The sequence below is a fragment of the Lygodium microphyllum genome, chromosome 2 (genome assembly GCF_053477565.2).
Source record: "Lygodium microphyllum isolate KBCC chromosome 2, Lygodium_microphyllum_v1.1.10, whole genome shotgun sequence".
Classification (NCBI taxonomy): Eukaryota; Viridiplantae; Streptophyta; class Polypodiopsida; order Schizaeales; family Lygodiaceae; genus Lygodium; species Lygodium microphyllum.
Window position 1 is genome coordinate 30,199,329 of NC_141136.1, and position 144,179 is coordinate 30,343,507.

The window sequence follows — 144,179 nt, forward strand, 5'->3', positions numbered from 1 at the left end:
CAGCAAGCTCCTTGCTGGAGCTTGCTCACACTTGAGGCCATGTAAGTCCACACATAGGAGAGGGAGGATCCCCCTCCCCTCCCCTATTCACAACAAACTCTAGACCACTTAGTATATAGAAAGTTCACACTATAACTAGGAAGAATAGCAATCAAACTAGAAAGAATGTAGAATTTTCTAGTTATAACTAGATAATTTTGTCATCACGAATCTCTTCTAACTAGTAAATCCCTTTTTCTAGATAGTATCTAGAAAGTTGAAGCCTTATCTAGTAACATTATCTAGTAAGTTATTGTATATCTAGTAACAATATCAACATAACTAGGATTTTTTTTTTCACTAGTCATAACTAGCAAGTACTATCATCTATCTAGGAAACTATGGATAGTCTTTCAAGTTAACGTAGACTCACGATTTTGCTAGGTAAAACTAGTAAATAAATATTAGTTTATTTGAAATTTACATTTGTATATTACTCACTTATGAGCTAAGCTTTCGATTCCACACTTATAGCTATACTCACTAGTTTGTGTAGCCTATGCTTAGTCTAGCCTATCCATAGCTTATACATAGCCTAGCTTATACATTAGGCATAGGATTAGCACATGCTAGGTTAGGAATTGGCTCGATAATATAAAGTAGGAACATTATATGCTATGCATAAGAATACAACTTATATATGGAATTTTCTAGGCACAAGGTAACCATAGAATAGGATAGGGTTGTGTTAGGCATTGGCTCCTAGCATATGCTTACCCTATGTCTAAACTCTTCCTAGAATATGCTTAGACTATGTATACACATAGGATTGGCTTATAGTATGCCTAGTATTTTCCTAACTTGCCATATGTGTACCCTATGCCTACCCCTTGTGTATTTATGTTAGACATACCTATGTCTAGCCACTCTATAGCCTCTATCAGTTCGTCTGTACGAGGAGCCTATGCATATACCTTGCCTATATAACTAATCCAATCTAAACCTAAGCCTAAGCTTAAGCTCTACCTTACTACGAGCCTAGCCCTAACACTAACCTTTAATGTAGTATAAGCCTAGTATATATTGAGTCTAATTCTAATTTAAGGTAAAGAATATAGAGAGTAAGATAGGCTTATACATCATGTGTTACTTCTATAAAAATAAGTTGTATTTAGTCATTTTGTGGATTCTCATTAATTTTGACCTATTTGTAGTACAATTCTAACTTTTTATATGCGTTGATGATCATATTGTGCTAAACAGATGATAATAGGCAATTAATTTGTTTTGCTTTTGGTGAGCAAATAACTAGACAATTATAGAGATGTAATGATTGTAATATTGATCACTAGTGGAGTGCAATGTGAAATTATTACTATTATGGAGACTGTTATCACATAAAGCTATTTATATGCTTTAGCTTTAAAGTGATTGTACTCATCTATTTAGAGTGCATTGTTGTCTCTATTTTCTTTTAATTTATTCATATTCATTAAATTTTTCATTAATTAATTGTAATTATAATATTAAAAATAAAATATTAGAGCTAAGTTGAGGCTTATGTTAGAATTAATCATTTTCAGTGCGATTGAGTCGTCCTCATTTACATTGTTTGCTAGTTATAATATGCTTTTGTAATTAATTTGGCTCAATTTTCCATTGCAATCATCGCTTTGATACCATGGAGTTGATTCTTACACATGGTCTATGATCATAGCAGCAAAGTAATGGTTGAAGTATTGGTGTAGTGAACCACTAAACCACATACTTCATAGATTATCTTAAGGGACTGAGAATTAGCAAGATTAGTTGAAGAAGTTGATCTATCACTTGTGCACAAGTAACTAGCTTATTGACGAGTGGAGTGTTGTTCCCATTGCATCGAGTAGCATTTTTCTCACTTGGCTATAGGTTGAGGTGTACATGGCATCTCCCCTATATCATAAGTACCTACATGAGTCTCATCTTGCAACATATCTACAAGCTATCAATATTGTATGGGTATATATTTGCATCAACCATGGCTATGCATGAGCATTCACCACATTGGTTAGTACCCTTGAACCACACTGTCTTTTCCCTCTTCATCATGCGGACCACACATTGCCTTTTTCACCCAACCACTTAAGCACCTTAGTCCACTCAACTACTATGTAGATAGGCCACATGATTGTTTAGCCACATTGGAGAACTCGATCACTTGAAGCACATCGTCCTAACTACTTGGAGCACTTTGGCCACATGTTTAATTAAGCAAAAATTCAAGCACACTCTTCCACGTGCACATACTCAATCACATAGTCACGTAGTTGCACAATCATGCACTTTATTTCAACTCACTTTACCATCTCCACTCTCTTACCCTTGATCACGAGGCACCCTCTGACCACATTGAGAACTTCATTTTTTAATGACAATAACCTCACTCAGCAATTTAGGCCACATTAGGAACTCATGAATCACTCTAGGTAGCATTAGCACATATTTCTTAGTCTAGCAACCTTCAACCTATCAATAGCTAGCTGAATATCCTCTGGTCTTCTCTCCAACTGCCGAATCGGAAGAGCTAAGAGCTCCTCTCTCGTCAAATCCTCCTGCCAAGGTAAAACTGACCAAGTCAAAGCACAAGTCTCAGTCGGCATAACCGGTTTCTGACCATACATCAACTCTGCAGGTATATATCCTATGGTAACACTGTGAGTCGTACAATCAGTCCACAAAGCAAATGGTAGAAGTCTCAGCCATTCTCCAATCCGTCTTCTGAATGCTTTGGCTAATGCTTTCACTATCAGCGGATGCCCTCTTTCACTCTTCCCATTTCCCTTTGGATTGTATGCTGTGGTTAGAGCCAACTTGATTCCTAGTTGAGAGAAAAACTCCCTAGCTTCATCTACATCCAATTCACCACGATCTGCAGTGATCTTACCCACACAGCCATACCTACAGAAAATTTCTTCCAATAAGAACTTACACACTACACTAGTGGTCTTCGTTCTCAAAGGTCTGCCCTCAACATGATTGGTAAGATCCTCTCTAGCCAAAACAAAATACCTCATCTGCCATAGGCCCATAGGTATAGTAATCAAGTCAACTACCCACTTATAATGAATGCATAGCGGATAGGTCAGATGAAGCTCATCTCGATGACGCACTACCGAATACATCTGGCAGTCTCTACAAGTCTCTACAAAGTGAGAAACATCTCTATACATGCCTTTCCACCAATATTTCTCCTTGATTTTCTCATAAGTAGCCCACACTCCTCTATGACCAGCCCAAGGACTCTCATAAAACTCCCTCATCACCTGTAACTGGGTCTCTTTATCGCAGACAACCCGCAAGGGTAATCCACCTCTTTTCTTCGGATGCTTCCAAAGAAATCCGTCCTTGAGAAAATAACCACATGATTTTCTTCTGATCTTCTTGAACTCTTCATCTGTCCATTCATCTCTTTTTCTTAGTGTACTAAGGTACTTGCCAATCTGCAACCAATCTCCAACATAGAGTTCTTCTATGAATGCCACAATATCATAGACATGGCAAACATGATCAACCATAGCGGCTGAAATTTCTGCATCATCCTCTTCTGCAAGTAGTGTCTCCTCATCATCATATATGGCTCTAGACAACATATCTGCCCCACTGGATTATCCTTCCCTGCTATGTGTTTAAATTCTGGGTTTAAGGACTTGATATATGCAATCCATCTCAGCATAGCTATATCGGGAGTAGAGCAACTCGTAATCATACCTATCAATGGCAAGCAATCTATCTCTACTACAATTGAGGCTCCAATAAAGTACTCCTTGTCACATTTGAGAGCCGTAACAATCCCCAGTAACTCCCTCTTGATTTGCGGATATCACTTCTGTCTCTTGTTTAGGACTTTTGCCCCAAACCGAATAGCATACCTGTTTCCATCTGCATCATCTTGACCCACAGCCCAACCTATGCCAATTGGACTAGTGTCAACTGTCAATACAATAGGCCTTCCGCAATTATAATCCGCTTTCCTAAGAGTAGGAGCAATCTGCAACAACTTTTTCAATTTCCGCATGGCTCTACTGTGGCTCTCATCCCAATAAAATTTCTGCCCCTTTCGAAGCAGCTGATATAAACAATCTGCTATGTGTGCAAAATGGGGTATCCAAATCATATAAAACACACAAGCTCCAATGAACCTCCGTACCTCTGAAGTGGTAGAACAATACTCCGTAATCTTGCCTATAGCATCCACCTTCTCAGGTGAGGGTTTCCTGCCATAATACCCACACATATGTCCAACAATGACAACCTCATTTACTCCAAAAATAGATTTTTGTCCTGATAGTGTCAAGTTCACTTTTTCTAACCTGGCCAAAATCTTCTCACAAGCTGAAATATGATCAGCCACAAAGTATTTGCATCCCTGCTCATTTAGACTCTCATTCTTCTCTTCTTCTGCACACCCCTTAATGGGCACATCATCCAAGAAAGGCATGGTAAGCTGAGGTATGTAATCACGAAGGACCTTATGCATGGCATTCATCATATGCGCAACAGAATTAGTGGCACCTTGAGGCAAGGTACACATCCTGACAAGCCCAATAGGAGTTCTCATAGTGGTTATGTCCCTGCTTTCCAAAGCCAGCTGAAACTGATCATATCCCGAATATAAATCACCTAAAGAATAGATGGCACGTCCAACAAATGCTTCTGCAAACTCATCCATAACTGGACCTATACTAATATTCCTGATATTAACTCTGTTTATTGGTTGCATGTCCTGTATAAATTGGAGAGTACCATTCTTCTTTGGAACCATAAACCACCTATTTGAGTATGGTGCAGATGACGGCTCTAGGATTCCCATCCTGATTTTCTCATTTAACAAGTCAATCAGTTTTGGCAGGTGTGCCTTAGGCACTGGAATAGGTCGGAGGTTCCATGGAATATGAGGAATAGTAAAGATCACCATAGGAGCAACAATATCCGGATTCACACATTCAATCTCATGTGAGAAAAAAGAAAACACCCTTCCATGTCGCTCAAGCATCTCCTGAAAGCATTGCTTCTCTCTGGGTAGCAAGAAATCACCATTTCCAATTTTTAATTCAGCAAGAGTTTCTGCTGAAAATTTATGGCCTATATGCTCTGGATTCCTCAAAATTGACTACTTGGCAGCCCTCTCTATTTGCTGATCAGTGTCAGGTGGAAGTGGTACATCTACTGGTTTCACCTTCTTATCCATAGTCTTGTATTTCGTGTTAACCCTGGCTTCATTATGATCCTCTGCATTACTCAAATCTTACTGTAAATCAGCAATTCTCCACTCTAGCGGCTAAATATCGTCAGCCCTCCGCTCTATGGACTGCATAGGAACAGCCCTAAACTCTGGATGTTGAAATATTTCAGCAGTAAACTCTGTTGGCTGAAAGTTTTCAGCCCTCTGTGTCTCTGTAAGCTGATCATAATCAGCCGGAAACTTTGTTTGCTGAATTTCTTCAGCACTCAATACTTTTTGCTGAGTCACCTCAGCGTCTGACTCTATTTGTAACACAAAATCTGCAATTTCATGAAACATTTCCAGGGATTGCACTAATATATTACTGTGACAACTCTGCATATCAGTTTTCAGCATATTTTCCATCTCTGTCATCGTGTCTGCACAAATCATACTATCATACATCCCATCTATATGCTCATCATCCTCTAAAATACCTGCATTTTTCAAATTTTTCTCCTTCCTACATATGTACTGCCTGGCAGCTCTAGGTAACTTAGAAGTCTTCTGATAGCTCATCGAACTGTTTGCTGAAATCCCAACAAAACTGGAGGAGAAAACACTGCTGCCAGGAGGCGAGAACTCCAATCTCCTCTGCTCTGTACCACCATCGTCTCGCGAAACAGCGGTACCTAATGAAAACCCAAATCCCTCACAGTGGGCAAAGGTGCATCTCTAAGAGTATCCCTATTTCTAACATGGTTCACACACACAGTCATAAACTGAACTGCTCTCATGCCATCTTTACTGCGAATCCGCGCATAAGCAGATCCATCATCTATTACCTTTGTTTCCATGGGCATCTCTGTGATGAATGGTTGTCCAAGAATTATGGGATAAGAGCATGAATCCTGCACAAAGAAATGGAAATCCTCCTCCACATCTCCAATAGAAACCCTGACACTGGGACAGGCAGCATATAAATCACCTGCAGCGTTGTTGGTAGCTCTCATACGCCACCCATGCTCTACATCCGTAGGCCATCTATTACTTTCATAAACTCCACGAACTATGAGATTAATCTCTGAACCATGATCCACCAAAGCAACATAAGGCACCTGTTTCTCTCCAATTTTTACCATCGTTTCTATAGTTTCCCTAGCCCAATGATTCTGCGAAAAGTGACTACGCGGTATCAAGATAGGCTCATCAGTTTCAACATAATGCATAGGCTGAACCCTCTTCCTATTTGTGGAAAAACAGAAGCATTCTCAGCCATAATCTCATCCTCATCCTCATCCAACTCCCCAATCAAAACTCCCTGTGTGTCAGTAGTAGGCAATGCATGTCTTTTCCTCTTCAAGACTTCTTGGAACTGATCTTGAAACTCTCTTTTCGAGATGCCCAAAACCTCAGAAATAGTAAAAATCACCTCACTACCAAGTATATTGTCATTAAAGATTTTCTTCATGTCCGTAGATGTCTCAATATCGGACATCAATCTAAACCCTGGCTGCTTTATCTCTCTAGGCTCTTGCCTCTTTTCTTTCTTCTGAGCATCTTCCATCTGTCATTCTGGCCCTGGTCTCAAAGACGGTCCTGCAATAGGTGGAGTAACAAACTCACCCCCTCTAGTCTTTTTAGCTACATTTGGATTTTCTTCATCCCTCTTTCGCTTCTCCTCAACAAGTACATCTGCTCCCTGAGACTTAGCCAAGTAGGCATAAATAGTGTACCTGTCAGCAAGCGAATCCCAACCTGTCTCAAATCTGATGCTAGAGCCTGCACTAGTCAAAACAGCTTGCTGAATTTTTCCCTTGTTTGCCGTCTCCATAGCATAAGTCCATAATGCTGACCGATTCTCTGATCGTTTCTCAATCTGAACTCCATATGCAGAAGCTTCTTCTCTAGCTGCCACATAAGAAGTACCCCTAGCCATGTCATCCACTAACTTCTTCATTCCGCCTTTCCCAAAGTTGGTAGCAAGCGGAGCTCCTATTTCAGTCAACCAAATCTTACCATCTTGTCCCCAAAATACCAAATTCTTCCTCCTTGGATCCTGAAAAGATTCAGAATCCCTGCAATATTGATGGTCCGTACTATCACACCAAATACATCTTCGATCTCTCCTAGGTGCACTAGAAGCACTCCTAGGTGCAGTAGGAGCACTAGAAGAAATAGTAGGCACAGTCGAAGCAAACTGCTCTTTCAATTTTCCCACCAATTCTACTTTAACTGACTCTAGTGTCAAATCCGTTATGCCTTTGATTATATCATCAAGAGAGGAAGGTGCCGACGGAGCAGATGGTTTTGGAGCAAAAGGAGGTGGCATCGGTCTTGGAGCAGGAGGAATAGGAGGAGTAGAAACAGTAGGCACTGGCATAGGCCAAGAAACTGGCTGAGGAAGAGAAGAAATAATAGGGATAGAAGCAGGCATAGGAGCATAAGACGGCGTCGGTTTCATAGATCCATTCTATAGGCGGGTCTTCCATATCCTCCTCTTGGTCAAAGTCGAGACTGCATCCTGGGCATCTTGCCAATTTGTTTTAAGACCCATACGCTTCGTGCGATCCTCAAGAAGCTCTCCTAATTCTTCCTGAAGAGTAGGATCTGCAGCTTGCAAGAAAAGCTCAACTTTCTCAACATCCAATGCTCTTTGTTCAATGGCATCAAGCTGACTATACCTGTCTTGAAATTCTCGTATCAACTCTGAAGCAGCTAGACCTTTGTTTGGCATGTAGACCCACTCTCGGAATGACCGCCATGTAGCCATCCCAAAGTCCTCAAGGAAATACTCTTCTTTCACGGCCTTCTTAAAATCTTGCCAATGCGAATTTTGAATAAAAAGATCAGTCACTTTTTCCCTCAAGGTGGGTGTGACAAGACGAAGGAAATACTTACTCATAAGTCCAGCTGGTACTCCAAAAAATCCCATCTTGATCTCATATGTCTTCAAGTAAGCTGAAACATTACGGCCATCAAATAGCTTATTCTCATTCTCAACTGCTTCAATCGCCTTAATCGCGCTGATTGCATTTTCCTGCTCCGAATATAGTTGCCTTTGTTGAGACAACTGTTGTTGATGCAATTGCTGCTGCTACTGCATATACAATTGTGTCTGCTGATTTTGAAGCTGCATATACATAGACATATTCTGCAAAATCTGCTTTAGATCATCCGTTGAAGTACTTGAAGCAGCAGTCAATGATGGAGCTGAAGTAGAGGACATAGCAGGAATCGTAGAAGAGGCTAAAATGGATGCTGAAGTATCTCCCATCCTGAAATTTATGCAATGCTTTCACGTTGGGTTCACCAAAGATATCGAAGGGTTTTCGAAAGCAAAGTCGCGACCACAGAGGACCTTGACTAATTTTGAGGATAGAAGATCAATCATACGAATAAGCAAGATGAGAGGATTTGTGAGCAGCAAAAGCGGCAGAAAACACTGCATTTTGCAGAGAAGTTAGATGCCCATTCAAGTGAATCTGCTGTGGAAAATCTCCTCGAATACTACAGTATTCATACACCTTGTCTTCCCATGAAACATGAAACTTGATTGCTTACATGTACACTATGATGGAAGAAAAGATCCCAATCTCTGCATTCAAACAGCCAGTAGCTCAAACTATTTATTTGTGTATCTCTCCTTTGTCTCTAGCTTATCCAAGAAAAAAGAAATATCATCTTCGATTCTGCAACATTAAAAATACGTCCTCTGTAGCTGCGCACAGCAACTTGATGAGGTTTCTGACATTTCTTTTAGAATGAGCTTCTCTTCCATGAACCTGGACGTATCAGAAGCAATTTGTGTCTGAAGAGGAACAAGGTCTTTGTTCACACACTTGAGGGCGTTGATTAGCTCCTTCCTCTCCTCTTTTTTCTTCAGTAGCAACTGGGCTCTTGCCTTGACTGCTTACATATTGATCAGTAGGAAACAAAGACCAGACATCTTCAAGATGTGAATTACAATGGAATACACATGCTTCCTAGTGTCCCATGGATGGCTAGTCATTCTTTGGAAAGACTCTGAGAACTGACAATTCGATTTAACCTCAAGGTACTAAAACCAAGTCCATCTGTTCTTGAACCCATATCTTGACTGTCTTATCATTTTCAAGAGCTCCTGATGCTATCTTGTTCTCAGTTGGATGACATGAGACTGACAGCACAGTGTCAGTATCACCCTCTAGCTTTTGAACTATGTTTCTTGATTGAAGATCCCACAGATATATGCATCAATCTTCTAAACCACTCACTATATATTTTCCATTGGTTACAGAGAAGGTAGAGAACATGCAATATTTCTTGTTGACATGTCTTGTGTAGGTCTTGAAAAACTTTCCTGTGCTACAATTCCAGAGTCGCGTGAATTAGATGACTAGGCAAAGTCCAAAATGCCTTTGTTGTGGCCCTCGAGTTCTTTCAGAAAGGTGCCGTCAGCGGCACTCCATATCTCGACTGTCTTATCGGCAAATGAGCTTCCAAGCAGCTTGTCGTCTGGAGAGAACTTCACACTAGAGACAGCCTTCGTGTGCCCTATTAATGTATGCTTCAGCTTATAAGGTTTGTAAGCACTCCCTTCCATGGACTTGAATCAGATACTTCCAGAAATGGGATTCGAATGTCTCCTCTTGTGCTATGGACATTCTCCAGCAAAAATCCGCATGACTGCGACCCTCCTAAAACTTTTAGATGATGCATAACCGACAATCATCCTCTTTTGTATTCCCTTTCATCGCTATTGAGCTCATATCCAAAAACCCTGCAGCACCTTGTGTAGCAATTCCCTCATCGCACCCTGACTGCTCCCATCATCTACATCATCAACTATGGACAACTGTGAAGGTTTACCCTCCGGCTCAAACCTCAAAGAAAGCCTGTCAAGATACATCTCCCTATTGATGGGGAGCCACTTAGGAAACTAATCCAGAATCCCAGATATAGCAAACCATATATCACATATGACTAAAATAATCCCCTAGCCCCATTTTTCTGGTCTTGTCCTCCTCTTCTTGATTGCTCTCCTCCACCCGAATAAAAAAAAGTAGGTCGAAAGCAACATCATTTGCTGAAAAGAGCCTCTCTGGTCCCGCAATCTTTTATGGCATACACATACGTGATAGCATCTCCAGAAATTCCTTCCAGCCACATTAATTTGAAGCAGTGCAGTGCTTCACTAGCAAGTCCATATTCAGCGTACCCTGCAATCAACACACTCCACACAACCACATCTCGAACTCGCAGCTAAGCACCTCATGTGATTCTGCTAGTAAGCCACATTTGCAGAACATATCTATTGCATCACCTCTAATACAAGGGCTGCTCTCTAAACCATGTATAATGAAACAATTGAATAATTGCTGGCCTCTTTCTATTGCTCTTACCATACCACAGGCTTTCAAGCTACAGATACATGTGATAGAATTGGGAGAAATACCTCTGAGCTGCATCTGTTCAAAACAAGCTAATGCTTCATTTCCATAGCTATTATCAATGTAGCAAGTTATCATGGCATTCCATGGCACTATATCTTTACCCTTGTAGTTGTCAAGTGTTTCCTGTGCTTCTAAAACTGTACCAAACTTCCCAAACATATCCACCACTATGCTTCCCACAAATATATTCACTTCCAACCCTCTCTTCACAACCTCCATATATAATTTTTTGCTTGCATTCATGGATCCTATGCTAATACAGGCTTTCAAGCTACAAAAAATGTAACAGCATTTGGAGACATGTCTTCAAGTTGCATCTATAAAAAACACATCACTGCTTGCTCATCATATCCATGTTGAACATAACCTGTAATCAACGCACTCCATGATATGACATCTCGAGCTGAGATATTGTCAAATACTTCTTGGGATTTTCCAAGCATGCCAGATTTTGCATACATGTCAACCAGAGCATTACATATAAGTTCCTCTTACTCCAAACCCCTCTCCACTATATAGCCCATGCAGAACAAAGATGCAAACACAATGACTAAGTATGTACAAAGTAACAAATGTCACACACACAACTTTTTGGTGGATTCCACACCTCGGATGCGCAAGAGTACAACATCCACCCCCTCTGATCCTGTGCATCCTCCGAATGGGCCAACTACCCATGATCATTATCGTCAAGATCCACAAACATATCAATCTCTTCATTGTGTATTTCAGGTATATCAACAAGATTATCTATCATATCATCTGTCTCTTCTACTGGAGTTTTTCTGCTCGTTGCCCTTCTCTTGCAAATTCTTCCAATGCATAATCTTCATCATCTCTTTTCTTGAAAATCTTGATTCTTTTTCCTGCAATAGGCACTCTAAGCATTGTCCCATCCAATTCTGTCAGCTCATATGTTGCATTATCAAAGACATTTTTGCCTATGTACGGCCCAAACCATCTTTTCACCATCTTCCGAAGAAGTGCAGTATGCTGATTTTCAAGGCTACTATCAAAGACTAATACCCAGTCTCCCTCTTCTATTGCTCTAGGACGCAACCGATGCCTGCTGTCAAACCTGTCCTTATTTCTAAGTCTAGCAATTTTCAACCTATCAATAGCTAGCTGAATATCCTCTAGTCTTCTCTCCAACTACCGGATCCGAAGAGCTAAGAGCTCCTCTCTCATCAAATCCTCCTGCCAAGGTAAAGTTGACCAAGTCAAATCACAAGTCTCAGTCGGCATAACCGGTTTGTGACCATACATCAACTCTGTGGGCATATATCCTGTGGTTACACTGTGAGTTGTATGATCAGTCCACAAAGCAAATGGTAGAAGTCTCAACCATTCTCCAATCCGTCCTCTGCATGCTTTGGCTAATGCTTTCACTATCAGGGGATACCCTCTTTCACTCTTTCCATTTCCCTATGGATTGTATGCTGTGGCTAGAGCCAATTTGATTCCTAGTTGAGAGAAAAACTCCCTAGCTTCATCTACATCTAATTCAGCACGATCTCGAGTGATCTTACCCACACAACCATACCTGCAGAAAATTTCTTCCAACAAGAACTTACACACTACACTAGTGGTCTTCGTTCTCAAAGGTCTGCCCTCAACATGATTGGTAAGATCCTCTCTAGCCAAAACAATATACCTCATCTCCCAAAGACCCATAGGCATAGTAACCAAGTCAACTACCCACTTATAATGAATGCATAGCGAATAGGTCGAATGAAGCTCATCTCAATGACGCACTACGGAATACATCTGACAATCTCTGCAAGTCTCTACAAAGCAAGAAACATCTCTGTACATGCCTTTCCACCAATATTTTTCCTTGATTTTCTCATAAGTAGCCCACACTCCTCTATGACCAGCCCAAGGACTCTCATGAAACTCCCTCATCACCTGTAACTGGGTCTCTTTATCACAGACAACCCGCAAGGGCAATCCACCTCTTTTCTTAGGGTGCTTCTAAAGAAATCCGTCCTTGAGAAAATAACCATAGGCTTTTCTTTTGATCTTCTTGAACTCTTCATCTATCCATTCATCTCTTTTACTTAGTGTACTAAGATATTTGCCAATCTGCAACCAATCTCCAACATAGAGTTCTTCTCTGAAAGCCACAATATCATAGACATGACAAACATGATCAACCATAGCGGCTGAAATTTATGCATCATCCTCTTCTGCAAGTAGTGTCTCCTCATCATCATATCTGGCTCTAGACAGCATATCTGCCCACTGGATTATCATTCCCTGCTATGTGTTTAAATTTTGGATTTAATGACTTGATGTATGCAATCCATCTCAGCATAGCTATATCCGGAGTAGAGCAACTCATAATCATACCTATCAATGGCAAGAAATCTGTCTCTACCACAACTGAGGCTCCAATAAAGTACTCCTTGTCACATTTGAGAGCCATAAAAATTCCCAGTAATTCCCTCTTGATTTGCGGATACCTCCTCTATCTCTCGTTTAGGACTTTCGCCCCAAATCGAATAGCATACATGTTTCCATCTGCATCATCTTGACCCACAGCCCAACCTATGCCAATTGGATTAGTGTCAACTGTCAATACAATAGGCCTTCCGCAATTATAATCCACTTTCCTGAGAGTAGGAGCAATCTGCAATAACTTCTTTAATTTTCGCATGGCTCTAGTGTGGCTCTCATCCCAAAAAAAAATCTTCCCCTTTCGAAGCAGCTGATATAAACAATCTGCTATGTGTGCAAAATGGGGTATCCAAATCATGTAAACACATAGGCTCCAATGAATCTCCGTACCTCTGAAGTGGTAGAACAATACTCAGTAATCTTGCCTATAGCACCCACCTTCTCAGGTGAAGGTTTCCTGCCATAATACCCACACATATGTCCAACAATGACAACCTCATTTACTCCAAATATTGATTTTTGCCCTGATATTGTCAAGTTCACTTCTTCTAATCTGGCCAAAATCTTTTCACAAGCTGCAATAGGATCAACCACAAAGTATCTGCATCCCTACTCATTTAGACTCTCATTCTTCTCTTCTTCTGCACATCCCTTAATGGGCACATCATCCAAGAAAGGCATGGTAAGCTGAGATATATACTCATGAAGGACCTTATGCATGGCATTCATCATATGCACAACTGAATTAGTGGCACCTTGAGGCAAGGTACACATCCTAACAAGCCCAATAGGAGTTCTCATAGTGGTTATGTCCCTACTTTCCAAAGCTAGCTGAAACTGATCATATCCTGAATACAAATCACCTAAAGAATAGATGGCATGTCCAACAAATGCTTTTGCAAACTCATCCACAACTAGACCTATACCAACATTCCTGATAGTAACTCTGTTTACTGGCTGCATGTCCTGTATGAATCGGAGAGTACCATTCTTCTTTAGAACCGTAAACCAGCTATTTGAATATGCTGCATATGACAACTCTAGGATTCCCATCCTGATTTTCTCATTCAACAAGTCAACTAGCTTTGGCAAGTGTGCCCTAGGCACTGGAATAGGTCGGAGATTCCATGGAATATGAGAAATAGTAAAGATCACCATAGGGGCAACAATATCTGGATTCACACATCCAATCTTATGGGAGAAAAAAGCAAACGCCCTTGCATGTCGCTCAAGCATATCCTGAAAGCATTGCTTCTTTGAGGGTAGCAAGAAATCACCATTTCCAATTTTTTATTCAGCAAGAGTCTCTGCTGAAAATTTATAGCCTATATGCTCTGGATTCCTCAAAATTGACTACTTGGCAGCCCTCTCTATTTGCTGATCACTGTCAGGTGGAAGCAGCCTAGCTACCGGCTTTACCTTCTTATCCAGAGTCTCGTATTTTGTGTCAACCTTGGCTTCATGATGATCCTCTGCATTACTCAAATTTTGATATAAATCAGCAATTCTGCCTTTTGGTTTGGTTGAATATCCTCAGCCCTCTGCTCTATGGTTTGCATAGGAACAACCCTAAACTTCGGATGCTGAAATATTTCAGCAGTAAACTCTGTTGGTTGAAAGTTTTCAGCCCTTTGTGTCTTTGTAGACTGATCATAATCAGCCGAAAACTCTGTTTGCTGAATTTCTTCAGCACTCAACACTTTTTGTTGAGTCACCTCAGCCTCTGACTCTACCTGTGACACAAAATTTGCAATTTCATAAAACATGTCCAAGGACTGCACTGATACATTACTGTGACAACTCTGCATATCATTTTTCAGCATACTTTCCATCTCTGTCATCATATCTGCACAAACCATACTATCATACATCCTATCTATATACTCATCATCCTCTAAAATACTTGCATTTTTAAAATTTTTCTCCTTCGTGCATATGTACTGCCTGGCAGCTCTAGGCAACTTAGAAATATTCTGATAACACATCCAACTGTTTGCTAAAATTCCAACAAAATTGGAGAAGAAAACACTGTTGCGAGGAGGCGAGAACTCCAATCTCCTCTGCTCTGTACCGCCGTCGTCTCGCGGGACAGCGGTAGCTAATGAAAACCCGAATCCCTCATAGTGGACAAAGGTGCATCTCGAAGAGTATCCCTGTTTCTAGCATGATTTACACACACAGTCATAAAGTGGACTGCCTGCTCTCATACAATCTTTACTGTGAATCCGTGGATAAGCAAAACCATCATCCATTACTTTCGTCTCCATGCCCATCTATGTGATGAATGGATATCCTAGGATTATGGGGTAAGAGCATGAATCCTGCACAAAGAAATGGAAATCCTCCTCTACATCTCCAATAGAAATCCTGACACTGGGATAGGCAGCATACAAATCACCTGCAGTATTGTTGGCAGCTCTCATACACCACCCATGCTCTGCATCCATAGGCCATCTATTACTTTCATAAACTCCACAAACTATGAGATTAATCTCTGAACCATGATCCACCAAAGCAACATAAGGCACCTGTTTCTCTCCAATTTTTACCATTGTTTCTGTAGTTTCCCTAGCCCAATGACTCCACGAAAAATGACTACGTGGTAACAAGATAGGCTCATCAATTTTAGCATAATGCATAGACTGAACCCTCTTCTCTGTCTGTGGAAAGACAGAAGCATTGTTAACCATAACCTCATCCTCATCCTCATCCAACTCCCCAATCAAAACAACCTGTGTATCAGTAGTAGGCAATGCATGTCTTTTTCTCTTCAGGACTTCTTGGAACTGATCTTGAAACTCTCTTTTTGAGATGCCCAAAACCTCAGAAATAGTAAAAGTCACCTTACTGCCAAGTATCTTATAATTAAATATTTTCTTCATGTCCGTAGATGTCTCAATACCGGACATCAATCTAAACCCTGGCTGCTTTCTCTGTCTAAGTTCCTGCATCTTTTCTTTCTTTTGAGCATCTTCCATTTGTCATTCTGGCCGTGGTCTCAAAGATGGCCCTGCAGTAGGTGGAGTAACAAACTCACCCCCTCTAGTCTTTTTAACTACATTTGGATTCTCTTCATCTCTCTTATGCTTCTCCTCAACAAGTACATATGCTCCCTGAGACTTAGCCAAGTAGGCATAAATAGTGTACCTGTCAACAAGAGAATCCCAACTTTTCTCATATATGATGCTAGAACCTGCACTAGTCAAAACAGTCTACTAAATTTTCCCCTTGTTTGCCGTCTCCATAGCATAGGTCCATAATGCTGACTGACTCTCTAGACCTTTCTCAATCTGGACTCCATATGTAGAAGCATTTCCTCTAGCTACCACATAAAAAGTACGCGCAGCCATATCATCTACTAATTTTTTCATTCCACCTTTCCCAAAATTGGTAGCAAGCGGAGCTCTTATTTCAGTCAACCAGATCTTGCCATCTTGTCTCCAAAATACCAAATTCTTCCTCCTTGCATCTTGAAAAGATTCACAATCCCTACAATGCTGATGATCCATACTATCACACCAAATACATCCAATCTCTCCTAGGTGCACTTGGAGCACTCCTAGGTGCAGTAGGAGCACTAGAAGAAATAGTAGGCACCATCGAAGCAAACTGCTCTTTCAATTTTCCTACCAATTCTGCTTTAACTGACTCTAGTGTCAAATCCGTTATGCCTTTGATTATGTCATCAAGAGAGGAAGGAACCGACGGAGCGGATGGTTTTGAAGCAAAAGGAGCCGGCATCGATCTTGGAACAAGAGGAACAGGAGGATTAGAAATAGTAGGCACTGGCATAGGCCAAGGAACTGGCTGAGGAAGGGAAGAAATAATAGGGGTAGAAGCCGACATAGGAGCAAAAGACGGCGTCTTGTTGAGATGACAAGCTCAAAACATGCGGACATTGATGATAGACCGCCTAGTTAGATGGGTCCACACGTCTACACTTAGCACGTCAGTGGTCATTATGACTCTCACATGGCCACTGACTCATTACTTATTATATTCAGGTTGTTAGACCTATTTACAGCTCGCATAGTTATAGCGTCAGTCGACTAATGTAGTCAGTTATGCATTGTTTGACTTAGTAGGCCACTTTCCTTTATGTTGTATCTTATCTATACTTTGTGTACATTGTAAAAACTTTGGAAGAAGAATAAGAAACCAGCAAGAAAACGTTTTGGCCTCCATCTCTCTTCTTGTCTCTTGAGTGAGCTTCTCCTTGTGCGTTCTGTGTGTTTTCGGTGCAGCATCTTGAGCAAGTCCTCCCACCACGCGATTCTTGACATGGTATCAGAGCCGCGCCATTGAGAGAGGTTGATTTTGAAGGCTGAAGTAAAGAAGAAGAAGCAAGGTTCAAGCAAGCAAGACATGGGTAAGAAGCTCTCCCATCTTTCCATTCTTTCTCTTTGATAGTGCCTGTGGAGACACCGAAAGTAGGGTAGAGCAAAAATCTCAGATTGCAGTGAAATAAGCCCTTTAGGGCTTGCCCGTAGTTAATTTGGGCATCTGAGGCCATTTCAGGCCCCGTTTAAGAGCCGTAAGGTTGCGGACAACAGTTTCAGGGTACACTGTGATTTCGACTGTTTTGACCGAAAGTGGGTGCGCAGGTTACAGATTGCAAATTTGTAATTCTTGAGGTGTTTGTGGGAAGCAAACATAAGGTTTATCTGCAAACAGGTTGCAGATTGCATGTATTGTTGAGCAGACAGTGAAAAAGGCTATCTGGTGCATTGTTGTGCACTATAGGTCAAGGGTTGCAGAAGATTTGCTTGTTGTTTGGTATTAGCTTTGTGATAATGGCAGAGAACAGTGGAAGCCCCATCATTGAGAAGCTCGACAAGAATAACTACCCTTCATGGAAGTTCCGTGTCACGAGCTTCCTTATTGGAAAAGGCCTCTACGAGTTTGTTTCAGGTGAAGAAAAGGAGCTGGAGGTGAGTGATCCTCCAACTGCAGAAGAGACAAAGGCACAGAAGGAATGGAATGCAAAAGACAAGAAGGTCATGTATTGGCTGTCTGCAGTAATTGACAATAATATGATGGGACATATTAGAAATGCACAGAATTCATATGCAGCTTGGACCATACTTGAAAGTATGTGTTCTGTAAATACAAAGGCACGAAATATTCAACTCAAGCAAGAGTTGAATACATTGAAAAAAGGAAAGATGTCTATCAATGAGTATGTGCTAAAGATAAGGAGCATTGTAGATGCATTGGCAATGATTGATGCAATGCCTGATGATGATGATTTGGCGTCTTCTACCTTGGGTGGACTTAACAATGAAAAGGCTTGGATGTCTTTTGTAACTTTCGTATATGTCAAAAAGCCATTTCCAGATTTTGATGAGTTAGTCTCCCTTATGATCACTGAAGAGATCAACATGCAGAGTGAGATATCTGAAAGAAGTGGTGAACAGGTCCAAACTTTCTACTCTAGTTCAGGAAGGGAATGTGGCAGGTTCTCTTCAAGAGGCCATGGTACGGGATGTGGTAGTGACAACCAGCAAAACAGATTGAATCAGCAATTTGGTGATATGCAAGTTTCAGAAGGTCGTGGTAACTTTAGAGGCAGGGGGAGCTTTAGAGGAAGAGGTGGATGGTAGAACAAAGGTTCTAACAACTCTGGTATTGTGTGTCACTACTGTGGCAAAATATGTCATATTGCAGCCCAATGTTATGCTAAGAAAGATGATATTCGCAGTGGTAAGTTGCAGCAAGGAAACTATGCATCGTCTTCACAACAAAATGAAGACAAAAATGAACATCTGTTTGTTATGCAGCATATGCTGAATGCTATTACAGGAAAGGGAATACATGATGATGTTTGGTATGTTGATTCAGGTGCATCCAATCATATGATCAGCCAATGTAGAATGGTTTGGAGAGATACATGATTTGCAAAATGCAAGTTATGTGTAGACGGGTGATGATTCTGGTAATGATTCATGCCACCCAATTTCACACATTGAAAAAGTTCCCTTGTCCTTGCATTATGGTAAGACAAAGAGTCTTTTAGATATATTACATGTGCCATCTATTACAAAGAACTTGGTGTCAGTCGGTCAAATGGTAGAGCAAGGGTTGCAAGTCAGATTTAATACAAAGGGCTGCTTTGTAGAAGTCTTCAATGACAAGTGCAGGTTGATAGCAAAAGGAAGTAGAGTTGGACGTATATTTACTCTGGATGTTGGAATTCCTACTATGAATGCTGCTATGTATGCTAAAGGAAAAGGTGTTGTTGTAGATATTGAAATTTGGCACAAACGCATTGGACATGCAAATGTACAAAGGCTGAAATTAATGCAGTCCAAAGGGTTGGTTACAGGTTTACCTACATTTAGAGGTGCAGAATTTCATAAGGTATGCAAAGCATGTCAGTTTGGTAAGTAAGCAAGACAACCCTTTTCACATGACAGAGATGTAAGCATAAATATCCTTGATGTTGTGCATACAGACATTTGGGGGCCCACACAAAATGTATCTCTTGGAGTCAATTCATACTTTGTCACATTCATTGATGATTGTTCTAGAAAGCTGTGGGTATATTTTATGAAGGAAAAGAGTGAATTGTTTGAGCACTTTAGAACTTTCAAGGCTGCAGTTGAAAGAGAAACTGGCTTGAAAGTAAAGTGCTTGAGGTCAGATGGAGGGGGAGAGTACCTCTCAAATGAGTTCAGTGATTTTTTGAGGTCTCATGGGATAAAGAGATAGTTCACATACACATATACCCCACAGCAAAATGGGGTTGCAGAAAGCAAAAATAGGCATATTGCAGAAGTTGCATGCGCCTTGATGGCTGAAAAGAATATGCTTAAGCATTTTTGGTCTGAGGCTGTTCATACTGCTGTTTATATTATGAACAGAACTCCCACAGCTGCAGTTAATGGGATGACTCCTGAAGAATGCTTTACTGGAAAGAAGCGTGATGTATCATACTTGAAGGTAGTTAGCTGTGTTGCATACGTTCATGTGCCAGATGAGCTACGGAAGAAGCTTGATCCAAAGGTAGAAAAATGTGTTTTTATTGGATACTCTTTAGAGAAGAAAGGATGTCACTGTTATAACCCTGTCACATGTAAGTTCAGAGTGAGTAGGGATGTCATCTTTGATGAAATGAGCAGTTGATATGCATCTAGTGGTGATGCATTGGATGATGATGATGATCATGACACCCATGTGCAGGCTGAAAAGCAAGAATCACGGACTCTTAGTGGACCAGAGAATCATCTGGTAGTCCTTGGTCTAGGAGACTAAGGAGTATCTCTACATCTTCAGGTGCATCTAGTAGCACTACAGGTAAAGACAAAGGAAAGAATAAAGTGACAAATGGCATTGATGTAGTTCTTGATGGAGACTCCAGTGGCTCGAAGAGCTTGGATGATGAGCTTGATATTCCTTCTGTCAAGACACCAGGTGTACAAAGAGCTCATAGTAATGTAAAGGCTCCATTGAGTGATCCAGTGGTACGTAGATCTAGCAGGGTCAAATACCCTATTAAAAGATTTGGTTTTGAAGGTTATGCAGCTCACCATTATGCTTATATGGTGATACTAGTTGAGGATATTGAGCCCACATGTTTTGAGGAGGCTATTGGTCATCCTCATTGGGATGCAGCAATGGATGAGAAGATGGATGCATTAGAGGCCAATAAGACTTGGGATCTAGTCTAATTGCCGAAGGGCAACAAAGCTATTGAATGTAAGTGGGTTTATAAGATTAAGCACAATGAAGATGGTTCTATTAGTAGGTACAAAGCTAGGCTGGTTGCAAAAGGCTATGCCCAAACATATGGTATAGATTATGAAGAAACCTTCAGTCCAGTTGCTAGGATGGCAACTGTCAGATGTGTGATTGCTTTGGCAGCAGCCAAAGGTTGGAGGTTGTAGCAAATGGATGTGAAGAATGCCTTCTTGCATGGTGATTTGTAGAAAGAAGTGTATATGGATCAACCAGCAGGTTATGAAGATTTAGAGCATCCCACATATGTGTGCAGGTTGAAGAAGGCACTCTATGGGCTCAAGCAAGCACCTAGAGCATGGTCAGACAAGATCAGAGAGTATCTTTTCAATATTGGCTTTTATGTTTCTGATGCTAATCACTCACTTTATGTGAGAAAGGGAGATGCAGGTTTGGTCATCATAGTCATCTATGTGGATGACTTGATTATTACAAGTGATAGTGATAGTGGGATAGCTGAAGTCAAGGATTTTTTGAAGAAGAAGTTTGAGATGAAGGATTTAGGTGAGCTAAGGTACTTCCTTGGCATTGAGGTGATCAGATGTAATGATGGGATATGGCTATTCCAAAGACAGTATGTCTTGGATATGTTGTCCAAGTATGGTATGACAGCATGCAAACCACTTTCAGTCTCGTTGGAGCAGAATGTAAAGTTGAGTGCTGATGTTGGGGATGAGATAGAAGACCCTACTATGTTCAGGCGGATAGTGGAGATTTTGATCTAATGACCATTACAAGGCCAGACGTGAGCTATGTTGTTGGTCTTGTGAGTCAGTTTTTGCAAGTACCTAGAAAGCCACATTTGGATGCAGTCAGACACATATTGAGATATGTGAAGTCCACATTACATTATGGACTTTTCTATGAGGCAGGTACAGATGTACATGTGTTTGGATACACAGATGCAGATTGGGCTGGTAGTATGTTTGATAGAAGATCTACCAGTGGATACATGTTCTCTCTTGGTAGTGCAGCAGTTGCTTGGAGCAGCAAAAAGCAATCTACAGTTACTTTGTCGAGTACAGAGGGTGAGTATAGAGGTACTGTTGTTGCAGCATGTGAGGTAGTATGGCTACAAAAGTTAATGGCTGATTTGGATGTGCAGGTGGAAGGTCCAATTGTCATTTTTTGTGACAACATGAGCAGTATACAGTTGGCTAGGAACCCTGTGTTCCATGCCAGGACAAAACATATTGAGGTACACTACAACTTTGTGAGAGAGAAGGTACTAGCAGGTGAGATTGACTTGGTGTATATCAGCACACAGGATCAGATAGCTGACATCTTTACGAAGACATTGGGTATAGAGGAGCTTCAAAAGTTTCGAAGCTTACTTGGAGTTGCAGAGACACAGTTGAGCTTGAGGGGAAGTGTTGAGATGACAAGCTCAACACATGCGGACATTGATGATGGACCGCCTGGTTAGATGGGTCCACACGTCTACACTTAGCACGTCAGTGGTCATTATGACTCTCACATGTCCACTGACTCATTACTTATTATATTTAGGTTGTTAGACCTATTTACAGCTGGCATAATTATAGCGCCAATCGACTAGTAGTCGGTTATGCATTGTTTGACTTAGTAGGCCGCTTTCCTTTATATTGTATCTTATCTATACTTTTTGTACATTGTAAAAAGTGTGGAAGAAGAAGAAGAAACCAACAACAAAACATTTTGGCCTCCATCTCTCTTCTTGTCTCTTGAGTGAGCTTCTCCTTGTGCATTCCGTGTGTGTTCAGCGCAGCATCTTGAGCAAGTCCCGCCACCACATGATTCTTGACACGTCGGTATCATAGATCCATTCTGTAAGCAAGTCTTCCATATCCACCTCTTGGTCAAAGTCAAGACCGCATACTGGGCATCTTGCCAATCTGTTTTAAGACCCATAGGCTTCGTGTGATCCTCAAGAAGATCTCCTAATTCTTCCTGAAGAGAAGGATCTATAGCTTGCAAGAAAAGCTCAACTTTCTCAACATCCAATGCTCTTTGTTCAATGGCATCAAGCTGACTATACCTCTCTTCAAATTCTCGTATCAATTCTGAAGCAGCTAGACCTTTGTTTGGCATGTAGACCCACTCTCGGAATGATCGCCGTGTAGCCATCCCAAAGTCCTCAAGAAAATACTCCTCTTTCAGGGCCTTCTTAAAATCTTGCCAATGTCAATTTTGAAGGAAAAGATCAGTCACTTTTACCCTCAAGGTGGGTGTCACAAGGTGAAGAAAATATTTACTCATAAGTCCTGTTGGTACTCCAAAAAATCCCATCTTAATCTCATAAGTCTTCAAATAAGCCAATACATTACGGCCATCAAATAGATTCTTTTCATTCTCAACTGCTTCAATCGCCTTAGTCGCGTTGATTGCATTCTCTTACTCCGAATATAGTTGCCTTTGCTGAGACAACTGTTGTTGCTGCTGCATATACAATTGTGTCTGCTGATTTTGAAGCTGCATATACATAGACATATTCTGCAAAATCTGATTTAAATCATCCGTAGAAGTACTTGAAGCAGAAGTCGATGATGAAGCTAAAGTAGAGGACAAAGCAAGAATCGTAGAAGAGGTTGAAACTGATGTTGAAGTATCTCCCATCTTGAAATTTAAATGCAATGCTTTCACGTCGAGTTCACCAAAGGATGTCGAAGGGTTTTCCAAAGCAAAGTCGCAACAACAGAGGACCTTGACTAATTTCAGGATAGAAGATCAATCATACGAATAAGCAAGATGAGAGGATTTGTGAGCAACAAAAGCACTAATACTGTGCCATAAAAATCTACAGAATCCACTATTCAATTAGCTTTAGATATAGCCATAATTGTTGTTGGCAGCATTACCAGATATGTGAAGAGGACGGGCCTTCCTAGGATATGCATTCCACATTATTATTCAATGCATTATCTTTGTTGGTTCCTATGAGGGAAGAAAAGATCCCAATCTCTGCATTCAAACAGCTAGTTCTTTAACTTGACTCTGCTTAACTAGCCATTCTGAGACTGCCCTTACAAGAGGCACAGAAACCGTACACACAAGTGGTGTGATAAGGTTTAGCAGAGGGATCCAGTTAGCCACATCAATGACTTGCTTCATATATTACCATAGATCTGCCAAGCTCCCAATGAGACCTTGTTTATGCAGCGATGACAGAATTGAAAGCAAGCTTTCAGTTGAGCATAGAATCCATCTTTCAACACAGGTACCTATAGTATAAACCTGGTTATCAACTACAGATAGAAATTTCACCGTTTTCCTTTCAACAGCATCAACCAAAGGATGGATCCATGGACCCACAGTCTTAACAATAAACCCCATAGGGAAAGGCAAATAACTGATCTTGTCAAACCAAGAGTCTCTGAATCTTATCAGAAATGATGCAGCTCCTCCAAACAGTTTACAATTCTGTGCTATTTAATATCTGCATATGAGAATATCCTGGTCTGTAACAGTTTGTCATCAGTGTAGTACACACCAAGCCCTCTTGTGCTGCAAATCGTACATGGCGTTTTTGCTTTTCTTCAAGCTTCAGGAAACAAAGACCAAACATGTTCAAGACGTGAATTACAATGGAATACACATGCTTCCCAGTGTCCCATGCATGGCTAGCCATTCTTTGGAAAGACTCTGAGAACTGAAAATTCTATTTCACCTCAAGGTACTAAAACTAGGTCCATCTGTTCTTGAACCCATATCTTGACTGTCTTATCATTTTCAAGAGCTCCTGATGCTATCTTGTTCTCAGTTGGATGACATGAGACTGACAGCACAGTGTCAGTATCACCCTCCAGCTTTTGAACTATGTTTCTTGATTGAAGATCCCACAGATATATGCAACAATCTTCTAAAACACTCACTATATATTTTCCATTGGTTACAGAGAAGGTAGAGTACATGCAATATTTCTTGTTGACATGTCTCGTGTAGGTCTTCAAAAACTTTCCTGTGCTATAATTCCAGAGTCGCGTGAATCAGATGGCCAAGAAAAGTCCGAAATGCCTTTGTTGTGGCCCTCGAGTTCTTTCAGAAAGGTTCCGTCAGCGGCACTCCATATCCGAACTGTCTTATCGGCATATGAGCTTCCAAGCAGCTTGCCGTCTGGAGAGAAATTCACACTAGAGACAGCCGTCTTGTGCCCTGTTAATGTATGCTTCAGCTTATAAGGTTTGGAAGTACTCCCTTCCATGGACTTGAATCTGATACTTCCAAAAATGCGATTCGAATGTCTCCTCTCGTGCTATGGACATTCTCCAGTGAAAATCCGCATGACTGCGACCCTCCTAAAACTGTTAGATGATGCATAACTGACAATCATCCTCTTTTGTATCCCCTTTCATCGCTATTGAGCTTATATGCAAAAACTTGTTCTGCAGCACCTTATGTAGCAATTCTCTCATCACACCGTGACTACTCCCATTATCTACATCATCAACTGCGGACAGCTGTGAAGGTTTCCCCTCCGGCTCAAACCTCAAAGAAAGCCTGTCAAGATACGTCACTCTAGTGATGGGGAGCCACTTAGGAAACTAATCTAGAATCCCAGATATAGCAAACCATATTTCACATATGACTGAAGTAATCCCCCATCCCCGTTTTTCTGGTCTTGTCCTCCTCTTCTTGATTGCTCTCCTCCACCCGAATAAAAAAAAGCAGGTCGAAAGCAACATCATCTGCTAAAAAGAGCCTCTCTGGTCCCACAAGCTTTTATGGCATACACATACGTGACAGCATCTCCAGAAATTCCTTCTAGCCGCATTAATTTGAAGCAGTGCAGTGCTTCACTGGCAAGTCCATATTCAGCGTACCCTGCAATCAACGCACTCCACACAATCACATCTCGAACTGGCAGCTTGTTAAGCACCTCATGCGCTTTTGCTAGTAAGCCACATTTGTAGAACATATTTATTGCAGCACCTCCAATACACGGGCTGCTCTCTAAACCATGTATAATGAAACAATTGAATAATTGATGGCCTCTTTCTATTGCTCTTACCATACCACAAGCTTTCAAGCTACAGATACATGTGATAGAATTGGGAGAAATACCTCTGAGCTGCATTTGTTCAAAACAAGCTAATGCTTCATTGCCATAGCCATTATCAATGTAGCAAGTTATCATGGCATTCCATGGCACTATATCTTTATCCTCTAGTTGTTCAAGTGTTTCCTATGCTTCTGAAACTGAGCCAGACTTCCCAAACATATCCACCACTATGCTTCCCACAAATATATTCACTTCCAAACCTCTCTTCACAACCTCCATATATAATTGCTTGCCTGCATTCATGGATCCTATGCTAATACAGGCTTCCAAGCTACAAACAAATGTAACAGCATTTGGAGACATGTCTTCAAGCTGCATCTGTAAAAAACACATCACTGCTTGCTCATCATATCCATGTTGAACATAACATGTAATCAACGCACTCCATGATATGACATCTCGAGCTGAAATATTATCAAATACTTCTTGGGATTTTCCAAGCATGCCAAATTTTGCATACATGTCAACCAAAGCATTACAGATAAGTTCCTCTTGCTCCAAACCCCTCTCCACTATATTGCCCATGCAGAACAAAAATGCAAACACAATGACTAAGTATGTACAAAGTAACAAATGTCACACACACAACTTTTTGGTGGATTCCACACCTCGGATGCGCAGCAGTACGACAACGTGAAGTTAAGCTTGTTGTAGTTAGGAGGGAGGGCTCTATTGCAAAGGTAGACTAGGGCGGCATGAGCTGCTTCCAAGGCTACACTTCACATTTGATGGGTAGGTTGCTACTTGCTTGTGTTAGATAGCCTCAATGCCCTACCCTCATAAGGTTCCACCAATGATCCATAGTGCTCAAAGTTGTAAGGCCCCCATTATGAGGAGAAGCCAAGTGTGAGCCTAGACATTGGTGGGCCTTGACTCGTATGTCAGATAAGGTCTATGTGCTAGGTGGCCAAAAGGTGACCATTGTAGGTCTAGCCTTTGTGTTAGATAGAATAGTTAAAGCTGCTAGCAACTCAAGGCACACTACATCAACTTGCAAGATAAGGAAGTTATCAAGAACCCCTATCTTGGGTTTGAGACCTCTAGAAGTAGCCCTTACCAAACTACTGGAGGTGCACGTGGAAGGTCAATAGATACAAATGCATATGGAAGGTCAATAGATACATGTACATATGCAAGGTCAATAGACACGTGCACATGGAAGGTCAACAGACACATGTGCACATGCAAGGTCAATAGACACTGGTGCATATGGAAGGTCATCCATCATGACCCCATTCATAGGCTATAGAAGGTAGACCCCTTCACAACCTTCATAATCCATCCTTTCACTCAATCAAAGTTATTCTAGGTAGTCTTAATCTCTTCACCTATCTTCTATCTAGATATCCATCTAAGCTTCACATTAGAAGTGCATAGGTGGACAGAGCCATCTTTGTATCAACTTGTTTAGAGTTAAAGAAATTTTTTGTTCTCCTCTTATTTGTTGTGTACTATCTTTCTCTATCTCTTGCTCAAAATCTATTTGCTGCACCGTGTAATTTTTATATGGTATTAGGACCAAGGGGTCTCTAGAGATCAAAGAGTACATGAGAGACAAAGGCTTCAATAGCAAGCAGGAGCAACATTGATTTCCACAAGTGATTCTGGCACATGAAGTAGTTCTAGAGGCGGTGGTGTTATACTACCTATTCAAATACTAACGATTTGTCAACCAATCTTCAATAAAGGTATGCTAGATGGTATAAAATATACTCTCTGGAAGTTTAAAATACTTAAGAAGACTGTCTCTCTCAGCTCAAAAGGCATTTTTCTAGCCTTTTTCCTTACTGGCTTACTACCTTCTTTCAATGGGATCATGTGCATGACAATAGTAGGGAGAATCCCTTTCAATTCACCATATCTCCATGCAAATTATCCATAAAGTCCTATAGTAGGAGTGATACATAGTTTTTACACTCATCATTAGATAATATCGTACTGAGTTTGATTGGATGGGGACCATTAGGAGTCCCAATATCCCACTCCATTACATTGACATTGCATTGTCATGCCGCTATGTAGACACGCTATGAAAAACCTTGAGGTGTATCACCATCTCACTTTCTTATTAATCTAGAGATTCAATGTCATATTAGTCATTATTATTTTTGTCCATAACATGAATGGTTCAAAAACATGGGATTTTTTTACTATTTTAGTCTATTTTTGATATTCTAGCCATTATTTCTTGTAGAGATACTCAAAAGGTGTAGTAAACTTTTAGAATACAGTGACATATAGAAAGAAAGTGTCTTTTTAGCCAATTTTGGAAAATCTCATAATAAGAGAACCGCTCTTGAAGCACGTGGTGGTAGGCAATCGCAAATTTCAAGTAGCAAACAACACTCTGAAGACAAGAAGAGCTGAGAAGGAGTGATCTAGGAGAATTTAGATCAAGTATCCTAGGGTAGACATTGTCTAGCTAATCCAAGAACCCTTTGTCTTGGAATTTAGCAATCAAACAATCATTGTAATCACCACGAATACATAGGGCTGAAGTGTGTTTGGAGTCTCATACAATGCTTTTGTTTTCTTTCTCGGGTTTTAGAAATACATAGTGCTCCTGGGACATGTACTTTGGTTTCTCCTATCAAGAAATCATGTAAACCTATTGAAATTTTGATTGTTTAGACTCTTTGTCCTGGATGTACAACAAAGTTTACATGTAATACATGTAGAGTTTGAATCATCAATCTTTGCCTTTATCTTATATAAAGACGTTGATAGACTTGGCAAAAGGTTTTATGATTGATTCATAATGTATGCACATGTCTTGAAGACCACTTAATTTCTAGCATTCTTGATTAATTTTAATCTTCTACCTATTTTTTTCTTCTATTCTATCTCCAATTCCCTACATCCTTCTCTCTTTGATCCCCGAAAGATACAACATTTTGACTAAAACCTCTTCGATATTCATAAACCCACCTGATATGGCAAGTTGTCGAAAGGAAAGGCAAGATAGGAGAACCTTCAAGCACACTTTCTAGTGATGTTTTGGAGTAGTTAGTGTAGAATAAGGACATGCTTATGCAAGTACAACAACAACAACAGGTGGTGCAGGCTTTTGCTCAAACAGAAACTATTGTGATAAATGCTCTACAAGCAATAGAGAATGATATTGGGATAACCATGGATCTCAAGAAGGTTCTTGAAGAGCGAATTTTAAACAATTGGGTGGAATTTACCTTGGAAGAGGTACTTGGTATCACCAAGTAGGAATTTCATGACAAAATCATTAACAATACAACTCTTGAGAAAAGTTCAAAGGTTTCAATGGGAAAGGAAGCGTAAGAAAGCAATGAAGAAATTGAAGCTGAAATCTACTTCTACAATGTGAAAGGTTGATTATTCACATGGGAATGTTTGTGAAGGGAATGTGCCAAGTCAATAAAAGTAATTGTTGGAGCATTTCATGATAAGCTCTATTAGCTCTCTCCTGCATCTGATTGACTATAATAATGAGACTCGTCCCAATTGTTTCTTGTAATCCCTTGAAGGCTACCTTCATGTGGAATCTAACTATCCAATTTGAGGTTTGTAAAATGGATGCTACTATAAGATCTTTTTTCTCTCTCATAGATTTGAGTTATATTATCACTTGTTGTAAGAGAGTGTAGCTAGTTAAAAATACATGTGGTAAATCGATCACATCCAATACATGGTCAACAAACTTAGATACAATCAAAGAATAGAGATTGCTAGCTAGAACATGACGTACATTATCCAAAACAAAAGAGATGCTTGGATCAAACTGTAGTCTAACATCCCCAATGCTAATGATATCTAATGCAGTATCATTTTGCAGTCTCACAACATAACTTGTATTGCCACAATAGTTATGAAACCAATCCTCATGTGGGGTAGCATGGAATAATTATAGTCATCATTAGACTTAGTATATGCTACATTTATTTGGTGTACAGATCGGGTGATGTATGTGCGCGTAGTGAAGGCTGGAAGGTCCCCAAGAACAAATAACTCTACAAAAGCTTCATAAAGATAATAAGATATTTTACACGATAAGAGGCAAGAAGACCAATTGGGTGTAATCCCCCCCATGCCTTTTGTGAGCCCTTCACAAGCCATGTATTTATAAATTGATTTATCTCCAAGCTAAAACATAGCCCACTTTACAATTAGGATGCTTTTGGCTTTTGTGTTTGATTTTGCCCAAATAAAGAGTAAAGTGTTTGGGCATCCCAAAATTTGGGCTGTGTCGTCGAAATACAATGTCATATTATTAAATCAAGAGTCTAAGTGCATACAAAATAATAAATGTTTTGTCAAGCGCTTTAATAAATAAGCATGTCTAAATAAATATTGGCACCACTTCTTTAGAGATAATGCGTGAGCCTGTCATAAATAGTAATTCTTCTAGGTATTTTGAATTTACACCATCAACCAGTGCTACCGAACGCCATCGTCGCCTACTCTACACATCGACTGAAGCATTCACAATTGTTTGAAAATAATAAGATAAACCCCACAAAGTGAATACCTAGCAGTCTTCAGCTATACAAAATAATTAAATAGGTTGGAACTCTGTCCTAACCTTAATTTAATTTGAGTGCACACTCTAAAATCATACATGTCCATTAATTTGATATGTATTTTGCGCAATCACCCATTGTGGAATCACACGCGTGCACATTAAATTAATCTGACGCCCAAAAATGACAAGCATGCGCATCAACTTCTCACACAAGGAATCCATCTTGTGTATGAGCCCCAATAAATAAATATAGTTTTACGGAATCCACCAAAAAACCTCGTGGAATCCACTGTGGAATAAAAATCTCATGGAATCCACTGTGAAATTTACCTTCCGGCATCATTATCATTTCAATTTTCACACTGGAATTACTACGGACAATGCTACAATGATAAGAATTTACATTATCATATGCTTTCCCGTTGCCTTTCTCATTATGTCTGTCATTGCACATTTTATGCAATTGTAGTTGAAATTGACCATGTTGCCCATAATAAGTACATGTCAAAGAGAACTTACATCTGTGAAACTTATTGCAAGATTGCCTATGAGACTAAGACTTGCCCCTATTAGGCTAGGAGCCTCTACCATATTTATTAGTGTGATTACTACAATTTCTGCCTCTAATCATCAATGCATAAGAAGTACATGTTTGTATCAATGTTTTTTCTACTTTCTTCTTCTATTAGTATAGAACTCTCTATACCACTACATTTAAAACCACCCTTAGAAGGATGAGCACTCATAGCAATATGAAAGGTGTCCCATGACTCATGTAGTGTAACAAGCAAGAAAAAGGACTTGATATTATTGTCAAGTTGAATGCCTTGTGATACAAGTTGGCTGAAAATGGAATGAAATTCATTCAAATGAGTGGATATAGTCGTACCCTCCTTCATGTGAATGTTTACAAGTCTCTTCAACTAGTATAATTGAGATGCAAGACCTTGTTTGTCATAAAAAACAATTTTTTTTCTATTATGCTCTCAATCCCAATGTTATTAAAATACACCTACTTTGATAATGATAAAATGACACTAGATTTGCATAGATAATCAAGTTTTGCCTAACCCTCTATATCATAAAGCTCACGCTTTATGCTATCTAACTTCAATGGTTTAACATTCCTCTTTTCTACCAACACTTGGCATACCTATGTTGTCCAATATTGGAAGTTATTTCCATCAAGATTCTGAAGATTGAAAATAGCGTTATTGGCATATGAACTTCCCATAATGACTTCAAGTGTTAGCACAAATAGCAAGAGTATGGGCTATAGTAAATTCAACAAAATAGCCTGCAAAACAAATCCAAAAGGGTGGGAACAAATGCAACTAGAGATGCCCACCAATTGCAAGAAAAAAGTACCAAACGTTTTTGTGTACTCTCTAAACGAATGCTAAAAATTGCAATTATAGCAATGTTGAAATAAAGACATTAGTATATGTGGGCACAAAGCCAAGAAAGCAAGCCTACATTGCGAGAGATATCCGAGTAGCAACCCAGATAGAAGGAATGCAACTAGCAGTGAGTGAGCATAGAGCCGTGATATTGAAGACTATCACAAACTCAAAGTATCAGCAGATCATACATCCCATAAGCATATGTATCATGCATAAGTAACTTACCTAAGGCCAAATGCATGATGAGTGAGAAAAGAGAAATGTTGCTCAATACATAACAAATATGCAATGTTGTTGAATGCAAAATGATTGAGAAAAGAGAAAATAAAATCAGCCCACCAAGTGGAGGTGAATGCATCCAATAGCATACAAGAGAACATATACATGAACCAAGAGTTGGATTGTCTCAAAGAGCAAAGCTCTGCCAAGTATAAGCATCTCCATCTAGAAGAGAATCTTGAATGCAAAGTGAGCAAGCAATGCTCAAGACATATACACAAAAGCATCTGGAAAGCTGAAGCACATCTCAAATATATATGGGAGCATTAGTGTCCAATTGAAGCTTCAATACCCATAAGTGAGTAAGTACGGAAGCTCAAAGCAACTAACCAAAGTCCAAGTACATCAAATGTAACTCAAAATCAAGTATTGAAGCATGTTATGATTGTATTTGGATTTTTACATCAATCCTAGACATCACTGTAGACATATAGCATGCTTAAAATATCATGTAGACACAATGGGCATTCAAAGCACAGAGTCCATTGTTGTATGCTTGTTGTCCAAACTATTATGATAGAAATAAACCTCTTCAAAATTGAGTTAATCAAGCTCTTAAAAATCCAACTAGCATCTCAAAGCATTATCATAACATTCAAGTACCAAGAAAGCATGTGCCCATGGGGCTGATAATGTACGTGAAAGAGGAATTACTAGGCAACCAAAAAATCAAATGAAAAAAATCACATAGTGATTAATAACTACAAAGATGGTGTCTGCATAAACCAATCAGTATAGATGAGAGACTTGTGCAATCTCTCAAACCCAAGCTTTGTGATGAAATATGAAAGTTCTCCCATTGGAAGTAAAGTGAAGTATCCAAGAGCAAAGCAAGCTTAATACATGCATGTCATAACATTCGAAAGCCCAAAGGTACCAAATAATATGTCCTAGAGCATTTAAATAGAATCACATCCAGTCGTATGAATAAGAGATCATTGAACCATGTAACCTCTATAGATATGAATATAAGAGAGCTTAGAATTAAAGCTCAAGGCCAAAAGGATAGCATATCCATACATGCCCAATAGTGTCAAGCATACACATGATCAAAGAGCATTTCCCCATGGCATGTAAGCATAGATTTCACTGATATTCAAAGCATATGCTTTCTATCCACTATTTATGAGAACAAAGATCCCTTCAATGGCTGAGTAAACTCAACTCTATTCAATTTGTAGAGCATCCCTAAGATCAATATATCATCCTAGCATTAAAACCTATGTGAATAAGCATTAGTAAAGCATAAACATTCAAATGATTTGCTATCCAAAATTGTGAATAGTAAGTTTGTATTCTCAAATGATGCCTAAATTCAGAGTCAAAAGTGCTAAGAGAAGTCCTGAATAGCTAGATAAGAAATACAAGAATTGTAGAGCCAAATGTCTGAGGGGAAGTGAGTAGGGAAGCCCCCTAAAAATGTATAACCAATTGTGGGATAATTTCTAGGGACTTCTCCTACTATCCCTAACTCTTTGACTTTACTAGGCACTGATCAAAGGTTGTGCTGAAGCTGAGAAATGAGTTGGAGAATGTGGGGGTTTGATATTTTCCTTAGATGATGGAAGCTCTAGCTGCCATAGAAGTTGGGGTTGAAGCTCTCTTTCCCGAGCTGAAGTAGAATGGGTGAAGCTCCTTGAATTCCTACTCTAATATCAGTTTGAAAGGGTGAGCAAGAGTGAGAGAGAGAAGACCACAAGGGGAAGTAAGAAGAATGGCTATGGAGGTGTGAATGCAAAAGAGTAAGACTAGTGTGTGGAAACTTCAACAGTCACAATGTGTGACCTGCATTCTCTTTATTATTCTATCATAGTAAAGAATAAGGAATATAGATGATAGTGGCGGGTAGCCACCACATGTAGTTTACAATTGTGTGGGCATTAAGTATAAGGTAAATGTAGTTTGCTAGAAACATGTGGCCTTTAATCCGCAACATTTAGATTGCGGGTTATTGAGTTACTTCCATATACTTTGATGATATTCCTATATAAAAGAATTTCATTTGAGCATATAATGATAGCATTGATAATGGTCATTGTGGTCATGAATGAGAGTTTTTATTCTCTATCTCCCTTCCTAGTTAGGATCCAAAGAGCAAACATGCATAATATACATATTTACAAAGAGCTTTCCAATAGTCAAGGGAGAATTCATAGCCTATGCAATTAATTTAAATGATCTCGTCTCTTGAGGAGTTTGCCATGGATAATTTAGGAAACCATGTAAGTGCCAAAGAGGGGTTTATTCCCCGAAAAGTGCATAAGGAACCATGTAAGTGCAAGGGAGGGTTTTCTTTTTCAAAAAGTGCATAAGGATATACATCAGGGATAGGCCCTATTAATTTTCCCCTCCACCCATAAAAATAGGGGATATGGGGGGAGGGGAGGAAGATGAATGAGGTAGGGGAAAGATAATTTATTTGTTATGTTTTTTAAATACTACATTTTTGGTGTTCAAGACAATGCACCATCATGAAATACTACATTTGGAGTGATGCGACAATGTATCACCTTTAAAGTGCAATACATAATTTTTAAATTAGAAATATTCTAGTCTTTTAATATTATTCAATATGAGGAAGAAATAAACACAATATACAATCTTATATGTGAAAAAGAGAATTCACAGTAAATTTTATTGATACATCATATAAGTGTAAAAAGGGGGGTGGGGTCATATGACTCTTGCACAAGCCGTAGATAGGGGTTTTCCATGATTCTTTGCTCGTAGGTGACATGTTTGGTTTACAAAGAGTGAACTCCCTGGGTAGAGTCTCTTTCAAGCAATAAGGATTTTCTATATTCCACTTAATTTGGCTATTAAAACCCATTTTCTTACATCTAACCAACTATTTCTAGACACTTGTGTATGCATACAGTCTAGTTTTGAATGTGCTAGCTTTCAATAACGTTAGGAAGAGCCCAAAATGTGATATGTGAGCTCCTTCAATGGTATAATTACTGAATACATCATAATATAGTAGTAGCATGTGCTTATGTGTTTTTTTGAAGCTAGGAGAGACTACTAGTTAAGTGATCAAATCTACTCCTTGCATAATTCAGGGAGGTATTACAACAAGATCTAGTGCACAATGATACATGCCATTGCGTATAATCACCTTAAAATGGAAAAGTATAATGATATGTGATGCATGGTGTGGCCTAACAGAAAACATTATATAGACAAGGGTACAAGCATGAGAGACATAGACAAAACAAGAAATTTTTTAATAAAAAAAGCTAAGCTTTCTCAAATTTGGAGTCCATGTCTTTGTTAGGAAATTTCAAAACCAAAATCTGGGGCTCATAAAATGATGAAGGAATTTATATATTTAAAGTGACACAATAATGCCTTTGATGCTTAATGGAATTGGGAAGGGAAGATATTTAAATTCTTGGAGAGAACTTGGCTTGAATGTGACAAAGATATAGATCTACTGGTAGTTACATTTTACAAGCAAGATACTTACACTATAAGGGAGGACATTATGCTATTTATGTGCTTCTTCTTTGAATCGCTTGGAAGGCTTAGTTGATTAAAGGCTAGTTTGCAACAAGCCTTAATAAGCATATACCAAGGATAGTTGGGCCATTAGGCATGACTATGGATAGGGCCATAGAATGATTTAGCGACTCATTCGATTTTATTGCTATGATAAAAAATAGCAAGATTATTATTTCAATGGATTAGCACTTTCAATTTGGAAGCTATGGAGGAGCCTCACCAAATGGAATGATGAGTGGATGCTTTGCATGTATTATATCTAGCGATGGAATTATTAGTATCCAAATACTCCAAGTGAGCTCAAAAATCTATATAGTATGCTTTAATAGCTTGGGTTGGGGCATGAGGATGATCTGATATAATCAGTCATCATCTCTTTCTTTTCTTTTAGAGTATGATGGTAGACAAAGTCTTTTTCCTTCTAATTTCTTACCTTTATTTCAAACCATCGTCAAAGTAAAACCTTTGGAGGCCTTGTTTCAAAGCAATATATACTCAGAGGAGGAGATAAAGATCCTATGTCGAAAGTTTATAAGCATGGTATAAAGGTTATGGTTGATAAGGCTACTCCATGGGCTCAATTGAAGAAATTTCATCTTTTTATTCATTATTTTTTATGGGTCCGTGAACTCATTTCTATAAGTAGATATAGAAATTGTGCTTTAACCCTAGCTTGCAACTTACAATGGTGGTGTAATAAGTGGATTTCATTTTAAAGTCTCAAGAAGCAAGTGTCCTTCCCAAGAAAAGGCAAGTTTATGTTTTATGTGGTATGTCTAGATCCATGGGTCCAAAAAGTGCATGTAAAGGGTATCTATTTTGACATTATATTTGAAACTTGTTTGCCCTACAATAGGTTTATTGTAATTAGAATCTCTACTCAAATAGTAATCCCTACAAGTCTACCCAATGACACAATTGATGTAATACCTTATTCTACAAGTTTACCCAATAGCATGATTGATGTAATACATTACCTTGAGTAAGGACCTCCAAGTGTAGATTTGCTTTTATTTTCCTTCTAAGATGAGTGAATACTCATCTTGTACTTTCCTTCCTATCCAAATGTGGTTTATGGTGTACCGGTCGTTTCTGTTGGAAGCGGAGTTTTTCATTTAAGAATCTAGTCACCCTTGCCTTGTTACAAGCTGATGTAAAAAGGTTACACACTCCATTGTACATTCTATGAATTAATAGTAGAATAAGGTTTTTGTAAAAAGAGTTTCATGATCTTTTGTAAGGAGTTTCTATTCTTGAGTGATTTATGAGCTCCCATTTTTTGTGGTTTGATGATTCCTTGTATGGGAAAATGGCTATAGTAGCTCTCATTTTTGTGGTTTGATGGTTCCTTGTATGGAAAAATGGCTATTGTGGTTTGTATTGCTTGTTTCTAGTAATTTCCAACAATGTACTATTGTAGTTTATGGAGGTTGTGTGTTGCTTATTTATATTGACTTTCAACAATGTATTGTAGTTTATGGAGGCTATAGTGGTTTGTATTGCTTCTTTCTAGTGACTTCCAACAATGTATTGTATTTTATGGAGGCTATGTACCCTCCAAAGGGATGGAGACTTGACCATATAGGTTAAACTCCACCTTACGTGAATGTAGCCATGCAAAATGGATGCCTATGTGTGGTAATTGATAATGATGATGAGGCATGCATTAAGTACTTGACATATTTTCTTAATGGGCACTTTTACATGATTGCCATTGGAGCTATGGATGCAGACATTGATGATGATGATACCTTCCTCGTATGTGATTTGAAATGTGTCCAGAAATTTAACACCTCATAGGTAGCATTTCAAAGTATGGCACGAGCATAATGAAGAGAAAAAAAGGAGGATAAAAAGCATTTGTATTTATGATAGGACAATACATGATTGAGTATTGCTGTCTTTAGAAGTTTTGGAAAGTGAGATGTCCTAATGATGCTTTTATCTAGCAACACACATATTTCCATGGGTGAGGAAATATAACATGTTTGTGTTTTTTGAGTGATATTGATTGTCATGTTTTTATTATATAGTTGGCCACTATATAACATATCAACTATTTTACACATTTGTTATATTTATGTTTGGGCAATGTTTAGAATGTTATATTTCTTGTTCTCATAATGGAGTGTACTTTAAAGACAAACAAAAGAAGTAAACTAGTTACCGACTCATGCCGAGTGGAGGATGATCATTGGCGTGTGTCCAAGTGTCCTTCCAATCTTGCATGGTTAGAGATTGTGGAGTTTTTCCATTAGTGGGGGGTGCATATTTAGGGTGGTCAATAGGAAGAAAACAATGATGATTGTCATAGATAACCTTCTTCAAGCGTGTCCGTCTAGAAGAAACCAGAGAGGGACCGCAAATTGGACATACATGATATCTTGATGTAGTTAAACCTGTAAAAATAAGTGGGTTAATGATGACATATATTTGATTAAGGGTAAGAATGAATAAAATAGAGTATGTAACTACCTGAACACTCTCCATAGCCTGAAAAGTTATGCATGGTCCACAACAACATGCCCTTTAAAGTGAAATCTCTAGAGGACAATGATGTACTCACATCTTGCACCTCAATACCTCTCCATAGCATTTCTAGCTCCTCGATCAAAGGCTCTAAGTAAACGTCCATGTTTTTTACTTTGTGTTTTCCACGAATCAAAAGGGACAACATTACATGTCTTTTTTTAATTGCCATGGATGGAGGGATATTATAGTTCACCAATACCACTAGCCATGCACTATATGAGGTGCTTTTGATGCCAAATGGATTTATTCCATCTAATCCTAGACCAAATCTCAAATTTCTGGGCTCTTCTTTGAAAGTAGGCCACAAATTGTCTACGTGTTGTGAAGCTGGTGTGTCTGAAAGAATTCTCCACTTTCTATAACTTGAATGGTGACTAGCATGCCATGACATAAGTCTCGCAATAGATTCACACTTAAACATAAGTTGAATACGTGGAATAAAAGGAAAATGTCGCAAAACCTTACGAGGCACATCCATTGATTTCATCTCCTCGTTGTATCTTGGTTCACCACAAATAGGATATTGTCGTGCAGATGCATGATCCCCACGAAACAAGATGCAATCATTGACACATGCATGGATTTTAACGTAATCGAGACCTCCAAGAGATATCAAGAAATGCCTTGCTTGCTCCCTTTTAGTTGGTAGTTTATTTCCATTTGGAAGCATTTGTGACAATAACCTGCATATATTGTGCAAACAGAGTTAACAAACCGCGAATATTGTCTAGAAGCATTTATGAATTAATATCAAATGATACATACTTCAATAATGCATTCAAGCTAGCATTACTCCATCCATAAATGGTTTGTAAGTTCACTATCTCGAGAGATGCACGTACAACGGAGTAGATGCAACCTTCATACAATGAAGTTTTCGACGCTATGTGTAGCGAGTCATCTGTCTGTCTAGTGGCACCCTCCCCCCGAACCTCATGGGAAAATAAGTCATGCACTAGGTTGTCCAAAATCTCTTCCTTTAAAACTTGATGGAGCATTTGAAGATGGCTACTATCGTCGTCATCAGTCTCTACTCTTCTTGAGGACTCTACCTCCTCGCGTTGACGCTTCGCAACCTCTCGATGCCCTGGAGGGACCATTTGAGGATATGGTACCACATCCTACTCCATTAAAAAAAGGAGATTTTGTTTAATGGTGAAGACGCAACATAGACCAATAATATTTGTACAAATAAAGTAATAAAAATTACTGAGTATTTTTCTTGGTCCCACTCTTCGTACATGCTAAGGTATGACATTGTGATTCGATGTGCTTGAAAAAACATCCTCGACAATGATCACACATACATTTGATTTTCCGTCGTAGCCAAGCGTCTCGATTGCGAAGGCGCAATGTCTCATCCTCACTGGAGGATGTATTGTTTGTTGACTCAACATGTCCCATACTAGTAGAAGATAACGACATAATTACACTTGAATCATAAGGACATATATGATTTCATTTGGTATATATGTCATATTCCCTGAATGCATTGATACTTACAACATGGAAGCAAACATTTTGATATTGAAAGGCTAGGAAAGTCATGTTGATCCAAAAACAACCAAAAGCTAGCATTTAATCAGTTTAATTGTAACTGCACGTCTATCAACGCGTATAATATACCTTATCTGCGCAGATACACGCGCAATTACACGTGCTTACAGACGCGCCATGCAAATATTAAAAAAATTTAAAAAAAGGTGTGGCTTTCTTTTCAAACCAGTGTTTTCCTGCGCTTTTTGCGCGTTTTCTACAGTTCGAGCTCGACATCACTAATCATGTCTATCTATCACTTCATAAAGACAATGAGGGAAGGAAATAAGAGTAAAAAGAGGACAGGAGGAAGGAAGAGCTAAAGAGTAAAGAACAAGAGCCAAACAGCAAGGAAGAGAAGAAGATTCAAGCAACTTACCAAGGGAAGGGAGAAGGAGGACAAGGAGCTTGCAACCTAGCTGCCACCCATTGGAACAAGCAAAGAAGGTGAGTTATTCTTCTCTCTCTCAATCTTGTTTGCTTTCTCTGTCTGTTTGTCTCTCTCTCTCTCTCTCTTTACATGCTATAGAGTGTCATCTATGGAGGTTTTTTTACGCATTTTTTATAACAGTTTGGAAAATATGGTCTGATTGTGTGTGTCTGTCAGCACATCTAGATGATAGTGTAGACGCATGTATAGATGCAGGAATAGACGCGCTGACAAACGGGGGTATAGATGCAATTATAGACACAGCATGTAATATGTTTTATCTGCGCAGTGTAGTAATGGATTTTTGCTTGTGTAGATGTGGAATCCTAGATCTTCCAGCACTGATCCCGAGTTGGAACGCATGAACAACACCTTAGCGGAGTTTTCTAGAAGTATTAGTAGCTTTTTTGGAGATTTTTCGAACAAGGAGCAATTCATGGGGGAGATGACCAATTAACTTGGTCGCTCTCCCACTGCAGAGGAGTTTTCACTGTCATGTCTGGGACACCTATCACATCTTTGCCTAGCACTGCGGCACAAACACCAAACCTTGGCACACCAAACCTTGATACACCTCTACTAACAGGTACTCCACGCACTATGCATACACACAGATCAGCTGATGCACAGGGATCAATTGAAGTACATGGATCGGCCGAAGCACATGCATCTGTAGAAGCACGTGTATCGAGTGAGGTAGAGGGTAGTACCCATTGAGGGAGGAGGGAGAGTTGTGTGGGAGGATGAGGAAGTCGAGGGCTTTGTGGGGGTTGCCTAGGAGGTGGCTCTCGATCACCCTCACCGGGAAATATGAGAGGTGAGCCTCCACAAATGTACTACTCTATTACTGATGTTGGTGGTATCTTGCATAACCCTAAGGGGAGAAAAGTGATAGCCTACTTGAGGAGTGTCGTGCATGCCACATACAAAGATTGTATGATTCCCTTCAAGCACCAAAAGAATAGTTTGTGGCAAGAGGTGCTGCAGGAAGTACATAGAAGGTACCCTAATCCCGAGAATTCATGATTCTTAGATGATTGGGGATGATCAAAGGTGAGAGACGCGCTTCATAACAAGAAGTCTCACCTTATGATGCGCGCCAACAAGGAGTCCCTGTGGAGACAAGAGCAGGGGTGCCCTGGATATGGCCAACCACCCAATTTCCACTGCAGGGTGTGGAAAGAGACCAAGAAGAGAGCAGCACAGAAAAGGACAAGTCGACAGCATACAAAGGGGCGACGTATCTAGATGGCAACCATGGGATCGTTGCATTATGGATTGGGTGGCAGGGAGTCATGGGAGGCTGAGTTTGTAAGTATTATTTGATTTCTTTTTTAAAATTAAATTTTGTAATTTGTTTCAATTCATTATGTAGTGTGTTCTAATACATTGTATGTTCAAATTTTTTTGTAGTATCATATCGTTGGTAGGATGCCTACCTCTTTCGTTTAGGGTTTTGGCCATTACATGCAACATACACTTAGATGACCATGTGTTAGCCCACCCTTATATTGATCAATTCCTTACGGAGGAGAAACTGCACGTTGCTAGCCGCCTCAACTCTGGGGACATCTTTCATGATGTCTTGACCTATATCACCCAAGCTTCCATATGACCATGTGAACTTGATCGTCATGCCCATCTTGAATATAACCCTAACCTCTATACTTGGCTGTTGGCCAAGTAACTCACCCCAAAAAGTCCATGTGAGTCCTCCTTCTTCCCTTGCTAATCCTAGGAAGGATTCCTTTAAAAATTAAGGGGGGGGAAGCAAAGTGAGAGTCAAGTGATCTAGCAAGGTGTAGTGAGAGATGAAAATGATCAACTAAATTTAAATAGAAAAGAATGCAAGGAGGAAATAGATGTTGCTTTTAAACTATTTCCAAGTTTCATACCTCTGAAGCAGCACAGCAAATTGTCACACGCATTCTTTCTTGGGTTTTTGTTAGTGATGAGTCAATTCAATACGCTAATATTGGCATGGTGTAATGACAGGCACCTACCATGGTAGGACAAGAAAAATGGGTAAATTTCTATTCACTGAAGAGGAGCTGACAAAGTATGGGATTAGGGTTGAGACACATGGATTTAGCCAGTTCATAGAAGAGCTGGCATTGCAGTAGTTGGTGGATAAATGCAACCTCCGAAAGTATGTGGAAAAGGTCGGACAGGCTGTAGATTACAACATGTGTGTTGAATTTTTAAGGAGCTTTGACGAAGGTAGGAGCTGTGGCACGGTCACAGTAAGGACAGGGTGACCAGGAAAGAAGGGTGCAAGTGCCCCTTAATGCAACTATCATCGAGAAAGCCCTGGGACTTGTGTCCAAGAAGGAGAGGCACCCAAGAAGAGATGTATATACCATGATGGGAGTCAAAAAAGATAATGTACACACAGTGGATGGAATCAATTTGGCTGATATTCCAAACCCCGCAACGAAGATGCAAGCTAAAATGGTCCACACCCTTTTCTCAGGACAGAGATACAATGCTTTAATGAACAGAATCGAGGTGCCATTACTAGAGAGCATCACTGCAAGAGTTCTAGAGGAGGTGGATTGGAACGGCTTTGCACAGAAAACTATCAAGAGTTCAGCCGTGCTCCTGGCTCCAGCCGCAGCACCAGCTCGTGGGAAGTCTCCTGCTTCTACTGCACTATCCGCAAGGAAAAAGCCTGCCTCAAAAGTCTCCACAATTAGATATGGCGGCGGTTTCCTGACGGAAATTATCCATGAGGCTATCAAGGATGCTGATGTAGATGAAGAGCAGGTTGTGCATCAAATCTCACCTCACCGCGAGGAAGAAGGCTCGAGTGAAGGGACAATAAGCAACAAAGGAGAGCCACAGGTACCACCTACTCAAGCGGCTAAACCACGGGAGAAAAAGAAGAGTGACAAGAGCCAGAAGGAGAAGAAAGAAAGACTGAGCAAAGAAGAACAAGCCGAGATGAAGAGGGCTCAAAGAGAGTCAAGAAGGGTGGAGGAGGAACAAAGGAAAAAAGAAGAGGAAGAACTCGAAAAACTTAGAGAAGAATCAAAGAGGGCAAAAGATGAGAGGCAAAGAAGGGCAGAGGAGGAAGCCGAAGAACTAAGAATGAAACAAATTTCTGAGTTGGTAGAGGCCACTCATAGATCTATCGAAGAAACCCATGGGGGAGGAGAGATCAATCCTTTGAGTCCCCGCAATGAAGTTGAAGCAAGTGGCAGTGTGGAAATGGCCCCAATAGTTGTAGGTAAGGGCAAGTCCCTACTGTACCCCCTGCCTTCCTCCTTTGTGCTAGTACCAACCAACACCACAACCACAACCACCCCCCAGCCCACGTCCTCTCTAGACACAGCCCAATTGATGAACATGATGCAGCTACTTGTTAGTAAAGTGGCTCAAATTGTACCAGAAGCCGGAGCAAAAAGGCCCGCTGCCGCAGATGCTGAGTCTAGGCGAGATCCAAAATGACAAAAGCTAGAGGCATCAACCACTATAGCCCCTACTCCCATGCCATCTCATGCCAACTATGATGCTTATGTGGCTAAGCTTCTAGCACAATTGGACAAGGCAAAAGAAGAAAAGAAGATAGCCCTAGTGGAGTTAGAGAAAGAAAAGGAAAGTTTGGCAACCTTAAGGCTAGAAGTTTCAAAGCAAGGAGCCGACCGAAGAAGGGAAGTGAATATTCTACAAGATCAGCTAGAAGAAAAGACCAAGGAAGCCTAGGACAATGAGAGCCACCTAAGACAAAGGTTGGAAGATGAAGAACAAAACCTGGTGGCAGAAGAATGAAGCTTGAAGTTACTAGTGCAGTAGTATGCTGACTTGCAACAGAGAATTGCCGAACTGGAAAGGTACAGACAGATAGAAGCTCAGGAGGGCGAGCCAAGTGAGCAACAAGAAGATGCATAGCTTTCCGGCTATGGTATAAACTTGAAGAACAAAACAGATTAGAGAGAGAAATAGAGTTCCTAGAATAGGAAAGGCCGAGAGTTCCCGTAGCAGAAGCACAAAGGCTACAGAATGAGGCACAACGACTGCAAGATGCATTGGAGATTACCAATGGAGACATAGAGGCCCTCATGGCCATGGCCTTCACCCAAAGAAGATTGCACTTCGTAGAGATCCAAAATCATGAGCAACTCGTGCAAGAAAAGTCAGAGCTATTTGTTGAGGTAGAAAAAAGATTCAGCGTTGCAAATCAGGAAAAAGAAATTGCTGAAGATTATCTGGCTCAAAAATCTAGGGAAAGGAACCAACTCTAGTTCTTAATGAATGAGCAGCAGCAGGTTGTGACAACCTTGGCAAGTGAGCTAGATGAGGGAAGAAAGAAGATGGACGAGAGAGCCAGTGAGTGAGAAAGAAATTTTTTTGAAAGAGTTAGGGATTTAACAGAACGCTTGGCGGTGGCCAAGTGCGAGAGAGTGCTTGTAGAGTCCAGGGTAGAAGCTACTGATGTATGTGTCAACACACAAAGGCAAGCCTTCCTCAACATAGTACTACACGTCACCCAGGCGGAGGGAAATGACTCAGTGGAGAAGGTAAGAAAGAAGCTAGAACTGACCACCTGAGCACTAAAGTATGGCCTTCAAGAATGGGAGCTTCCAATAGGCACAAGAATCACAAAAGAGCAGCAATTTCACTACCTACGATGTGTCGGCCTCTTCATTGTTGAGCTTAAGGAAGTTGGGTTTGAAGAGCAGGAGCAGCCACCACCACTACCACAAGCGGTTTCATCAGTTGCCGAGCAGAATGTCGAAGAGGGTCCAGACTTTGAGCAAGATGCTGAAGAAGAGCAACAAAGAATGCCCAGTCCACCTCTACCAGACTTCGCACCTGAAGAGCCCGAAGATGCCCATATGCCGGAGCGCATTGTGGCAGCCAGAAGAAGAAGACAAGAACTAGCAGAGAAAGCCCAATGCAGAGCACGATCACTGCCAAGATAATTCCCTGAAGAGCATGTGCCACTACGGGGGGATTCCCATCCTATCGATTGGCTTCAAGAATTGGTCATATGGCGTCAACGGGAGTTCTAGATGAGGCCGTTTGAACTTTCATTTGCTTATCCACACTCTCTGAACCGTGCTTTGCCTCTAGGTATTCTAGCCAAGATCAAGGATCTGGCTAATAATCTTGCAAACAGGTGGATAGAGGAAAGAAGCATCACAATAACCAGATGGAGGCAAGAGCCTGAAGACTACTAGTATGACAAGGTAAATGGGTTCCCAAAACTGTCCAAGGCTACAAGACACAGCCGAAGTGGCGGAGGAGGATTTGGGATACCAATTTTGATGCCTGGACCACCTTTTGCAACTCGCTCCCTGAAGAACGCAACGACCCCATCTACATGTCCTACCCCCGTAGGCATGGAGTTGACTATGATCAAAATATTCATGGGGATTTTGACTTTCCTAAGATATATAATGTTAATGCCCGGAGCTTCAAGGAATGCCTAGTCTTTAGGTTAGAGGATCTCCTCCCATCTATCAACCGCTTCCTCGTAGATTTTTCTTCTTGCCCAAATCCAACCTTCTTAACTACGTGTAATTATCTTAGGCTTATCAAGTTCCTACTAATGCAAAGACTCACAGCCGAGGAAGTCCACCTCCCTCCACTCTTTTTTGACATCAACCTCGGGATAGATAGTAGAGCCATGACTAGACTAATGATGAGGGAAACCCTGCTTCCCTCCTATTTTCTAGAAATCTTAGAGGATATGAGTGATACCCGCTTCACAAGGTGCAATCATCCTTTCTTGTCATCCACACTTCTAAAGGCCTAGACCGGTATTAAAGAATATCTACAAAGTCTCGTTTTCCTATCCCAATGCTTGTGACCGCCTCGTAATCTAGCTGAAGGTAATAGGCATTAGCCAGGACATCTTCCTTGTATGCAATTCTTCAAAAAAAAAAAGATAAGAAAAAGAAAACAAAAGAAAAAAAAAGCACAAGGGCTCACTTCACTCACTACACCTAGGGTTTACACCTAGCCCCTCCCCCACTTCACGCTTAGGGCACATCAAGGGAAGACTTCCAGACCTATCACCCTAAGTTTTGCACTGCACTTTCAAAAACACACAAACTGGGTCCTCAAGTGGGACATTACCAAGGGCTTATCCAAGGTTAGATCCCAGTTCCACTACACATGCACTTACTCCACACCGTGAGACAGACACACCCCTTAGGGAGTGCACAACTTTCTCTTGCAGGCTACGATCGTGACTCAGTGAATGGCTACCCATTTAAAGAAGACCATCCACGACATCCGCTAATGACCAGGACTTTTTCCATGAGTCGGATAGGACACCACTACAACAACTTCAAGAGCTTTTGCATACTCCGATGGTTGGATGGACCAACATGCTTGATGTAGCCCACCATCTCCCTATTGATGGCTACCATGACTGAACCAAATCAAGAAAAAAGAAAACTCAGTGATGGACCCACCATTGGCATAGATTTTGGAAGGTCATGCAGTCACAATGTAAATGATTTCTCATACACCTTCATGTGTACTTCTTCTCAACATGGACAACTTTGCTTCATCCACACATTGTTACAAGAAACCAGCCCGCAGTCTTCTAACTACGTAAATCTAAGTATGCACAAGCACTCACATAATATCTGTACTGAAATATATATACAGTTTGGGTCCTTAAGTGCAAGACAATACTCTCAGCTCCTGTCTCCCCAACTAATTGAACTATGTCTTATGCACGATAGAGAAGACTAGCACTACCCCTAGGGAGAGACCACCTATGCGAGGTTTTCAATTGCAGGTATTGAAAACTCCAACGAAAGTGTCGTTAGCTCTTCATTAACACCCAACTCTAAATTCTTATCCTTTATTATCCTGCAAGCCCGCTAGGAATTGTCATGCGCAGAATCCCCAACAAACCAACACTTGTGCTCGCCATCAGTGCAATCCCCAACAAAGAACAACCCTACCACCAAATCCAACAACCCTACCACTAGCCACCTAGGCCACGAACGTGCCCCCAATGACCTTCCTCCACACCACCACCAACACTCCTCCACGGCAACCACTAATGTCCCTTCCACCCACGTCTTCAGTGCATGACAAAGCTTGCTACCTATGATGGTGAGTGCCATGGGACTGGCACTCGTCTAGGAGGGGGGTAATGTTAATCGGTAGGTGAACAAGGTGGAAAATCTGGAAAAGCTAAAGTAGAAGACAAAGGCCAAGGCAAAGTGAAACTGAAGACAAAGGTGCACAAGGAAAATCTAAAAACACAAGAAGCACAAAAAATTCCTAAATAAGGGAGAAAGGCGCTCAAGGAAAAGCCAAGTCAATACTTTTGTAAAAGAGGGCAAACGCATCATGATTTAATTTAAGGAGCATCGGGCTCTCACCGTGAAACTTGTAAAGGTAGATGGGCGGTAGGAAGGAAGCTAGGAAGATAGGAGGACAATGGGAAAAAGGGTCTAGGCCATGGCCGGCCATGTAAAAAAGGGGATAAGGGGATGACCACCCAAAAGGGATTTAGGGTTTTATATATAAAGTTGAAAAGTGAATGAGAAGCTCATTCTTGTGTGTGGCCAAAGCTTCTTCTTCTTCTTCTCTTGTTTCTTGCCTTCTTACTTGTGCTTGAGTGAGGAATTTAGGGAGTGTGAGGAAGTGAGGGAGTGAGTGTGTGAGAGTGAGGGATCGTGGAGAAGAAGCTCCCCATCTTCTCTCCTCATCTTCTCTTCTTCTCTTCTCTTCTATTTTCTCACACAACTATGGAGGATGGAGCTTGACGGAGAGGGCTTGAGGTTACTTGAGCTTGCCACAAGGATCGTGGAGCTACCAAAGTGCAAGAGAGAGAAGGGAACTCGATTGAGCATCAAGGTAATCTCACTACACCCGTAAGGTAGGCATTGCGCGTCGGCTATGTGAGAGGTATCCATGCCCGCTCAACTTGAAACGCTTGATCAATAAGCGGTCCGTAGGTCTCGGGATAGAGCTCCGTAGCTCCCCTTCATTCTTCTACTCTTGTTTCTTGCCTTCTTGCTTGTGCTTGAGTGAGGGATTGAGGGAGTGTGAGGGAGTGAGTGTGTGAGAGTGAGGGATCGTGGGGAAGAAGCTCCCCATCTTTTCATCTTCTCTTCTTCTCTTCTCTTCTCTTTTCTCGCGTGGCTATGGAGGATGGAGCTTGATGGAGAGAGCTTGAGGTTGCTTGAGCTTGCCGCAAGGATCGTGGAGCTAATGGAGTGCAAGAGAGAGAAGGGGACTCGATGAAGCATCAAGGTAAGCTCACTACACCCGTAAGGTAGGCATTGTGCATCGGCTATGTGAGAGGCAGCCATGGCCGCTCGGCTTGAAACACTTGATCAAATATAAGCGGTCCGTAGGTCTCCGGGTAGAGCTCAATAGCTCCCCTTCACAAAAGGATAATTTTGATTCCACTAATGTTGATAATAATTATGAGTGCATCAACTATATGAGTAATTGATTATTCATTTTGAGATCTAGATATTGATGTTGGCATTCAAATTGAAAGTCCCATTGATGTTTGATTTCATTATGGATAAGATTTAAATATTATTAATGTGAATATTTAGATAGATCTTCTCTCAAGGATTGAAGTAATTGAGAATAAGATTTGAGATTTGCTAGATAACCATTATTCTCTTGTCTAGAATGTATAGATGGTCTTTGATGAAATATGTATTTAAAAAAAAAGTGATGTGTGAATTGCCAAAAGGTGTAGATTTCTCTTGTTCAAAAGGCTTAGTTTGCATTTCATATGTCTTGGACTTGCATTGTTTGATTGAAATTTGAGGTACACTATGTGAGTAGTGTTTGTTTACTAGTAAGTGATTATAGATAACATTATATCAGAGATTTGGAGATATTTTCTAATTTTGAGATTTTTTTTTTTGAATTTTTCAAATGGATAAAACTAAGGCCATAGCAAGGAAGCAGAAAGTTGATCTTAGAGGTATTGCTTCAAAGATTAATTAGTTCTCCAAGCCTTCCAAACTTACAAGGAAATTAAAGCCAAGAAGAAGGTTTTCACAACATGTTAGATGCCTAAAGGAGATTAAAAGTGCATTGAAGACTTTGGATAATGCAATTCCAAAATTTCATTTTCAATTGCTTATCAGAGGAATTTGTGACAAGCATACACTACAAGATATAGACCTTATACGGACGTTTAAAGCGACGAAAATACAAACAACAAAATTTTCCCCCATCGTCGCAAAAAACGTCGTTATTGACGACGCCATAGAATTGTCGCTATATGCGTCGCTATTTGCGTCGCTATCTGCGTCGCAAATGCGACGCAGATAGCAACGCAAATAGCGATGCATATAACGATGGTAACAGAGAATTTGCGATGCTCATAGCGACGCCAATAGCGACGCGAGCAGTAAATTTGCGACGCAAATAGCGAGAGTAATAGAGAAAAAAAAAATTGTGGCAGGGCAGCAAGCTGCCCTGCCACATATAGCAATGTGTGCTGTATGAGAGCCATACAAAATAGTTTCTGCACTACTGCATACAAAGCGCTTGCAAACAAAAAGAATGTATACTGAAATCATAAAACTGATACATGAAATAAATACATGATCGCATAAAATGCGATTGGTACAATCATAAAACGATATCACTAATACATAGAAAAACACCATATTGGGGAATATGGGAATTTCCCATAAGTTTGGGACACGTGGTCAAATCTTTGGATTTGTCATAACTTGAGCACTATAACTCCAAATCGAGCACTCTATAGCTCAATAGATTCAATTTTTCAAGCACTTTCCAATGATAGGTCACATCATATGGTTTTGAGAAACTTATGGACATGTTATCCAGGTGCCACCTTTTTAGTATTCAAAAAATGGGATTTGGGAGATTCCCAAACTCACTAATATTGTGTTGAAAATGTCTACATAGATGAGGCGACTAAAAACTAAAGGTATGTGAGCTCTAAGGATCCAAGGGCGAGCTACAAATCCTCGTCCCCCGAAAGCTCGTCCCGCCGCAAAGGAGCATCAAAGGGATTCTGCAGAAAAAGAAACAATATATTAATCCACCATACAATAATGCATTCAAATATCTCATGGTAACTACGGACAAGAAAGATGAGTGACTTACAGGGCCGCCGCGTCTATACAATCAGTCGATCAATGCCCTGAGACCGTGCCTCTCTGCATATCGAGTCTCAAGGCCTTGCGGATCGCGATTTGTAATGGAGTGCTGCAAAGAAAACAAAATGCTAACTGTTAGAAACATGATTGTCAGTACAAAGAATATTTCAAAAAAACAAATAAGCAAAACAAAAGAGAAACTTACAAAGTCCTCCAAATATGTCCTGTGGCCGCCACTCCCAAGATGATGCACCGCTTCGGCCTCGATTCGTGCCCTCGCCGCCTCCCGCTCTGCTGACTCCAATGTCCTCACGAATCTGTAGCCTCCTCCCTCAGTCGGCGCCAGTCGTCTGCATCTAACCACTCGGGCTTTGGAGCCCCACTCTTGATTGCCTTGCGTGCGTCGGATCGTCTATGTGACCTGTATGCACGCATGCAATCCATCATCCAGCCCGTAGAGAATCTATCTACTGCGGCTGGCACCGGAAACTCCTCGTGCAAGGATGCTACTATGTAGTCCTTGCTCCCCTCCGGTATGTTCCTCCAATGATCCAGGACGTTGTACCGAAAAACTTGTTGGCACAACTCCCTCATGCGAGCCATCACCCTCCTCCCCTCATCATTCATGATGATGGCTCCTGACCTACTATCCACTAGGTATCCATAACCCCTAGGAGTCTGCCTAAGATGGGCCCTCTCCCATCTCTGTCCATGCTCCTGGGCATATCCAGGAGACCCCTGTACATCCGGTGTACTGACGGGGGTACCCTCTCCCGGAGTGCCACTCAAAGGGGTGCCACCAAAAGGAGTGCCACCAAATGGCGTGCCACCTGCCGACGGCTGCGCAAAAGCCAGAGTAACTGGAGTAGACGTCCCCAGAGGTGTGACAAATCCTAGAGGTGATGCAGCTCCAGCTGAACAACGAGACGAAGACACCACGTCCGTGTCTCCACAGCAGCACCCCCCTGATCCTCCTGCAATCCCTCCCTCTGGCCCAAGTCGTGAGTGTTGAGATCGTCTGCTCGAAGCTGAAGCATTTGATCGCGCTGAAGTAGATCTAGCAGAGCGCCCTGACGAAGAACGAGACATCTCCTGGTCTGCCATCTCTCTGAATCTCGCGAGCCGATCTAGAGACATGCATGCCATCATGTCCTGAAACTCCTCATCGCTCATCCCTCGACTCATCCTGAAAATGTCACCTGCACAGATAAAAAATGATGTTAGAATAATCAATTTAAACTATACAAAGCATAGTAATATAAATCATTTTTGAAAAATCCCTCTTAAAATGCATATCTTATCTACCTTTATGGAAGATCTAAACAACGAATTGATAATACAATTCTCCAAGAATAAAGTATTCTATGGTCCCATGTTAATCTCCTAACACAACTCTGCATACACTGGAAGGTCGATAGACATGTCACCACAAAAGAACGAGTCTACCTCGTTCTCAAAAAATTCTATGACTTCTGTATTTCCATCATTGTTAGCCGATGCGGGCTCCAAGCTTGTGGTGGCCTCCACCCCTTGTAATATGGACCCCTCTATTTGCATATTTTCTTCATCTATGCCTGGAACATCGCTTTGATCATATACTCTCGCACCTCGAGGAGTTGAAGGTATAATATACCACCATCGAGGTTGTCGGGGGTTTGGATAGAAGATTACCTGTTCACAAACACTTACAAAGTGAGTTCAAACCATTGTGACATAAACCATGTCGTATTACAATTAGCAAGCAAATGACTATTTGCACCTGTTCACAATGGGCCGGCAACACAAAGGTGCCGCGCAAATCCGTCCATTTTTTTTCGGAATCTATTTCGAGAAATCCAGATGGACCTCGTCGAACTGTTGCTCCAGCTCCTCCAAGTACCACTTTCAACCACTGCACATCGAATAGTATCATGGAGAAGCTACAGTAATCCACCGTAATAATACTTTGCAAGTTTCCAAAATACTCCATCTCATCCACAACCGTGTTCGGATCCGTTGCTCGTCGTCGACTCTCTTGCTCAAACCTTGCCATGACACCACAGTCCATTGTGGAGCGCATTTTGTCAATACGCTCCACTCGAAAATGCCGTCCGTGCGACCACGCTGCACTATATATTTTGTACTGTACATTGAAACACTCAAATTAGATGTAGCAAGCAAATTTAGATACGACACATTCTAAACCCCTCATTACCTTTGGACTACATCCCCTCGAGAACTCCCACTCCTCCATTGAGAACTCTATCCCTTCGCTGGATGCTGCGGTCAAGGCTCCATGCAACCATCGTGTTGACATAGACCGCGGCATCTCCTCCATGCCTTCAGGATATCGAATCGATCGGTGACGCGTACTGCATCAGAATTCAGCTCACGCTTCCTCACGATCTTGCCTTGCAATCTGGTACTTGGCGAGCCACGTCTCCATGGAGGCATGGTGCAACATACAAAAGCGATTCACCTTCTCTTCCATTGAGGCATCAATTCTTTTTTCTACCCCATTTCCAACCACCACATCCCTAGTCAGCCTATCATCGTCCTTCAGCGTCCATAGCATTTCATTGTCTGGTTCCACCGTTGGTAGCCATTGTGAGATATGCACTAACGCCTCTGACACCAACCAACCTTCCGCCATGCTACCTTCTGGACGAGTTCGTTGTCGCACAAAGCCTTTCAGGGTTTTCATGAAGCGCTCCAGGAAGAACATCCATCGCGTATGGATAGGTCCAGCAATCTCCACTTCGTCCACAAGATGCACAAGAAGGTGAACTTGTATCGTGAGCATGCTAGTGGGCAGGTATTTCTCAAAGAGACATACCGTCTCAACTACTCCCCGCCTTGCGGATTCAATAGAGGACGTCTTAATCTCTTTCTGTGAGATCCATTGCACCAAAGTCGACAACTTGTAAATGGCCCCGCAAATTTCTGGAGTAAGGCATCCTGCGATCGCGATCGGTAGGAAAATTGCCACAAATGAGAAAGCATTATGAATAATGGCCACTTTTCAAATTGCAAAATGTCCACGCTAATTAAAATCCATTTTGTTCACAAACCTGACATATCTTATGCCAATCATGGGATTTTAGCCCAGACATTTGGTCATCTTTAGAAAATGTGGACCTGAGAGAACGCATCATACCCGTCGGAGTGCGGATAGACTTGATTACTTGCTTTACAATGCACTCTTCTTTGGTAGACAAAACCCACGGAGCGCGAGGAAGCTGCACTCCCCCTTCAGCACTCGATTGCGGCCAAAGCGCCTCCATCTTACCTACCTCCTTTAAATCCATTCGTGACCCTATACTGTCTCTCTTTCCTGTGATGTGGTTCCATAGCAAGCTGCCCACATTCTTGAAAATATGCATGGGATCCAACAAGTGGTTGACCTATAAGTGGGTCCAATATGGCAACTCGTAGAAAACTGAGAACCGTCGCATTCCATTTGGATGTGATTCTGGGTTTACCATTTTTAGCTCATACCAGCTTGTACCGTTCATACGTGCTAGAGGTCGTCCAAAAAAACCTTCCGTGAGTTCATGATCCTCCGGCAAGAAAGCGGCGTGTCCTTGATATACCATCTTCTTCATGGTTCGTGACCTTCGGGAGTCTAACTGTGGCCCACACAATGGACATGCATGATAACCTGAGGTAACCAGACCTGTAAGGCAAGCCACGACCTAGTGAATACTTGATTGAATGAAATAAAATATAGATATTACCAGCGAGAACAAAGGTCTACTCACCTGAGCACTCTCCCAATCCCGGAAAGTCATGCATCGTCCACATGAGAATGGCTCGAATGTTGGCTGACCGCTGCCGACCATCACGCCTGCTCATATCTTGCACAGTGACCCCCTCCTCCCACAAAATCTTAAGCTCATCGACTAATGGACGAAGATACACGTCCATATTTTTAACTTTGTAGCGGCCCAGGATGAGCAAGCTAAGGATGAGATGTCCTTTCTTCCTAGAAAGCCATGGAGGGATGTTGTAGTTAACAAGCACTATAGGCCACACACTGTAAGAAGTCGAGCGCAGACCGAATGGGTTCACACCATCCATGGCGAGACCGAGCCGAAGATTCCTTGGCTCTCACGCAAAGCCTAGGAAGGTAGAGTCAATGTGGCTCCATGCGCGCGAATCCCTGATATTCGTTGAACTCCATCCATGGACCTATTCTGCACATGCCACGTTGTCAAGCTTGCCATGGCAGACGTGCGAAACATGTGGTTTATGCGGGGGATGAGTGGAAAGTGTCTGAGAACTTTTTGAGGGATGGTTTGCTCTTGCAAGTCCTGTCGATACCTGTGAGCACCACACTTTGGACATGTCTCCATAGTCTCGTATTCATCTCGAAACAATATGCAGTCGTTGATACATGCATAGATGTTATTGTAGTCCATGCCAAGCTTCCGTAAAACATGTCGTGCATCATCACGAGACTCAGGCATGGTATTTGCAGGTGGTAATATATGATATTTCAATAACCTGAAAAAAATCATAAAACACCTTGAAAAAACACAAATGTTTGCAATAATACTATTTTAAAAAAAATCAATGAAGCCTATGTGCAAGGTACCTGAATAACTCAGTCACACTCGTATCGCTCCAATCGTATTTTGCTTGCACACTTAAGAGTGCAAGCAATGTCTTCAACCGAGATACTCGGCACCCATCATATAATGGTATGGATGCTTCCTCTCTAAGCGGGTCAGATGTCTCAACATCCATGGGAATCAATGCATCGATCATTGCCTCCATCTCAGGCTCCAAGATTGTAGGTAGGTCGGGAAGGTTGTCTGTCTCCTCTGGCATTGACGGTATAGATGGGCCTTGCGAGTGGTCGATTGGCTCCTGCAATCCATCCATCGCATGTCCACGAACTCTTCTAATTGGCTGCAAAGGGTGCACTCCCCCTTGGATCGAGACATCACCCCCTGGATAGAAAGTTTGCCAATGTAATATTTCCGGCCATGTGAAGTTTCGGGAAAATAATAAGGTTACAGTGAGGTTTCGGACGGGATAGTCTAAACTAACACACCTTCACTGAGTCCATACAAGACACGGCTTTTCGAAACCGTGTATTTCCCATAAGAACCTCCTCTTGGGAGGAGGACAAGGGATAAAAATGGGAATTTATGCAAAAAAAAAAAATTCTTTTTCCCTCAGCCGAAGCGTGGCTAAGGGAAGAGAATGATGCTTAACTAAGATGGAGTAGTCGTGGAGAGGAGGGATCACATGCAGGATCCACGTGGGGGGAAAGGTCCTACCCCCCTCCTCCCATAAATACTCATCTCCTATTGACGACGGGGAAGAGGGAAAAAAAAAAGGAGAAGAAGTGACATATTCTGTCCGTGAGGGAGACGACGGAAAAAGGCGAATAGATAGAGTCTACGCCTTCTGTGTATGCCAAGACCGTTAGTCGCTGCGGGCCGCTGATTGGAAATTCGTTCCCTCCGTAGCGTTGCTGGACCAGGCCGTTGTGACAGATTTGCACTCACTTCTCCACCCAGGCCGTAGATATTGGCCTTGATGGCAGTCGGTGCCTCCTAGCCACATGCCTGCTTCCCTGGACTAGTCGTCTTTTTCCCTTCGACAAAAAAAATCCCCCCCACCCAGTTGGGTTAGTAGAGCCGCCACCCCTGCCTCGCATGACGTCAGCACTTTCTTCTACGTCGACTTCACTAAAATACATTTCCCCCCCCCCAACTGACGTCATCCGCGTAGGGAAATAGGAAGGGATAGAGAGAGAGGAGTGAGGTAAAGGAGGAGGGGTAGAGAGAAATAAGGCGGAAGAAGTTAAAGAAGAGAAGGAGTGAGGTAAAGGAGGAGGGGTAGAGAGGAATAAGGCGAAAGAAGTTAAAGAAGAGAAGGAGTGAGGTAAAGGAGGAGGGGTAAAGAGGAATAAGGCGGAAGAAAGTTAAAAAAGAGAAGGAGTGAGGTAAAGGAGGAGGAGTAGAGAAAAATAAGGTGGGAGAAGAAAGGAAGAGGAGTGAAGGAGGAAGGATAAATAGGAATAGGGTAGAAGAAGATAAAGAAGAGAAAGAAGAGTAGAGTGTAATAGAGTAGAAGAAGATAAAAGAGGTAAGGTAGAAGGAATAGAGGGAGGTAGAAGGGTAAGAGTGAAGGAGGAGGAGTAGGAAAAGAGAAGGAAAAGTAAAGGAGGTGCAAGGAAAGAGAATAATTTCCTTCGATAATTTCTTTTCTTTTCTTTCTCCAAAGAATCTAAGAATCTAAAAGTCCTATCATTCCTTCTCGTGATTCAACCATTTTTAACGACACCTTGCTCGAAAGAGAGACGGGGGAATTCCAAAAGAAAGAGTAAAAGCTACCTTCACAATCGAATTGCGATGCCACCTAAGAAAGTTCAAGGAGTAGCTGCGGGAGGGTCATCTCTGGGTATCCATGTGGATATCTCACCCCAAAACCAGGTTTTTCTTCTTCTTAGTTTTAAATCAGTTTTAAATCAATCAGGCAAAGAGAAATTGATAGGGATAGAATATATTGTTCCAACTTATTTACAGTAAAGGAGTTTAGTCTAATTGAACAAATGATAATGTATAGAACATAGTTTCTTCAACTTGCATCAAGCATTATAAAATTATAGGCAAGATTAACCATTTACTATAGTAATATATTCAAATTATATCTTGCGCCATTAGTCTTATTCCTTTTGCAACAAATCATGGTACAATGGCTAAAGTCATGGAAGGGTTCTTCGATGCTCAAATTAATAGGGAGTTATCTTTGCCAGTTGCACATCTTAGCAAGGCAACTGTTGTTATTTGGCATGAGTTCATCTTTAAAGAAAACGGAAGTTAAATGTTAGGAATTAACAAATATAAAAACTAGATATACGAACTCATTTTGGAAAGAAAATGTAATGGGAAATTACTGGGTGACACTCTATTAACATTTTTCCCCTACTATTTGAGGACTTGGAACTAATAAAGTGTGTATACACTAAATTCTCAGCTAGGCCTTTTGTCCCAAGGAGTATTGTCGTCTTTGTATTATCTTGGCATTATACTATATGCCAAATTAAACTGTATTGATTAGGAGGGTTAATTGTCATAAGAATAGTAAAACCGTGACAAGACGAGTAAGATTACCTTCCAAAAGATAACCGAACCAATCTAAACATAGAAATATTCATAACCTAAACTCTTGACTACTTTCCTTACCGTAGGGACAATAAATTCATAAAGATAAGAAATTAGGGTTGTCCCTAAGGTTCTTAAATAAAGAAACCCTAGACCTAACATACGTCAGCTTAAGGAATCTAAACAGATTATTCCATCGCCAGACTTATGCAACATGTATGAAATCATTTTGTGATTGATTCACAAGGAGAAAAGGGGAAAAAAAAAAAACCTCTTCAAGGACGGCAGATCCTTACGCAAGTGATCTTGCAAAAAGACGTAGTTTTGGATATCCTTCTAAATAAGAAAAGTTGTAAAATAGAAACTAGCATATCTAAGGTACCTTCGGGTTAACCAAGTTGGGTATACCCTTCACCCGAGTATAAGGGATCTTGCCAAGTTACAAGACATCTTGAGAACGACTGCTGATACACTCAAAAAGGAAAGAACACTTCCTTAGCAGTTTGCCATACAACTGGGTTGGTTAATGGAAATGTTTGTGCTTGCTAGAGATTTTAGGGCTCTGTTTGATTTATGAATTACAAATTAAATAAGTACCTATACTTCAGGTTAAAAGCCTGAAGGGAGAGGCAGCTTCAGTGACCCCCGACTGCCTGCCTGACCCTAACCAAGGGGGTTGTTTGACCGCGCCGGGAACGTGGACCGAACCCGCCGCGAGAGGTCTCTCCGTTGAGTTCTACTTGGAGCAGGAGGACGCTTGGGTGCCAGGGGGGGCTCTGGCCGTAAATTCCTCGCCTTCCGGGTCCTGCACAAGAGGCTAAACGCGACTCGGGATTGGATCTCGAGGCCCGCATACTAGTTGACGGGCGGAAGCTTGGAATAGTGATCCCTGGAAATTACTTGTTAGCCTCCGGGCAGATTATGGACAAGCCTACGGGCGGAACTCCTTGTAATTCAAAGAAAAAAATGATGAGAGGTTAAAAGAACTTGCTTGATATTGTTTTTATATGTCACGTGATAAGATTACGTGAAGGAACCAGTGCTTAAACAAGATTAATTAAAGAAGCTGATTGTTATATGTCAAATTAATGTGTTAGATAATTACATAACTAAAACAAACCGAGGAAAGTGCGGAGGATGGGCCATGGGTCTGTCCTACGGTTGGGTGGTCCCGGTTAGCCGGGAACTTTTCTCAAAAAAATATCGAGGAACAGCGGAATGATCATCATCATCAAAAAGAATAACGAGAACGATGACCTGGAGTTACGTCTTACTCGATTTACGCTGTTTTAGGGGAACGAAATGGGACTATACCTTATGGCAGAGAGGTTGAGCTTTGCATCCCTCTCATTTCCCATTCTCCTTGAACCAAGTGCAGCGTGAATCCGCTTCGGACCTGGCGTTTCTGCGTAAAGTAGTTCGCTCGGGTTTGACGCTAGTCGCTGTTAGTTAACGACCCTTTTAGGAAAACCCTAATTCCTGTCGATCCTAAGTGGGAACGGCCAGGATACTTCCGCTATGTGGCAGACGCGGGAAGAACTAGATTGCAAAACTCGTAACATTCCATGGGAGTGTCGGGTGGAGCTTTCTAGACATCCTTTCCGATGGACTGCTAAGACGTGTCCCAGATGATACTAGGGGACACGTTACAGTTGGTATCAGAGCCGACCAACAACGGAATTGTTTTTATGAGATCTCAATAAAATGAAGTAAAGAAATTGTTGTTGTCCAAACATTTCCTCATCTTCAATACTGTCTTGCAGAACTATGAAGCGTGGAACAAGTTTTTGGTGTTCCGGGTCATGTTTATGACTGCAATGCATTCTCCGCATTATAGACAAAGAGTTGGGATGATGAACATCCTGGAGCAGATTTATAATCCATCACCTTTATATATAGAATGAAGATGGACAGGGACTTCAGGAATCTACTACATAGCTGCCCACCGGTTCGCTTATCTACAGACCAACCTAAAGAGGATCAAGTGGTTGGAAGACTTGAAAGTCGTGAAGCTGTTCATTTTTGTGGAAGCTCACGTAAATTCGACTTTACATATTCAAGGTCGGAGGGTTGAAATGAATTCATATGTATATAAGGAAGTAACCCGTGTAGTCCCAGCCGACAGGATTAAAGTGTTGGGCCGCCATGAGAAGTATGGATTCCAACGAAAAGGATATCCTGAACTTCCAATGAATTATCGATTCCTAAATATCCATGACCCAAAACCCTACTATTACACAGTTCCTGTAGACAAATGCAATACAACGTTGTTCTCCTCAAACTAAATGTAATGATTGAATTATCATCACACGAGACGTTGTATAAGGACACGCCCATGTAAATATAAATAAGGACTCCTTTTATCAATATCTGGCTGTGCATCAGAGTGGTTAAAAAGTAGCTTCATGATTTACGAGATAGCTGAACTAAAGATAAGCTAACGGCAATTATCATATAATAACGTTAAGAAAAACTTTTATCCAGGCACAACCCCAGGTTCAGGTTCCAAATTCGCCCCCTACATCAAGTACTGCTATGATCCAGGAGAAGAAGTTCCTCCTCAAGCAGATAAAGCCACCCGAGTTTGACGGGAGAGGCAGATTCGTCCAGTCTGATGCTGAAATTTGGATTGAATCTATGGAGGATTACTTTGAAGCAGCTGGTACTGCACCTACCAATCAGGCCATGCTCGCCAAATTAAAACTCACCGGCGAAGCTAGACCATGGTGGAAACAATGGTGCATGGATCAAGGGACTTCAGAGGGGTCCGTTACCTGGGAGAAGTTAAAGAAAGCCGTGCAGGGGAGATATTTGCCACCTGCATATCATACACAGAAAATGAATGAGTTCTACGAGCTAAAACAGCTAGGACTCACCCTTGATGCATACTACTCTAAATTTGTCTCACTCTTAAAGTATACGCCACAGATGGACATGACGCAGCAGGTGTCCAAATTTTGCGCGGGCTTAAATCCACCCGTAAATACCCGTCTCGAATCTATGTGTCCGTCAGATCTTCAGGATGCACTCATTCGAGCAGCGCCTATAATTCAGGAAGTGCAAGCTAGACCAAGGGGTAGCAAAACTTGGTCCTATAGCGACCCGAACAGAGGAGCATTCAGACCCCAAGTGAAGAGGGTTCAAGGTCACAATCAGGGACAAAGGAAGAAAGCAAGGACAAATAACGTCAACAACTTTGTTCCTACTCAAAGTAATGGCCAAAACCTCCGATGTTTCCACTGCAACGAACTCGGTCACTTCAAAAGGCAATGTCCCAAGCTCAGCGAGGGGCATCGTCAAGGTGCAGGCCGCGGTCAAGGAGCCGCCACCCGTGGAAGAGGAAGAACTGCCTGCATTACCAATAGGCAAAGATGCGAAGTAGAAGAAGAGGAAGATCCGACTATGGAAGCAGAATTCGAAAGAGCGACAGTCCATGCCGCTTTACACAAGAAGGGGCCGAATCGCCAGTTCTCGGTGATTCAAACACCGTCGGACTATCAAGGTAAAGGTTTCAAAACCTTGATTGATTATGGCAGTACACATTCCTTTATCTCACCAGCATGTGCAAAAAGATTAGGAATAGCCACAGTAGAAGCACCTACCCTGCTTGTGGAACTGGCAAACGGTCGTGAGGTAACTTGTACCAGGCAAACTGCTAAGGAAGGATTCTTTCTGGGAGGAAAGAAAACCTCAGTCAAATTCAGAGTCATGAATTTAGGTATCCATGAGTGTCTACTCGGGATGGATTGGCTTAAGCCTAATGACGCCCACATCCACTGTGGAAAGGGTCAAGTTTCCTTTCGAAACTCTGAAAAGGAGGTTGTCACAACTCAAGGTGAGGCAGGAGTGCCAAGAATCCAATTAGCCAAAGTATCGCGGATCATAAAAGGAGTTAGAAAAGGATTACCCGTTTACTTGATCAAACTCAACAAGTTAGATCAAAAGCAAGAGTCTCATGAAGGACCTTCTTGGCTAAAGGAAAACGCTGACGTATTCCCTGAGGAATTGATTGAACTTCCGCCTCCAAGAGAAGTTGATCATGAAATTAGACTAGTGCCTGGAGCTGCGCCAATTGTAAAGAGACCTTATAGAATGCCCATACCGGAAGCTATTGAGTTGAAGGAACAACTCAAGCAACTGTTAGATCAGGGTTACATCCGGCCTAGCAACTCACCATGGGGAGCTCCAGTACTATTCCAGAAAAAGAAAGATGGGACACTTCGACTATGTATTGATTACCGTGGGTTGAATCAATCAACAGTCAAGAACAAGTATCCTATTCCTAGAATAGATGAGCTTCTTGATCGCCTTCAAGGTGCAAGGAATCTTCTCCAAGATTGATCTCAGATCAGGTTACTATCAAATAAGGATCAAGGAAGAAGATATTCCAAAAAAGGCCTTCAATACAAGATATGGGCACTTTGAGTTCTTGATTATGTCATTTGGGCTTACAAATGCACCTGCCACCTTCAATAGATTAATGCAGGATATTTTTAGACCATATCTTGATGATTTCGTACTTGTCTTCTTTGATGACACTTTAGTCTATTCTAAACAGGAAGAAGATCATGAACCTCAACTACGGATTGTCCTTGAGACAATGAGGTCTCATAAGCTATATGCAAAAATGAAGAAGTGTGCATTCTTCAAGCGTCAGATTGAATATCTGGGATTCATAGTATCATCAGAGGGAATATCAGTAGACCCAGCCAAAGTCAGAGATGTACTTGAATGGCCAATACGAGTATCCGTCAAAGAAATACATAGCTTTCTTGGCTTGACAGGATGGTATAGGGTCTTTATCAAAAACTATGCTTTGATTGCAGCACCTCTTACAAACTTACTAAAGAAGCAGACATCTATTACATGGTCAACTCCCAAACAAAATAGCTTCGACAAATTGAAGCAAAGTTTGGTATCAGCACCTATTCTAAAACTTCCTGACCTCAATAAGGAGTTCGAGGTAGTAACTGATGCCAGCATTCTTGCCTTGGGGTGTATACTTATGCAGGAAGGTCATCCAGTAGCATACTCTTCAAGGAAATTGAAGAGTCATGAAAAGAATTATGCCACGCATGATCTGGAATTATTAGCTATCATCCATGCTCTAAAGCTTTGGAGACACTACCTGTTGGGTAACAAGTTTACTCTAGTAACCGATCATAAGAGTCTCAAATGGATTTTTACTCAGAATGAGCTCAACATGAGGCAACGTCGGTGGATTGAAGTATTGGAGGAGTATGATTTTGAAATCAAGTACCGACCAGGGAAAGAGAATGTAGTTGCCGATGCACTCAGTCGCAAGGCATTTCTAAATTCCCTAATCTTGCAAAATCCATCAACGGCTAGATCTCTGGATACAAAGGTATCTATGCCAAGCAACCCTATATTGGAACTAGCTAGAGAGGAAGCATGCCATGATTTGGCCTACCAAACAATGATAAAAGAAATATCTACCAAGGAGCAGAATCTGAAGTTACAAGCTAAGTATCAGGAATTTTCCATTGATAATGGACTTGTCTACTACAGAGCAAGGTTGTGTATACCAACAAACCAGTCACTTAAGCAGAAGATATTATGGGAAGCTCATGATTCCCCTTTCGCAGGACATCCTGGCCATTAGGAGAAATATGGACTCTCTTTTTTGCCCCTTAAGGAGTGAATAAACAAATATAGGCCTAACCAATGAGAGAGCTGGGATTCCAGATTCATGTAACATGAATCTTCTAGCCATATCTTGGACCAAATCTTCCCTCAGCAATAAAATAAGGGAAAAGGGGAGTACAAAGCTGTCACTTCTTGGAAGTTTGTGCCTCGAATTTTCATTTTCTTATTTTTTATGTTTGACTTTTCTTTTCTCCCCTTTTCAGTTTCCCCCTCTTTTTTAGGCGGAACTCAAATTTGTCATATCTCTTTCCCCGCTTCTTCTTTCCTGACGAAATTTTACAGCCTCACTGTTTCTTGCCATGTCTGTAACCCTGTAAAATTTCATTTGCTTTGCACAAGCACAGAGAGAGATTCATGTGTTTCATGAGAGCAGAGCTTGTTTTACCAAAGCCCTAAGATTCTCTTCACAAAACTCTACAGGTATATTTTTCTCTTCCATAGATGTTCTATGGTAAAGTTTTATCTCGTTTGGAGAAAACCTGTGCAAGTTATGTGCATTCTCTGACATGTAATTTCTTTTGTTTTGATGCTCTAGGAGTCTCTTACAGTCAATAATAGTGACATTTTGAATACTCAACTTCTTCTTCAACATCTTAGGGTTTCTCTGTAAACAAAGTTACAGGTATATTGTCTTGTTTTTTTGTTGCTCCACTGTTAAATTTTATCTCGTTTAGACAAAATGTATACAAGTTACATGCATACTGAGATTTCCTTTGTTTTTTTACTCCAAGAATCTCCGAGGGTGAAGAACAATGATTTATTAAGAACTCAACTTCTACAACATCTTTGGGATTTTGAACACTCAACTTCTTCTTCAACATCTTAGGGTTTCTCTGTAAACAAAGTTACAGGTATATTGTCTTGTTTTTTTGTTGCTCCACTGTTAAATTTTATCTCGTTTAGACAAAATGTATACAAGTTACATGCATAGTGAGCTTTCCTTTGTTTTTTTACTCCAAGAATCTCCGAGGGTGAAGAACAATGATTTATTAAGAACTCAACTTCTACAACATCTTTGGGATTTTGAACACTCAACTTCTTCTTCAACATCTTAGGGTTTCTCTATAAACAAAGTTACAGGTATATTGTCTTGTTTTTTTGTTGCTCCACTGTTAAATTTTATCTCGTTTAGACAAAATGTATACAAGTTACATGCATACTGAGCTTTCCTTTGTTTTTTTACTCCAAGAATCTCCGAGGGTGAAGAACAATGATTTATTAAGAACTCAACTTCTACAATATCTTTGGGATTTTTTGCAGAGAAAGCCACAGGTATATTGCCATTTTTTACTACTGTTCCATGTTTAAATTTCAACGCATTTGGACAAAGCCTATATAAGTTATATGTATGTGTTGACCCAATATTTCTTTTGTTTTTGTACTACAGGAATCTGTCAGTGAAGGAACAATGGTCTTGCTATAAGTCAACTTCTTGTTCAACATATCTAGGGATCTTTGTGAAAGAAATTACAGGTACAATGTTCTTTTTTAAATTGATCCATTTAAATTTAATTTCATTTGGAGATAACATTTGCAAATTATACACATGTTAATAGGTAACTTTTGTATTTGGTTGTTACAGATGTCTTCACGGAGGAAAAATATCAGTAGCATACTTGCAGTGGAGGTCTTCAATAGGAAAGATAATGGCGGTAATTGGATTTGTGATAAGTATTATAAGTTGGATTGGATTTTGATGCACCCAAGTACTCGAGGGAGTTTCAAGGTCAAGCGCAAGGATGTTGCAAACCCTAGCAAACATTGGAAAGGTAGAATTCTAGAGTTCAGAAAAGTGTTTAATGGCACAAGTGCAGTAACAGAAGTGTTGATTCAACATGTTTATACGCATAAACAAATCTCTGTACACGACGAGAACAACATTGCAAATTATAAACAAAACAGTAAGTTGTTAAATTTTATCATTGATTATTCTTTTGTATCAGAGTTGTTTTTAAAAGTCTTTGCAGTATTCTAATTCAGTCTTGTTTGATTGACAGCTCTATGTCCATCGACTTTGCATGAATGGCAGAATGTGGAATGTTTAAGCGGAAAGATACATGTTTGGCATGAAGAGATAGGTTCTTTGATCTATGATAATACCTCTACAAGTCAACTTGCCACTCAAAATATCTTTTTTTATAATTCATTGTATGTGGTAGAAAGCCAGAGATTGCAGCATGTCCCATTGCCGCCATTGTCTAGTGGTGAATGGTTCATTGGTAGCTTGGAGTTGTCAGGAGCTTGCAAGTCGAAGATAAAATCTGACATCAATAGTGCTATGAAACCCACCACAGGCTCCAAAGATGTGCATCTTAATTGGTTTATTCCATTCTCATTGTTTGCACATTTGTTTGGTTCATGTGATGTTTTGAAGAAAACAAAGATTACTTATCAATGCAAGTGTCCATCCGAGGAATGGATGAGTCAGCTATTGGGTGAGTCTTGGGAAGTCAAAAGAACACATTTTGATGAGACGATTGAGTGCAGGGTCAACCAATCTGATATTACATTCAGGTAAAACTTTTTTACTACTTTATATACCTTGATTTAATTGACATAGGTCTCGCTTAGATGAATTGTTATGTTAGTCGCATTGATCACTTACCATTATTTTTGTTTTTATTACAGGTATTTCATTGCTAGACAAACTCTGTGCGTTCGCTTTCGATATAGAAGATGGCGACTTTTGCGAGGGGAGTGGATCAACTTGGATCAAGATATCCGAGATGACACACATACAGTGCTCGTAGATGTGGTAATCTTGTGGAGTGGTCATAATCCTTTCGTAGTCAGTGCAGAGAGTCATTGGCCCATTTATTTTCTGAGACAAGAAATCCAATTAATGTCTAGTGAGCCCCTCTACAACTTCTATTTCAAGTTAGATAATAGAAAAGTCAGGACTCGTAGTGAGCAATCCATGACATGTAAACAATGTGCTTCTCCACATATCCTTGAGATAGTGGAATCCTTGTAAAAAAACTTTATAAAGAGCGAATACATACCTTTTTTGAACTTCTGAGTACTTTAAATTTTAGTTTACTGTGATCCAAGCGTGCGATAATACATACTGTAATTACTCAATCGTGCAGTTAAAAATCATAATTAAATTGCAGGTTAGAGGTCTATAATCTAGAGAATATTGTCTTTGCACAATGATATATTGTAGCGCATCTCTGCTGCTCGTTTATTACATTTTAATATTAAATTGGATCCAAAGGGAATTTCAAGGCCTTTTAGATTTATTTTCTTTAAAAAATTATATATTTTCTCTCGTTAGACTTGAATATACTCAGCGACCCAAACATATTCGAGGATATAATAATGTAGAACGAAGCGTTTGTCTGTATGAGTAATTTTAACAGAGACTTTAAAGTACTGAAATAAAGAAACTAAGGTAAGAGTTTTAATTTGAAACTTTAGAATTAATAACTTTATAAAGAACCTTTATTTAAAACCCTAGACACATAAAAGCTATAACTCCAAACTCATTTTCGCTTTCATTCTCCACTTCCCTACACTTATGCTCTCATTCCTTCTCTCTTTGTGTGCCATGGCTACCACTCCCGCCTTCGCCGCATGGATCAGTTCCACATGCTACGCGCACATAGGGGACCAGATATACCCTAGGTTTTGCGTGACCTTGAGTCTAGAGAGCTCGCTTTCCGCTGTAGACCCTGACTCTAGTATACTAGCATCGTTTTGTGATGCAGTGAACCCTCTCACTTGCTCTATTCCCGACTCCACTCTCAGGTGGGTTCCCATGGATTTTTTGTATAGTTTGTGTGCCGGATCCAGCCATGCAAAGGTGATAAGTCGAGCCCTGGTGCATGTGGGGCAACATCTCCGCGCTAGAGCAGTGCCCACCTCGTCACAAGACCACGTCACGATGAATCTCATTGAGAGGGATGCCGCCTTTGCCATATATGTTATGTGCACTGAGGTGCAAGAGGACAGTGACGAGGACATCGACGCACCCTCTCGGCCACTATTAGAGTACTTTGAGAGGGAGCCTGAGGAGATCACTCTCGATCTGAGTGTTGAGACAGCACAGAGCTTGGCCATTGTGCACCCACCTCCCTGCCCTGATGAGATGCCCACGAGCGAAGAGCCACCCCTCTCTTCTCTCCATGCTATCACCATCGAGGGGGTGGAATATCTACTCATGCAGGATGTGCTAGAGTTGTTGGAGCTTAGGGAAGAAGAACTATACTGTATCATGGTGCGTGATGCACCTAGTGATTTCATAGATTTTGATTTACAGGATGCCCCACCACATGTTGATGAGGTGGCTCGTTATGATGGCACGAGCATCGATGACATCTCTGCCATTGTGAGCATCCAGGAGCAGATTGAGGATGCGGCGCCACAGTATCAGATCTCTGATGAGGAGTTCGAGCGGTTGCAGGAAAGCCTTTTTGGTCCTCGACCCGACTATGCAGTGCCTACCCAGGAGAGAGACGAGGGCAGCCCAGTGGCAGGAGCAGACCTGGATGCTCCATTACAGCGGCAGATAGATGATGCAGAGAAGGTAATGTTCTCGGTTTCATATGAAACTTAACCAGTAGGGCCTCTAGGGCATCGGGAGCACACACATGTGTTTTTGTCGGGATCGGGCCCCCAGAAGTGCCCTGGCCGGAGGCTCGCGTCTGGGGGCCTGAATCTGCAGATTCAGGCCCCCAGACGCGAGCCTCCGGCCAGGAGGCTCGCGTCTGGGGGCGGCCAGGAGGCTCGCGTCTGGGGGCCTGAATCTGCAGATTCAGGCCCCCAGACGCGAGCCTCCGGCCAGGGCACTTCTGGGGGCCCGATCCCGACAAAAACACATGTGTGTACTCCCGATGCCCTAGAGGCCCTACTGGTTAAGTTTCATATGAATATGATTTATATATCTTCAGCACACTCCATGCATAGTGAGTCTGATACTGAACTTGTGTGTTGCAGGAGATTGTCTATATAGATGAGTTTTCATCTAGGCAGGGTGGCCGATCTGGTAGCCAAGGAAGGGTGCAAGACTCGGCATTGAAGGAGTATGTTGGGCAGCTTGTCAACGACATTATTGTATTTCATAAGACATGCTCCCCTGCTTTTGCAGAGAACTTCTTGAAGTTGAGGGCACTAACAAAGGCTGGGCCCTTCAAGACCATCCCGACCAACTCCAGCCTGGAGAAAGTAGTGTTGCTTCGACGTTCGAAGCTTCTCTACTTATTCACGAGTACTAGGTCTGGCCCACTTTTCTCCATGGTGGCCCGTGGCATGGTTGCCGGTGTTGAAGACCCCACTGTCATTAGACAGGAACTATTGGGGCAAAATGTATTGTTGCCTATGATCAAGAATAGCTCTGACCATGGGGAGCCTAGCTCCAAGAAGCCTAGGAGAGAATAGATGTACTTATTGCCTACTGATATCGCATCACTGATGTACTGCACTTTGTAATCTTCTCTTCAAGTAATGAAAACTGATGTTTGTTGGATTCGCGTGCAATGTAGTTTGTGATACGTGTCATTTACTGTTTTTTTTTACTTGAATGTTACATTTATTTATCGAATTTATACGTAACACGATTCGTACCCTAAATTTAATACACAGTGCTTTATCGAATTCGTGCGCAACATGTATTTGTTCGAACGCATGTAACGATAACTCAACGACGTAAATAAAATAAATATCAAGTGACTAAACAAAAATAAGACGCGCCAAAAACTTTGTATTTGTATTAATAATAATTTTACATGGGGTCCATTACGACCAAGGCTTTACAAAATGTCTTCAGAAGCTACATTCCATGTGCTTTTGAATTTGTACACCTCTATCCTTGCTGACCTCCGCGAGGACTATCTTTCCATCGCCGAAAGAACCTGACTATCCGCAGATCCCTCTCGGTGACAGTGACCCTCCTTGCATGCACCGCTGCATAGACTGAGTCTCCAAATAAGTCGACGAGGTAGGCTTCAGCAGCTTCTTGTAGTGTGAGGAGGGCCTGGGCAGTCCAGCGATCCGGTTGTTTCGCGCGTGATGTGTTTGGAAACTGGTTCCTGTTGTTCATGATCAGTATGCCCTCCATGATCTCCCGCACCAACTTTTGGAATGGAGCCTTCGGTATCAGGAGGTGAATGGTCTTTTGGTAGTGGCGGATCTCGCGAAGAGCCACTGTGCCTGGCTTCCATCGACGCTTGCGATGCTGGCGTGGTGGTGGTGGTGGTGGAGCTGGAGGACGTGGCTGCCGTATGGAATTTCCAGGGGGGTATCTCCTGGCCGCTTGCTTGGTGCGTACCATGTCTTCTAGGAGAGAGAACTCAGAACTCAAAAGTGAAATGTGTAAAATGAGGTGAAACTTTAAACTTATAGCCAAACTTTTCAAAAACCCTAAAATTTCAATTAATGAATCCACGCTTAGGAAAAATATCACCAGTGCTCCGATTCACATGAAATTTTACCTGTAGGCTCCTCAAGGACACATCAACCATCCAAAAAATTTTTGGCCCCAACAGAAGCCTCTGGATCACCTGTCCGGAGGCTCGCGTCTGGGGCCCTGAATCCCCAGATTCAGGGCCCCAGACGCGAGCCTCCGGACAGGTGACCCAGAGGCTTCTGATGGGGCCAAATTTTTAATATAAATGAGTTTTTCTAATGCCCAGCATGAGGGTGAAGTTTCACCAGATTCCGATTTATAAATTTGACGGTTCAATCTTTTTTTGAAAATGCGTTAACTGCATTATACTGCACTGATAATGTATTGTCAACCTCGCAATGCGAAACATTGGAAACTTAAAAATTGACAAAAAATAAATGATGGGTAAAATGGAATATCGCATCAGATATACTGTTGCCAAACCACTAAATATAGTAAGGATATAGTGCATCGGCCCATGTACAACTGATCACCGACGTGTACGTGGTTGCACATTGAATTTATCCTCAACAAAACTACTTACAAAATTGGAAACTTGAAAATTCACACAATGTGAAACATGGTCAAAATAGAATATCACATATTGGATTTAGCATTGCGAAACTATGAAATACACGGTAGATAGTGCATCGCACCAAGTACGACTAGAGCTAGGGAAAATTTAGCTCCATTTTGCAGGCCACTACTATCAAATACTTGAAGGTCTATTGGAAAGATAACCCAAAACTAAGATCCTTACAATCTACAACCAAACCTGAGCTAAAAACATAGATCCAATTACAAGGTAGCTTCTCAAAGCATATTGTTGACATTAAGATTAAATGCATCCTTGTTATTGCGGATCCTGCGAACAAGAACCAGATCTATGGGCTTAATAGTGATACGTCGGGCATGAATGGCTAAAAGTTGACCATCACTCATTAGATCAATCAAGTAGCTTTCAACTGCTTCTTGGAGAGCAAGCAAGGCTTGGCTTGACCATCGCCCCACATTCCTTGCCTGGTTCCTCGAAAAGAACTTGTGATGATGCCCTGACTGTAGATCTTGCAGTATTTCTCGCACCAACCTGGAGAATGGTGCCTTAGGAATAATCAAGTCGGCACTCTTCTGGAATTTCCTTATCTCGTGTAGCGCAGCTGTGCCTGGTCTCCATCTTCGCTTTTTATGTGTTGGAGGGCGTGTATTACGAGTTGGAGCAGTAGTGGGAGGTGGAGCAGCTGGAGCATGTGGACCACCATTTCTGGACAATGGCGAACCATCATTATCGACCATACTAGGGCCACCATTGTTGGCCACAGTAGCGCCACCATTATTGGCTGCAGTAGGGCCACCGTTATCGGTCACCAGGGGATCTTTGTCACTCACAGTACGCTCACTAGATTCAGAAGAGTGTTGAGCTCTTGCTCTCGCAGGCGTCTTTTTGATAGGAAGCTTGGAACGTGCCATGGCTGTGATAATGAAGGATAGAAAGGTGGAGGGTAGAGTGGAGAGCAATGGGAAAAAATAAAAGGAGAGACTACTTAAATACGAAACTTTCAAACTTACTGTGGTGTAAATGAATTTTAAATTTATCATTTCATTTCATTTCTCCACCCCATCCCTACCTCTCTCTATCTCCTGACACCCCCCTCATGCCCCCCCTCTCTCTCTAGGCCAATGAATGTTCCAATGTTTAGAATTTTCATATCTTTGTCTTAGGATTTCAAAATGGACTTTTCATAATTAAAAAACAAAGTTCGAAATCGACTTTGAAAAATATAGTGACAAACCTTTGAAATTTTAAAGAAAATTTATAAGACATCTCATGTTAGAGATATGAGTATTGATGTGTCATATCCTTGGGACTTGTGCTCTCTTGTGGACTCTAAATGCATCAAAATTATTATCTTTATCTAGGTCTCCATTTTTTGCCATCTCTCTCTTGGGTTGCCAACCATTCTGCATGCCGTTGTCTAGCTGTGCTGTTTTCATATCTTGCTTTTCTCACTTCATATATTGCCCTACTTATAGATTCTGCTTGAGATGTTTTGGACTTCTTTTCTTTTTCCTCGTATCGTATCTCTAGTCTCCTATACCACCATTGGAATAATTGCCTCATAGAATTGGAATCATTGATGCCACCTCCATGATCAGTTGCCTTTTGAAAAGCACAGCGAGCTTGCCAGTGAGATCTTTCCATGCCTTGAGTTGACCATATTGCCAAACTTCCTTGATCTGCAAAGTATGGACCATGTGCTTCAAGTATATGCTGCACAAGAAAAGAGATTAGAAACACAAAGTAATTCGAAATGATGATTTTTTTTTGCAATGGTGATAATACTGACCATGTAGTGTGTTATGCTATTTGTAGTCCATGCCTCCACCATGGACTTATGAAATTTAGCAGCTGTCTCTTTAAATGCATTGGCATCACCATCCATAAACCCCAACTTCTGTAAGAGAGCTGCTAATCTATCTAGGTGTATCCACACTTCTGCTTTCGCAATCCTCGTTCGTCCCCCATTGCTCCAATCTGAAACAGCAAGGTGCAACTTTTTCCATGCTTCGTACTTCTCTGGTTGTTTTACTAGTATATTGCCTTCCTCATCTCGAGGTGGAGATAAAAACTTCCTAGCCTTGGGTCCGCCAAAGCATGGTTTACAAGGAACATTTCCACTCTTCCCCGATTTTTTCTTACCTTCTTGCATGTAGCATCAGATTCTGACACGGGCTGCATCTTGTATGCAAAGCATATATATTCATATACTAGCTTCTCAATTATTCTAACCAAACAATGCAATGTGCAAAAGTGAACCCTTGTTAGTGGTATTTCCAAAATAGGGCGCCAGTTTGGATCCACTGGAATTAGCATTCCATTTCTCATGACTTTCTGATCACGTGTCGGAGCACCCTGTTGTCCTGCCTTGGCAAGCCATTCTTTCTTTCCATCTTTCCCTTTCTTCCTAGTTTGCATGCAGTATATGCACGGAAATTTTGCATTTGCTGCATTTGATAAACCAAACATACACTTCAATGTTTTTAAATCACCTGCAAGATGCCATTCAACTTGATAGTCCCCAAACCCCTCAACATGTAAAATTGCTCCATTATTTTGCTGTTGAATAACACTGGGTATATTAGTGAGGTTAAAAAAAACTTTAAGTACTTCATGGTCCTCCTTTGGTACTTCAAATGCTGCAAGCCACCATATTTCATTCTCCGATTGTACACTGAATTATAAAGGATGTTTTTCATCGATGTTGGGATCCAATGCTCGATTCATAAGTGTTATACTCACACGCTCAAGTTTTTGCCCCTTGATAATCTCACTCTCATCAAGTTTGAGGACAAACTTAAGCTTGCCTCTACATTCTTCCATAGACATATTGTAAAACTTGACCATAGCAATCTGAACCCTACATATATCCAATACAAAGTTGTTGGATGCATTCAATACAAAGGCAACTTCTTTGGAACCATACTTCAATATGTGTGTGTGTTCCAGATGCGTAGGCTCACCAATTAAATCTAAAACTTTCTCATTTAGTTGTTTTCGAGCCTTCTTCACGTGAAATGGTTTTGGCAGAGGCATTACTCGCTTAGTATTGAAGACTTGCTTAAAACCTGTATCCAATTGTTGATAGAGCATACTATATGACTCAGAACTCATTCCCACCTTGTCACATAATCCCTGAGCATCTGTAGCAGTAAACAAGTTGCTCACATCCCTAAGACATTCACTAGCAACACCATCCACAATGTCCCTGAATTTTCGATTTTCCAATGCATTTTTTACCATATTCTTGCTAAGGACTTTGGCAATAGTATCATTCTCTGCATGAGGAAACATATTTCTCATTGTAGTAGATTGAGCATATATCCGTCTATGATATTGTCCACTTCCTTTGGCTAATTGGCCAATTGGTTTAACGGATCGGATGCGCTAACGTGCCTCTTTGGTTTTTAAAGTGGGCCCAATCTCCAAAGTTTTTGTGAGCTTCCTCTCTATGTTTTGATTCTCCTTCTCCAAGTCATTGACTTTAGACTGTAACTCCATATTCTGCACGTGTGTAGCATGCATAACATCTTCAATGACAGACATTGCTTGTTGTAGGTTCTGGTTCTCTCTATCCTTCTCAGCCAATAATCTATCCTTTTCCATCAAAGACTGCATATTCCCTTGTAATCTTGTCTGCATATTTGTCAAGGTTTGATGAGCCCCTGCTATTCCTTGTGTGACAAGTCTGCATGTGTATCCATACAATCCTTCATTGCCTTCACAAGAAAACTTTACAAATGATGTAAGCCCTTCAAATTGTGGTGGCCTTCGAGTGAGTGGATCGGGTGGATAAATGCACCCATCAACCAAAAGGTCCACATTTTTTTTCCCTGCATTTCTTTCTTGTTGCATCCTGCATCTTATTGCATCATCTCTTTCCACAGTTCTTTTGAACATTGGTGCATATTCATCCTCCAATTGAAAGTGAATATCTCTCTTTCTCTTGGTACATCCTGCACCTGCATTCTGCAAAAAAAAAAGTATGCAAATGTTAACTTGGATTAACATTCAAATAGCAGAACTACACCCCTTTGATTCACTATATCTGTGTTTTTTTTAAAACCCAGTTGGTTCTTGTCTCTTTCTCTTGCTTTCAGTCTTGATAGACCCTAATCAACCCCTAATCAGCCTGTAATCTTGGCTTTTAATCTACCTCTAATTAGCATCAAATCTTATCTTCTGTTCTATCCAAAATATTCTCTCTCTCTCTCTCTCTCTTTCTCTCTCTCTCTCTCTCTCTCAACAAAAATTCATCAAGGAAACCCTAAACACATTCATACTGAAGCTTGGCTAGTGGAAAACAATAACATCATCTTATCTTCTACCCTAATTTACTATCTGTCACTCTATCACTTATTTTCTTTGTTCATCTCACACAGTCCTCTCTGTCCCCCCCCTTCTCCCCTCCTCTCTCTCTCTCTCTCTCTCTCTCTCTCTCTCTCTCGCTCTATGAATTGATGCTTAAGGACTGAACAACAACTGTGAAGAATAATAACATCACAAAGATTTAAAAAATAAAGATACCTCCATTATCACTGGATTGCTTGTAGTATAGGCTGTTGAAGACGGAGATTTCTTACTGCATATTTCTGAAGAGGAAGATGGCTTGTAGCAGGGTAGAGTGTGTTGTAAATAGATATTCTTTGATTTCAACAAATGGTATCAAAACTACTCCTCAATGCTGCTTCAGAAGAACTCGTATGCAAGAAACCATATTCTGGAGGGAAAGAGAAGAATGCACAAAATTTGGGACAAAACTAGAGCTTTCTGAGGGAATGAAAAAATGCCCAGAAATAGGTATATACTTGTCCAAAAAAGACGAAAATTTACAAGGAAACTCTTGAGTCAAAAAGGTGTCTCTGGGTAAAAAATAATCTTAAAATATGATGTGTACGTCATTTTATATCGTTTTTTAACTTCCGCCCTTTTAAGAAGCGAGAATGAGAATGATTGAAAAGTCATGAGGGCACTAAAGAGGGCATTAAAGAGTCATGAGGGCATTAAAGAATGATTGGCTGCGTTTTTAGAAAAAATAGAATTGTATTTTTTTAGTTATGAGGATTTTGAGAAAAAGTGACCTTATCCTGCAGTTTGGGAATAAAATAATAGGTGAAATCTATTGAAAACACAAAAACGAGATTTTCTTGATTGTAGAAGATCTCTTTTTATAATATTATTTTGGAATCTCTTTTTAGAGAGAGAGAGGTGAGAGAAACCCCTTAAGGGGCAAAAAAGAGAGTCCATATTTCTCCTAATGTATGCAAAAACTCTTAATGCAGTTAGGAAGAGCTACCATTGGGAGAGGCTCAAAGGTGACGTTCTCAAGTATGTCACTAAATGTTTGTCTTGCCAACGTATCAAGGCCGAACATGTCATGATGCCAGGAAAACTGCAACCACTTGACATTCCCCAAATGAAATGGGAATTCATCAGTATGGATTTTTTTGTGGGCTTACCCCAAGTCCAAGGAGGATACAATTCCATTATGGTTGTGGTTGACAAGCTTACCAAGGTTGCACACCTGATTCCAGTAAAGACAAACTATAAAGCCTCCGACATTGCAAGATTGTTTATCAAGGAGATATTCAAGCTACATGGCTTACCTAAAAGAATCATTAGTGATCGAGATTCTCTCTTCACATCCCACTTCTGGAGAGCTATCTTTGAAGCTATTGGGACTCAACTCTGTTTTAGCACCGCCTACCGTCCCCAAATGGATTGACAAACAGAGCGAGTGAATCAAATCATTGAGGATATGCTTATGGCATACTACTGTCGAGAGCCGAAGAGGTGGATTCAATACTTGCCATTAGTTGAATTTGCCTACAATGCTTCTTACCAGCAGAGCATTCAAATGACCCCTTTCCAGGCATTGTATGGTCATGATTGTCGAAGTCCCCTAAACTTTTCTGATCCAACCCTAAGAGTTGAAGCTTCAAGACAAATGTTGGAGGACATGGATGACCAAATAAGGTCAATAAGACAAGACATACAAGCAGCCAAGGATAGACAAAAGGCATATGCGGATTTGAAACGTCAAGAGAGGGTCTTCGGAGAAGGAGACATGGTCTTCATTCGGGTACACCCTAAAAAGAGTTCTCTATCCCTAGGAGAATGCAAGAAGCTAAGTCCAAGGTATTGTGGGCCGTATGAAATCCTCAAATGCCTAGGACCCAATGCTTATAGATTGCAACTCCCTGAGAACCTAAAGGTTCACAATGTATTCCATATCAGCCTATTGAAAAAATATGTACCCAACCCTAATCATGTACTTGATGACCAACAAATTGTAATGCCTAGTCAAGGAGTCCTTGAGCTAAGGCCGGATAGACTTCTAGATGTTAGGGAGAGACACTTAAGATCCCGAACCTTGAGAGAATATCTCGTCCAGTGGAAGGATTATCCCGAGGAAGATGCCACTTGGGTAGACAAAGGCACCTTCAACCATCAATATCCCCAATTTATCTCGAGATGAGGACATCTCGATTCTTATAAGGGGGAGAGAATGTAATATTTCCGGCCATGTGAAGTTTCGGGAAAATAATAAGGTTACAGTGAGGTTTCGAACGGGATAGTCTAAACTAACACACCTTCACTGAGTCCATACAAGACACGGCTTTTCGAAACCGTGTATTTCCCATAAGAACCTCCTCTTGGGAGGAGGACAAGGGATAAAAATGGGAATTTATGCAATTTTTTTTTTTCTTTTTCCCTCAGCCGAAGCGTGGCTGAGGGAAGAGAATGATGCTTAACTAAGATGGAGTAGTCGTGGAGAGGAGGGATCACATGCAGGATCCACATGGGGGGAAAGGTCCTACCCCCCTCCTCCCATAAATACTCAACTCCTATTGACGACGGGGAAGAGGGAAAAAAAAAAAGGAGAAGAAGTGACATATTTTGTCCGTGAGGGAGACGACGGAAAAAGGCGAATAGATAGAGTCTCCGCCTTCTGTGTATGCCAAGACCGTTAGTCGCTACGGGCCGCTGATTGGAAATTCGTTCCCTCCGTAGCGTTGCTGGACCAGGCCGCTGTGACAGATTTGCACTCGCTTCTCCACGCAGGCCGTAGATATTGGCCTTGATGGTAGTCGGCGCCTCCTAGCCACATGCCTGCTTCCCTGGACTAGTCGTCTTTTTCCCTTCGACAAAAAAAATCCCCCCCACCTACTTGGGTTAGTAGAGCCGCCACCCCTGCCTCGCATGACGTCATCACTTCCTTCTACATCGACTTCACTAAAATACATTTCCCCCCCCAACCGACGTCATCCACGTAAGGAAATAGGAAGGGATAGAGAGAGAGGAGTGAGGTAAAGGAGGAGGGGTAGAGAGGAATAAGGCGGAAGAAGTTAAAGAAGAGAAGGAGTGAGGTAAAGGAGGAGGGGTAGAGAGGAATAAGGCGGAAGAAGTTAAAGAAGAGAAGGAGTGAGGTAAAGGAGGAGGGGTAGAGAGGAGTAAGGCGGAAGAAAGTTAAAGAAGAGAAGGAGTGAGGTAAAGGAGGAGGAGTAGAGAAAAATAAGGTGGGAGAAGAAAGGAAGAAGAGTGAAGGAGGAAGGATAAATAGGAATAGGGTATAAGAAGATAAAGAAGAGAAAGAAGAGTAGAGTGTAATAGAGTAGAAGAAGATAAAAGAGGTAAGGTAGAAGGAATAGAGGGAGGTAGAAGGGTAAGAGTGAAGGAGGAGGAGTAGGAAAAGAGAAGGAAAAGTAAAGGAGGTGCAAGGAAAGAGAATAATTTCCTTTGATAATTTCTTTTCTTTTCTTTTCTCCAAAGAATCTAAGAATCTAAAAGTCCTATCATTCCTTCTCGTGATTCAACCATTTTTAACGACACCTTGCTCGAAAGAGAGACGGGGGAATTCCAAAAGAAAGAGTAAAAGCTACCTTCACAATCGAACTGCGATGCCACCTAAGAAAGTTCAAGGAGTAGCTGCGGGAGGGTCATCTCCGGGTATCCATGTGGAAATCTCACCCCAAAACCAGGTTTTTCTTCATCTTAGTTTTAAATCAGTTTTAAATCAATCAGGCAAAGAGAAATTGATAGGGATAAAATTGTTCTGACTTATTTACAGTAAATGAGTTTAGTCTAATTGAACAAATGATAATGTATAGAACATAGTTTCTTCAACTTGCATCAAGCATTATAAAATTATAGGCAAGATTAACCATTTACTATAGTAATATATTCAAATTATATCTTGCGCCATTAGTCTTATTTCTTTTGCAACAAATCATGGTACAATGGCTAAAGTCATGGAAGGGTTCTTCGATGCTCAAATTAATAGGGAGTTATCTTTGCCAGTTGCACATCTTAGCAAGGCAACTGTTGTTATTTGGCATGAGTTCATCTTTAAAGAAAACGGAAGTTAAATGTTAGGAATTAACAAATATAAAAACTAGATATACGAACTCATTTTGGAAAGAAAATGTAATGGGAAATTACTGGGTGACACTCTATTAACATTTTTCCCCTACTATTTGAGGACTTGGAACTAATAAAGTGTGTATACACTAAATTCTCAGCTAGGCCTTTTGTCCCAAGGAGTATTGTCGTCTTTGTATTATCTTGGCATTATACTATATGCCAAATTAAACTGTATTGATTAGGAGGGTTAATTGTCATAAGAATAGTAAAACCGTGACAAGACGAGTAAGATTACCTTCCAAAAGATAACCGAACCAATCTAAACATAGAAATATTCATAACCTAAACTCTTGACTACTTTCCTTACCGTAGGGACAATAAATTCATAAAGATAAGAAATTAGGGTTGTCCCTAAGGTTCTTAAATAAAGAAACCCTAGACCTGACATACGTCAGCTTAAGGAATCTAAACAGATTATTCCATCGCCAGACTTACGCAACATGTATGAAATCATTTTGTGATTGATTCACAAGGAGAAAAGGGAAAAAAAAAAAAACCTCTTCAAGGACGGCAGATCCTTACGCAAGTGATCTTGCAAAAAGACGTAGTTTTGGATATCCTTCTAAATAAGGAAAGTTGTAAAATAGAAACTAGCATATCTAAGGTACCTTGGGGTTAACCAAGTTGGGTATACCCTTCACCCGAGTATAAGGGATCTTGCCAAGTCACAAGACATCTTGAGAACGACTGCTGATACACTCAAAAAGGAAAGAACACTTCCTTAGCAGTTTGCCATACAACTGGGTTGGTTAATGGAAATGTTTGTGCTTGCTAGAGATTTTAGGGCTCTGTTTGATTTATGAATTACAAATTAAATAAGTACCTATACTTCAGGTTAAAATCCTGAAGGGAGAGGCAGCTTCAGTTACCCCCGACTGCCTGCCTGACCCTAACCAAGGGGGTTGTTTGACCGCGCCGGGAACGTGGACCGAACCCGCCGCGAGAGGTCTCTCCGTTGAGTTCTACTTGGAGCAGGAGGACGCTTGGGTGCCAGGGGGCTCTGGCCGTAAATCCCTCGCCTTCCGGGTCCTGCACAAGAGGCTAAACGCAACTCAGGATTGGATCCTGAGGCCCGCATACTAGTTGACGGGCGGAAGCTTGGAATAGTGATCCCTGGAAATTACTTGTTAGCCTCCGGGCAGATTATGGACAAGCCTACGGGCGGAACTCCTTGTAATTCAAAGAAAAAAATGATGAAAGGTTAAAAGAACTTGCTTGATATTGTTTTTATATGTCACGTGATAAGATTACGTGAAGGAACCAGTGCTTAAACAAGATTAATTAAAGAAGCTGATTGTTATAAGTCAAATTAATGTGTTAGATAATTACATAACTAAAACAAACCGAGGAAAGTGCGGAGGATGGGCCATGGGTCTGTCCTACGGTTGGGTGGTCCCGGTTAGCCGGGAACTTTTCTCAAAAAAATCTCGAGGAACAGCGGAATGATCATCATCATAAAAAAGAATAACGAGAACGATGACCTAGAGTTACATCTTACTCGATTTACGCTATTTTAGGGGAACAGAATGGGACTATACCTTATGGCAAAGAGGTTGAGCTTTGCATCCCTCTCGTTTCCCATTCTCCTTGAACCAAGTGCAGCGTGAATCCGCTTCGGACCTGGCATTTTCTACGTAAAGTAGTTCGCTCGCGTTTGACGCTAGTCGTTGTTAGTTAACGACCCTTTTAGGAAAACCCTAATTCCTGTCGATCCTAAGTGGGAACGGCCAGGATACTTCCGCTATGTGGCAGACGCGGGAAGAACTAGATCGCAAAACCCGTAACATTCCATGGGAGTGTCGGGTGGAGCTTTCTAGACATCCTTTCCGATGGACTGCTAAGACATGTCCCAGATGATACTAGGGGACACGTTACAGCCAACAAGACCCAATCTTATTGTGTATGGTTTTCAATTAGCTTGAGAGTACAATGCATGATTAATATTAACTTCCAATTACCGTTTGTTGAAAATCCACAATCGCCTGATCAATGATCTCAGATTGAAACTCGCCAAATCGTCGTACGTGTTCTATAGACAATCAGCGTTTTCGTCTAATTGCCAACTTGCATTGAGAGCAAGGACATGGGACACACTGATTAAGATACGTCTCGCGGTCTTGAACAATAAGACCTTCTTTGTTTTCCATCTTATCTACATTACAGCAAACGAGGCTTAAATGGATAGCTTTATGGAGATGTACGTCAAGTTGCAAGTTGACCATAAATCTTGCATTGTATATAGTAGTTGAGAGATTTTCCGATGTTATATCTCGGCCTTGTATCATGCTCAAGGATTTGTTTGTCCCGGTAGATAATTATTTGTTATATCTCGGCTTTGAGTATAAGTAATCCATTTTGAGCATAATTGAGGATCTCTTAGTCTAATAATAAATCAGTCTCAACAAAAAGCATCTTAGAAATGTGGTTTTTTTGTCCTAGGATCGCGTATTAAAATTAATGCGTGCCATCTATGAAATTTAATAACTATAGTAATAAAATTTATTTCAATCAATTCTACTCATAGTCATAAGACCTGAGAGAAAATATCCTATACTCAATTTAAGGGTTTCTCCTTCTATAACAATACTTTTGGGTTCATTTTGATGAAGTACCATAATGACCATTAGCTAGGGTATCATTTTCTTTTAGTCCTTCTGTTGACTAGTTGGCATGATTTCTAATTTGTTATGCCTATAAAGTTAATACAAAAACAATGAATTATGCATATCACAATTAGATCCCCTACTTGGACATTATGAAGGAATTGACCATTTTTAAGCCATCTTAAAGAGTCACCAATGTACGTGGCCCATGGCAAAGCACATTGCATACCATTATCGATAAGTCTATTATCTTAAATTTCCTTCCCCTCCCTCTCCCGCTCTTTCTCTCCCTCTCTTTTTTGCTTGTTTAGGAGAGGAAATGAGAGAGAAAGAGAGAAAGAGAGAAAGAGAGGGAGAGGGAGAGAGAGAATGCACTCTCCCTCTCTTTCTCTTTCTCTTTCTCTCCCTCTCCCTCTCCCTCTCTTTCTCTTTCTCTCCCTCTCTCATTTCCTTCCCCTCCCTCTCCCTCTCCCTCTCTTTCTCTTTCTCTCCCTCTCTATCTCTCTTTCTCTCTCATTTCCTAAACAAGCAAAAATAAAGTGATTTAAACATTAAACAAACAAAAGGGAGAGGGAGAGAGACAATACACTCTCCCTCTCTTTTTTTTTCTCTCCCTCTCTCATTTCCTTCCCCTCCCTCTCCTTCTCCCTCTCTTTCTCTCCCTCTCTTTCTCTCTCATTTCCACTCCTAAACAAGCAAAAAAGAAAGTGATTTAAACATTAAACAAGCAAAAGGGAGAGGGAGAGAGAGAATGCACTCTCCCTCCCTCTCCCTCTCTTTCTCTTTCTCTCACTCTCATTTGCTCCCCCTCCCTCTCCCCCTCCCTCTCCCTCTCCCTCTCCCTCTCCCTCTCTTTCTCTCTTACTCTCTCATTTCCTCTCCTAAACAAGCAAAAAAGAAAGTGATTTAAACATTAAACAAGCAAAAGAGAGAGGGAGAGAGAGAATGCACTCTCCCTCTCTTTCTCTTTCTCTCACTCTCCCTCTCCCTCTCCCTCTCTTTCTCTCCCTCTCCCTCTCTTTCTCTTTCATTTCCTCTCCTAAACAAGCAAAAGAGAGTGATTTAAACCTTGAACAAGCAAAAGAAAGAGAGAGGGAGAGTCACCAATGAGATATGGCGAGCATGGGGCGGCTTCTCTTTGCGATGAAGGCTCCTCCTCTCCTTCGCGAACAACAGCGGTGGCGGCGGCGGCGGCGGCGGCGGCGGCAAGTCTTCTTCCTCTTCTTCTCTCACGACGGTCGCTCTCTCCCTCGCTCTCGCTCTCAAAACTCGAAGCAAAAGAAATGAAAACCGCGCTCGGGTTTCGGCCGCGTTTTTTCCCTGCAGCCCGTCGCTATTGGCGTCGCTATTTGCGTCGCTATTTGCGCAAATAGCAACGCAAATAGCGACGCTGTTAGGGACGCCAATAGCGACGCCGCTATCCGCCGTCGCTAATCGACGTCGCTAATGGCCCAAATTCTTGTAGTGATATTCTTGATAGTTTTAGATGGACTAAGGAAACTTTCAATTGTATTCAAGAGGCTATAGAAGATTTTTTTATTGAGCTTTTCCAAGATTCTAATATCTGTACTGCTCATACACATTGGCTTACACTTATGGATAAATATATGATAATTCTTTGAAGGTTGAGATGCAGGCTTTCAAAGGTCCTTAAGCCAGTCTCCCTTTCTGATGTAAAATCTTTCAATATTTTAAATGTGCCTCCACATAGAAAAAAGAAAGGTAATCTAGGTACTAAGGTTGAAGATGTCACTCATGAAAAGAACATAAGACAACATGATAAAGAGGAAAATGCCACAACAAGAGCATGTAGATAAATGGAGAGAGTATAAAAAAAATAAGGAAGAAGAAAAGGAAGCAGAGCAACTTCCATATTGTGAAGAAGAGCTATCTACTCTTCTTGAAAGGGCTAACCCTAAGGGCTTCAATGTTTGTTGCTAGCGATATTAACAAAAGATCTGATATGGTATTTTTTTAGTCTGACTATGTTCGAATTCTGAAGAATAAAATGAGAGAAGTAAATGACTCTGTTTCTTCTTGCTGGGATGAGGTATAGTATACAAAAAAAAAAATTACTCACTATATTTTTCTTGCAATAGACTTTCATGTTGATACTTACTATATCCATTCCTTTCGCTAGGTGTGTAATGCATGAGTTCCCCTTTGATATATAACAAAAATTTGAGATTCTTGATCCATATATCTCATACTATATGAGGTGTGAGCTTGATGTGAGTGCATTTGATCATTAGTTCCAATTGACTTTGAAACTTTGAATGTTTTTCTAATTCCATACAATGAAAAGTAAGTAATTTGATATTTTGTTAGATTTTATGAGATCTTATTTTGCTAGATTATTGAAATATGATTGTTTTCAGTTCTCATTGGAGCCTCATTGGAATAGACTATGTGGAGAGGCAATGTTTCCTCATCAATTCTATGAAAGGAAGTAATGGAAATGCCAACTTGTAAGTTATATAATCTAGGGTCTCCTTGATAGTTGGATCTTCTTTTGTAAGTACTCTAAATATTTAGATTTTATTTTTTTTTGCAATTACTCTAAATTTTATTGCATTTTTGATACAAACCTGTAAAAAGATTGATTGAAGTGCTAAAGAAAAAGCCTCCCATACCTTTTGATTTACTTGCAACAATGAAATATAGACAAGTTGCAGTAAGGTCTTGATTAATATGGTTGGAACATAATAAGAAAATTTATTCTATAAACTACCATAAATAAGTTTCATAGTTTTACTTTATATAGTTGATTGTAGTGTCCTCGTCACAATGATTGTCACTCTTGTGGCTAGAGAGTAATTGCAAATGCTAGAAGATTGGTTAAGTTTATTTATCTCATTGATGATAAACTTATAATGGTAATGTGAAACATACTAAAATTTAAGGTAGGGATTTATTGTAAAATAGTCCATTGCAAAAAATAACAATGAGCTAAAAATCTTTTCTTACAAGCGTATCATAATCTAGAAGGGATTACTTATCTTGATCTATTTTACATATAATTTTTCCTTTTGTCCTAGTGTCCCATCCCTCATCAACAAATTGTATAACATGATCATATGTTAGTCTCTTCACTAAAAGCATGGCCTTTGATCTTCTTATCTCAATATTGAAAAAGAACTCAAAAAATATAATAATACAAATAAATAAATGTAATAATGGAAAACCTTAAACTAAGTTCAAGAAAAGAAGGACTTTAAGAATTAAATCCTTACAATTTGATCTATAAATTGGAAGATTTGAAGTTCCAAGTTCCAAATATAGCTTTCTATGGGTATAAACACATGTTGCACCAGTATCTCCTTTATTCTATTCTTATTTATTCCAACCTTGAAATCTCGGATTCTACTCTTCCAACTAGAGTGAATGAGCTCTCATATCTTCACCTTTTCCCACGTTTTGCATATTGCATGGTGATCCAACAGCCTTTGCTAACAATTGTAAGAATCCATCTTTCATCTTTTTGTAATGATTTAAATATTGATATGGATGTGATTTGGGAGCTTGGATGACTTATTGAAGGTGGAAGTTTTGTATCCATGGTAGAGAGAGAGAGAGAGAGAGAGAGAGAGAGAGAGAGAGAGAGAGAGAGAGAGAGGACTAAACTACCACAAAGGAGGGAAAAACATGAGAGGGATAAAATAAGTTCCAAGATCTTTATTAGTTTAAATTTAGATTAAACATATCGTTATCATTAATCCAGACATATCATTAAATAAAAGTGGCTGGGACTATATATCATTAATGCAAAGAATGTTATAAGAGGTTAAAAATAGATATTGATAATAAAAATTTGTAGTATTATATAACTATATATATATATATCCTGTAAAATAAATTTTTGTTGTTTTAAAAATAGAGATTTTGTTACAGAGGTTTTACTCCTATTGGTCTAGAGCACTCTCTCTCTATCTCCTAAAATGCATTTTTCATTACCTCAAAACTCCCCTAATGAAAGCAAGTGACCAATAGGTAGTGGCATCTAAAAAGTGACTAGTCATCAAGGGCATCGAATAAAGCAAGTGACCAATAGGTAGTGGTGTCAAAAAATCAACTAGTCAGTAGTGTCAAGTAAAGTGAGTGACAAACACATTAGTGTCTCTATGATTTGTAGCTATGTGGTCGCTAGCATTAAGGGTACCTATGTGTTAGCAAATTTGCATGGTAGCTAAATCTATAGGTTTTTCTCTTGCATATGAGTGGTCAAGCTATTAACACCACCCTAAAAGACCCCAACCAATGATGACGGGTATGTTGAAGAGAGAGAGAGAGAGAGAGAGAGAGAGAGAGAGAGAGAGAGAGAGAGAGAGAGAGAGAGAGAGAGAGAGAGAAAGAGAGAGGGATGGATGAGAGGCTAGTCATAATCACCAAAGGAGAAAGTGAGAGAATGAATGTTGAAATCAACTCCATTTGCTCTTCTTTTATCTTCTTATGTTGGTCTCTTCTTGGGGTGTAACCAACAAGCATGTTGGCCTACCCAAGTTCAGGATTGTGTTAATTTGGCCAAGTATTTTTCTAGTGACATAACATAAGAAAGTTTTTTAAATATGTATTTCTTAATCTAGTATTTATAGCAATTTTCATCACGATATGAATTTGAGCATTTTGAATCTATACTATAGATGCAACATATGTCACAAAGAGACATCGTCATTTTGAGTCTCTACCTTCTATTATCAACAATACCATGAAGATGAAGTTGTGACACTTTTGGTTTAGCCATCGGAGTTGACCACCTGATAGTAATTTGCACCACGGAAATAAGTTTTATTTAACAACACATGCACTTGCTTATGGTAGCATATACAAAGTTTTGAATACGATGGTATCACCATGGATGTTCACTTTTGATATTGTGATGGGCTATAAGAGGGCATATTTAGATATTTTGGAAGATGGACTTATGTTCAAGGAACGCACACTTTGTGAACACTGTATCTAAAATCTAATGCATTACATCTAATTTAAGAGTGCAACATAATAAATGCGTGTATATTTTTACTTGATGTCAATGCAATGCATTAATCCTTTATCGAAATAGGTCAAAATATTGTTGTTTTCCACTTTCTTTCACTACAGTGCACCATCTCAAAAGTAATTGTGTAATATTTGTAGCTTTTACTCTAGTTTTAGATATTATGCATTAAGCTTACACATAAGTATGTAAAAATTCTAGTCTTTGAAATCTCTCAAGTTAATGCAATGCATCATTTCTTAGAAAGATGTTTTAAAATTTGAGATGTTTTCCCATTACTTTGATGCATTGCATTGAGCTGCTAAAAATTTAAGCTAAAAACAATTCCACAAATTCTATACATAATCTAGATAAAAATATAACAAGGTTAAGCATATAAGGTAAATATGAGTGGGAATTACTAATGAGCTAAGCTTGAGTTTATGTTGTTTTTTTATTTGCACTTGCAATTGTATTGGTGCAATGCAATAAGTTAAACTATGATTTTATTACAATATAGAAAAAAGTGAAGAATAATACACTTGGATAATAAAACTATAAATTCGTAGGAAAGAACTTAGGTAAGTTACATATAATTCTGATAATTTATATATCCATTGAAGATAAAAAGTCATGGAAGAAGGGTATTTATGAAGATCCTTAATGTGCTTAGATTCTATATCACAATCTAGGCTAGGTTGTTCAAATATTGTCTATAAAGTAGCATTATTTAACATGCATGATTTTAGCCATGCTTAATTTTATGCTACTAAAAGCATAAGTTGCTAAAACAAAGGTGCTTGTTAAGGAATACAATGTTAGAAAAAATAGTATAATAAAATTTTCAATTTTAATTAACTCACAATTATGTACTTGTATTTGTCTTTTCAAATGCATAAAAAAACAAGGATCTTAATTCTGATTTTTAAGGTAATCTTAGGGAATTTCCTCGGGACAATCCGCGACTTACCCAAAAGGTTTGTAACTATGTTGCTTATTAGAGTGTATATGCATAAGTCAATAATCAACTTCAATAAATTTTATTTGCAATGGCTATAGGAAAAGAGTTAGACTAATTTAGGATTATCCTCAAGCATACACTATAACCTAATATAGACAACGAAGAGGGTATTAAAAGGTCTGTGAGTGATTGATCACATAATGCAATAGTGAGAAGCTAACTTTATCAAATGAACTTTTCCTATGGATTGAATAGTAGAGCCTAGTCATACATTATGTGTGCTAGTTGTATACATTTGCAAATTTGTGCCAATTGATCGACATACTGAAGGCATGTACACCTAAGTAGATAGAGAGAGGGACACGTACACACACACCATGGATTTTCACTTTTGATATTGTGATGGGTTATAACAGGGCATGCACACCAAGAGGATAAGAAAAAACTCCATGAAATGATCATATTCAGATATTTTGGAAGATGGACTTATGTTCAAGGAACACACACTTTATGAACACTGCATGTAAAATCTAATGCATTAGATCTAATTTAAGAGTGCAACATAATAAATGCTTGTATATTGTTACTTGATGTCAATGCAATGTATTAATCCTTGATAGAAATAGGTAAAAAAATTGACGTTTCCCACTTTCTTTCACTATAGTGCACCATCTCAAAAGTAATTGTGTAATATTTGTAGCTTTTACTCTAGTTTTAGATATTATGCATTAAGCTTATACATAAGTATGTAAAAATTATAGTCTTTGAAATCTCTCAAACTAATGCAATGCATCATTCCTTATAAATATGTTTTAAAATTCCACAAATTCTATACATAATATAAATAAAACTACAACTAGGTTAAGCATATAAGGTAAATACAAGGAGTGGGGATTACTAATGAGCTAGGCCTAAGTATATGTTGTTTTTTTGTTTGCACTTGCAATTGTATTAATGCCATGCAATAAGTTAAATTATGATTTTATTACAATATAGAAAAAAGTGAAGAATAATTTATTATTTTATTGAATTAAAATAAATACAATGAAGATGACACTTTTTTACACTTTCTTTCATTTATACTTCAAAATCTCAAGCTCATTTCCATAAGCTTAAAATTTTGGAAGCTAAATGTATATGTGTGTGTGTGTGTGTGTGTGTAGCATATCATCACAATTATACACTTGGATAATAAAACTATAAATTCTTAGGAAAGAACTTTGGTAAGTTACATATAATTCTGATAATTTATATATCCATTGAACATAAAAAGTTATGGAAGAAGGGTATTTATGAAGATCCTTAATAAGTTTAGATTGTGTATCACAATCTAGGCTAGGTTGTTCAAATATTGTCTATAAAGTAGCATTATTTAAGCTGCATGATTTTAGCCATGCTTAATTTTATGCTACTAAAATCATAAGTTGCTAAAACTAAGGTGCTTGTTAAGAAATACAATGTTAGAAAAAAAAAGATAAAATTTGCAATTTTAATTCACTCACAGTTATATACTTCTATTTGTCTTTTCAATGCATCAAAAAACAAGGATCTTAATTCATATTTTTAAGGTAATCTTAGGGAATTTCCTTGGGAGAATCGATGACTATATATGCATAAGTCAATACTCAACTTCAATAAATTTTATTTGTAATGGCTATAGGAAAAGAGTTAGACTAATTTATGATTATCCTCATGCATACACTAGATATTAAAAGGTCTGTGAGTGAGTGCTATTGATCACATAATGCAATAGTGAGAAGCTAACTTTATCAAACAAACTTTTCCTATGGATGGAACAATAGAGGCTAGTCATACATTATGTGTGCTAGTTGTATACATTTGCAAATTTGTGCTAATTGATCGACATACTCAAGGCATGTACACCTAAATAGATAGAGAGAGGGACATGCACACACACACACACACACATAAATAAATAAATAAATAAATATATGTATATATAGAGAGAGAAATCTTTGAGTTGTATATTAGATAGTGACTTGAGAGTTTACTTTTGATTCCCATAGGTTAATGTATGTTTGGGATGGGATATGCAAGTAAAACCTCAATTGTATATGTATAAATATATAAACTTTCTCTCATCATTATGTTTGACATTCCCTTTTATCAGGCTAGACCTTCCTTAAAACCTTTGAACTAGGCTGCTATTAGCTCGGCACGCCGTTGTGTTTAAATCACCCTTTCTGTTACCTACAAAATAGCCTGTTGTGTACGTGGCGGGGGCGGCCTCGACCAGCCCGGGTTCCTGGGACTCCCTTCCACTCCATAACGCACCGACACACTTACTGTTAATACAAACTGTCTGAGGGGAATGACTCATGGCCCGCTAAACTAAATTTGATGCGTGCCCCCTTCGGTGATGCGATATGTCACACCGCTTTGTGCCATGCATAGCCGCTCTGCTTTCCCTATATAACAAACAGGACGAGCACAAACCCTCATCATCGACGTACCTGACGCATCGACTGAGCTGCTTCCGGCTAACCAGCAGTCGGCACGTCAAAAACACAGAAGAAAATGAAGAAGAAGAAAAAGAAGAAGAAGAAGGAGGCAATCTCAGCTGATCCCTGTGTAGGCAAAGATGTGATAGGTGTCCCAGACATCACACTGAAAACCTCCTCTGCAGTGGGAGGGCGACCAAGATAATTGGTCATCTCGCCCATGAATTGCTCCTTGTTGAATGGGGTGCTGGAGGATCCAGGATTCCACATCTACACAAGAAAAATCATATTACCCTGTGCAGATAAAACATATTACATACAACGTCTATACCTGCGTCTCTATGCGCGTCTACACCTGCACCTCTGTGAGCGTTTGTCAGTGCCTCTCTATGGGCGTCTGTCAGTGCGTCTATTTTTGCATCTATAGCTGCGTCTACACTGTCATCTGGACGCGCTCATAGACACGCACAGTCGCACCATTTCTTCTCAAACTTGCTTTAAAAACAAAGCTAAAAAACCTCCATAGATGATAAGATCCAGCATGTGAAGAGAGAAAAGAGAGAGACAAACAAACAGAGAAAGCAAACAAGATTGAGAGAGAGAAGAAGAACTCACCTTCTTTGCTTGTTCCAACGGGTGGCGGTGGCTAGGTTGCAAGCTCCTTGTCCTCCTTCTCCCTTCCCTTAGTAAGTTGCTTCAATCTTGTTCTCTTCCTTGCTATTTGGCTCTTGTTCTTTGCTCTTTGGCTCTTCTTTCCTCCTGTCCTCTTTTTACTCTTATTTCCTTGCCTCATTGTCTTCATGAAGTGATAGATAGACATGAGTAGTGATGTCGAGCTCGAACTACAGAAAACGCGCAAAAAACGCAAGAAAGCACAGGTTTCAAAAGAAAGCCACAACTTTTTTTAAATTTTTCTATACTTACGTGGCGCGTTTGTCAGTGCGTGTAATGGCGCGTATATATGCGCAGATAATTCCTGTTACATGCGCTTACAGACACACAGGAACAATTTAAGGAATCAATGCATGCATTTAGGGAATCAATTGACCTATGTGGTGACGTATTGCAAATGCATAAGTCAACCTTTGATTTATATATACATCCAATCATCATGCCCTATCCAATCACATTTGTATAGGGTATGATTGGATGTATATAGGGCATGAAATCACATATATGTAATTAGCTTTGAATAATTGGATGTATATTTGTAATACTCAGAAAGAAGCAAAGTTGGTAATGTATATCATGTCCTATGGATGCATATGCCCTATACATGTATATCATGTCATATATACATGTATATCATGTCCGTATGATCCTATACATGTATATCATGTCCGTATGATCCTATACATGTATATCATGTCCTAGCATATGATCCAGGTGTAATTATGTCGTATATACATCCAATCATGCCCTATCCAATCATGCCCTATTCAAAAAAATACTAGCTGTTAAGAGGTTTGGTCATATTCAGGTAACCTCTTGCTTGCATGATATGTTTTAAACTACTTAGAATCTTGGGAAATTTAAAGAAAAGATAGGATTCTTTGCCACTCAAGCCTACCCTGCTTACTCTATTGTTGCCTGAGAGATTGTTGTAGGGGCTTCCCCCAATTATGAGGTCAATCTTTCCCACTGCATCCACAATCTCAGCCAACTTATCATCAGTAAGATCTCTAACATCATCCTCCATTTGAAATCGTCATGTTTGTAAGGTTTTGTTCCACTAGCTGGCTATTATGTTTTTACATTTATCATTGATCTCCACAATAACAACAGCCTTCAAAATTATACCCAATTTGTGCAATGCCACTTCTTTCCCACCAAGGCTCAAGAATAAGGATAGAACTGTTAAACCTTGTGGATATAATTCTTTCAGTGGTGAAAGACTGTACACAATAGTATTGACCTGAAATGAGTTTCCCAATGCATCATATCGATCTGAAAGGGTAGAGCAGCCTCAAGTTTGGTCACGATCATATCCAAGCACGAGCTCAATCTCATGGGGTTCAAGTGGGGCAGCTTGGCCTGGGCTGACCCAAACCAAGTTCCATATTTTGCATGCCAGGGCAATCTCATGTTGAAGATAAGAAGGTATCTTGCTTTCTTTCTGGGAAGAAAATATTTTTCTGATCAATCCACATATAGTGCTAGGGGCACCCCATGTGTTTATGCAATTTAGCTTCTCTCTCGGATCCCATGGGGGCCGATACTTCTTTGTTTTCGGAAGCACCTCAAAGATTGTTATGGGAGTAGGGGGAAGGATCAACCTTCTTCCATCTACTGGAAGGTTATAAACATAACCACCTCAACCTAAAGCATGCTGAAAAATATCTAGAGTCTCTGAACTCTGGATCTATGCCATTAAAATGCCGTTTGATGGTCTCCCACTCTGAATTGGGAACGTTCTCAACATTTTCAAAATAGAAAAAGGGAGGGCCTTCCATCAAACTATTCAATGGTTTTGGCTTGCCTTTAAAAAAGCCAGGAAATCCGAACCCCATGCCCTTTTTGAACTTGAAGGGTGGGATAGAACCTCGATGTGGAGGTGATGTTTTTCCATTCATAGATTGAGTCTCGAGCCATAAAACACTCGAGTCTTCACTGGCACTTTTATCCAAGTCTAGAGTAGGAGTAATGCTGATCTTTGTTTTAAGGCCCAAGTAAGTGTACCATAGCTTAAAGGCTCTTTCATCTACCCAATATATTTTGCTACAGACACCTCGTGAGGGTCTAGCATGTCTAGTTATTTGAACACCTCGTGAGGGTCCAGCATGTCTAGTTTGATCTTTTATCTTTTACTACTACTGCACATTATTCAATGCACTTGGGTGTGAGGGTAAACATCTTCGAACTCAACATATAGATGAAAAGAGAAATACCCAAGATTGTAGTGTCCTTGCTCACTTCGAGGATGCCAATGGTACCATGGAAGGTTATTGTGGCTTGATCCAAGATATTCTGAAGCTTGACTTCAGACGATTCTTTATATATGTACTGGATGTGAAGTGGTGTAAAGAAGTAGTAACAAATGGTAAGCATTGCACAATCAGACGTCATCCAAGTGGTTTTGTAATCATTGACTCTACAAAATTTCACCAAAACAAGAATGACACATTAGTACTACCTCAACAATGCGAGTAGGTATATATGCAAAGGCTAATTTTTTTATACATATACATGTGATACATATACACAATATAATAAGTACTTAAGTTTTTTGCTTTTGTTTTTCAAATACAGGTTGTGTATCATCCAATGGTAAACAATAACCGATGGTGGTATGTCATCCCTATATCTAATCGTTCAAAACCAATATATGGTAATATTACCGACATGGAGATAGCAGATGACAATCCAACAATTAATGATGATGTGCATGATGACACCATAATGGATGATATGCGTGATATAGTACAAGATGAACCTCGGGAGGACGTTCAAGGAAATGCAGAAGAAGACAATAATGTGATTGTCGATGATATTGATGAAGTTATTGAGCAATATAGCAACACATCTGATAGTGGGATAGACTTATTTGTTTCGTTACCGCTTGGTAACATAGACCTAGAAGTAGATAGTTTAGCAAGGGCTGATCTCATTGAAGATGAGATGGATCATTCACTGTAACATACATAATTTACTTATTGATTCAATGTGTTTTCCTAATTCTATGGTTTTTATCATGCGCACACGTGCATACTCAAGAATCAATTTCAGGTGGTTAAATAATTAATAACTTTGGTTTTTTAATTATGTGAATTGCAATTTTAGGTGGTTAAATAATTATGCGTCTGCTGGCGCATCTATATTAGCGTCTATTTGCACGGATATATAGACGCACATTTCGCGTCTATTTACATGCACGTTTACATGCACTTATAGACACTATGATAGACGCGCCCGACTTTGCGTGTCTAACATGTGCCTCTATGCCTCGTTTTTGTTGTAGTGTGTTTTCAACATGGTAATTGTTTTCAAGTTGAGGTAATAGTTTTTCATCTTTTGTTATAAGTTATGAAGCTTGAGTTATGATTTTTTGAAGCCCATCATGGTATTAGGCTTGAGTTATGCTTCATGCAGCTTGTGTTGCATATCGCTTGTCAAGCTATTAAAAGGCTTTCTCTACCCACACCATCTGATTGTTTAGATGTTTTATGCCTCATGGTTTGAATCATGGAAGAGCGAGAGATTGTTAAGATGTTTTATGCCTCATGGTTTGCTTTGTGGAATAGAGAGATGTTTTATGCCTCATGGTTTGATTCATGGAAGCGAGAGAGAGGACATTCATGGAAGAGAGAGAGAGGACGAGAAAATGATCTCCTCGAACCGGAGAACATTTCTTACTCCTTGCGATTGGCTTCAAGGAGGACAAGGATTTCTATGTGCACCCAGTTCCCCTGCCGGTAGGCTTGGTCCCGCTCATCACTAGCATTCAAGTTCTGGGTAGGCTCGTATTGTTTCGGCTGCTCATCACTTTGCTCGGCTGGATGATCGGTGCTCTGTAAGAAAACCTTGGTATCTGCCCTGGTTTCTAGAGCCGGAGCCCTATCTTCACTGTGAGGACTTTTCAGGATGATGACTAATTTTCTTGCATGGCTAGGGGTTCCTTTATGTTCCTGCACCATGAGTGGCAAAGCCGGGATGATCCACTGGCACTCTCTTGCTATAGCTTGTTAAACCGAGGTGCGTCCGTGTGTGTGTGCCTCTCTCTGTCGTGCACTCGTCATCACTGTTGAAGGAGAGTGAGATGATCATCATGATGATGGCCTCCACCTACTTCTAGCTCCTTCTCCGTTGATGTTGTAATTCCCGAGTGATGTAGCTCCTTTGACGCCTATGAATAGGCTCTTGTAAGTTCAATTTTGTAATTTTATATTTTGAATATTAATATAATGGTAGGCCTATATAGAGCTGTGGGTTTTTTCCTTGAGCCCCCAAGGGTTTTTTCATCCATAGTAAGGGACCTTTATTTGAGCGGGGGTGTTAGCTATATATAGTCTATCTATATATAGCGCCCCAGGTCCCCTCTATATATTCCTATCATGTGTGCTCAGTTGACAAACTTCTGGTGTTCCACTTCTGGTGTCTCATATCTCTCTTCTCTCCTCTCTTCCTTTCGTCTCTCGTCTTCCTCGCAGTTTCCAACACCCTTTACATGCACTTTTTGGACCCATGGATCTAGGCATACCACATAAAACATAGACTTGCCTTTTCTTGGGAAGGACACTTGCTTCTTGAGACTTTAAAATGAACTCTACTTCTTACACCACAATTTTAAGCTGCAAGCTAGGGTTAAAGCACCATCTCTATATCTACCTATAGAAATGAGTTCACGGATCCATAAAAAATAATGAATAAAAATATGAACTTTCTTCAATTAAGCCCATGGAGTAGCCTTATCAACCATAACCTTTATACCATGCTTATAAACCTTTCACATAGGATATTTATCTCCTCCTCTGAGTATATATTGCTTTGAAAGAAGGCCTCCAAAGGTTTAACTTTGACAATGGTTTGAAATTAAGGTAAGAAATAAGAAGGAAGAAGACTTTGTCTACCATCATACTCTAAAAGAAAAGAAAGAGATGATGACTCATTATATCATATCATCCTCATGCCCCAACCCAAGCTATTAAAGCATACTATATAGATTTTTGAGCTCACTTGGAGTATTTGGCTACTAATAATTTAATTGCTAGATATAATACATGCAAAACATCAACTCATCATTCCATTTGGTGAGGCTCCTCCATAGCTTCCAAATTGAAAGTGCTAATCCATTGAGATAATAATCTTGCTATTTTTTATCATAGCAATAAAATGGAATGAGTCGCTAAATCATTCTATGGGCCTATCCATAGTCATACCTAATGGCCCAACTATCCTTGGTATATGCTTATTAAGGCTTGTTGCAAACAAGCCTTTAATCAACTAAGCCTCCCAAGCGATTCAAAGAAGACACACATAAATAGCATAATGTCCTCCCTTATAGTGTAACTATCTTGCTTGTAAAATTTAACTACGAGTAGATCTATATCTTTGTCACATTCGAGCCAAGTTCTCTCCAACAATTTAAGTATCTTCCCTTCCCAATTCCGTTAAGCATCAAAGACATTATTGTGTCACTTTAAAGATATAGATTCCTTCATTATTTCATGAGCCCCAGATTTTGGTTTTGAAAATTCCTAACAAAGACACGGACTCCGAATTTGAAAAATCCTAGCTTTTTTAATTAAAGAAATTCTTTTTATATACCTCTCTCATGCTTGAACCCTTGTCTATATAATGTTCTCTATTAGGCCACACCATGCACCACATATCATTATACTTTTCCATTTTAAGGTGAATATACGCAATGGTATGTATCATTGTGTACTAGATCTTGTAGTCTCTCCTAGCTTCAAAAAAACACATAAGCACATGCTACTACTATATTATGATGTATTCAGTAATTTTACCATTGAAGGAGCTCACATATCACATTTGGGCTCTTCCTAACGTTATTGAAAGCTAGCACATTCAAAACTAGACTCTATGCATACAAAAGTGTCTAGAAATAGTTGGTTAGATGTAGGAAAATGGGTTTTTAATAGCCAAATTATGTGGAATATTGCTTGAAAGAGACTCTACCCAGGGAGTTCACTCTTTGTAAACCAAACATGTCACCTATGAGCAAAGAATCGTGGAAAACCCCTATCTATGACTTGTGAAGAGTCATATGACCCCACCCCCCTTTTTACACTTATATGATGTATCAATAAAATTTACTGTAAATTCTCTTTTTCACATATAAGATTGTATATTGTGTTTACTTCTTCCTCATTTTGAATAATATTAAAAGACTAGAATATTTCTAATTTAAAAATTATGCATTGCACTTTAAAGGTGATACATTGTCGCATCACTCCAAATGTAGTATTTCATGATGGTGCATTGTCTTGGACACCAAATATGTAGTATTTAAAAAACATAACAAATAAATAATCTTTCCCTACCTCATTCATCTTCCTCCCCTCCCCCCATACCCCCTATTTTTATGGGTGGAGGGGAAAATTAATCAGACCTATCCCTAATGTATATCCTTATACACTTTTTGAAAAAGAAAACCCTCCCTTGCACTTACATGGTTCCTTATGCACTTTTTGGGGAATAAACCCCTCCTTGGCACTTACATGGTTTCCTAAATTATCCATGGCAAACTCCTCAAGAAACGCTATCATTTAAATTAATTGAATTAGGCTATGAATTCTCCCTTGACTATTGGAAAGCTCTTTGTAAATATGTATATTATGCATGTTTGCTCTTTGGATCCTAACTAGGAAGGGAGATAGAGAATAAAAACCCTCATTCATGACCACAATGACCATTATCAGTGCTATCATTATATGCTCAAATGAAATTCTTTTATATAGGAATATCATCAAAGTATATGGAAGTATATGAAATTCTTTTATATGGAAGTATATAGGAATATCATCAAAGTATATGGAGGCATCTTTCCAGGAGGCATATTTCACGGTGGATTCCGTGAGGTTTTACGGTGGATTCCGTAAACTTTGATGACCGGGGCTCATACACAAAGTGGACTCTTTGTGCGAGAAGTTGATGGGGACGCCTATCCTTTTCGGGCGTTTCATTAATTTAGTGTGTACATGGGTGATTCCATAGCGGGTGATTCCGCAAAATGCATATTAAATCAATAAACGTTTATGAGTTTAGAGTGCGCACTCGTAATAAATTAAGGTTAGGATTGATTTCTAACCAGTTGATTTATTTACGTAGCTGAAGACTGCTAGCTATTCACTTTTGTTGGTTTAATTGTATTATTTTACTATGGACGTGAAGGAGATAAACCAGGTGGTAGATCTTCTGCAAAACAGTCTTTATATTGTGCAAGAAATTCTTTATGCCTAGGGTGCATATGATTTTCTTTAACTTGCAGTTTATTCACCCAAATGGGATAAGATTTACTATTTTTGCGTAATGCACGTTTAGCTTGAGTATGCAAAAGCAGTGGAAAAGCATTAGATGCATGCATACCATACAATGTAATATGTTTTCCTTGAAATTGAATATTAATCGAATGTGTGGAATAATCTATATTAGGGTTATGCTGATGACGCCAAGGCATACCTAAAATAATGTCACTCGACTGTAATGGTACAACTAGAAAATTCCTTCTTTCATTGTATTCACCAATTTGACTTTCTAAGTCATGCACTTCCTGTGTTCCATTATACCTAGTGCTTAAGAATGCTGCTTTAATGCGATAATGCGTAGGAACAGTTTGTAATTTCAATTCTTTTACTAGCTTTGCCGCAATAAAATCATGAGTACTACCATCATCATGCAAAATAATCTTTTCCTTTCCATGCACTAAACATTTCATTGTCAATAAAGAATGTGGAGTTGGCATACTTGGTAAAGTATCTGAAGGAGTAGCAATGTCGTCTTCATCTTCCGTGAAATCAGGCATTTCTTCATGTTCGTCATCTTCCATTGCTCCAAGGTAGTTGATATGGACAGGTGGATTCTTTGAATGGCAATTGGCTGCTAGATGTCCAGGTTGGTGGCATTTATAACACACTATAGGTTTGGCTTTGGTTACATTGTTTGCAATGGCAGGAAGTCTAGGGATATTAGGAATTGGCTGTGGAATGGGCTTAGGGTTTTGGTTGGTATTGGATGGTAAAGCAGGTGTTTTTGCCCAAGTTTTACAGAAATATGATGAAGGAAAATGACCTTGATTGAATCTTCTAAAATTTGAGTTGAATTGCTTAAATCCATAGTTACCATTGGCTTGGAATTGCTGTGGACGCTTGTCTCTTCCTCGCAGCTTGTCTTCATTGTCATGAGCTAATGAAATTGTGTCTTCAAGAGTTGCAGGCTTGAACATGTTGACTTCAGCGTAGTAATGTGTAATCCAGACATATACTTGCGCTTGTGTGTCGCTTCAGTTACGTCTTCAAGCATGCGTAACTGGAGTAATGCATTCCAAAAGCATTCGGTGTACTGAGGAATATGCTCACGATCTCGTTGCTAAAGAAGGTTCCATTGCTTTATGGCTTTTTCATGGAATTGTGGAGGAAGGAAATTCTGCATAAACTTCTTCTTGAAATTCTCCCAGGTAGTGGGACAATCTATACTTTTACGAACCACGGTCCACCAAAGAGATGCTCTATCTACTAAATGATTAGTGACACACTTGATTTTATCTTTTTCTGCATATGTTTCCTCATGAAAATAGTCATCAAACTGACTGATGAATGCAAGAACAGTTTTTCCCTCTCGAGTACCATTGAAAGTACGGAATTTGAAATTTCTTTTACTTATCTTTGTTTCCTTGCGGATGGATTGAGCTTCAAGAGTCGCATCGATGGTACGTCGAATAAGATCTTCAGATTGAGGTTTCTCTTTGTCGGTAGTCGATCTTTGTAAATTAGCCAATTGAACTTGTAATGCTTGCCTAACTCATTGTTCTTCATCTAATTGCATCATAATTAAGTCCAGCTTTTGCTCCATCATAGGTTCAGGAAGATCACCTTCAGCCATTAAATCATCCATATGTGATTCCATCATCCTGCAAAACTCAAAAGACCTCACACTCTCAAAATCAAATTAGCGGGATGAGCGTAGCTCAAGATCGGGTGTACAAGGCTTATATATTTTTGGGTGCGGCTTTCACAATCTTCGTCTTTGGCTATTGCGGGATTTGTAATCTTTGAAAAATTTGTGTTTTAATCTTCTGCGTATGCTGAAAATGGTTTAGCAAACCTGCATATGTGAAGAGTAACTTCCAATGAACAACTTTGCAGTTCAGAGTTTCTGCACAAGAACAGCCCTTCTATGAGTTTTGAACACAAGTCAGTTTTGACTTCAGATGACTTGTTTGACTTGCAGAGTTGCAGACTTATGTGACTTGCAGAGTATCACGACTTGCAAAACTTGGTTGATTTACCAGACTTGCAGAACTTGAACTTTGTAGACTTGCAGAATTGATGAGACTTGTGTGATTGGAGCTTAAGTGATTAAGCTTTAGGCTTGTAGGAAGTAAAACGACGAATTTGGGGGGGGGGGCGTTTTTTCAGCCCAGTGAAAATCTCGCAGCTATATTCTGATACATCGAATTGAAATTGAGAAGCTTAAAGCTTCTTTAAGCTTTGTAAGCTTTAGTTTTTAAGCTTTTAAGTCTATGGAAATTGAGACTTATCTTTGTAACTCCACGACTTGTATGTGAGGATGTAGGAGTGGTCCTCCGTCGTTGCAGGCCGGTCCTTCGCGATCTGATGATGGAAACAGAGGTTCTTGATCGCCAGGAATCCACCCATATTGACCATTCACGACGAAATTGACCGTAGAGCTCGATCATTCCAGGAGCTCCGCCTTCGCACAAGATGGGTAGCGATTGGAAGCTCTCGATCTCAGCTTCGCTCTGATACCACTGGTGCGCAGATCGGATATTGTATGCTTACGTAGTGAATGCCGAAAGGTCCCCAAGAACAAAAAAACTCTACTTTTTGCACAAAACTCAAGGTAAAAAGCATGCACGACATGAACAAGAGACCGATTGGGTGCAGTCTCCCCCCATGCCTTGTGTGAGCGCTCCACAAAGCATGTATTTTATGTATTAATCATCTTCAAGCTCAAAAAATAGCCCAAATTACAAAATAGCAAGCTTTTAGCTTTTTAGTTTGCTTTAGCACAAAATAGAAATAAAGCTAATGGGCGGTGCCCAAAGAGTCAGGCGTACCCAATACAATGTCCAAGTACAATAACATAATCGTGCACCCATGCGCATACAAAATAATAAATAAATATCCAACACCTCAATAAATAGGCGCGACAAAATATAGGCGCCATGCCTAAGGTATGCGCCCATCAAAATATAATTGATAAATCGAATACTCGCTATCCTCCAATGCTTTCCTCTGCCACTGCTGCTATCTCTACACATCAACTGAAGCATTCACAATCGTTAGTAAAATAACACAATTGAACCGACAAAAGTGAATACCTAGCAGTCTCCAGCTACATAAATAAATCAACTGTTTAGAAATCAATCCTAACCTTAATTTATTACGAGTGCGCACTCTAAACTCATAAACATTTATTGATTTAATATGCATTTTGCGGAATTGTAACGTTCTAAAAATCTTTTCTTCGCGTGGACTATCTCTTATAGGAAATAAGGATAATGATATAGCAATTTTTTTTTCTTCTTTCTTTTCTAAGGATAATGGGAAATTTTTTTTCCCCTTATCCCCCCAGCCGACTGACGAGCTGGAGGGGGAGGGAAATAGAAGGAGTGATTAAGCTCCTTGGTGGAGCTTGGAGTAAGGGGGAAGGCATCCGTGATGCCACGCAGGGGAGGGAGGATCCCCCTCCCCTCCCCTATTTAAATCAGGGGCTGCAGGCTGAAGGGGGGGCCACCGAAGAAAGAAGACAGATGCTGCCGTGATTGGGTGAAGGAGACGATTCTGAGGGAGGGGAAGCGAACCACTGCAGTCGTCAGTTCGTGAGGGTGAGCGGAAGTGGCCTGAGGAATGAGCTGCCGTCAGAAGTACACGTCGCCAACTGTCGCCTGGATCGCAAGCTGCTGCCATCAACATCCCCTTTTCTTCCACGTGACGAATTCACCCTCCAGAAGCTTTGGAAGCTTCTTGGGAAGCTTCTTGGGAAGCTTCCAAAGCCCTTAGGATGCCCCCTTTCATACCCTTTGTCCCCCCCCCCCTAGGTTTTAAAAACCTTTAAGCCCCCTTTTCACCCTCATGCTAAAACCCCTTACCTTCACTTTGAAGTCACTCCCCCGAAAAGCACGAAGGCCTTAAGGGTCTTATTACTTTTTTCCCCCGTGTCTTATCACCCCTCTTATCCCTTAAGCCTACAACACCTCCGTGTCTAAATACATTATATGGCTCTCTCCCATGGGTGTTGGAACCCCATGTTTTACCCTTAAGTCCTTTCTTTTGGGATTAATCTCTTCCCTGTGATTTTAAAGTTCACTCAACCCCTATCCTTAAGCCCTTTTGTTGTTTCCCTTAGAACCACCCCTCTTTTCTCCGTGTTAAATCCTTCCCTAGCCCTTCCCTTATGGCGTATTGAAACCCCTTCCCTCCAAGTTAACCCAAGGTCTTTCGACCTTACTTATAATCCTTGTGGTTACTATATTTCCTTGGAGTTCGCTTCCGCACCTTGTGTCTTTTAATCCACACATTTTTATTCCCGTTCGTGCGAGCTTACAAAGGCCATTAAGCCTTCCCCATGGCTTCAATAGGTCTTAGTTGTAAGAGATTCTAAAAAACCCTTTCGAATTCCCAAATTCAAGGGGGGAGCCTTCCAAAAACTACTTTTGACGAACGGTGCAAGGGAGTGACGGTGGAATTCTAAGGAGCAGTTGTAAAGCTGCTTCCACGTTCGAAAAACTACAATTGCAATGCCTCCTAAGAAAGTCCAAGGCGTAGCCGCGGGAGGGTCATCTCCCGGTATCCATGTGGATATCTCACCCCAAAACCAGGTTTTTCTTCTTGGCTTTAATTTGGTTTTAAGTCGATCATGCAAAGAGAAATTGTTAGGGATAGGATATATTTGTTCGAGTTATTTGTAATGAAGGAGTTTAGCTTATTTGAATGAATGATACTGTATAGAACATAGTTTCCTTCGAATTGCATCAAGCATTATAAATTACGAGCAAGATTATCCATTTACCATAGTAGTATATTTTAGTGAAATCCTAAAGGTATAGAAATTATATCTTGCACCATTAGTCTTATTTCTTTCGCAACAAATCATTGAAAATGATTAAATTCATGAAAGGTTTCTTTCGTTGCTCAAATTACTAGGAAGTTATCATTGTTAGTTGCACATCTTAGCAAAGGAAATGTTTGTTATTTGGCATGAGTTCATCTGCAAGGAAAAAGGAAGCTTAAATTGAACCGTATTGATTGAAAAGTAAATTGTCACAAGGATAGTAAAACTGTGACAAGACGATTAATATTACCTTCCAAAAGTTATCCAAACCAATCTAAACATAGAAATATTCATACCCTAAGAACTTGACTACTTTCCTTATTGTAGGGTCAAATAAATAAATAAATAAATAAAAATCGTACAGATAAAGAACTAGGGCTGTCCCCAAGATCCTTAAAAAGAAACCCTAGGCCCGACATACGTCAGCTTAAAGGATCTAAAACGGATTACTCCATCGCAGGACTTGCGCAGCAAGTAAGAAATCATTTAGTCTTGTGATTGATTCACAAGGAGAAAGGGTAAAAACCCTCAACAAGGATGGCAGATCCCTACGTAAGTTATCTTGCAAAAGGACGTATTTTTGGATATCCTTCTAAATAAGGAAAGTTGTAAACCGAAAATTAACATATCTAAGGAACTTTAGGGTTGACCAAGTTGGGTTAATAAGGTACGCCCTACACCGGAATATAAAAGATCTTGCCAATTTACAAGACACCTTGGGGACGAGTGCTGATACACTCAAAAGAAAAGAACACTTCCTTAGCAGTTTGCCAAATAACTCGGTTGATTAACAGAAATGTTTATGTTTGCTAGAGATTTTAGGGCTCTGTTTGAATTATGAATTACAAAATTAAATGAGTACCTATACTTCAGGTTAAAGGCCTGAAGGAAGAGGCAGTTTCAGTTACCCCCGACTACCTGCCTAACCCTAACCAAGGGGGGTTGTTCACCGCGCCGCGGACGTGGACCGAACCCGCCGCGAGAGGTCTCTCCGTTGAGCTCTACTTGGAGTAGGAGGACGCTTGGGTGCCAGGGGGGCTCTGGCCGTAAATCCTTCGCCTTCCGGGTCCTGCACAAGAGGCTAACGTGACTCGGGATTGGATCTCGAGGCCCGCATACTAGCTTACGGGCGGAAGCTTGGAATAGTGATCCATGAGGATCACTGGATAGCCTTCGGGCAGATTATGGACAAGCCTACGGGCGGAACTCCTTGTATTTCAAAGATAAAATGATGAAATGTTAAAAAAAGAACTTGCTTGATATTGTTTTTCTATGTCACGTGATAAGATTACGTGAAGGAACCAGTGCTTAACACGATTAATTAAAGAAGCTGATTGTTATATGTCAAATTAATGTGTTAGATAATTACATAACTAAAACAAACCGAGGAAAGTGCAGAGGATGGGCCATGGGTCCGTCCTATGGTTGGGTGGTCCCGGTTAGCCGGTAACTTTTCTCAAAAATCTCGAAGAATAGCGGGATGATCATCATCATCAAAACGAATAATGAGAGCGATGACCTAGAGTTATGTCTTACCCGATTTACGCTGTTTTAGGGGAACCGAATGGGACTATGCCTTATGGCAGAGAGGTTGAGCCTTGCATCCCTCTCGTTTCCCATTCTCCTTGAACCAAGTGCAGCGTGAATCCGCTTCGGACCTGGCGTTTCTGCGTAAAGTAGTTTGCTCGGGTCTGACGCTAGTTGCTGTTAGCTAATGACCAATCAGGAAAACCCTATTTCCGGTCGATCATAAGTGGGGAACGGCCAGGATACTTCCACTACGTGGCAGACGTGGGAAGACCTAGATCGCAAAACCTGTAACATTCCATGGGAGTGCCGGGCGAAGTTTTCTAGACATCCTTTCCGATGGACTGCTAAGACGTGTCCTGGATGATACTAGTGGACACGTCAGAGGAATCATCCGCTATGGAATCACCTATGTACACACTAAATTAATGAAACGCCTGAAAAGGATAGGCGTCCCCATCAACTTCTCGCATAAAGAATCCACTTTGTGTATGAGCTCGAGTCATCAAAGTTTACGGAATCCATCGTAAAACCTCACGAAATCCACCATGGCACGGAATCCACCGTGAAATATGCCTCCTGGCATCATTCTATCTATTTAACTCTTCTTCCATAATATCCCCAACCTCCATACTAAAATCGCATGGATCCTTAGCTCCATTAGCACCATTTCAACTACAATCTACTCTAATCCCTACCACCACCCTACCACCACCACTATCACCTCCAAATCCTTGCCCAACCCACCCCCTCCTCCTATTTTGCCTCTTCCACACAATCTGCCACTACTAGCTTCGCCCTTGGCCCTAACACTTGCACATGTAGTAGTACTATAGGATGTACCCCTCTAAAAGATGCAGGAGAAATCAAAGGATGAAGTCTTGTGGATTTCACTCCATTGTGCATGCCATGCATATGTATTAGGCATAGGAGAATAGCACAGATTGGTGGTGAAGTAAGTGCCAATGAAAGATGACACTAGTAGTGCAGCAATGAAAAGTAATGGTGTAGCTGAGGGTAATGGTAGGACTTCAAGCTAGCGCAAGTGAAAGAGCTATATAAGGGGCACAAAGGAAGTGATAAGGTTTGCAATTGACAAAATCACAATGCCAATTCACCCCCATATATAGACAAAGTTAGTTACGTTGTTGTGTTGTGATCACATCCATGGTTATCTAGCTTATGCATTGTACTTTCAAGTGGTTAATTCTTTGAATATACCCATACTTTTGAGTCTTGCCATTTCTTGATGTTGTCTTTGAGAGATACCATGATGCCTTGTGTGGACTGTGTAAACAAATTTATTGGAATATATGAGTATTCCCCCACTTATTGTCAATATTATCCATGGTCCGTTATTTCATATGTTCTTGTTGATATGCCTTGATTGATACATCTGCGATGTTAGCATATCTTTGTATAGGGTCTGAGTATGTTAGGACTTTGAAGTCTTATAGAGTTGGTGGAATTTCATTAAACTTTGACCTAATTGCCTGCACCAAGACTTGTACCAGATGGATGTAAAAATAGCTTTTCTACATGGAGACTTGCATGAAGACATTTATATGCAACAACTTAAGGTCTTTGAGAAAAAGGATAGGGAATACCTAATATGCAAGTTGAGGAAGAGTTTGTATGGACTTAGGAAGGAACCTAGGGAATGGTATCATAAGTTTAATGTCTTTATGCATTCAAAGGGTTACTTTCGTAGTTATATGGATCCATTTCTTTACATGAAAAAGGCACGTGATAGTAGGCTTATCATTTTGGTACTATGTGTTGATGATATCGTGATTGCTAGAACCACTCATGATGATCTAGATGCCTTGAAGACTCAACTCAAGAAGTTCTATTAGATAAAGAACATAGCCCAAGCCTCACATATACTTGACATGCATATTATGCATAATCACTCTAGGGGACGTCTCTACTTATCACAAAAGGAGTACATTCATAAAGTCCTTGATGATTCCATATGTAGGCCGATAAGCATATTGGGTGCCCTTTACCTTCTCATATGAAGGTTAGTCCTAGAAAATTTTCCAAATTAGATGATGAAAGGGTTGAAATGGCGAAGATCTTGTATGCATCCACAGTGGGTGGTTTAATGTATACCATAATAGCCATTTGATCTAATGTGGCATTTATAATAGCAGCTATGGCATATCAGATGAGTACACTTGGCAAGAAACATTGGGGCATCTTGAAGAGATGCCTTAAAGGTACTACAAATATGTGCATTTTCTATGGTAGCCATGCTACAAGAGTTGTGTGTTACAGTTACTCAAATTAAGTAGGACATGTAAATAGTAGAAAGTCCAATGGTGGTGCTTCTTGGATGACTAGGGTGCAAAAATGCATAGCTTGATCTACTACCTAGAATTCCCTACCAAGGCTTGCAAGGACGTTTTAGCACCCACCGTGGCATGGATGAGAATTCCCAAATTTCTAGCACTAAGGAGGGTCATCTTTTGTTTGTGGCCAAGGTTACTTGTGAACTACTGACAAGAAGACTATGTTTGATAACTATAGGGAAAGAGGTCACATGAGGATGATGACAAGGATGCATATGCTATCTAATTAGGGTGGAGATGAGGAGAGTGAAGATGAGCTATAACTAGCACCACAACATAAACGAGGCATAGACGCGCAAAGTTGGGCGCGTCTATCATTGCGTCTATATGCGCGTGTAAAAGAGCGTGTAAATAGACACGAATTTTGCATCTATATATCCGCGCAAATAGATGCGAATATAGATGCGTCTTCAGACACGTAATTATTTAACCACCTGAAATTTGACTTAATATAATAAAAAAACTAGAGTTAATATTTATTTTTGCATTACTCTCTAATGAATGGCAGTTCCTCCAGTTGACAAGCCTGATATAAGTAATTAGCGGCAAGCGACAGAAACCTTATCATACAATTAGTAGCAAGAATTGCATGTATCTCGTAAATTCTCTACTTGAAGATGATAAAAAATACTTCCTTTTTATTATGGAAAATTCAATTTAGCTTTAAAATTGACTATTGATTCTTGAGTATGCACATGTGCGCATGATATTTTCCATAGAATTAAGAGTACACATTGAATCATTAAGCAAATTAAGTATATTACAGTGAATGATCCATCTCATCTTCAATGAGATCAGCCCTTGCTAAACTATCTACTTCTAGCTCTATGTTACCAAGAGGTAACGAAGCAAATAAGTCTATCCCACTATCAGATGTGTTGCTATATTGCTCAATAACTTCATCAATATCATCAATCACATTATTGTCCTCTTATGCGTTTCCTTGAACATCCTCGCGAGGTTCATCTTGTACTATATCACGCATAACATCCATTATGGTGTCATCATGTACATCATCATTGATTGTTGGATTGTCATCTGCTATCTCTATGTCGGTAATATTACCATATATTGGTTTTGAACGATTAGATATAGGGATGACATACCACCATCGGTTATTTCTTACCACTGGATGATACACAACGTGTATTTGAAAAACAAAAGCAAGAAACTTAAATACTTATTATATTGTGTATATATATCACATGTATAAATATTAAAAAATTAGCTTTTGCATATATACGTGCTTGCATTGTTGAGGTAGTACTAATGTGTCATTCTTGTTTTGGTAAAATTTTGTAGAGTCAATGATCACAAAACCACTTGGATGATGTCTAATTGTGCAATGCTCACTATTTGTTACCACTTCTTTAAACCACTTCACATCCAGTACATATATAAAGAATCGTCTGAAGTCAAGCTTCAGAATATCTTGGATCAAGCCACAATAACCTTCCATGGTACCATTGGCATCCTCGAAGTGAGCAAGGACACCACAATCTTGGGTATTTCTCTTTTCATCTATACGTTGAGTTCGAAGATGTTTACCTCACACCAAATAGCATTGAATAATGTGCACTAGTAGTAAAAGATTAAGATCAAACATGTCAATTTATTATATAAAATATAACTAGAAACAAATTAATTGATAGTATGTCTCACCTTTGATAAGCAACCTCATGCGTATTCCAACTCTTCTTGAGATATATTAATTTCCTCCTCTTTTTCCATTCTCTCCATTTCCTCATGTAACCAATCTATATCAATATGACGTGGGAGCGCATTTAGATGATTTGGAAATGAGACATTACGTCCATATCTGGTACGAAATGCTTGTCTTTCGCTTTTTCTTCTTGCCCTTACTTCATTATATAGTGTCACCCATTTGCTCATTACATCACTATTGAGCACACAAAAACTATTTAACTTACGAAGTTCTTCTTTTGTTAGTACTTTACTCATTCCTTTTCCTTGAGGTATTATAGAGGTCATCCTCAAGTTTTCATCATCTTTCCATGGTGTTGAGAGGGGTCCACTTCAGCAAGATATTTAGAGATATAAACAAGGGATGATTGCACTAACCAACCCTTAGTCATGCTTCCCTCAGGCCGTGCTTTTTGCCTCACAAAATCTTTCAAGGTTTTCATGAAGCGCTCAAGAAAAAACATCCACCTTGCATGAACTGCCCCACAAAGTGCGATCTCATCAATCAAATGTACGAGTAAATGTAATTGAGTAGTCAAAATGGATCGAGGAAAAATTTCCTCCACCAAACAAACCACCTCAATAGATAATACTCGAGCATCTTGGAATGTGTTTGGATCAATTTCCTTCAAGCTCACATATCTATTAGGATGTATTTGACAAGTGTTTATTTTTGTGTAGAAATTCAAAGATATATAATGAAGAAATACAATGTATACACACCTCACAATCTCTCCCATCTTGTAAATATATGTTCAAGAAACACACACTTTATGAACATTGTATGTAAAATCTAATGCATTACATCTAATTTAAGAGTGCAACATAATAAATGCTTGTATATTTTTGCTTGATGTCAATGCAATGTATTAATCCTTGATAGAAATAGGTCAAAATATTGACGTTTTCCACTTTCTTTCACTATAGTGCACCATCTCAAAAGTAATTGTGTAATATTTGTAGCTTTTACTCCAGTTTTAGATATTATGCATTAAGCTTATACATAAGTATGTAAAAATTATAGTCTTTGAAATCTCTCAAATTAATGCAATGCATCATTCCTTATAAAGATGTTTTAAAATTCCACAAATTCTATACATAATATAAATAAAAATATAACTAGGTTAAGCATATAAGGTAAATACAAGGAGTGGGGATTACTAATGAGCTAAGCCTGAGTATATGTTGTGTTTTTGTTTGCACCTGCAATTGTATTAATGCCATGCAATAAGTTAAATTATGATTTTATTACAATATAGAAAAAAGTGAAGAATATTTTATTATTTTATTGAATTAAAATAAAGAAAATGAAGATGACACTTGTTTACACTTTCTTTTATTTATACTTCAAAATCTCAAGCTCATTTGCATAAGCTTAAATTTTTGGAAGGTAAATGTATGTGTGTGTGTGTGTGTGTGTGTGTGTGTGTGTGTGTGTGTAGCATATCATCAAATTATACATTTGGATAATAAAACTATAAATTCTTAGGAAAGAACTTCGGTAAGTTACATATAATTCTGATAATTTATATATCCGTTGAAGATAAAAAGTTATGGAAGAAGGGTATTTATGAAGATCCTTAATAAGTTTAGATTGTGTATCACAATCTAGGCTAGGTTTTAAATATTGTCTATAAAGTAGCATTATTTAAGATGCATGATTTTAGCCATGCTTAATTTTATGCTACTAAAAGCATAAGTTGCTAAAACTAAGGTGCTTGTTAAGAAATACAATGTTAGAAAAAAATAGTATGATAACATTTTCAATTTTAATTCACTCGCAATTATATACTTCTATTTGTTTTTTCAAATGCATCAAAAAACAAGGATCTTAATTCATATTTTTAAGGTAATTTTAGGGAATCTCCTCGGGAGAGTCGGTGACTTACCCAAAAGGTTTGTAACTATGTTGCTTATTAGCGTATATATGCATAAGTCAATACTCAACTTCAATAAATTTTATTTGTAATGGCTATAGGAAAAGAGCTAGACTAATTTATGATTATCCTTAAGCATACACTAGAACCTAATATAGACAACGAAGAAGATATTAAAAGGTCTGTGAGTGAGTGCTATTGATCACATAATGCAATAGTGAGAAGCTAACTTTATCAAACGAACTTTTCCTATGGATGGAACAATAGAGGCTAGTCATACATTGTGTGCTAGTTGTATACATTTGCAAATTTGTGCCAATTGATTGACATACTCAAGGCATAAACACCTAGCTGATAGATAGAGAGAGGGACACGTGCACACACACACACACATAAATATATATATATATATATGTGTGTATATAGAGAGAGAGATCTTTGAGTTGTATATTAGATAGTGACTTGAAAGGTTACTTTTGATTCCCATAGGTTAATGTATGTTTGGGATGAGATATGCAAGTAAAACCTCAATTGTATATGTATAAAGATATAAACTTTCTCTCATGATTATGTTTGACATTACCTTTTATTAGGCTAGACCTTCCTTAAAACCTTTGAACTAAGCTTTTATGTTAGCTCGGCACGCCCTTGTGTTTAGATCACCCTTTCTGTTACCTGCAAAATAGCCTTTTGTGTACGTGGGCGGGGGCGGCCTCGACTAGCACGGGTTCCTGGGACTCCATAACGTACCGACACACTTACTGTTAATACGAACTATCTGAGGGGAATGACTCATGGCCCGCTAAACTCCATCTGATGCGTGCCCCCTTCGGTGATGCGATACGTCACACCGCTTCGTGCCATGCATAGCCCTATATAACAAACAGGACGAGCATGTAGGGTACTACAACCGCAGCCTGCACAAACCTGACGCATCGACTGAGCTGCTTCCGGCTAACCAGCAGTCGGCACGTCGAAAACACAGAAGAAAATGAAGAAGAAGAAGAAGAAGAAGAAGAAGAAGAAGAAGGAGGCAATCTCAGCGTTAATGGCGTTGTTCTCTTACTAAAGTAACGGAACTTGACCATATCGAGTTTCCTCCAACTGTCGAAGCCTGATATCGTCCATTTCCGTTATTTTTGATAGTATACAGCGCCATTGCAAAGATGGAGGTCCCTGGCTGTATTCTCATCGTAGTGTGAATTCGATTATCCTCGGTGCCTAGAAATCTCTAGTTGTGTCAACTTTACAATCTAAAAGCCTCGAGCAAGTCTTTTAGATGGATGAATAGAAATGGTTTCAACTAGTATTCACATCCAATTTGTGTGTATATTCTTGCAAGAATCTATTGTGTATGTCATGCGTGCACTTTGATGGGAGGATATTTTAAAGGGAAAACTAGCACAGGTAGATGTATGTGAAAGTGTGCATGAAAAAGAAGAATGTAAAATAAGTAGAGTATATTACTACAAATATATTGAACGAACAACTATTTTTCACACAAGAGTGAACATACAGGAACCTTTCACACAAGGCTCTACATCTATGTATTGGACTGGACTTGTCTACTTAGCTAACTTTGGCTATGATGTCTACCAAGTTTTTTTAACATAGACATGCTACATGCGTCTATTAGATAGCATTCTAAACATTGCCCAAACACAAACCTTTCACACAAGAGTGAACATAGATGTGATGGACTAGACTTCTCTACTAGCTAACTTTGGCTATGATGTCTACCAAGTTTTGTGAACATAGACATGCTACATGCGTCTAGTAGATAACATTCTAAACATTGCCCAAACATAGATATAACAAATGTGTAAACTAGTTGATATGTTATATAGTGGCCAACTAAATAATAAAAACATGACAATCAATATCAATCAAAAAACACGAACATGTTATATTTCCTCACCCATGGAAATATGTGTGTTGCTAGACAAAAGCATCATTAGGACATCTCACTTTGCAGAACTTCTAAAGACAACAAAACTCAATCATATATTGTGCTATCATAAATAAAAATGCTTTTTATCCTCCTTTTTTTCTCTTCATTATGCTCGTGCCATACTTTGAAATGCTACCTATGAGGTGTTCATTTTCTGGACACATTTCAAATCACATACGAGGAAGGTATCATCATCATCAATGTCTGCATCCATAGCTCCAATGGCAATCATGCAAAAGTGCCCATTAAGAAAATATGTCAAGTACTTAATGCATGCCTCATCATCATTATCAATTACCGCACATAGGCATCCACTTTGCATGGCTACATTCACGTAAGGTGGAGTTCAACCTATATGGTCAAGTCTCCTCCCTTTGGAGGGTACATAGCCTCAAGAATAGAAAATCCTTACAAAAGACCATGAAACTCTTTACAAAAACCTTATTCTACTATTAATTCATAGAATGTACAATGGAGTGTGTGACTTTTTTACATCAACATGTAACAAGGCAAGGGTGACTAGATTCTTAAATGAAAAACTCCCCTTTCAACAGAAAGGACCGGTACACCATAAACCACATTTGGATAGGAAGGAAAGTCCAAGATGAGTATTCAGTCATCTTAGAAGGATCATAAACACTTGGAGGTCCTTACTTAAAGTAATGCATTACATCAATCATGCTATTGGGTAAACTTGTAGAATAAGGTATTACATCAATTGTGTCATTGGGTAGACTTGTAGGGATTAGTATTTGAGTAGAGATTCTAATTACAATAAACCTATTGTAGGGCAAACAAGTTTCAAATATAACCTCAAAATAGATACCCTTTACATGCACTTTTTGGACCCATGGATCTAGACATACCACATAAAACATAGACTTGCCTTTCCTTGGGAAGGACACTTGCTTCTTGAGACTTTAAAATGAATTCCTTCTTACACCACCATTGTAAGTTGGAAGCTAGGGTTAAAGTACCATCTCTATATCTTCTTATAGAAAAGAGTTCACGGACGCATAAAAAGTAACGAATAAAAAGATGAACTTTCCTCAATTAAGCCCATGGAGTAGCCTTATCAACCATAACCTTTATACCATGCTTATAAACCTTCGACATAGGATCTCTATCTCCTCTGAGTATATATTGCTTTGAAAGAAGGCCTCCAAACATTTTACTTTGACGATGGTTTGAAATTAAGGTACGAAATAAGAAGGAAGAAGACTTTGTCTACCATCATACTATAAAAGAAAAGAAAGAGATGATGACTCATTATATCACATCATCCTCATGCCCCAACCCAAGCTATTAAAGCATACTATATAGATTTTTGAGCTCACTTGGAGTATTTGGCTACTAATAATTCCATCGCTAGATATAATACATGCAAAGCATCCACTCATCATTCCTTTTGGTGAGGCTCCTCCATAGCTTCCAAATTGAAGGTGCTAATCCATTGAGATAATAATCTTGCTATTTTTTATCATAGCAATAAAATGGAATGAGTCGCTAAATCATTCTATGGCCCTATCCATAGTCATGTCTAATGGCCCAACTATCCTTGGTATATGCTTATTAAGGCTTGTTGCAAACTAGCCTTGGGGGGAGATTGCACCCAATTGGTCTCTTGTTCATGTCGTGCAAGCTTTCTACATTGATTTGTGTGCAAAAAGTAGAGTTCTTTTGTTCTTGGGAACCTTCTGATGCTCACTACGCGCGCCTACGGCATCCGGTCTGTGCACCAGTGGTATCAGAGCGAAACTGAGATCGAGAGCTTTCAATATCTTACCATCTTGTGCGAAGGCGGAGCTCTTAGAACGATCGAGCTCTATAGTCAATTTCATCGCGAACGGTTGATACCAGTGTGTTCCTGGCGGTCAAGAATCCCCTTCTGCACTCTTTGATCGCAAAGGACCAGCCTGTGGAGGCGGATGACCAGGTGGATAACTCCTACATCAAGTCGTCTTCAAACAGTAACCTCCATAGCTTAAAAGCTTAAAAGCTTTATCTCAAAGGTTCAAAAGCTTAACAGTAAGCTTAATAAGAAAGCTTAAGGCCTTAAATTTAACGAAATTATGTCGTGAGATAATGACACCACAGTCGACGACGTGAAAAACGCCCCCCTCAAAAATCCAATGGTGACAGAAACAGCTTAAGTCTTCTAAAGCTTAAGTTAATTAATCTTTAAAGAAGCTTAATCACCTAAGTTACACTAAGCTAACTTACTCCTACAAGTTACTTAAGTCACAAAGGTCATTACAGACTTATTCAACTACTCCCATAAAGGCAGTTCACACACAGAAGCACAGAATCCATTTATTGCTCTCTGATAGACTGTGTTCACACCTACAAACTTGCTGAACCAGTTTCAGCAAACGCAGAAGGTGATACGCAGTTCATACGCAATTTCTACGAAGACAACGAATACCGCAATTGCAAAAGACAAAGACTACAAAAGCCAAACAAAATATACAAGCCTTGTATACCCACCTTTGAGCTACGCTCATCCCGCTAATTAGATTTTGAGAGTGTGAGGTCTTTTGGATTTTACAGGATGACCGATCGATCTTATGGCTAAAGATGATTTATCCGAACCAACGATGGAACAAAAGTTGGATTTGATTATGATGTAGCTTGATGAAGAATGAAGAGCCTGACAAGCTTTGCAAGTTCAATTGGCCAATTTGCAACGATCTAGCATCGACAAAGATGGACCGCAACCCAAAGATCTTATACGACGTACCATCGATGCGACACTTGAAGACCAATCCATCCGCAAATAAACAAAGATAAGTAACTTTCAATGGATCTCGAGATGGAAAGAGTGTACTTGCATTTATCAGTCAATTTGATGATTACTTCCATGAAGAGACATATGCAGAGAAAGACAAAATTAAATGTGTCACTAACCATTTAGTTGATCAAGAATCTTTATGGTGGACTGTGGTTCGCAAGAGCATTGATTGTCCCACTACCTGGGAGAGTTTCCAAAAGAAGTTTTTGCAGAATTTCCTTCCTCCTCAATTCCATGAAAAAGCCATCAAGCAATGGGATCTTCTACAACAGAGAGATCGTGAACCTATTTTTTAATACATTGAACGTTTTTGGAATGCCCTACTGCAATTATGCATGCTCGAAGATGTACTTGAAGCGACTCACAAACGCAAGTTTATGTCTGGCCTACTTGGACATTATTATGCTGAAGTCAATATATTCAAGCCAACGACCCTTGAAGATACAATTTTCTTGGCTCATGACACTGAAGATAAGATTCACAGAAGAGACAAGCAACCACAACAATTTCAAACTAATGGTAACTATGGTTCCAAACAATTCAATTAAAATTTTCGAGGATTCACTCAAAGTCATTTTCTTCAATCTTTATTCCGTAAGTCTTGGACACGACCATCTGCTTTGCCATCAAATACCAATCCAAACCCTAAACCATCCTCTCAGCCAAATCCCAACATTCCTAAACTTCCTGCCATTACCAACAATGTATCTAAAGCCAAACCCATAGTTTGTTACAAATGCCATCAACCTGGACATCTAGCAGCCAAATGCAAAACCAAAAAGCCACCTGTCCATATCAATTATCTTGGAGCAATGGAAGAAGAAGAATGTGAGGAAATGCCTGACTTTACGGAAGATGATGACGACATTGGTACTACTTCGGATACTTTGCCAGGTATGCCAACTCCACATTCTTTGTTGACAATGAAATGTTTTGTGCATGGTAAAGAAAATACTATTTTACATTATGATGGTAGCACACATGACTTTATTTCTGCAAAGTTAGTTAAAGAATTGAATTTACAAACTGTTTTTACACATTATCGCATTAAAGCTGCATTCCTAGGCACGAGATATAATGGAACACAAGAGGTGCATAATTTAGAAATTAAAATTGGTGAATATACTGAACGAAGGAATTTCCTAGTTGTACTTTTGCAGTCTAGTGACATTATCTTAGGAATGCCTTGGTGTCACCAATACAATCCTGACATAGATTATTCTACGCATTCAATTAAAATTTATTTTCAAGGAAAACAAATCACATTGCATGGTATGCATGCCTCCAATAATTTTTCACAGCTTACTCATACTGAAGCTAAACGTGCATTATGTAAAAGTAGCAAATCTTATTTAATATGGGTGAATGAACTTCAAGCTAAAGAAAAATAAATGCATCCTAGGCATACTCAATTTCTTGCTCAATTTCAAGATTGTTTTGCTCATGATTTACCACCTGGACTACCACCTTCACGACCTGAAGATCACAAAATAGATTTAATTCTTGGAATACAACCACCATGTAAAGCACCATATAGGCATAACCAAATTGAATAGAAAGAAATTCAAAATCAAATAGAAGAATTACTTAACAGAGGATTAATTAGACCTAGTAGTTCTCCATTTGGCGCATATGTTTTATTAGTAAAGAAGAATAATAATACTTATCGCATGTGCATTGATTATCGTGCCCTAAATAAAATTACTGTTAAGAATAGATATCCGATTTCTAGGGTAGATGATCTTATGGATAAGCTACAAGGATCTGCCATATTCAATAAGATAGATCTTAAATCTGGTTATCATCAAGTAAGATTGGATAAATCTGATATATTCAAAACTACATTTGGAACACAATTTGGACACTATGAATTTCTAGTGATGCCTTTTGGTTTAACTAATGCACCAACTACATTTAGTCGCATGATGAATCGCATATTTTTGAAATATCAGCATTGTGTCATTGTATTCTTTGATGATATATTAGTATTCAGTAAAAATGAGAATGAGCATTATGAACATTTGTCTTTAGTTTTCAAGTTGTTAAAAGACAATCCATTGTATGCTAATCCAGAAAAGAGTGAATTCTTCCAAACAGAAATTGAATATCTAGGTCATATTGTTTCATCAGAAGGTATTAAGGTTTGACCCTAAAAAGATAGAAGAAATTTTAAATTGGCCCATACCCAAAAATGTGCATGAGTTACGTTCTTTTCTAGGTCTTGCTAGTTTTTACAGAAAGTTTAAGAGAAATTTCTCATTACTTGCATTACCTTTGACTAAAATTTTAAAGAAGGGTATTGTTTATAACTGGTCTGATAATCAACAAAAGTCTTTTGATTTATTGAAACATGCTTTAACCCATGCTCGTGTATTACAACTACCTGATTTCAATAGACCATTCTTTTTAGTAGTTACTAACGCTAGTGGATTTGGAATAGGAGTCGTCCTTATGCAAGATAATCATCCCATAGCCTACTCTAGTTGTAAACTGAAACCATCTGAACTTAAATATTCTACTTATGATAAATAATTGCTAGTTGTAGTACAATCCTTACGTCAATGGAAACATTACTTAATAGGTTCTGAATTTATGATCAAAACTGACCAACAAAGTATTAGACATCTCCTTAGTCAACCCCAAATATCTAACCAATATATTAAATGGGCAGCTTTCATTCAAAGTTTTCATCCCCTTATACAATATCAACCCGAAAAAGAGAATGTTGTAGCCGACGCTTTGAGTAGAAGACCGACAATTCATAATATTTCTATGATATCATTTGATTCATTTATCCCTATGGAAGATACTTATCATCAAGATCTTACTTTTCAAGCTGATTGGAATAAACAAGTTGCAAATAATTAGATTCCTATTGATTCACTGTCTTACAATAATGGATTCATGTTTTATGAAAAAAGATTATTTGTGACAGTTCCATTTAGATCATTTGTTTTGTATGAGATTCATTGTCCTCCATATCAAGGTCATAGAGGTATTATATCTACTTTGCGTACATTGACTGAAGATTTTTATTGGCCACATATGGACACTGATGTATCTAACTTTGTATCTGAATGTTTAGTTTGTCAACGAGTTAAAAGACACCATGGTAAACATATATGGTTTACTAATGCCACTATCTATTCCATCACGACCATGGGAACAAATTTCAATGGATTTTATCACTGGTTTACCTAACACTAAAGCTAACCATGATATGATTTGGACTGTTGTAGATAGGTTTAGCAAACAAGCATATTTCATTCCATGCAAGAAAACTTTAACTGCATCTCAAGCTGCTCACTTGCTTTTGAAAATTATTTTCACTAATCATGGTCTACCAAAAGTTATTATTTATGATCGTGATTCTAGATTCTGTAATAATTTTTGGATTACTTTGTTTGCTAACTTAGGAACAAAGATTGATTTTTCATCTGCATTTCATCCTGAAACAAATGATCAAACAGAAGCTACTAACAGTACTATTTTAGATCTTTTACGTGCTTACACCATTTCAAAACCACACACATGGGATACACATCTACATTTACTTCAGTTTGCATATAATAATACACCACACACAACTACAAAGAAAACACCATTTGAAGTTATTTATGGATATAGATTGCCTACATGTATTGCATCATTATCAATTAAAATTCAAATTACTGATGATATTGCTAACATGCATGCTACTATTTTTTATGAAGTTAAAGATATGATTGCCAAAGCCCAGCAATCATATACAAAGCAAGCAAATAAGAAGAGACAAGCTATGAATTTTAAAGTTGATGATTATATTTGGTTACAAATAGAAAAACTTAGATTACAAAGTGTAGATAAACAGCCAGTTGTGAAATTAGCACCTAGATTCTATGGACCATTCAAGATCATTCACAAAATTAATGACAGTGCATTTAAACTAGAACTACCATAACATTGGAAAATACACAACACCTTCCATATCAGTTTACTACAACCCTTTAGAGGCCAATTACCTGTACACCCTGTCTATGAAAACGCTCCTTTACTAGATGATGAGACTGAAATCCTTGAGCCTAAAACTATTATAGATACTTACTTTATGACCAGTAGAACTGGCCGTAGATACTCTAGATATTTGGTCAAGTTTAAAAATCATATTGTTGATGAGGCCCAATGGATGCACGCTAGAGACTTAAATGCTTTCCCCACTCTGTTAGCTCCACATTGAGCTAATAGCAATTGAGGACAATTGCTATCCCACCCCGGGGGTATGATGCCAGGAGGCATATTCCACGGTGGATTCTGTGAGGTTTTACGGTGGATTTCGTAAGATTTTATTACCGGGGCTCATATACAAAGTGGATTCTTTGTGCGAGAAGTCGATGGGTGTAATATACCGAACACTACAAATCACGCATGAACCTCCCTTTTTAAGTAGTGGGGATAATAATATAGCATTTTGATAAATTACTAGGATAATGGCAAATTTTTTTCCTTATCCCCCTCCCCAGCCGATTGTCCTGCTGGAGGGGGAGGGGAATAGAAAGCATAAAAAAGCTCCTCAATGGAGCTCGCTGGCTACTAATCGCCATGCCGCGGCCACGTAGGGGAGGAATGATTCCCTCCCCTCCCCTATTTAAACCCTAGGGGCTGCTGCCGCCTAGCAAAAGACAAGGAGGGAAGGCCGCCATGACGTCGTTCTGAGCAGTCTGGGTGAAAGAGAGAAGGCTTGAGGGAGGGAGAATCTGAGGAGGTTGCCGCTCTATGCTAACGAGGAGCTGCCGAGCTGCCCATCGCCGCTTGTGCCCAGGGAGGAGCTGCCTTGCATTCCATCGTCGCCGTCGGACGACTGTACCCCCCGGTCTGATCTAAGCCTCCCCCCCTCCACGTGGCCAAAGCTTCTGGAAGCTTAGATGCTTCCAAGGGGGTCCTTCTCAAGCCCCCTTCCTTTGGGCTTTAGGACAACCCCCCCCTCCCCCCCCCCCGCCCCCCCCCCCCCCCCATGTTTTAAATTTCCGTTAGCCCCCCTTCCTTTGTGGCATCTTGAAACCCCCCCTTAGGCCCTTCCTGTGCCTCTTGAAACCCCCCGCCCCCTTAAAATTCCTCCTTAAGGCTTCCTTAGGGCCCTTTTCCCCCCTCAAAAAGCTTGACCTTGAGGTTCCTTGGCCTCCCTGCCATTAAAAATCTCCCTAAGGGCTTCCTTAGGGCCTCCTTCCTATAACCTTTTGGACTACCCCTTTTTCTTCCTCCCCCTGGAAACTTCCCTTTAGGCCTCTATGAGTTTTTTTTCCCCCAAATTCTTCTTGGAGGGGCCTTTAAGAGGTCTTAGGCCCTTTTCCCTCCCAAAAGTTTTTCCCTTAAAAGGCCTTATTTTTCCCCCCCGTACCTCAAATCCCCCCTAAGGACCCCCTTAGCCCTTTTCTTTCCCCATGCAAAATACCCCTTGGAGCTTTTTTTTTTCTCCCACTCGTAAAAGAAAAGAGAGTGTTGAGGGTCTTTTGACACCTCCCTTTCCCACTCAAAAGCCCTCGTAAGGGATTCCACACCTTTTTATTCCCCATTTGTGCGAGTCTTTACAAGGCCATTAAGCCCCTCCCATGGCTTTAATGGGTCTTATCCGCAAAAGATTTTGAAACACCCCCTTTTTCGAAATCCCTACTTCAAGGAGGAAGCCTTCTAAAACTACTGTTGATGGACGGTGCAAGTTGCCACAGTGGAATTCCAAAGAGGAGTTGTAAAGCTACTTCCACGACGAAAAGACTACAATTGCGATGCCTCCTAAGAAAGTCCAAGGCGCAGCCACGGGAGGGTCATCTCCTGGCATCCACGTGGATATCTCACCCCAAGCCCAAGTTTTCCTTCCTAATTTTTATTTGGTATTGTTGTAATTCAATCATGCAAGGTTAATTGTTGGAAATAGGATATATTTTTGCCCTAAATGCTCACAACAGAGGAACTTAATCATTAATACTTTCAATAAAACAACCAAAAATAAAGGAAGCATAAATGCATTTCTAGCAAATAGCTTTATGTATTGAAATGAATTAAAATTTAGATTAATGTCTATTAAAATAGTATACTTCATTTAAGCCTGGAAATATAAACTGCATATCGCACTATTGACCCATATCCTCTTCGCAAGGAATCATCATGGTAAGTGCAAGGTATGAAATGATTCTTAAAATGTATAACTCTAGGAAATTATCATGTGTCAACTACATAAATTATCAAGTAAAAGGTTGCTTGTTTAGCATGAATTTTGTTTGCAAAGTTATAGGAATATTAATTGAAATTAACCTTACCTATGCCTGACCTTAATCGATAAGTTAAGGTTGAAAAATCAATTTATGCGTAGACAACGAGTCATGCATTTATGAAATATTAACATAACTATCTCCAAGAGATAAACAGATTGGCACAAACCTAAACACCTAAACCCCGGAGTACTCTTTTAGAATGAGTTAAATTCCAAGAAATTCACTAGGAATTAATACATAACCTAATCGTTACGTATCGCTAAAACTGAAACTCCTATACCCTAAATACTTGCCCACTTTCACCGAAATGTAGGGACAGTGAAATGGAATTGGAAAGCAAACTAGGGTTTGTCCCTAAGAATCTTACGAGATGGAACTTGAAACTCTAGGACTGACGACGTCAGCCTAACGTAATCAGGAATAGATTGTTTCGTGACTCTGTTCAATGAGTTGAATAAGTCTCATAGTTTGATGCGGCACTTGCGCACTAAGTGTGGAGTCATATGATGTTGTGATTGGATCACAAGGGAATGGCCAAATTCTTGCAACGAGGTTGGTAGGTCCTTACGCAAGTTATCTTGCAAGAGGATAAATAATCATCCTAATTTAGTATCTTTCTTGAGTAAAGAAGATTGATTGGAAACTAAATACCAGTCGATAAACTGAAATAACCAATGAACTTAAGGTTTGACTAAGCCAGGTTAATAGGGTACGCCCTAACCCAAGACATAGGGAATCTTGCCAAGTTGCAAGTTATCCCGGATCAAGTGCTGGACGCATTCGAAAGGAAGGATTCATTCCTTAGCAGTTTGCCAAAAAAAACGATCAATGGAAATGTTTGTGCTTGCTACAGATTTTAGAGCATTATTTGGCTTTGTTTGATCAATGAATTAAAAGATAAATGGATATCTATACTTGAAGTTGAAAGCCTGAAGGGAGAGGCAGCTTTAGTTACCCCCGACTGCCTGCCTGACCCTAACCAAGGGAGTTGTTAACTGCATCGGAAAAGTGGACCGAACCTCGCCTCGAGAGGTCTCTTCGTTGAGCACTACTTGGAGCAGAAGGAAGTTGGGTGCTAGGGGGGCTCTGGCCGTGAATCCCTCGCCTTCACGGCCCTGCACAAGAGGCTAATGTGACTCGGGATTGGATCTCGAGGACCGCATACTAGTCTATGGGCGAAAACTTGAATTGGGAATCCCTGTGGATTGCTAGATAGCCTTCGGGCAGATTGTGGATAAGCCTATGGGCTGAAATTTTTGTATTTCAAAGATAAATATAATAACCTGTTAATAAGAAACTTGTCTAATATTGTTTTTCTATGTCAAGTGATATGATTACGTGAAAGAACCGGTGCGTAACGAGCTAATTAAAGAAGCTGATTGCTACATGTCCAAATAATGTGTTAGGTAATTAAATAACTAAAACAACCCGAGGAAAGTGCGGAGGATGGGCCATAGGTCTGTCCTACGGATGGGTGGTCTCGATTGGCCGGGAGCTTTTCTCAAATCACGAGGGATAGCAGGAAGATCGTCAAAGAACACGAACAACAAAAGCGTTGACCTAGAGTTATGATTGAATCCGATTTACGCTGTTTTAGGGGAACGGAATGGGACTATGCCTTATGGCAGAGAGGTTGAGTTTTGCATCCCTCTCGTTTTCCATTCTCCTTGAACCAAGTGCAATGTGAATCCGCTTTGGACCTGGCGTTTCTGCATAAAGTAGTTCGCTTGGGTCCGATACTAGTTGTCGTTAGGAAATGACCAATAAGGAAAACCCTAATTCAGGTCCATCCTAAGTGGGAGCCTTCATAAAGAAAAAGAAAAGAGGTGTGGAGCAACTATCTGGTTTGAAGTCCCACGATTGGCACAAAATGATTCAAGTAAGGGTATATCTAACCATGAATATAGTAATTAGTGGAGTAACTATGTGTAAACTTTGGGGTATGATGACTTTTTCCTCAACTAATCATTTGATCTATGAATATTGTTTACATTCAGTTCGTACTTCCTACTAGCATATCCCATTGTGTATCCAAAAGAGCCCTCCCCCTAACTAAAACAAGCTTAACTTCAAGTCACATTGTGCTCTATTCATGCACGCATCCTATAGCCAAAAACATAGATGAGAGGAAGCTTTGTAGGTAGAAAGTCACCTTGTTGCCCACTGTTATTAAGAGTACCATCCAAATTGTCCCAAACTGTGCATCCTACCTCTATTGGCTTCTCGATGGAATTTCATCCTAAAATTGCCTAGTTTTGCCTCACTCATATGGTAGCAATAATTTGTTGGCACCAGTAGATTCTCATGCTTCAAAAGAAAATGGAGATGTAGCAGGAGAATGTGGCAATGGTAGTGTCATGTGGGGAAGAAGGGATAGGATTATCATTGCACACCTTCTAGCATGTCAAGAGGCCCATCTCGACTTTGCAAGCTCCATTCGAAACCAACTCCATATTCCTATATGGACAAGTGGCAATAGTGGCTACTAATTTGTTGATGAATCCTTGCCCATCTCTTGTGACATCTTGTAAGAGCTGCAAGAGTCTTTCTAGAGGAAAATATGTGAGAAGCTATGGATGAAGCGGTGCAGTGACTTTGGGCTACCTTGGTGGATCCATGTATCCAACTAGCACCTCTACCATTTTGTGATGATGATGATTTTGATGCATATGTGCAAACGCAACCTCTAACACAGTTGACACTGGTTGTCCCTTCCTAGCTAGCCATTACTCTTTAGTCAGTGCTTTCTCTTCTTCGACCTCTATCGCCTCTCCTTCTACAACAAGGTAAGTGGCCAAACTTTAGTAGGAGGCAAAGGTTTCACAAGATGTGCCCATAGAGATTAGCGAGGCAATAGTAATATTGATGCCCATTTTGGTTGCCACAAGTAATATAGCTCATGGTAGGATGGGCCTAAAGCGTATCTTAGTCCACAATCATTGGATTCAAGAGGAGAATGTGGAACATGAGCTCTTGAGCTCGAGGAAGTTACTATATGTATATCCTCTACATCACATGCATTCAATGCCTATTTATAAATATCCTTATTTGTGAATTTTTCTTGAATAAAATATAATTCTTTTCTATTCAATCTGTAAATAACCCCTTTATATTATACCCTTTTGTATGTAAGAAATGTATAAAAATGGTATTTTAAAAATACATTATTTTGAACCCACGTCATGCACACATATGTTCATGAGTAACGTACCTGAGCTCTTGAGAAACAATGGGATGTCACCTTGTAGCACGTTGAGGTGCTTCAAAATGATCATTGCCAGATTTTGAATATGTGAAGGCAAAAGCAATTTATGGAATCACATTTGACATCTATCTATAGTAGACGATGAAGTGTGGTATCATGCCTTCCTCTGCTTTGCCTTACCCCTCACTCCTCAATTTACACATGAAGAATTCCTCACACTTGAGATTGAGAATTTTTTGCTAAAGTCATAGTGTAGAAGTAGCCCGCTATGGATCACAAAGACCGGTAGCAACACAAGATTACAACCCATCACTCGAACATCAAGCTACGCTTCGAGGTGGAGTAACTCATAGGAAAGCTAATATAGGTAGAGGACCTATCCTCTAAGCACATCATGTGCATTCACTCTCTCAAGGATAGTCCACTTGGAAAACTAGCTAGATTGAACATCTTGAGCAATAGGTCGTGCTAGTAAGAGTTGAGCAGAATCGACTTCATCAAGCCATTCATATAGTTGCCTACTAACTAGAAATTCTAGCTATTTAACTCGTCTTCCATAATATCCCCAACCTCCACACTTAAATTGCATGGATCCTTAGCTCCATTAGCACCATTTCAACAACAATCTACTTTAATCCCTACCACCACCCTAACACCACCACTAATCCTTGCGCAACCCACCCCCTCCTCCTATTTTGCCTCTTCCACACAATGTGCCACTACCAACTTCGCCCTTGGCCCTGACACTTGCACATGTAGTAGTACTATAGGATGCACCCCTCTAAAAGATGCATGAGAAATCGAAGGATGAAGTCTTGTGGATTTCACTCCATTGTGCATGCCATGCATATGTATTAGGCATAGGAGGATAGCACAGATTGGTGGTGAATTAAGTGCCAATGAAAGATGACACTAGTAGTGTAACAATGAAAAGTAATGGCGTAGTTGAGGGTAATGGCAGGACTTCAAGCTAGCGCAAGTGAAAGAGCTATATAAGGGGCACAAAGGAAGTGATAAGGTTTCCAATTGACAAAATCACAATGCCAATTCACCCCCATATATACGACTCTATGTACACATAGACATACACAAAGTTAGTTCCGTTGTTTTGTTGTGATCACATCCAGGGTTATCTAGCTTATGCATTGTACTTTCAAGTGGTTAATCCTTTGAGTATATCCATACTATTGAGTCTTTCCATTTCTTGATGTTGTCTTTGAGAGATACCATGATGCCTTGTGTGGACTGTGTAAACAAATTTATTGGAATATATGAGTAGTCTCCCATTTACTGTCAATATTATCCATGGTCCTTTATTTAATATGTTCTTGTTGATATGCCTTGATTGATACATCTGCGATGTTAGCATATCTTTGTGTAGGGTCTGAGTATATTAGGACTTTCAAGTCTTGTAGAGTTGGTGGAATTTCATTAAACTTTGACCTAATTGCTTGCATCAACACTCGTACCAGATGAATGTAAAAATAGCTTTTCTACATGGAGACTTGCATGAAGACATTTATATGCAACAACTTAAGGTCTTTGAGAAAAATGATAGGGAATACTTAATATGCAAGTTGAGGAAGAGTTTGTATGGACTTAGGAAGGAACCTAGGGAATGGTATCATAAGTTTAATGTCTTTATGCATTCAAAGGGTTACTTTCGTAGTGATATGGATCCATTTCTTTACATGAAAAAGGCACGTGATAGTAGGCTTATCATTTTGCTACTATATGTTGATGATATCGTGATTTCTAGAACCACTCATGATGATCTAGATGCCTTGAAGACTCAACTCAAGAAGATCTATTAGATAAAGGACATAGCCCAAGCCTCACATATACTTGGCATGCATATTATGCATAATCACTCTAGGGGACTTCTCTACTTATCACAAAAGGAGTACATTCATAAAGTCCTTGATGATTCCATATGTAGGCCGATAAGCATATTGGGTGCCCTTTACCTTCTCATATGAAGGTTAGTCCTAGAAAATTTTCCAAATCAGATGATGAAAGGGTGGAAATGGCAAAGATCTTGTATGCATCCAGAGTGGGTGGTTTAATGTATACCATAATAGCCATTTGATCTAATGTGGCATTTATAGTAGGAGCTATGGCATATCAAATGACTACACTTGGCAAGAAACATTGGGGCATCTTGAAGAGATACCTTAAAGGAACTACAAATATGTGCATTTTCTATGGTAGCCATGCTACAAGAGTTGTGTGTTACAGTGACTCAAATTAAGTAGGACATGTAAATAGTAGAAAGTCCAATGGTGGTGCTTCTTGGATGACTAGGGTACAAAAATGCATAGCTTGGTCTACTACCTAGAATGCCCTACTAAGGCTTGCAAGGACGTTTCAGCACCCACGGTGGCATGGATGAGAATTCCCAAATTTCTAGCACTAAGGAGGGTCATCTTTTGTTTGTGGCCAAGGTTACTTGTGAACTATTGACAAGAAGACTATGTTTGATAACTACACTAGGGAAAGAGGTTACATGAGGATGATGACAAGGATGCATATGCTATCTAATTAGGGTGGAGATGAGGAGAGTGAAGATGAACTATAACTAGCACCACAACAGAAACGAGGCATAGACGCGCATGTTAGACACGCAAAGTTGAGTGCGTCTATCATTGCATCTATATACGCATGTAAAAGAGCGTGTAAATAGACGCGAATTTTGTGTCTATATATCCGCGCAAATAGACGCGAATATAGACGTGTCTTTGGATGCATAATTATTTAACCACTTGAAATTGGACTTAATATAATAAAAAAACCAGAGTTAATAGTTATTTTTGCATTGCTCTCAATGAATGGCAGTTCCTCTAGTTGACAAGCCTGATATAAGTAATTAGCGGCAAGCAATAGAAACCTTATTATATAATTAGTAGCAAGCATTGCATGTATCTCGTAAATTCTCTACTTGAAGATGATAAAAAATACTTCCTTTTTATTATGGAAAATTCAATTTAGCTTTAAACTTGACTATTGATTCTTAAGTATGCACGTGTGCGCATGATATTTTCCATAGAATTAAGAATATACATTGAATCATTAAGCAAATTAAGTATGTTATAGTGAATGATCCATCTCATCTTCAATGAGATCAGCCCTTGCTAAGCTATCTACTTCTAGGTCTATGTTACCAAGAGGTAACGAAGCAAATAAGTATCCCACCTATTAGATGTGTTGCTATATTGCTCAATAACTTCATCAATATCATCAATCACATTATTTTTCTCTTCTGTGTTTCCTTGAGCATCCTCGTGAGGTTCATCTTATACTATATCATGCATATCATCCATTATGGTATCATCATGTACATCATCATTGATTATTGGATTGTCATCTGCTATCTCTATGTCGGTAATATTACCATATATTGGTTTTGAACGATTAGATATAGGGATGACATACCACCATCGGTTATTGTTTACCATTGGATGATACACAACCTGTATTTGAAAAACAAATACAAGAAACTTAAATACTTATTATATTGTATCTATGTATCACATGTATTTATATAAAAAAATTAGCTTTTGCATATATACGTGCTCGCATTGTTGAGGTAGTGCTAAAGTGTCATTCTTGTTTTGGTGAAATTTTGTAGAGTCAATGATTACAAAACCACTTGGATGACGTCTGATTGTGCAATGATCACCATTTGTTACCACTTCTTTAAACCACTTCACATCCACTACATATATAAAGAATCGTCTGAAGTCAAGCTTAAGAATATCTTGAATCAAGCCACAATAACCTTCCATGGTACCATTGGCATCCTCGAAGTGAGCAAGGACACCACAATCTTGAGTATTTCTCTTTTCATCTATATGTTGAGTTCGAAGATGTTTACCCTCACACCAAATAGCATTGAGTAATGTGCACTAGTAGTAAAAGATTAAGATCAAACATGTCAATTTATTATATCAAATATAACTAGAAATAAATTAATAGATAGTATGTCTCATCTTTGATAAGCAACCTTGTGCGTATTCCCACTCTTCTTGAGATATATTAATTTCCTCCTCTTTTTCCATTCTCTCCATTTCCTCAGGTAACCAATCTATATCAATATGACGTGGGAGTGCATTTAGATGATCTGGAAATGAGACATTACGTCCATATCTGGTGCGAAATGCTTGTCTTTCGCTTTTTCTTCTTGCCCTTGCTTCATTATATAGTTTCACCCATTTGCTCATTACATCACTATTGAGCACACCAAAACTATTTAACTTACGAAGTTCTTCTTTTATTAGTACTTTACTCGTTCCTTTTCCTTGAGGTATTATAGAGGTCATCCTCAAGTCTTCATCATCTTTCCATAGTCATGGTTGAGAGGAGTCCACTTCAACAAGATATTCAAAGATATAAACAAGGGATGATTGCACTAACCAACCCTCAGTCATGCTTCCCTTAGTCCGTGTTTTTTGCCTCACAAAATCTTTCAAGGTTTTCATGAAGCGCTCAAGAAAAAACATCCACCTTGCATGAACTGCCCCACAAAGTGTGATCTCATCAATCAAATGTACGAGTAAATGTAATTGAGTAGTCAAAATGGATCGAGGAAAAATTTCCTCCACCAAACAAACCACCTCAACAGATAATACTCGAGCATCTTACAATGTATTTGGATCAATTTCCTTCGAGCTCACGTATCTATCAGGATGTATTTGACAATTGTTTATTTTTGTGTAAAAATTCAAAGATATATAATGAAAAAATACAATGTATACACACCTCACAAGCTCTCCCATCTTGTAAATGATATCACGTATATCTTTAGATACACAATGGGATGTACTAGTAGGAAGTACGAACTAAATGTAAACAATATTTATAGATCAAATGATTAGTTGAGGAAAAAGTCATCATACCCCAAAGTTTACACATAGTTACTCCACTAATTACTATATTCATGGTTAGAGATACCCTTACTTGAATCATTTTGTTCCAATCGTGGGACTTCAAACCAGATAGTTGCTCCGCACCTCTTTTCTTTTTCTTTATGAATGCTCCCTTGAGACATCTCATACATCCTTCACTATTTTTTCCTCGTTCTTTGACAACATCCATGGTGCATGGGGTAGCTCAATCTTTCCTTTGGGTCCAATGCATGGCCAGGCTCGTCTCATGCGACCAATGTTACGTAAATCCTCCCTTACATTGACTGAATCACGAGCCCCTATCATGTGATCCCATAATGTAGATACAACATTTTTGAATATGTACATGGGGTCCAACATGTGATTGATCTTGGGTTCAGTCCAATAGGAAAGACGAAAAAATATAAAGAACCTAACAAAAAAATAATGTATTATGTAAATAATTCATCATGCTAAATACTTTAAAGTCAATCGAGAGAAATGCACTTCTTACCGACTCATGCCGAGTGGAGGGTGGCTATCGGCATTAATCCATCTCTCCTTCCAATCTCGAATAGTTAGAGATTGTGGAGTCATTCCATTAGTAGGGAGAACATATTTGGGATGGTCAATAGGAAGAAATCGATGATGATTGTCATAGATAACCTTCTTTAAACGTGCCGGACTAGAGGAACCTAAAGAGGGACCGCAAATAGGACATGCATGATATCCTGATGTGGTTAAACCTGAACAAACAAGTGAATTAATAAAATGCAATCGATTCAAGTCTTGAATTTCAAATATAGAGTTATATACATATACCTGAACACTCTCCGTATCCTGGAAAGTCATGCATGGTCCACAACAACATGGCCTTCAATGTGAAATCTCTAGAGGATGCAGATGCGCTTGTATCTTGCACCTCAATACCTTCCCATAACATTTCTAACTCTTCAATCAAAGGCTCTAAGTTAATGTCCATGTTTTTTACCTTGTGCTTTCGAGGAATCAGAAGGGAGAACATTACATGTCCCTTTTTAATTGCCATGGATGGAGGAATATTATAGTTCACCAATGCCACTGGCCATACACTGTATGATGTACTTTTGATGCCAAATGGATTGATTCCATCCATACCTCAACCAAATCTCAAATTTCTTGGCTCTTCTTTGAAAACGGACCACAAATTATCTATATGGTGCCATGCCGGTGTGTCTGCAGGGATCCTCCATTTTCCATCACTTGAACGATGACTAGCATGTCGTGACATGAGCTTTCCAATAGACTTACACTTGAACATAAGTTGAATATGTGGAACAATCGAAAAATATCGCAAAACCTTACGAGGCACATCCATTTACTTCATCTCCACTTCGTATCTTGATTCGCCACAAACAGGATACTCTCGTGCGAACTCATGAATCCCACGAAATAAGACACAATCATTGACACATGCATGGATCTTGACATAATCGAGATCTCCCAGAGATGTCAAGTAATGTCTTGCTTGCTCTCTCTTAGTTGGCAATTTGTTTCCTTTTGGAAGCATTTGTGATAATAACCTGCATATATTTTTAAAAGTGAGTTAAAAAACCACCAACATATATTTGTGTCTGATTTCAAAATAGAACAATTAATATTATGATTCATAAGCCAAACTGAATTGATACCCACTTCAATAACACATTCAAACTGACATTACTCCTTCCATAAATTGTTTGCAAGTTAAGTATCTCGAGGGACACACAAAAAATGGAGTACGTACAATGGAGTACATGATGCTACGTATAATAAGTCATCTGGCTTCGTAGAGTGACCTTCTCCCTGAACTGGTTGCGAAAATAGATGGTGTACCATGTTGTCCAAAATCTCATCCTCTACAACTTGATGGGGCATTTCATGAGGGCTACTATCATGGTCTTCAGTCTCCACTCTTCTTGAAGACTCTGCCTCCTCGCGTCGATGTTTTGCACCCTCTCGACGCCTGGGAGAGAGCATCTGAGGATGTGGCACCGCAACCTGCTCAACCACAAAAGGGAGTTTCATGTATATTGATATATATTGAGTAACATAGACTAGCAATCTTAGTGTTAAAAAAAAACAATGAATACCAGTGATTTTTCTCGGTCCCATTCTCCATACATGCTGAGGTGTGACATTGCAACTCGACATGCTCGAAAAATACACCCTCGACAACGATCACACATGCATTTAATTTTTCTTCATAGCCATGTATCTCGATTATGAAGACGTAATGTTTCATCCTCACTTGAGGATGTGCTCGTTGACTCATCAGCATGCACCGCACTAGGTGATGAAGACGACATGATTAAACCTAATTCATGACAACATCAAATTTGTTATTCATATGTTTACATAAAAACTTCAAGCTGACGTATTAATTATTCTAAGATCTCAATTTTAAATACTCAAAAATTATCATAAATACATAAAAACTTATGATAAGAACTTACTATCAAAAATTATCTTCAAAACAAAAATTCATGATCAAAGCTTAATGCGCGTCTATATTTGCGTTTACCTATGCGTCTAAATCTGCGTCTATTTGCATCTAACTTCGCGTCTATACACACATTTACGTAAACTTAGATGCGCATATACACGTGAAAATAGACGCAAACATCAAAATTCAAAAGATACTTGAATCATTTCTTTTCAAACTACACCTTTCCTTTCCTACGTTTTTTACGCATTCTAAAGCTCGAGTTTAGCCGATATGCAGTCTCTTCATGCCTCACCTCCTCATGACTCACCTCTTCTTTCACTTCAAAGAGACAAGAGGGGAAAAAGGAAAGCCAAGGAGAGGAAGAAAGAGAGAACAAGAGAGAGGAGAACAAGAGGAAGAAGAAGCAAAGGGAGCAGATAACAAGTAGCAAGCAAGCATCAAGGGAGAGTAACTCACCAAGAAGAGGAAGAAGGAGAAGGAAGAAGTGCCACCACCCACCACACGAAACACCCAAGGTGAGTCCTCTCTCTCTCTCTCTCTCTCTCTCTCTCTCTCTCTCTCTCTCTCTCTCTCTCTCTCTCTCTCTGTGTATTAGGATCTATGATTGAACTTTTTATAGCACAAATAAATCATGAATGGCGGTCGTCGGATTGAAATCAGCCGACTGAGCGTATTTGCCAGTGCGTCTAAATTTCAGTACAGACGCAAGTATAGACGCAAAGCTATGTTTGCTATCATTACGTCTGCGATCGCGTCTCATAGCATGTCTATTCTGCATCTGAGACGCGAGAATATACACACTCTGCACACAAGAAACTTTGACTTCAGAGTTGTGTCTCGAGGCACATGTATCCTGCATGTGAGATGCGGGAATACACGCGCCTTGCCCAAAAGCTTTGACTTCAGAGTCGTATCTCTAAGCATGTGTATTCTGCATTCCACACGTGAGGATACACGCGCACCCAGAAGCATTGACTAGAATCACATTTGAGAGCGCATCTATGCTGCATCTCAGATGCAGATATACACGCGCTCTGACAGGAGGATTGACCTTAGGCATGCGTCTGAGAGCGCGTCTATCCTGCATTTTAGACGCGATTATACACGCGCCAGCCAACTCTGATTTTAAAAAAAATTATTTCTAGAATTGTATGAATTTGTCTTTTTCCTATGTTTTGTTTGCAGATATTGCATCCTGGTTCATCTAGCAATGACCCAGATCTGGATTGCATGAATGATACATTGGCCTTGTTCGGCAAAGGGATCAATGCATTTTTTGGAGGTTTTCCTAGTAAGGAAGACTTCATGCGAGAGATGACTAGACACCTTGGCTGCTCTTCCACAGTAGACGAGGTGTTCAGTGTCATATCTGGAACGCCTCTGACATCTTTGACTAGCACTGCTTCCCAAACACCAACTGTCCAAACTCCAATTATAGGTACTCCACGTACAACACCTGTACATGCATCGGCTGAAGCACAAGCGTTAGCTGACGCACGTGCATTTGCAGAAGCACGTGCATCCAACAAGGTAGAGGGTAGTCGACAGAGAGGAAGGAGGGAGAGTCGAGGGGAGGAGAAGGCTTGTGTGGGGGTTGCCTAGGAGGTGTCGAGCGATCACCCTCACCAGAAGATCACGTAGAGAAGCCTGTACGCCAGTACTATAGAGTTACAGATACTGGTGGCATCTTCCATGATGATGAAGGAAGGGATGTAATGGCATACATAAGGAGCATCGTGCATGCGACGTATAAAGATTGTTTCATTTACTTCAAGAATCAGAAAAGCAGCTTGTGGCAGGAGGTGTTGAGGGAAGTCCATAGGAGGTACCCAAATCCCGAGGGTCATCAATTCTCGGATGATTGGAGACGCACAAAAGTGAGGGATTTGCTTCACAACAAAAGATCACAGCTCATGACATGCACCAAGGAGTCACTGTGGAGACAGGAGGAGGGGCGTGGAGCCTATAGCCAACCACCTATGTGCCACCGCATGGAGTGGAAGAAAGCCAAGAAGAAAGCAGTAGAGAAAGTGAAGAGTCACCAGCATGCAGAGGCACGACGCATCCAAATGGAAACCATGGGATCGTTGCATTACGGATCAGGCGGCAAAGAGTCATGGGAGGCAGAGTTTGTAAGCATAATTTGATTTCTAGTGTTTTAAAATTTATATTTCTTTCAATTCTTTATATAATTTTTTCTAATACATTGTGTCTCGTAATTGTTTGTATATATCATAATTGTTTTGGAAACTACTATTATTGGTAGGATACCTACTCCTAGAGAGGTAGGTTACCATCGAGGCCATAACCGAGCAGCCACATGGCTTCACTTCTATGAGGAGGGTCTCATCACTGAGGAGCAATAGAACCGGGCTATGAGGATTCGAGAGCTAGAGGAGGTATGTTTTTCTTACTTTGCTATTAAAAGTATAGCTAATTATAACTTTTTCTTTGCAATTGTACGTAAGCAACCTTGATCTTTTGTGTGTGTAGGAAAACCCCGATGTGGAGCATAGCGAGGAGGGGGATAGCGACACTAGTAGCCATGGTGGTGCTAGCGAAGATGTTTCTTCTTCAGATTCGTAGAGGAGCACCATACCTCCTCTATGGCCTTGTTTTCTCGTATATCTATTATCCATCTTTGAGCCTACTACTTGCGGCCACACTTTAGGTCGCAAGCACTTAAACTCCCCATGTAAATGCGTTTTATCTATAATGAATACATGGATTTTTGTTTTCAATTCTCATGCTTTCAGATCCATTGTGTTTTTTCCAAATGCACAATTTGATGTATGGTTTTTTTTCCAGTTGTCTAAATTCCAAAAAACACGCGTTTATAATCACGTCTAAAATGCAGAGTACACGCGCTACATAATTTAAATTTTAAAAAATAAATTAAATATCTTTTTTTAAAAATGAGATTTTTGGTTTTATGTTCGTGTCTACTATGGGCGTGTCTATATGCCCATCTGATTTGCCATGTAGACGCGCTGGTAGACACATAAAAGAAATTAAATAAATAACAATTTTGATTTTTTTATGCGCTTGTATTGATTCATGTATATGCGCTTCTATTTTTGCATGTAAATTTCTTTATACATGCAACTATAGACGCGAGATTATAGACGCGCAAATAGACGGGCGGGCAGACGCGCCCGTAAGATTTTCTCTCAATTCAAAAATCGCATCTAAAAGTGCATCTGAGAGGCCTTTTTGTTATAGTGTAGATGAGGAGCATGGTTCCCTCAATGGGGAGCCACACTCTCATTGGGAGGAAGGAGAAAAAAGACCACACTCTAATCACCAATGGAGGAAGTGAGAGAATGAATGCTGAAATCACCTCCATTTACTCTTCCTTTATATTCTTATGTTGGTCTCTTCTTGGGGTGTAACCAACAAGCATGTTGGCCTACCCTTGAACACAATATTAGTGAGTTTGGGATTCTTCGACCGATTCCCATTTTTTGAATACTAAAAATGTGGCATTCGAATAACATATCCATAAGTTTCTCAAAACCATATGATGTGACCAATTTCCATTTTTTGAATACTAAAAATGTGGCATTCGGATAACATGCCCATAAGTTTCTCAAAACCATATGATATGACCTATCATTGGAAAGCACTTGAAAAATGGAATCTATTGAGCTATAGAGCGCTCAATTTGGAGTTTAGTGTTCAAGTTATGACAAATCCAAAGATTTGACCACGTGTCCCAAACTTCTGGGAAATTCCCATATTCCCTAATATGGTGTTCTTCAAGATTGTGTTAATTTAACCAATAATTTTTGTAATGACATAATATAAGAAAAATTTTAAATTATGTATTTCTTAATTTAGTATTTAAAGCAGTTTTCATCACGATATGAATTTGAGCATTTCGAATCTATACTATAGATGTAACATATGTCACAAAGAGACATCGCCATCGGAGTTGGCCACCTGATAGTAATTTGCACCACAGAAATAAGATTTATTTAACAAAAAATGCACTTGCTTATGGTAGCATATACAAAGTTTTGAAAATGATAGTATCACCATGGATTTTCACTTTTGATATTGTGATGAGTTGTAAGAGGGCATGCACACCAAGAGGATAAGAAAAAGCTCCCACTACAAGAGAAAGGCCCTATAGATGCGCACTGTACATGCGAAAAAGCGGGCGCGTTTATAAGTGCGTCTATTTACGCTAGTATACAAACCGCATCTATAAATCCGTGTTTATAAACACGCCTATAGATGCAAAAATAAACGCACATATTTTTCATTTCTCATAAAGTCCCTAAATATGACCAAACCTCTTAACAGCTGGTATTTGTTTGAATACATTACCAACTTTACTTCTTTTTTAGTATTACAAATATACATCGAATCATTCAAAGCTAATTATATATGTGTGATTTCATGCCCTATATACATCCAATCATTCCCTATACAAATGTGATTGGATATGGCATGATTGGATGTATATACGACATAATTACACCTGGATCATAAGGACATAATATACATGTATATACGACATGATATACATGTATAGGGCATACATGTATAGGACATGATATACATTAAGAACTTTACTTATTTCTGATTATTACAAATATACATCCAATCATTCAAAGCTAATTATATATATGTGATTTCATGCCCTATATACATCCAATCATGCCCTATACAAATGTGATTGGATAGGGCATGATGATTGGATGTATATATGACATAATTATTAGAGAAGTGATTGATACATGCACATGTTGCATCCATTGTGCACTTAACCTAGCCATGGCTAAAACTTATAGATCAAAGGTTGACTTGTGCATGTGCAATATATATATATATATATATATATATATAGAGAGAGAGAGAGAGAGAGAGAGAGAGAGAGAGAACTGATCAATACACTCACATGTCTCATTTGTTGTGCACTTAACCTAGCCATGCATAAACTTATAGATCAAAGCTTAATCGATGATTCAAGGGAGTATCCTCACTTTTTAGGGTAGTCCCTTGATTCTCATTATTCTCGAGGAATATACATCACAATCTATACAATCAAAGCAAAAGCAAGACATGCATGCCAATTCATAGCATAGTAGATTGATGTAAATCAATTGGATTGTGCATGTGCAAGCTATTCCAATCATGTCAAGGTTCACTTATAGCTCACATATAATTTTAGATAAGGTGGACCACATGTAGCCAATGTGCACATGTCCTTTTTTCATCATCTTTAGCCAGTGTGTCCACTTGTTGGTGACTAAAAATATAGATCACTGTAAGGATACCTTGCAATACCAACAAGCCAACTACAAATCTCTTATCTATGAAATGTATAAGTAAATTAACTTGGTTAATTTGATGAGGTCAAGTTTTCCTTCCATGGACAGTGTGGTTGGCTATCTACTTCAAGGTTATGGGAACTTGCAGAAGTCAATGGAGCATCCTTAAAATGACGATACTCTAATTACTATATCAAGTCACTTCATGTACATATCTTTGATTGATTGATTGATAATATGCCTTTCATATACACCTTCATTGCATTATCTCTCTCTAGCTAAAAACCATTCATGCTTTATCCACCTATTGATACTTGCATGCAATTCCAAGTGGGATGGTCTAGTAAGTCACCACATATGTGCCAATTGACTTGCCAATGTGTTATCTCTTATCCTCAAGCTTTATTATATATGTCACCACATAGATCAATTGATTTGCTAGTGTACCATCTCTTATCTCAAGATTTTCTATATATTTCACCAGTATTCTCAATCAAAAACATCATATCAAGCATATCTTGCATTAATCAAGCAGATTGGCCAACCCAACATAAATGAAATTGTATGAATGGCAATGTAGATTAAGATCTTAGCTTAAATCAATGACACCTTTTTGCACAATATAAACTATTAGAGTTTAACTACAATATATAATGCCTATAAATAAGAAAGAGGCTTGATTTGTTGGACCACTATGCACATACAATCTATATATATCATATTCCCTAAATGCATGCATTGATACTTACAACATGGAGGCAAACATTTTGATATTGAAAGACTAGGAAAGTCATGTCATGTTGATCCAAAAACAACCAAAAGCTAGCATCTAATCAGTTTAATTGTTACTGTGCATCTGTCAGCGCGTGTAATAGGTATTATCTGCGCATACACACGCGCAATTACATGCGCTTACAGACGCGCTACGCATTAAATATTAAAAAATTTAAAAAAAAGTTGTGGCTTTCTTTTCAAACCAGTGCTTTTCTGTGTTTTTTGTATGTTTTCTGCAGTTTGAGCTCGACATCACTACTCATGTCTATCTATCACTTCATGAAGACAATGAGGGAAGGAAATAAGAGTAAAAAGAGGAAAGGAGAAAAGAAGAGTCAAAGAGTAAAGAACAAGAGCCAAATAGCAAGGAAGAGAAGAAGATTCAAGTAACTTACCAAGGGAAGGGAGAAGGAGGACAAGGAGCTTGCAACCTAGCCGCCACCCGTCGGAACAAGTAAAGAAGGTGAGTTATTCTTCTCTCTCTCAATCTTGTTTGCTTTCTCTGTCTGTTTGTCTCTCTCTCTCTCTCTCTTTACATGCTATATACTGTCATCTATGGAGGTTTTTTTGCGCGTTTTTAAACCAAGTTTTAAAAAAAATGGTCCGAGTGTGCACGTCTGTCAGCGCATCCAGATGACAGTGTAGACGCATGTATAGACATGGAAACAGACGCGTTGACAGACGCACATAGAGACATAGATATAGACGTGGGATGTAATAAGTAGATGTGGAATCCTGGATCTTCCAGCACTGATCCTGAGTTGGAACGCATGAACAACACCTTAGTGGAGTTTTCTAGAGGTGTTAAGTAGCTTTTTTGGAGGTTTTTCAAAAAAGGAGCAATTCATGGGGGAGATGACCAATTATCTTGGTCACCCTCCCACTGGATAGGAGGTTTTCACTGTGATGTGTGGGACACCTATCACATCTTTGCCTAGCACTGCCGCACAAACACCAAACCTTGGCACACCTCTACTAACAGGTATTCAACGCACTATACATACACACAAATCAACTGATGCACAGGGATCAACTGAAGTACAGGGATCGGACGAAGCACGTGCATCTGCAGAAGTATGTATATCGAGTGAGGTAGAGGGTAGTGCCCGTCGAGGGAGGAGGGAGAGTCGTGCGGGAGGATGAGGAGGTTGAGGGCTTTGGGGGGGTTGCCTAGGAGGTTGCTATTGATCACCCTCACTGGGAACTGAGAGAGGTGAGCCTCCACAAATGTACTACTCTGTCACTGATGTTGGTGGTATCTTATATGAATCTGAGGGGAGGGAAGTGATATTCTACTTGAGGAGTGTCGTGCATGCCATATACAAAGATTACATGATTCCCTTCAAGCACCAAAAAAATGGTTTGTGGCAAGAGGTGCTGCAGGCAGTACATAGAAGGTACCCTAATCCCGAGAATTCACGATTCTCAGATGATTGGGGACGGTCAAAGGTGAGAGATGTGCTTCATAACAAGAGGTCTCACCTTATGACGCACGCCAAGGAGTCACTGCGGAGATAAGAGCAGGGGCGCCTTGAATATGGCCAACCACCCAATTGCCACCGCAGGGAGTGGAAAGAGGCCAAGAAGAGAGTAGCGGGAAAAATGACAAGTCACCAACATGCAGAGGTGCGACATATCCAGATGGCAACCATGGGATCGTTGCATTATGGATCGGGTGGCAGGGAGTCATGGGAGGCTGAGTTTGTAAGTATTATTTGATTTTTTTTAAATTAAATTTTGTAATTTGTTTCACTTCATTATGTAGTGTGTTCTAATACGTTGTATGTTCAAATTGTTTTGTAGTATCATATCATTGGTAGGATGCCTACTCCTAGAGAGGTAAGCTACCATCGAGGTCATAACCAGGGGTCCACTTGGTAGCATTTCTACGAGGAGGGACTCATCACGGAGGAGCAATATAATTGTGCCATGAGGATTCCACAACTAGAAGAGGTATGTTTTATTTTTTACATGAAAAGTATAGGTAACTCTAATTTATTATTTGTAATGGTATTTATATACCTTAATCCTTTGTGTAGGCGAACCCTGATGTAGTTGAGGATAGCGAAGGGGGGACTAGCAGTAGCGGTGGGAGCAACAGTAGCGGCACAGGCAGCGGTGGTGGTAGCGATGATGATGCCTCTTCTGAGGAGATGTAGAGGAGCCCCATGCATGCATGCCTCCCCTTGGCTTGTAGTTTTCATTTTTGATATGTATTACTTTCAGCTAGTGCTTGTGACCATGACCATGCTGGAGGTCACAAGTACTAGAACTCATAATGTAAAAACGTTTCATCTATATATATGAAATTTCGTGTTCTACATACATTGTTTTGTTTTCAGTACAAAAATCTTCGAAAAAATCTTTCTCTGTTTCCCCTAAGCATACAATTTGATATTGATGGGGGGAAAAAACCAGACAACATACTCTTTGGTTTTTTTTCACACCTCTGTTTTGCGCGTCTAAATTCCAGGATAAATGCGTGTCTATTCTCGTCAAAAAGTTGCAAAGTAAACGCTTTTTTAGACGCGCAGATACACGCGTATATAGACGCACATTATGAATATATCCACTTTTTTATAAATATGATTATATATTTGCGTAGCGCATCAATATGCGTGTCTATATGGGCGTGTAACTCTGACTATAAGCGTGCTTTTAGATGCGAAATTTTAGACACACTAGTAGACGCGGTAATAAACACACCCGACATTTTTTAACACAGTTCAAATATTACGTCTACAAGCACGTCTATGTAGCCTTTTTGTTGTAGTGTCCATGAAATGATCATACTCAGATATTATGGAAGATGGACTTATGTTCAAGGAACACACATTTTATGAACATTGTATGTAAAATCTAATGCATTACATCTAATTTAAGAGTGCAACATAATAAATGCTTGTATATTTTTGCTTGATGTCAATGCAATGTATTAATCCTTGATAGAAATAGGTCAAAATATTGACGTTTTCCACTTTCTTTCACTATAGTGCACCATCTCAAAAGTAATTGTGTAATATTTGTAGCTTTTACTCCTGTTTTAGATATTATGCATTAAGCTTATACATAAGTATGTAAAAATTATAGTCTTTGAAATCTCTCAAATTAATGCAATGCATCATTCCTTATAAAGATGTTTTAAAATTCCACAAATTCTATACATAATATAAATAAAAATATAACTAGGTTAAGCATATAAGGTAAATACAAGGAGTGGGGATTACTAATGAGCTAAGCCTAAGTATATGTTGTGTTTTTGTTTGTACCTGCAATTGTATTAATGCCATGCAATAAGTTAAATTATGATTTTATTACAATATATAAAAAAGTGAAGAATATTTTATTATTTTATTGAATTAAAATAAAGAAAATGAAGATGACACTTGTTTACACTTTCTTTTATTTATACTTCAAAATCTCAAGCTCATTTGCATAAGCTTAAATTTTTGGAAGGTAAATATATGTGTGTGTGTGTGTGTGTGTGTAGCATATCATCAAATTATACACTTGGATAATAAAACTATAAATTCTTAGGAAAGAACTTCGGTAAGTTACATATAATTCTGATAATTTATATATCCGTTGAAGATAAAAAGTTATGGAAGAAGGGTATTTATGAAGATCCTTAATAAGTTTAGATTGTGTATCACAATCTAGGCTAGGTTTTAAATATTGTCTATAAAGTAGCATTATTTAAGATGCATGATTTTAGCCATGCTTAATTTTATGCTACTAAAAGCATAAGTTGCTAAAACTAAGGTGCTTGTTAAGAAATACAATGTAGAAAAAAATAGCATGATAACATTTTCAATTTTAATTCACTCGCAATTATATACTTCTATTTGTTTTTTCAAATGCATCAAAAAACAAGGATCTTAATTCATATTTTTAAGGTAATTTTAGGGAATCTCCTCGGGAGAATCGGTGACTTACCCAAAAGGTTTGTAACTATGTTGCTTATTAGCGTATATATGCATAAGTCAATACTCAACTTCAATAAATTTTATTTGTAATGGCTATAGGAAAAGAGCCAGAGTAATTTATGATTATCCTTAAGCATACACTAGAACCTAATATAGACAACGAAGAAGATATTAAAAGGTCTGTGAGTGAGTGCTATTGATCACATAATGCAATAGTGAGAAGCTAACTTTATCAAACGAACTTTTCCTATGGATGGAACAATAGAGGCTAGTCATACATTGTGTGCTAGTTGTATACATTTGCAAATTTGTGCCAATTGATTGACATACTCAAGGCATGTACACCTAGCTGATAGATAGAGAGAGGGACACATGCACACACACACACACATAAATAAATTTATATATATATGTATATATAGAGAGAGAGATCTTTGAGTTGTATATTAGATAGTGACTTGAAAGGTTACTTTTGATTCCCATAGGTTAATGTATGTTTGGGATGGGATATGCAAGTAAAACCTCAATTGTATATGTATAAAGATATAAACTTTCTCTCATGATTATGTTTGACATTACCTTTTATTAGGCTAGACCTTCCTTAAAACCTTTGAACTAAGCTTTTATGTTAGCTCGGCACGCCCTTGTGTTTAGATCACCCTTTCTGTTACCTGCAAAATAGCCTTTTGTGTACGTGGGCGGGGACGACCTCGACTAGCCCGGGTTCCTGGGACTCCATAACGTATCGACACGCTTACTGTTAATACGAACTATCTGAGGGGAATGACTCATGGCCCGCTAAACTGCATCTGATGCGTGCCCCCTTCGGTGATGCGATACGTCACACCGCTTCGTGCCATGCATAGCCCTATATAACAAACAGGACGAGCATGTAGGGTACTACAACCGCAGCCTGCACAAACCTGACGCATCGACTGAGCTGCTTCCGGCTAACCAGCAGTCGGCACGTCGAAAACACAGAAGAAAATGAAGAAGAAGAAGAAGAAGAAGAAGAAGAAGGCAATCTCAGCGTTAATGGCGTTGTTCTCTTACTAAAGTAACGGAACTTGACCATATCGAGTTTCCTCCAACTGTCGAAGCCTGATATCGTCCATTTCCGTTATTTTTGATAGTATACAGCGCCATTGCAAAGATGGAGGTCCCTGGCTGTATTCTCATCGTAGTGTGAATTCGATTATCCTCGGTGCCTAGAAATCTCTAGTTGTGTCAACTTTACAATCTAAAAGCCTCGAGCAAGTCTTTTAGATGGATGAATAGAAATGGTTTCAACTAGTATTCACATCCAATTTGTGTGTATATTCTTGCAAGAATCTATTGTGTATGTCATGCGTGCACTTTGATGGGAGGATATTTTAAAGGGAAAACTAGCACAGGTAGATGTATGTGAAAGTGTGCATGAAAAAGAAGAATGTAAAATAAGTAGAGTATATTACTACAAATATATTGAACGAACAACTATTTTTCACACAAGAGTGAACATACAGGAACCTTTCACACAAGGCTCTACATCTATGTATTGGACTGGACTTGTCTACTTAGCTAACTTTGGCTATGATGTCTACCAAGTTTTTTTAACATAGACATGCTACATGCGTCTATTAGATAGCATTCTAAACATTGCCCAAACACAAACCTTTCACACAAGAGTGAACATAGATGTGATGGACTAGACTTATCTACTAGCTAACTTTGGCTATGATGTCTACCAAGTTTTGTGAACATAGACATGCTACATGCGTCTAGTAGATAACATTCTAAACATTGCCCAAACATAGATATAACAAATGTGTAAACTAGTTGATATGTTATATAGTGGCTAACTGAATAATAAAAACATGACAATCAATATCAGTCAAAAAACACGAACATGTTATATTTCCTCACCCATGGAAATATGTGTGTTGCTAAACAAAAGCATCATTAGGACATCTCACTTTGCAGAACTTCTAAAGACAACAAAACTCAATCATATATTGTGCTATCATAAATGAAAATGCTTTTTATCCTCCTTTTTTTCTCTTCATTATGCTCGTGCCATACTTTGAAATGCTACCTATGAGGTGTTCATTTTCTGGACACATTTCAAATCACATACGAGGAAGGTATCATCATCATCAATGTCTGCATCCATAGCTCCAATGGCAATCATGCAAAAGTGCCCATTAAGAAAATATGTCAAGTACTTAATGCATGCCTCATCATCATTATCAATTACCGCACATAGGCATCCACTTTGCATGGCTACATTCACGTAAGGTGGAGTTCAACCTATATGGTCAAGTCTCCTCCCTTTGGAGGGTACATAGCCTCCATAAAATACAATACATTGTTGGAAGTCACTAGAAAGAAGCAATACAAACCACTACAGCCTCCATAAACTACAATACATTGTTGAAAGTCAATATAAACAAGCAACACACAACCTCCATAAACTACAATAGTACATTTTTGGAAGTTACTAGAAACAAGCAATACAAACCACTATAGCCATTTTTCCATACAAGGAACCATCAAACCACAAAAATGAGAGCTACTATAGCCATTTTCAATCGTCAAACCACAAAAAATGGGAGCTCATAAATCACTCAAGAATAGAAAATCCTTACAACAGACCATGAAACTCTTTACAAAAACCTTATTCTACTATTAATTCATAGAATGTACAATGGAGTGTGTGACTTTTTTACATCAACATGTAACAAGGCAAGGGTGACTAGATTCTTAAATGAAAAACACCCCTTTCAACAGAAAGGACCGGTACACCATAAACCACATTTGGATAGGAAGGAAAGTCCAAGATGAGTATTCAGTCATCTTAGAAGGATCATAAACACTTGGAGGTCCTTACTTAAGGTAATGCATTACATCAATCATGCTATTGGGTAAACTTGTAGAATAAGGTATTACATCAATTGTGTCATTGGGTAGACTTGTAGGGATTAGTATTTGAGTAGAGATTCTAATTACAATAAACCTATTGTAGGGCAAACAAGTTTCAAATATAACCTCAAAATAGATACCCTTTACATGCACTTTTTGGACCCATGGATCTAGACATACCACATAAAACATAGACTTGCCTTTCCTTGGGAAGGACACTTGCTTCTTGAGACTTTAAAATGAATTCCTTCTTACACCACCATTGTAAGTTGGAAGCTAGGGTTAAAGTACCATCTCTATATCTTCTTATAGAAAAGAGTTCACGGACCCATTAAAAATAACGAATAAAAAGATGAACTTTC